Source organism: Eptesicus fuscus, chromosome 25 (assembly GCF_027574615.1).
Source record: "Eptesicus fuscus isolate TK198812 chromosome 25, DD_ASM_mEF_20220401, whole genome shotgun sequence".
NCBI classification, from domain to species: domain Eukaryota; kingdom Metazoa; phylum Chordata; class Mammalia; order Chiroptera; family Vespertilionidae; genus Eptesicus; species Eptesicus fuscus.
This window is the reverse complement of record NC_072497.1, coordinates 4,205,176-4,342,699: the sequence shown is the minus strand read 5'-3', so window position 1 is coordinate 4,342,699 and position 137,524 is coordinate 4,205,176. Positions and strand designations below refer to the sequence as shown.

Genomic DNA, 137,524 nt, shown 5'->3' with positions numbered 1-137,524 from the left:
CTCACAATGGGAGCAATTAAAATGGAAATAACACGGTGCTACCGCTTTGCACCTATCAGATGGGCAGAAATCCAAATGTCTGACAGCACATTCTGTTGGTGAGACTGTGGGGGAAGCAGGCGGCCCCGTGCGTGAAGGGAAGAAAATGGCACAGGCCCTAAAGGACACTTTATGTCCCCAGCGGGATGCCATATCCACAGACCTGAAAGCCCCCCCCTCCCCATGGGGCTTCTGGCAATCAATGTCCCCACTGGCTAAGCCAGATTCCGCAGGGTTTCTGTTACCTAGAACCAAATAATATCCCTGTCTCCCCCTCCCCCCCCCCGCCCACCATCCCTATCCCCCTCCAAGCTCAGCAGCCAAGAGGTTCTGTCTAGAAGCCAGATCACAGAATCTACCTGGGCCATTTAGTGAGGAGCCAAATCCAAGCAGGTCCAGGTCCGAACGCTGAGGTCATCCCTAAGGGCAATCTCTCCCCGGGACCTGGCCATGAGCCAAACCCATTCCAGAAACAGCAGTGGGGGTGCCCTGCCCAGGGTGACCCTAATCCTACGGTCATGAGAGGGGGCTGCCTCTGAGTGGTTCCAAGTCCTGGGGGAATCCGAATGCAGAGATGAGCCAAGGAGTTGGAAATGGGCTGGTAAGAAGGCGGCTTGTTCTTCCTGTAACTGGACCACAGGGGCTGCCTGTCACTACTTGAGCCAATTAAGCAGAGACAGGGTTGAATCATCCAGGAGCATGTATTCCAATAACACCGCCGTATTGGGGGAGCAGCAGGACACCCACAAACATCTGCTCTACCCCTCACCTTAAGCCAGCTGCTTCTATTGGGTAGAAGGACAAAGATTACATGGGGGAATGCCCTATCCGGTTTGGCTCAGTGGATGGAGCGTCGGCCTGCGGACTGAAAGGTCCCAGGTTCGATTCCCGTCAAGGGCATGTACCTACCTGGGTTGCGGGCACATCCCCAGTGGGGGGTGTGCAGGAGGCAGCTGATCGACGTTTCTCTCTCATCGATGTTTCTAGCTCTCTATCCCTCTCCCTTCCTCTCTGTAAAAAAAAAATCAATAAAATATATATTTTTTTAAAGAAAGATTACATGGAGGAGGAAATGCCAAATGGGGGCTGGAGATTGTCAAAGGCCTGCAGGTACGCAAAGGCTGGGTGGGGGTCTTCAAAGGGCTGGCGGCTCTGGTTTCTGCAACAAGGTTATTAATCTTTCCATCATCCTAGGCAGCTCCCGGATGGAGAGGATGGGCTGCATTTCCAGGTGAGCTCCCAGGTCCCACATGCAACTCGCAGCCAGGTTAGAATGCATTGCCTTCTTCAATCAGAACAAAGCAATCACAGTTAACAGAGCATGATTCATGTTCCTTACCATTCTAGCCGGTCCCCAGTATTCTCTTCCCGCCCCCTCTCATTTCTTCACCTGGTGTCCTAATGTTTCCAGCTGTTGGGTGCAGCTGATTGTCTTCAGTTGAGTTTCTTTCTCACGGGCGCCCTCCTGGTTCCCTCATGTCCCACCGTCAGTGAGTAAACTGGCCTTCTGCTTGTCTTTCGAATAATCGCTAGCGGAGCAGAGACAGGCCCAGAGGAATTCCGCATCCCCACGCCCCACATTCCTCACTAATCACCTTCCTTGTCTGAGATGTGGTTAGAGACAGCTGGCTCCTCCTGCCCTCCAGCCACAGGGCTCCGGTCCTGCAGCTCGGTGTCCGTCTGTGCCCTCTGGGCCGCACCCCGGGACCGACCCCGACCGGGACTGACTTCCAGGCTAGTCACAGTCAGAGTGGACGGCTGACACGTGTGTGCGCGGCAGCCCCATCCGTGGTCACGTCTGCGCCAACCCCGCCCGAGTGTTCTCTGCTGCAGTGACAGGGAGAATAGAATTCCTGGCTTCTGGAGTTGGGATCCTTCCCCACTGTATGGATCCGAAGGACTTGGTCTGCTCCCTTCTGATATGCAGGCAGGGCCTGGACAGAGGCGTAACCGATAGTACTTCAGCCAAGGCTGTACTGGCAAGGGGTACCCGGATGCCCCCACGTACAGCCTTAGGTCTGCTAGGGCCGTGGTTGGCAAACTGAGGCTCGTGAGCCACAGGCGGCTCTTTGGCCCCTTGAGTGTGGCTCTTCCACAAAATACCACGGCCTGGGCGAGTCTATTTTGAAGAAGTGGCGTTAGAAGAAGTTTAAGTTTAAAAAATGTGGCTCTCCAAAGAAATTTCAATCGTTGTACTGTTGATATTTGGCTCTGTGGACTAATGAGTTAGCCGACCACTGTGCTAGGGACAGTGAGAGGTGTACAGATGGGCCCCGTATCCCCAGTAATGTTTGTTGTTTGTGTGTTGATATTTATATATATATATATTTTTTTATTGATTTCAGAGAGGAAGAGAGAGGCAGAGAGACATAGAAATATCAATGACGAGAGAGAATCATGGATCGGCTGCCTCCTGCACGCCCCCTACTGGGGATCAAACCCGCAACCCGGGCATGTGCCCTTGACCGGAATCGAACCTGGGACCCTTCCCTCCGCAGTCCGATGCTCTAGCCACTGAGCGAAACCGGCTAGGGCCCTGGTGGTGTTTGATCGTGAGTTTCCTGTTGGATCACGGGCAGCCCAGTGGTGGGCAGAGGGAAGGTGGGAGGCCTGTGGGGTCTCTGGCAAGGGCGCAACACTCAGAGGCGGTCCAGGCGGGCCTCCGTGCTGTGGGGGAGGAATGGTTGTGTCTCCAAAGATGGGTAGATGCTGGCTTCCTCCTTGACATCCAGAAGGCCTCCGTCCGTGGGTCTGGCAGGCTCCCAGGCTCCTCTCAAGCTCTATTTGCAGCAAGCATCCCGCCGTCAGCCTCCCACCCACCCTGGTTCTTGCCCTCAGCACATGCATGTTTCGTTTACCCTGCCGTTGATCTGTGGTTGTCTGCAGGTCGTGTCATGTGTGGGTGTTGTGTCTAAGGTGGATCCAGGCCCCTGAGATCGGAATCTGTCTCGGGTTGGACTCGCCATCCTCCTCCACACAGACACACCACCGCCCGCCAGAATGTAAACAGGGCGTGACGTTACGTAACGCAGACAGAAATGCTTGTAAATGCGTTCACATCGCCGCCACTCCCGGGCTGGCCCCCACGGTAAACAAACACTGACGGGGTGAAAAGCTGCGTGTTCAGAGCCGAGGAATGTCTATAGCGGAGCCCTCTGCTTGGACATTTCATTTAGCCGAGGAGGCATCTACCTGCCCTGATGGAGCTGTTAGAATGACAAAGCAGTGGGAACCTCACGGAACAGTCTGACCCGGGGAGACCCTTCACGGAGCCGGCAAGTCACTCAAATAGTCGTGTCCAGACATCTCATCCTTCCGCCTCAGCACATAAGTGTTCAGAGAAATCAGTCAGAAAAGTTCGCTTGGGCTTTGGGAAATATGAAACAGCTTTTTCCAAAAGTCTTTGCCGTGAGATTCCTTTGACAGAGCAGTCTGTCTAATTTGAATGATTTCGTTGTGTTGCTTGGCTTTTCAGAAAGATATTTTTTTTAAAAAAAATACTTTTATTGAGTTTATTTATATTTCAGACAGGAAGGGAAAGGGAGAGAGAGAAACATCAGTGATGAGAGAGAATCATGGATCGGCTGCCTCTTGCACACCCCCTTTCTGGGGATCGAGCTCGCAACCCGGGCATGTGCCCTGACTGGGAATCCAACCTGTGATCTCCTGGTTCATAGGTCAACCACTGAGCCACGCCGGCCGGGCTGATATTTTCTTCTTTAATAAGTAAAAAAAATTTAGCAGGCTGTCTTGGCTTGGTGGTTGAGCATCGACCTATATAAACCAGGAGGTCGGGTCACAGTTCAATTTGGGGTAGGGGCATATGCCTGGGTTGCACATACCCAGGTTGCGGGCTCGATCCCCAAAGAGGGGCGTGCAGGAGGCAGCCGATCAGTGGTTCTCTCTCATCATTGGTGTTTCTATCTCTCTCTCCCTCTCTTAAGTCAATAAAAAAAAAATATTCTAAAAAAAATAAATAAAAATTAAAGGCAAAATGTTCAGTGTCCAAAAAGACCAAGGTGCAGGGTGGATCCTGGCCACAAGAGGGCGCCATCTGCCTAGTCCTGGGCCAAGGAGCTAAGTGTGGTGACACAGGCTGTGCCCGGCCTCAGCCTAGGGACTTCAACCCCCTCCCTGTAGCCCAGGTGCCAGGGTTGGGGTGGACCCCAGACCTTTTCTCCTATTCCGGCAGCTCCCGAAAGCGGGTGTATGTCTGCAGAGGGCCAAGAGCGGTCAGGCCGGGGAGGAGGTCATATGTAAATTACAGACTGGGAAGAAACGCTGTGCTGGCAGCTTGGTCCAGGAGCCAGGAGGGCGGCGGCGTATGGGGCATGACCTTGGGTGCCGTGGTGCTGGTTAGGGTGCTGGGTGGAGTCTGGCTGCGTGTGGCAACCACAACAGAGATGGGGGGCCCCACAGGGCCTTGTGGGAGCTGCTCTGCCTCCGCGCCAGCCCGTCCCCGCCCTGGGACTGTGGGATGTGGCCCGTGCAAAGTCCACATTTTTCATTGAGGTCCTCTGTGGCCTGGCTTCAGTCTTCCTTCCTCAGCGTTACCTTCTCTAAAAGTAGCTCTCCCCCAGCCCAGCTGGATGGCCTGCCTCTCCCCCAGCTGACTTGTACTTGACCTCATTCATTCGTTCATCCTTTCACTCATTCGTACATGCAATGAACACTTATTTTAAATTATTTTTTAAAACATATTTTTTATTGCCGAAACCGGTTTGGCTCAATGGATAGAGCGTCGGCCTGCAGACTGAAAGGTCCCAGGTTCGATTCCGGTCAGGGACACGTACCTTGGTTGCGGGCACATCCCCAGTGGGGGGTGTGCAGGAGGCAGCTGATCGATGTCTCTCTCTCATCGATGTTTCTGACTCTCTATCCCTCTCCCTTCCTCTCTGTAAAAATCAATAAAATATATTTTTTAAAAAAATTTAAAAAAAACAAAAAACATATTTTTTATTGATTTCAGAGAGGAAGGGACAGGGAGAGAGAGAGAGATTGAAATACCAGTGCTGAGAGAGAATCCTGGATCGGCTGCCCCCTGCACATCCCACGCTGAGAATCGAGCCCGCAACCTGGGCACGTGACCTGACCGCGAATGGAACCGTGACCTCCTGGCTCATAGGTTGGCACTCACCACTGAGCCACGCCAGCCGGGCAATAAACACGTATCGAGTGCCCACGGTAGCCAGGCACTACGGAGATACGAGACGTTGTCTGTTCCGTCAGGGACACTGCAGTCTTTTATTTTTATTTTTATTTTTTATTTTATTGATTTTTTACAGAGAGGAAAGGAAAGGGATAGAGAGATAGAAACATCGATGATAGAGAAACACCGATCAGCTGCCTCCTGCACACACCGTACTGGGGATGTGCCCGCCACCAAGATACATGCCCTTGACCGGAATCGAACCCGGGACCCTTCCGTCCGCAGGCCGACGCTCTATCCACTGAGCTACACCGGTCAGGGCGACACTGCAGTCTTCTACCTCCACGTCCTTGTTTATGCTTTTCTCCCCGCCCTACTCTGCCTGGACACATTGTACCATCCCTCGGTGACCTCCTCGAGCCTCTCCAACTCCAGGAAGTTCCTTCTGATGACTCTCCCCCGTGAGGCAAGGGACCTCGTCTGTCTCGGTCACTGCTCTATCCTAAGTGCGTAACAAGTAAGGGCTGAATCAATATTTGTTGACTTGAATGGATGAGATGTTCTTGCCTGGGTTTGACCTCACAGCCTGATTGCTTAAAACTTTCACTTGGCCAATCCTCTAAGCCTTGCCCGTGACATCTCTCCGACTGCTCTGTTGTGTGTATGGCCATTCGACCAATGCCAGGTGGTTGGGTGAGGCGAGGAATAATACACAGGAATGTATTGGCTCATTGAACCACACCACCAGGGGATGAGTAGGCGGAGCCTGCCTTAGGGACGACAGGAATCCGGGAGTCGTGATGGCTCCTCCCTTGCCACTCATCCTGTCTTCAGCTCCAATGTTTACCTCCTGGGAAAGCTCTGATAGACTTGTTTTTTTCTGGATTACATGCTATTGCCTTGGACCAATCACTGTGGCCAGGGGCAGGGATGTAGGGTGATTGGCAGCCCCCACTTTGAATGGCAGCATTAGGCTAGAGAAGAGCAATTGATCCCCAAAGTGTGCATCGGAGAAACAGACATGGCCATTTGGGAAAGTGGGACCACCCCCCGCAACAGATGTGTGCTTATGTTTTCTGTTGTTGTTTTTTTAAAGGAGAGAAGCTTGCCGAAACCGGTTTGGCTCAGTGGATAGAGCGTCAGCCTGCGGACTGAAAGGTCCCAGGTTCGATTCCGGTCAAGGGCATGTACCTTGGTTGCGGGCACATCCCCAGTAGGTGGTGTGCAGGAGGCAGCTGGTCGATGTTTCTCTCTCATCGATGTTTCTAGCTATCTATCCCTCTCCCTTCCTCTCTATAAAAAAATCAATAAAAATATATAATTTAAAGGAGAGAAGCTTTTCTGTGAAGGCGACTTTATTTTTTTAAAAATATATTTTATTGATTTTTTTTTTTTTACAGGGAGGAAGGGAGAGGGATAGAGAGTTAGAAACATCCATGAGAGAGAAACATTGATCAGCTGCCTCCTGCACACTCCCCACTGGATATGTGCCCGCAACCAAGGTACATGCCCTTGACTGGAATCGAACCTGGGACCTTTCAGTCCGCAGGCCGACGCTCTATCCACTGAGCCAAACCGGTTAGGGCTTTTTTCCTTTTTTAAATATGTTTTTATTGCCCTATCCGGTTTGGCTCAGTGGATAGAGCGTCGGCCTGCGGACTGAAAGGTCCCAGGTTCGATTCCGGTCAAGGGCATGTACCTTGGTTGTGGGCATATCCCCAGTAGGGGGTGTGCAGGAGGCAGCTGATCAATGTTTCTCTCTCATGGATGTTTCTAACTCTCTATCCCTCTCCCTTCCTCTCTGTAAAAAATCAATAAAAAATATTTTTTTAAATTGATTTCAGAGAGGAAGGGAGAGGGAGAAAGAGATTGAAATACCAATGATGAGAGAGAATCATTAATCAGCTGCCTTCTGCACACCCCTCACTAGGGATCGAGCCCGAGACCCACTCGTGTGCCCTGACCAGGAATCGAACCATGATCTCCTGGTTCATTAGGTCGATGCTCAACCACTGAGCCATTCTGGCTGGGCGAGTGCTTATGTTTTCATGTTTATCCCCTGATATCGGGACACAAACCATACACGCCCATAGCGCCAGGGTGGACAACCAGAACGTGATAAATACTGGCTGGTTTCTAGGAAAAGGCATTTTGTTGTTGTTTTGATGGCTGAAATCCCTGTTGGATCTCCCCTACACGTGGCATGTGCACCTCGAGTGGGATCACCTGTCTTGTCTCAGGGTGTGGAACTGGAGAGAACTCTGTTAGCCGCGTTGTGACCTGAACGGCCACTTCCGGTTTTCCCTCTGAGAGAATCAAGTGAGCCCAGCGGTATGAGTAAGACTGGCTTTTTGTCTCAAGGGGAGAGTGGCTCTCAGACTGGTTCTTCCATTTGTGTGACTGTGTTTATTTGGGTGGAAAGCAAAGACGGCAACTTCGTATAAAACGACATCTTTCTCGGATGGTCTCAGGAGTGTGGCCATTTCAAAAGATGGACTCCAGGCTTTCCACAGGTAATATTATTGTACTAGAGGCCCAGTGCACGAATTCGTACACAGGTGGGGTCCGGCCAGCCCAGCCCCAATCAAGGCAGACTGGGGCCGGGCCTGTCGGGAGGATGAGACGGCAGGAGGTTGGCTGGCCAGTCCACCCTGATCAGGACCCGATCAGGGCCGGGCCAGCTGCAGGGAGGGGTCGTGGACGATTGGCTGGCGGACCCCACCCCCGATTGGGGTGGGGGGGGCCGATCGGGGGGGGGGGAATCAGTGGCTGGGGGAGGGGCCATGGGAGGTTGGCTGGCCAGCCCCAACCCCGATTGATGTGGTGGGGGGCTGATCGGGGGTGGAGATGGCTGGGTGGAGGGGCCTCGGGCCAATCTGGGTGGTGGGGGCTGATCTGGAGTGGGGCCGGCCATGGGGACGGGCTGTGGGTGGTTGGCTGGCCAGCCCTGCCCCTGATCGGAGTTGGGGGGCCATATGGGGGCAGAGCTGACTGGAGGGAGGGGCTGCGGGCGATCGGGGGTGGGGCCAGCCAGGGGGTTGGCTGGCCACCCCACCCTCGATGGGGCCGGTTTGCTGGCTGCAGTCAGTGTCATGGAGACCGGTCGTTCTGGTCATTACAGTGTTCTGGTTGCTGGCTTTTTATATATATACTAGAGGCCCGGTGCACGAAATTCGTGCACGGAGGGGGGTTGTCCCTTAGCCCAGCCTGTACCCTCTCCAATCTGGGACCCCTCAAGGGATGTCCGACTGCCCGTTTAGGCCCGATCCCTGGGCCTAAAGGGATCGGGCAGTCGGACATCCCTCTCACAATCCAGGACTGCTGGCTCCCAACTGCTTGCCTGCCTTCCTTCCTGATTGCCCCTAACCGCTTCTGCCTGCCTCTCACAATCCAGGACTGCTGGCTCCCAACTGCTTGCCTGCCTGCCTTCCTGATTGCCCCTAACTGCTTCTGCCTGCCAGCCTGATCACCCCCTAACCACTCTGCTGCCAGCCTGTTTGCCCCCAACTTCCCTCCTCTGCTGGCCTGGTCACCCCTAACTGCCCTCTCCTGCAGGGTTGATCACCTCCAACTGCCCTCCCTTGCAGGCCTGGTCCCTCTCAACTGCCCTCCCTTGCAGGCCAGGTGCCTCCCAACTGCCCTCTCCTACTGGCCATCTTGTGGTGGCCATCCTGTGTCCACATGGGGGCAGGATCTTTGACCACATGGGGGCAGCTCTATTGTGTGTTGCAGTGATGATCAATCTGCATATTACTCTTTTATTAGATAGGATATAGATGATTTCTTTGGTGAGGAAACTGAGGCTGAGCGACGGTCACGTGCCGAAGGTCACGGAGCTGTGGGCCGTGGGGAGGAGGGTGGCAAGCTGTGTCTGGCTTGGGAGCCAGGCGCCAGAGGCTGTGAGTGCCTCAAATCATTTCACCTGCACAGCCGTCCCGCCGAGGTCAGAATCAGATGACAGGCCTGGTCACACGCACGTGTGCCGCGTCCCAGGTCATAGGCGCACGTGGGGATGGGGTGTGTGGAGTCCGAAGCGCAGGCTGTTGTTACTCCCTTAGACCGCGTGACCTCGCACAGGCTATCGTCACTCTGTGTGCCTCGGTCGCCTAATCTGTGTAATGGGGATGATAATGGTTCTTGCCTCACGGGTCTGGTGTGAGGGTTACACGAAATGACACCCGCGTGTAGTCAGAGCGCCCAAGGTGGATGCTGTTGTTGTTGTTGTTGTTGTTATAATACCACGAGGCGGCCCTCAGGGTCTTCCCGTGGGGCTACCAGATCTCGTGGGAGCCCAGGCCAGGCCCAGGTGCGGGTGCCTGGGAAAGTCTGCAACAGGAATAAAGGGAACAAAGACTCCAGGTGCTGGGTTGGTGCTTTGTCTGGCTGAAGGCCCGTTTCCTGCTGGATCAGGTTGCTCTTGGCTGGCTGGGCCCACAGACCCGCCCCTCCTCCCTGCCCCTACCCAGCTGAGGGCGGAGGGCTGGGCCTGGCCGTGCGGGGATGAGGCCCAGCTGGGCGATGCATTTTCTATCCCGAGCCCAGTCTGGTGGGTCTCAATAGCTGAGACCCAAGCAGGAAGCCTTGGGGCACTGGACCCCCTTCCAGGCCTTGTGGGAAGACCCCCTCCCACCCTCCCATCCCCTGGTGGGGTGGCCTAGGGGGCAGAGGCCGGGGTTCAGAGGTGGGGACCAGGGGCCTGGGCCGAATGCCAGCCCAGGAATGGAGCAGGAGGGTGACCCTAGACAAGCTGCCGGTCTAAACGCTGCGTCTCCGTTCTGCTAGTACGTAGGTTCCGACGTTGGGGCTGGTTCGTGGATTCCGCTCTTGCAGGCCCTCAAGTTTTTCTGGGGGGCCCAACACGGCCTGTAATCCCAATGGAGGGTGATCTTCCCCCCCCACCACCACCCCCCCTTTGGTTGCTTGTAGCCTATTTCTTTTTGTTGTTGTTGTTTTTAAATAATTATTTCTTGTTGAAAGTATTACATATGTCCCCTTTTTTGCCCCCCCATCGGTCCCCTCCAGCCCGCCTCCCCCTCCCCCTCCCCCCAACCCCCCCACCAGGCCCTCACCACCCCACAGTCTGTGTCCATGGGTTATGCATATATGCATGCAAGGTCTTTGGTTGATTACCTCCCTCCCCCGCCTCCCCTCCGACATTCTGAGCACTCTGTTCCATGCTTCCAAGTCTCTGGATCCACTCTGTTCATCAGTTTGTTTTGTTACTCAGATTCCACATCTGAGTGCGATCCTGTGACACTGGTCTTTCTCTGACTGGCTTATTTCACTTAGCTCGATACCCTCCAGGTCTGGAGGGCGGCCTTAATGCAGCACGAACTCGATCCCATGTCGCCTCTGCTTAAACCCGGGCCCGCCTCCCGCCGCCCCCTCCTTGGCCTGGAGCGTGTCCCTGCCTCGGGGCTTTTGCCCTGGTCCCCGCGCCCTGGAACACGGTGTGCCTGGCATTGGCACGGCTGTCCTTGGCGCTCAGGTGTGAGGTCCTCAGAGAGGCCTTCTCCGGTCTCCACTGCCCTCGCCCCTGCCTTGTCCCTCTCCACCAAGCACTGGCCATTCCCTGGCCGTATCTTTTATATATATATATATATTTTTTTTATTGATTTTTTTACAGAGAGGAAGGGAGAGGGATAGAGAGTTAGAAACATCGATGAGAGAGAAACATCGACCAGCTGCCTCCTGCACACCCCCCACTGGGGATGTGCCCGCAACCAAGGTACGTGCCCTTGACCGGAATCGAACCCGGGACCCTTCAGTCCGCAGGCCGACGCTCTATCCACTGAGCCACACCGGTTTCGGCCCCTGACCGTATCTTGTTTCTCGTTTGTCACCCTTTGTGTTGTCCGCCTCTCCCCCGGCACCTAAGCTCTGTGAGAAAGGGCCTCGTCTGTCTTGTCTGTCTTTCGGTCCACGGTCTCCCAGCCCCAGAGCAGAGCCTGGCGCTCAGTGTTCCCGTGGACACCCCTCCCCTCCCCGCCCTCCCTCCCTCTGAACCCCGCGTAAGGAAGTCACAGTGAGTGCTCCCGTCACGCTTCCCTGCGCCGGGGCAGTGGCCCGCAGATGTGATGAGGCAGCTTTCCCCGAGTGAAAACACATGAAAACACGTGAGCGTTCCAAAACACTTTCCCAGGCGGTGCCTCATGCTGGCCTGGCAGACCTGCAGGACGGGTCCGGCCAGGCCAGGAGCTCCGTTTTGTGGATGAGGAAAGTGAGGCGCCCAGAGGCTTAGGGACCTGCCTGAGGCCACTTGAGTCAGGAGCGCCCAGGCTTAGGAAGCTCTTTCCAGGACTCCGAGTCAGACACGGAAACGCCTTAAAGGAGACAATCCCCATGTCTTTCTTTCTTTCTTTCTTTCTTTTTTTTTTTTTAATCCTCACCGGAGGCTATTTTTCCATTGATTTTTAGAGAGAGTGGAAGAGAGAGGGAAAGACAGACAGAAACATCAATGTGAGAGAAACACGTCGATTGGTTGCCTCCTGCACGTGCCCCGACCAGGGCCCAGGGCCGGGGAGGAGCCTGCAACCGAGGTACATGCCCTTGAAAGGAATCGACCCCGGGACCCTTCAGTCCTGCCGGCCAACGCTCTATCCACTGAGCCAACCCAGTGCCTCTACTTAGTACCTGGTGCCTAGTACTTAGTACTCTGCACAGTTGTCCCTCACACTCATGTTTGCAGGTGGGGCTCAGAGAGGGGAGGGACTTGCCCACCAGGAAGTCCAAGTGGCCAAGGCGGGGCTAGAACTCAGCTATGGAACCAGCTGGTCCGACCGGAGCAGGGCGTCCTTCCCACCCCTCTCCTCTGTGAATTCGCTTCCAGCGGCAGGCACGGGAGGTGGAGTCCTTCACGGCGGAGTAAATGGTTAGAATCATAACGCCGCGTTTCGGTGCCTCTATTAAGCTCATTAAGGGCTTATTAAGTCTTGCTGGATCTGCAGCAGGAGGGAGGAGATGAGATGCGATGCTCTGGGGTGCACACGGGTGATGGGGTACATGGCAGCCCTCCCCGGGAGGCCAGAAACCTAGAGGGCTGGCACCTTTACCCACGGGCCAGTGTGGGTGTGCAGGCGTGCACAGAGACAGTCTGGAAGGATGTGCTCCGAAGTGTCAATGGTGGCATCTCTGGGTGATTTGCACTCTCTTCTTTATGCATTTTGGCATTGTCTGATTTTTTTTTTTTTAATTGATTTAGGAGAGGGAGAGAGAGATAGAAACATCAGTGATGAGCCGAAACCAGTTTGGCTCAGTGGATAGAGCGTCGGCCTGCGGACTCAAGGGTCCCAGGTTCGATTCCGGTCAAGGGCATGTACCTTGGTTGCGGGCACATCCCCAGTAGGGGGTGTGCAAGAGGCAGCTGATCGATGTTTCTCTCTCATCGATGTTTCTAACTCTCTATCCCTCTCTCTTCCTCTCTGTAAAAAAAATCAATAAAATATATTAAAAAAAAAAAAAAAGAAACATCAGTGATGAGAGAGAATCATTGATCGGCTGCCTCCTGCACACCCCACACTGGGGATCGAGCCCACAACCCGGGCCTGTGCCCTGGATCAGAATCAAACCGTGACTTCCTGGTTCATAGGGTGACGCTCAACCACTGAGCAACACTGGCCGGGCTTGATGTTGTCTGATTTTTTTTAATATATATTTTTATTGATTTCAGAGAGGAAGGAAGAGGGAGAGGGAAACATCAATGATGAGAGAGAATCATTGATCGGTTGCCTCCTACATGACCCTTAATAAGGATCGAGCCCACAACCTGGGCATGTGCCCTTGACCGGAATCAAACCCAGGACCCTTCAATCCGCAGGCCGACGCTCTATTCACTGAGCCAAACCAGCTAGGGCGATATTGTCTGATTTTTAAAAAAATGTATTTTTATTGATTTCAGAGGAGGACCGAGATGGAGAGAGAGAGAAACATCAGTGATGAGAGAGAATCATTAATCCACTGCCTCCTGCACGATCCCCGCTGGGGATCAAGCCTGCAACCTAGGCCTGTGCCCTGACCGGGAATCGAACCGTGACCTGGTTCATAGGTTGACACTCAACCACTGAGCCACACCGGCTGGGCTGATTTATTTATTTTTTTACAGTGAGCAAACATTTCCTTTATAATCAGGGCAGGGGGGGGGGGAGGAAGCCGTTTTCATCTTGAAAAGCAATGGAAAAAAGTCCCTAAATAGAAATAAAGGAACAGGAAGAGGCCTCAATCTGTGTTTTTTAGGGTTATCATGATTAATGTCATCAGGCCTTCCCAAAGACTGCAGAGTGTGCTGGGAGAAAATCAGCTAGGATGACTTGTTTATGGGTGACTGTCCGTGAGTCAGAACTCATTCAGAGCTCTGGAGTTTCCAGGCCGTTAACTGATCTGCCTGAACCTACGAGATAGGTTCATTCCAGCCCAGGTTGCGTAAATACGTGCTTTCCTGCCCTGCTCTTCCGGGGCCGGCCAGCGCCCAGCTCCACGCATGCACACGTAGGCACTCACCAGCCCCTTCATGCGTGTATCCTGGGAAGGGTGCGGGCATGCTTGGCTTACTCATCTGTGTACCCTCTTAATCGCTGAGCTGTAAACTGCCAGATAAGAACCAAAAACGGGAAAATAAATATCAGTACTTCCTTTCCCATAAATGTTGCATCAGTCCAGCCGTAGCTTAGAGTGTGCATAACCAGAAACAACCTACAGGTCTCGCCATCGTGGTCAGTTCTAATACATTATGGTATATCCGAAGAATAGAATGCTATGCGGCTATTGAAAGAAATGAGGGCCCTGGCCGGTTTGGCTCTGGATAGAGCGTCAGCCTGCGGACTGAAGTGTCCCGGGTTCTATTTCGGTCAAGGGTACATGCCCGGGTTATGGGCTCGATCCCCTGATGGGCGGCATGCAGTAGGCAGCCGATCGATAATTCTCATCATTGATGTTTTCTCTCTCTCTCTCCCTCTCCCTTCCTCTCTGAAATCAATAAAAACATATTTTAAAAAATAAAATAAAGAAATGGGGGTAGCCCGGCTGGTGTGGCTCAGCGGTTGAGCATCCAGCCAGGACCCAAGAGATCACCGGTTCGATTCCCAGTCAGGGCACATGCCCAGGTTGTGGGCTCCATCCCCTGTGGGAGGGGTGCAGGAGGCTGCTGATCGATGATGTTTCTCTCTCATCGATGTTTCTATCTCTACCTCTCCCTTCCTCTCTGAAATCAATAAAAACATATTTAAAAAAATAAAATAAAGAAATGGGCCGAAACCGGTTTGGCTAAGTGGATAGAGCGTCGGCCTGCGGACTGAAGGGTCCCAGGTTCGATTCCGGTCAAGGGCATGTACCTTGGTTTCGGGCACATCCCCAGTAGGGAGTGTGCAGGAGGCAGCTGATGGATGTTTCTCTCTCATTGATGTTTCAAACTCTCTATCCCTCTCCCTTCCTCTCTATAAAAAATCAATAAAATATATTAAAAAAAAAAAAGAAATGGGGTAGCCCGGCTGGTGTGGCTCAGCGGTTGAGCATCCAGCCAGGACCCAAGAGATCACTGGTTCGATTCCCAGTCAGGGCACATGCCCGGGATGTGGGCTCCATCCCCTGTGGGAGGGGTGCAGGAGGCTGCTGATCAATGATGTTTCTCTCTCATCGATGTTTCTATCTCTACCTCTCCCTTCCTCTCTCTCTAAAAAATCAACAAAATATATATATATATTTTAAAAAAAGAAATGGGGTAGAACTATGTAAAGTGAAATAGGAAACGGTTGGTTTTAAGAATAAGAGGGACATTGCTCCCATGTGTGTAGATGTGAATTGCGACTCATTTTCAAAATTACAGATGGGTATCTTCTCATTGTAAAAGGGATGAAAACGACAGGAACATTTAGGCGAAGACATGAAACCCCCCCCCCACCGCCACTTACCATCAGTCAGGACAAGCTAGGTTATGCCGCAGTAACAAACACCTCCAGGCATCTCAGTGGCTTAAAACAGCAACGATGTATTTCTTGGCTTCATTCCCAACGTGGCTCGCAAAGGCTCACCTGAGTCAGCACCTGAGTCACCTCTGTCATCTTAGAAAGCCACCATCCCAGCATGAAGCTTCAGAGGTCACCACTGGCAAGGGAAGAAAGCATGAGAACCACCCACTGGCCCCGCTAGGGACACACGTCACTTTTCCCCACGTCGCACTGGCCGGAGTAAGTCACATGGCTACACCTAACTCCTCCACGTGCCCAGAAGCAAGGGAGCTGGAAATAGCGGTGAACTCTGGGAATGTCTACCACCCACCCCAACAATTGCACCCTGCCAGGCTCTTCTGTTTATAGTGATTTGCATAGAAGCTTTGCAGTAATTTAAAAACGTATTGATTTAAAAAAAAAAAAATAGCCCTAGCTGGTTTGGCTCAGTGGATGAAGCGTCGGCCTGCGGACTGAAGGGTCCCGGGTTCGATTCTGGTCAAGGGCATGTACCTTGGTTTTCGGGCACATCCCCAGTAGGAGGTGTGCCAAGAGGCAGCCGATTGATGTTTCTCTCCCATCAATGTTTCTAACTCTCTATCCCTCTCTCTTCCTCTCTGTAAAAAAATCAATAAAATATATTTAAAAATAAATAAAAGTAAATAAATAAAATACTGGGGATCAAAGCTGCAACCCAGGTTTGTGCCCTGACTGGGAATCCAACCCGCAGCCCTTTGGTGTATGGGACGACGCTCCAACCCACTGAGCCACACTGGCCAGGGCTAATTTATTGATTTTTAAAGAGAGTGTGAGAGACACTGATTTGTTGTTCCACGTACTGATGCATTCATTGGTTGCTTCTCGTATGTGCCCCGACCAGGGATCAAACCTGCACCCTTTGGCGTATTGGGACGATGCTCTAACCAACTGAGCTCCCGGGCCAGGGCCCGGCTCCAGGATTCTCTACAAGACATCACAGCCACCCCTCTCTGAGCCTCCTCTCCATAATGACAGGTCAGAATGCAGTCCCTTTGAGCTGAAAATATCCAGCGTCCACAGGGGGCTGCCCTTCCCCCGTCATTCCTGGTGCCTGGCAGGCCCTAACCGTTGGTGTTGTGCCCTGTTTGGGGGGTGCCAGTCTTCCCCAGGCCCTGGGACTCCAGGCTCGGGGGGGGGGGGGGCGGTTTGGAGAACTCCGGCCTGCCCAGGGCCATCGGGAGGGGGCGGGGAGGTGCTCTCTGCCCGGCATCTGGCCCGGTGCCTGTAGAACCCGGGGAGGAGTGCCCACGAGGCCTGGCTGGGGGCCGGGAACTCGTCTTTCTCTTTAAACAGACACAGGCAGTCTGTTGAGATTCTGGAAACATCTGACCTTTGCGGAGAATCTCAAGAGTTGTCAGGGAGGGCCTGAGGGAGGGCCCCCGCTCTCTGTAAGCGCTGTAACCCTTTCCGCACAGCCCTGACCAGCACAGCAGAGCAAGAGAGATCCGTTTCCGAGGGCCTAGAGAGATGTAGGTTGTCTGGGGAGGTCGATCACGCCGGGAGGTGGGGGGGAGAGGGGGCCACAGAAGAGACTTTTAGCCCAGAGACCCCCAGCATCATTTTCTCAGTCCCCAGTCTCAGAGGCCGGAGGCCTGGGCGAGGGGGACAGAGGGCCTGGAGGGAGGAGAGGAGCTGAGTGGGGGACAAAGCCGGCATCTTGGACGGACTGAGCGATGTATTCCTTCATTCAGCCTACAAATGTGTATTAGGCACCTACTGAGTGCCAGGCACTGTGTCAGGCTCTGGGGACACATGGCGGGGGAACCCCACACAGGTATGTCCCGTGCCTTCGTGGACACTCATTCCTGGTGACTGCAGTGGATATACAGTGGAGCCCTAGCTGGTGTGGCTCAGTGGATAGAGCGTCGGCCTGCGGACCAAAGGGTCCCAGGTTCGATTCCGGTCAAGGGCACATGCCTGGGTTGCAGGCTGGGTCCCCCGTGGGGGGCGTGCAGGAGGCAGCCGATCCATGATTCTCTCTCATCATCGATGTTTCTATCTCTCTCTCCCTCTCCCTTCCTCTCAGAAATCAATAAAAATATAAATAAATAAAAAAGAAAGAAATATCGCCCTGGCTGGTTTGGCTCAGTGGATAGAGTGTCAGTCTGCAGACCTTCCTCTCTGAAATCAATACACACACACGCACACACACACACACACACACACACACACACACACGTACACAGTGGAGAGGAAGTTTAGGGAGCTGAGGTTGCTGGAATGAACAGTGGACTCTACATCGTGTAGGAGGAATTAAAGAGAGGAAAAGGCTAATGCATTGGGTGAGATGGGTGAAGGACAAGGAGGGTCAGAGGGAGCGTGGGAAACCAGAGGGGTGGATGCTGAGGTTGGAACCCTGGTGATGGGACCGCTAGTGATGGTACATGGGAGGGGGGCGTTGAGGCAGAGCGGGGAGGTCATTGGAGACCTAGGGAAACGGAGGCAGGCGTGTCTTCTGTCAGGATGCTGCAGTCACCCAAGACCGTGGCAGGGCCGTAGGTGGAGACAGGACTGGGGAGTCTCTGTGACTACAGGGGCGTGGCCAGGAGGTGGGTGGACAACCTCAGGGCTTGTACCAGAGGATGGAAGAGGGTGTTTCAGGAGGGGCATGGGGTGGGGCCTGAGGTGCAGAGAGAGCTGGGGAAGGTGGGGGATGGGCAGGAAGGGTGCCAAGGAGGCGAGAGGTGTTAGTGTCTGACAATCATTCTCAAGTGCGCTTTCTCCACCCGCATCAGTGACATCACCTCCTCCCTTGGGAACTTCTTAGATATGGACATTTTGGGGTCCCACCCCAGACCTACTGAATCAGCTGGGTTGGGCCCAGTGATTCTGATAGATGCTCGAGTTTGGGACCCACAGGAATAGGGTACTGGGAAACAGGGGTTCCCTTTATGGAAAGAAAGAAAACTGAATCCCAAATTTATCATCACATGAAGAAGTGGATTCCATGTGGATTCAAACCTAAATGTATCCAGAAAACAATGACGTTAACAATGTAAAAACGTTGAAGACTAACTGCGCCTGTGACCTCAGGGCAGGAATAAACTTCTTTTTATATATATATACATATTTATTTTTATTTCAGAGAGGAAAGGAGAGAGAGAGAGAGAGATAGAAACCTCAATGATGAGAGAGAATCATTGATTGGCTGCCTGGAGGGAGGAGAGGAGCTGAGAGGAGAACAAAGCCGGCATCTTGGACTGACTGAGCGATGTATTCCCCTCTGCCCCTCTCTCTAAAATTCAATAAATATAAAAAAAAAGAAATTCTTCTAGCCCTAACTGGTTTGGCTCAGTGGATAGAGCGTCGGCCTGGGGACTGAAGGGTCCCAGGTTCGATCCCGGTCAAGGGCATGTACCTTGGTTGCGGGCACATCCCCAGTGGGGTATGTGCAGGAGGCAGCTAATCGATGTTTCTCTCTCATCGATGTTTCTAACTCTCTATCCCTCTCCCTTCCTCTCTGTAAAAAAACAATAAAATATATATTTTTTAAAAAAGAAATTCTTGGGAAATGGAGGTGGCTGGGGTTGGTCAATGGGGAAAAAGGAGACATATGTAATACTACATGTAATACTTTAAATAATAAAGAATTAAAAAAAAAAAAGAAATTCTCACATGACCCGTAAGGCAAGAAGACATTCACTGTAGAGTTATTTGAAGGGGGAGTTGTAGGAATTTGAGTGTCCATTCCTGGGGGAGCAGATGGGTAAAATGTGGCCCATGCATCCCTCGGAGTCCCGTGCAGCAGCTAGAAACAGTAGATTACATGTGCCCAGAGCAACTCGGATGTGTCTGAGGGATTGGAAAACAAAAACAAATAAAACCCACTAGGAAATAGAACGAAATATAACACGATGCCGTTTATGCCATTAATTAAAATATACAAAACAACCCACTTAGGAACTGAGCCAAAGGCATGAACAGACTTTTCACCAAAGAGAAGACACAGATGGCAAATAAGCCCCTGAAAAGCTGTTCAACGTCAGTCAGCCACCAGGGAGATGCCAGTTGAAACCACAGTGAGATATCACTGTCTGCCTATCAGGGCGGCTAACACCTACCACAGTGATAACACCAAGTGCTGGCAAGCATGTGGAGAAACTGGGTCTTGTATACACTCTCGATGGGAATGTCCCACAGTACAGCCACTCGGGAAAGGAGGGTGGCCATTTCTTATAGCACTAAACCTGTAACCGGCCGGTGTGGCTCAGTGGTTGAGCATCGACCGTGAACCAGGAGGTTACAGTTTGATTCCCAGTCAGGGCACATGCCGGGGTTGTGGGCTTGATCCCCAGTGCGAGAGGCAGCCAATCAATGATTCTCTCTCATCATTGATGTTTCTATCTCTCCCTCTCCCTCAATTCTCTGAAATCAACTAAAATATATCCAGTATAATAAAAGCCTAGTATGCTAAGTGTCCGGTTGTCTAGTCAGCCATTCAACCAATCAAAGCATAATATGCTAATGATATGTTAAGACCACTCAACCGCTCCCTATGATGTGCACTGACCACCAGGGAGCAGATGCTCCGACTGGTGGGTTAGCTTGCTGCTGAGGTCTGGCCAATTGGGACTGAGCGAGATGGGCCAGACATACCCTGGAGCCCTCCCGCAGTCCCTCCCAGGCCCCAATCGTGCACTGGTGGGGTCCCTCAGCCTGGCCTGTGCCCTCTTGCAATCTGGGACCCCTCAGAGGATGTTGGAGAGCCGGTTTCAGCCTGATTCTGCAGGCTAGGCCGAGGGACCCCTCTGGTGCATAAATTTGTGCACTGGGCCTCTAGTCCTATATAATAAAAGCCTGATATGCTAAGTGTCCGGTCGTCCATTCATCCATTCAACCAATCAAAGTGTAATATGCTAATGATATGCTAAGGCCACTCGACTGCTCACTATGATGTGCACTGACCACCAGGGGGCAGATGCTCCAACCGGTGGGTTAGCTTGCTGCTGGGGTCTGGCCGATTGGGACTGAGCGAGACAGGCCTGACATACCCTGGAGCCCTCCCGCGATCCCTCCCCGGCTGGCCAACCTCCCACGTCCCTCCCTGGCCCTGATTGTGCACCGGTGGGGTCCCTCGGCCTGGCCGGCACCCTCTCACAATCTGGGCTGAGGGACCTTCCCCTCGAGTGCACAAATTTCATGCACTGGGCCTCTATATATATATATATATATATATATATATATATATATATATATACACACACATATATAATGTATTTACCATAAGACCTAGCAATGGCATCCTTGGGGCCTATATCCCAAAGAAATGAAACTTACTTTCGTATAAACACCTATACACGAATGTTCACATCAGCTGTATTTGTAATAGCCCTGAACTGGAAACAACCCAAGTATCCTTCAATGCGTGGATAGTTACACTCTGGTGATAACTATGATGCCAGGGGGTACTACTTGGCGATAAGTAGGAAAGAACCCGGATGTAGCTCAAGGGCACTGTGGTTAGTGAGAATAGCCAAGCCCCAAAGGCCCCATTTATATAACATTATCGAAATGACAGAACGACAGTGATGGGGAAACCCCGGATGGGGGGAGGTGTGACTACAATAGGGCACCAGTTCTGTATCTCAGTTGTGGTGGTGGTTGTTACACAAATATATTCATGGGATTGAATAGTATAGAACCGCACATGCGCGCGTGCGCGCACACACACATACACACACACACACGCACGCACGCGCGCACACACATGGCATGCAAGCACTGGTGACGCTGAATGAGGTCTGCCGTCTAGTTGATGGTATTATTGTATCCCTATCAATTGGTTTCGCCCGGAACTACAGTTCTATCCTGTCACCATTGGGGGAAGCTGGATGAATTGTCCGTGGGACACTATGTACTGTTTCGTAACTTTCTGTGGGTCTATAATTATGTCAAGACAAAAGGGTAAAGAAAAGTACGGGTATACACGTATACGATACACCTTTTTGCAAGAACGCATAGAGACAAAAGCGTGTGTATTGAACACCTTGGAGTGGCCGCCTGTGGGGGAGGGAGTGGGAGGAGAGTTGAGAAGGATAAAAGGGAATGAGCAGCTACATTCATCAAGGGGGCCTCCGGGGCTGTGAACTGAGAGGGTGATTAACTCCAGCCTTTGCACCTGCGGTCCACAGCCAGGAAAGGGGGTGGGGTGGGGGTGGGAGGAGGGGGGTCAATAACATGACAGATCAGACCTTTTTTCAGTACATTAAAAAGGTTTCCCCTTTACTCAGTAGGAGGCTGAAAGGAGGTTGGAGGGGGAGGAGAAGCAGGAAAAGGGGGCAGGGAGAAGGGATGGAAAAGGGCGGACGGAGAAGAAGGAAGAAAGAATATGATGGGGCCCAGCTGGCGTGGCTCAGTGGTTGAGCATCGACCTAGGAACCAGGAGGTCAGGGTTGGATTCAAGTCAGGGCTTGGATTCAAGCCCGGGTTGCGGGCTCAGTCCCCAGTATGGGGCGTGCAGGAGGCAGCCCATCAATGACTCTCTCTCTCGTCATTGATGTTTCTCTCTCTCTCTCTCCCTCTCCCTTCCTCTCTAAACTCAATAAATACAGATAGAAGGAAAGGATGAAGGGGAGAAAGGAGGGGCAGGAGGTTGTGGGCAGCAACTTTGGGACTGGTCTGGGGACAGAATGGCTCCTAGTTAGTTGCCTAACTGAGGCCCCTGGGACGGGGGATTGGGGGGGGGGGGCTCAATTGCAGGAGTTTCTCTGGGCAGCGTGTGCTCAGCAGGACAGGGTGTGCTCTGTGGGAGCGTGGACGTGATGAATTCTAGCACATCCTCCCCGCCCCCCCCCACTCCCCTGCATTGTTTGGAAGGCAGAGCCAATAAAATGTTTACGTGATTTGTACAGTCATTTGCCCAAGTGACACGCACGACTAACAGCAATGAGTGCAGTTGTTCTACCACTAATGGTTTGACCACGGAGAGGAAGGAAGATTACAGGGAGCAAAGTGGAAATAATAATTGAGGAAGTGCTTAAAGGTCCAGTGATAAGGATGCTCATCTGGACATTATTGACCATAAGGAACAATTAGAAACAAGTTAAAGACCTAATCGTAGAGACTTGATTGAGAATGCATGATACCTCTGCTAGAATACATGAAAAATGAAGGCCTGTGAGCCCGGCCGGCGTGGCTCAGTGGTTGAGCGTCGACCTATGAACCAGGAGGTCACGGTTCCATTCCCCGTCGGGCCACCTGCCTGGATTTATAGGGCTGCTCGATCCCCGGTGTGGGGTGTGGGTCTTGCAGGGGGCAGCCGATCAATGATTCTTCCTCATCGTTGATGTTTCTATCTCTCCCTTTCCCTTGCTTTCTGAAATCAAGAAAAAGACATTTTAAGAAAATGAAGGTGTGTGAGATATTTTAATGTTACGGAAAATTGTCTAATATATTGCCACCTTAGGGGAAAGGTTGCGATTGTGTACAAAATAATTCTTTTTCTAACAGATATAACTGGGTAACTGCATAGAAAAGAGACAGGAGGGTAGTCACTGAAATATCAGCACCAGTAAACTTAAGACTTGGGCACTTTGCATGTCAATTTTATCTTTAAAAGAGTTTTAGAAAATATTAACACCCGTGGTCTCCCCAAAGGGTGAAATGATGGGTGATTATTATTTGTACTAGAGGCCCGGTGCACGAAATTCGTGCACGGAGGACGGTTGTCCCTCAGCGCAGCCTGTACCCTCTCCAATCTGGGACCTCTCGAGGGATGTCCGACTGCCCGTTTAGGCCCGATCCCACTGGGATCGGGCCTAAACGGGCAGTCGGACATCCTTCTCACAATCCAGGACTGCTGGCTCCCAACTGTTTGCCTGCCTGCCTTCCTGATTGCCCCTAACCGCTTCTGCCTGCCAGCCTGATCACCCCCTAACCACTCCGCTGCCAGCCTGTTTGCCCCCAACTTCCCTCCTCTGCCGGCCTGGTCACTCCTAACTGCCCTCCCTTGCAGGCCGGGTGCCTCCCAACTGCCCTCTCCTGCTGGCCATCTTGTGGTGGCCATCTTGTGTCCACATGGGGGCAGGATCTTTGACCACATGGGGGCAGCTATATTGTGTGTTGCAGTGATGATCAATCTGCAGATTACTCTTTTATTAGATAAGATTGCTTTTCTGTTTTCCAAGCTTTTTGTAGTAAATATGTGTTCACTTTGGTAGACAGGCAATAAAATCACCGCTTTGCAGGACAGGCGTGGCTCAGTGGTTGAGCGTGGATCTATGAACCAGGAGGTCAGGGTTCAATTCCTGGTCCGAGCGTATGCCTGCTTGCGGGCTTGATCCCAGGGTGCGGCGTGCAAGAGGCAGCTGATCAATGACTCCCTCTCATCATTGATGTTTCTGTCTCTCTCTCTCCCTCTCCCTTCGTCTCTGAAGTCAACACAAATGTATTTAAAAAAATAAAAATAAGCCCTAGCCGGTTTGGCTCAGTGGATAGAGCGTCGGCCTGCGGACTCAAGGGTCCCGGGTTCGATTCCGGTCAAGGGCATGTACCTTGGTTGCGGGCACATTCCCAGCAGGGGGTGTGCAGGAGGCAGCTGATCGATGTTTCTCTCTCATCGATGTTTCTCCCTCTCTCTCCCTCTCCCTTCCTCTCTGAAGTCAACACAAATACATTTTAAAAATAAAAATGAAATCACCGCTCTGTTTTATGGGGGGAGACTGCCTGGGGAGTGTGGCGGCTCCTCACCCAGCTCTGGGAGATGCTGGCCTGTGGCCTCTGGTTCCTCCGGCCCCTGGACCAGCTCAGCCACATACACACCCAGAACTCTGTTGTTTCAGGACCCGCCCTGAGAGTGGCTGTGGCTTTCCTGGAAGATAGCAGAGCCAGGACGCTAGTGCCGGGGAGGGAGGGACGCACCAAGGCCACTAGATAAATGCTACATGTTCCTAACCGTTCGCAGGCTGAGGGACGCGGCCAGAGGCCTGACCTGGGCGGGCGGAGACGTGGGTGGTTTCGTGCAGGGTGTCTCCCTGCTCTCACTCGCCTCCTCCGTCAACAGCGCTGCGTTTTGGAGAGAGCCGACCGCGTGCCAGGTGTGCGCCCACATAATTGCGCTGCGCGCACCCTGTGAGGTCCCAGCTGTCCTGAGGCCCGCTGTACAGATGAACTGCGGGCTCAGAGAGGTTAAGGAACTCGCCCTAGGTAACACAGCCGGTTCAGATTCCTACCGGGGGGGCTCAGATTCCAGCTAGCGACACCGTCCCCTGGCTCAGGGAGGGCGCAGCCCCACAGACCCCGCAGCCTTCGCGGCCTGCAGAGCTGTCCTGGGGGCAGGTTCCGACTGGGGGATGGGCGGAGAGCAGAGAGTCCAGAGTGGCCGTCCACGCCCTGAGGCGGGTGGTAGTTGGGGGTGGGGGGGGGGGATAGAAGGGGGGCGCTGCTGGCGCCTCCCGACAATTCCCGTAAACACGGGCGAGGCGGGGCGGAGCTTGGCAGCAGCCCCGCATTTCCGGGGAGGCTGTGCCAGACCCAGGGTGTTCGCGGGGACACTCCGGGTCCCCAGGGAGGGCTTCGGGCTAGCGTGGCAGCGGGGAGGAGCCTAGAGACCCTGAGAAAGAGGGGGCGCGCCGCAGGAGAGGTTCATCCGTGGTCGGTGGTCGCGCCTTGGGCAGGACACTCAGGTAGGCGCAAGGGACAGGGTGGGCGGGAGCCGCGGCCCCAGGAGGGGGCGGGCCAGGGTGAGGCTGATGGGACTGCCGCGCCCCCATTTCCCGCCGCCGGGTCAGGTCTCCCCAAGAGGCCGCCACCTGCGCGCTCTGATGCCCCCGCCCCCCCCCCCCCCCCCCCCCCCGGAAGCCTGTTGCCAGGGCAGCGCAGGAGCCTGGGCCCGCATTCTCACCGCCAGCTGGGCCCGGGCGCCCGATCCCTTCAGCATGTCCCACGCCACCCCTTACTCCACACTGAAACCCAGAGCCAGGGCTCCTGGCTCTGCAGGGACATGGTCTGGAACCGGGGCCGGTCCTGGGCCTCGCCTTGAAATCGTCCTGGGTGTGACCTCTGAGTGAGGCTTCCAGTCAGCGCTGCTTCTCTCTGAGTGACAGGTGGATTTAGGGGTCAGGAGGGAAAGGCAGTTAGGGTCCTGGAACCGAGGGGGCTCCAGTGGCCTCCCTGGAGCCAGTGTGGTAGTCTGGCAACAGGACTCAGGAGCCCTGGGTCACCTGGGCAGGCCACCAACCTCCTCTCCCATTTCCTCACCTGTAATGTGAGGCTGCCCTTTGACCCACAGATCATAGAATTCCTGTAAGGCTCCAATGCCCTAAAGACAGGGAATCGGCCCTAGCCGGTTTGGCTCCGTGGATAGAGCGTCGGCCTGTGGACTGAAGGGTCCCGGGTTCGATTCCGATCAAGGGTAGATGCCTGGGTTGTGAGCTCCATCCCCAGTAGGGGGTGTGCAGGCGGCTGCCGGTCAATGATTCTCTCTCATCATTGATGTTTCTATCTCTCTCCCCCTCTCCCTTCCTCTTTGAAGTCAATAAAAAATATATATTTTAAAAAAGACAGGGAAATGCACAATTAAAATCCCCCGCCCCCCCCCCCATGGATACTTTAGAACTGGAAGAGACTTAGGAATCCCTCTGGGCCCACCCCACACTGTCATAGGGAAAGGGGACAGGGGGGTGGGGGGGGAATGACTTCACAGTGAGTTGGGAAGGTCAGGATTTGAACTTGTCTCCTGACTTCCAGGCCGTGGCTGTTTCCTCTCATGATCATTCTTACGGACACTCAGGGAAATCGGTGCTCAGTCTCCTTGTAGCCTGGGGCTCAAGCTCTGGGTGACTGGTGATCTAAAGACGGGGACGATGCCCTCGCTGGTTTGGCTCAGTGGATAGAGCGTCAAGCCTGCAGGTTCAATTCGGGTCAAGGGCACATGCCCGGGTAGCCGGCTCCATCCCAGTGGGGGGCGTGCCGGAGGCAGCCGATCAATGATTCTCTCTCACCATTGATGTTTCTATCTCTCTCCCCCCTCTCCCTTCCTCTCTGAAATCAATAATATGTATATATTAAAACCAACAAATAAAAAATTTTAAAAAATAAAGACGGGATATTGGCAACAGGCGAAATAAGCATGAGAGAAGGAGAATGAAGCTTCAGGTGAAATGAAGATGAGAGGAGGCTGGAGCCTGGGGGGCGGGGGGGGAGCTCAGACAGAGATAGCCCCCCTCTCCGGTGTAGATCCTGTGCGGGGGGGGGGGGGGCTTTGCTTTCATGCAGCTCTTAGAGGATTGGCCTACAGAAATCCTGGGGAGCCCAGCATCCCCCAGCTCTCCGAAACCCCTTCTCTTCTGAAGCCAAAAAAACCTGCTGAGACGGTATGAACAAGAAACTCTTTGGCTGCCCTGCAGCGGGGAAGTGGGACTTCCCACCCACATCAGTGAGGTGCCTTTGCCTTTGAAAAGGAAAAGAGGAAGGTGGGGAAAGAGATCCCGCCGCCGCCGGGGAGGAAGGAACACGCGAATGAATCACTTGGCAGGGATCTGAGACGGTCAGCTAGAGCAAACTCCTATGCTCATTGAGTGAGCATTGACGGGGCGCCTGCTGTGTGCAAGCTCAGCGCTGGGGGGACCGGAGATGAAAAACGCCAGTCAGACCCTGGCTGGTTTGGCTCAGTGGATAGAGCATCGGCTTGCGGACTGAAGGGTCCCGGGTTCGATTCCCGGTCCGGGCACATGCCCGGGTTACGGGCTCAATCCCCAGTGGGGTGTGTGGGTGTGTGTGTGTGTGTGTGTGTACAGGAGGCAGCCGATCAATGATTCTCTCTCATCATGGATGTTTCTATTCCTCTCTCCCTTCCTCTCCGAAATCAATAAAAATATATAGAAATAAATAAGTAAATGAAAACCCCAGGCTGGCTGGCCCAGTGGGTGTGTGCACTCAGGGAGCTTTAGAAGCGATGGGGAGAGAGGGCTGTGATGTGCAAATGAGCATCTCACTGCAGCATAATGAGTGCTTAGTGGAAATTTGAGCGGCGTGCAGAGGGAGCCGGAGGAGCGACTCCGGAAATCGGTTGAAAACAGCACTAGCCCGGGCGGCCTGGGGCACGGCTGGAACTCTGCCAGGTGGGCCCTGGCCCCTACCTGTGCTGGAGGCAGGGATGAGTGAGGGCATCCAAGGAAATGAGGCAAGGACGGGTGTTCTCTGGAAAAAAGGAGCCTCAGGGATCCTTTTCAATACCCTCTTGTTGATTTCAGAGAGGAAGGGAGAGGGAGAGAGCGACAGAAACATCAACGATGAGAGGGAATCATTGACCGGCTGCCTCCTGCAGGCCCCACACTGAGGATCAAGTCAGCAACCCAGGCAGGTGCCCTTGCCTGGAATCGAACCCGGGACCCTTCAGTCCACAGGCCGACGCTCTATCCACCGAGCCAAACCGGCTAGGGATCCTTTTGAAGTGTAAGCTCTGTGAAGGCAGCAATCCTGTCCATCTCCTTCAATTTCAGCAATTCCTAGGAGGCAGCAAGAATACCAGTAATCCTCCTTGAGTGAATGAAAGAAGAAGGGGAGGCCGAAACCGGTTTGGCTCAGTGGATAGAGCGTCGGCCTGCGGACTGAAGGGTCCCGGGTTCGATTCCAGTCAGGGGCATGTGCATTGGTTGCGGGCACATCCCCAGTGGGGGTCGTGCAGGAGGCAGCTGGTCGATGTTTCTCTCTCATCGATGTTTCTAGCTTTCTATCCTTCTCCCTTCCTCTCTATAAAAAATCAATTAAATATATTTTAAAAAAAGAAGAAGGGGAGGATGGGAAGAAGGGAGGGAGGAAAGGAACAGCAGCTTGTGTTACCAAGAGGAGCATGGTTATAACTGGAGACCAAACCCAGGTTGAGATCCCAACTCTAGGTAGAGTATCTATGTGGGTTCTGGTGCCAGCCCCGACTTAGCACTTACGTAAGCTTAGCAAGTCCTTTCTTTCTTTTTAAAATATATTTTTTATTGATTTCAGGGAGGAAGGGAAAGGGAGAGAGAGATAGAAACATCAATAATGAGAGAGAATCATTGATCGGCTGCCTCCTGCACGCCCCCTACTAGGGATCGAGCCCGAAACCCAGGCATGTGCCCTGACTGGGAATTGAACCGTGACCCCCTGGGACATAGGTCGACTCTCAACCACTAAGCCACACCAGCTGAGCACCTTTCTTCCTTCCTTCCTTCTTTCCTTCCTTCCTTCCTTCCTTCCTTCCTTCCTTCCTTCCTTCCTTCCTTTCTTCCTTCCTTCCTTCTTTTCTTAATGAGAGAGAGAAACATCCATTTGTTGTTCCACTTATTCATGCGTTCATTGGTTGATTCTTGTATGCGCCCTGACCGGGGATCAAACCCACAACCTTGGCGTATCCGGATGGTGCTCTAACCAGCTGAGCTACCCGGCCAGGGCAGCTTAACAAGTCCTTGAACCTCTGTGCCCACGTTTCTCACCTACGAGCGGGAATAGAATCATTCCTGCCCCGCTCTGTGGTGAGACTTCCATCAAGGACTGACTGTAGACAGCGCAGCACGGGGCCTCGCTTAGAGCAAGTGCTCCTTACAGATGAGCCTTAAAAATGTCAGCCTTGCTTTGGGTGGAATAGTTTGCCAGACAACTCATGTCCAGGTTACATAACTCCCCCAAAAGGAGGAATAATTCCTTTATACCTGATAAAGGCTCATTTTGAAAGTGCCCAGTGTCTGCAGATTAGCACATCTCAAAGAAATGGGTTTTCACCCTTTTTTTTGGGGGGGGGGGAGGGGGAGGCAATGATCTTTTTGAAATCAGATGCACGCTATGATCCCTCTCACTAAACAGCATATCACTCTCGGGGTTCAGTTCACAGCTCCCTGAAGTCCACCCCAAAGGTTCAGGGTTCCTCTGCTCTGCTGGCCCGTTATGGGCTGTGATGAAGGAACTGAGGCAGCAGCATGGAGGAAGGGCCGTTCCTGGCCAGGGCCTGGGGCTCAGAGAGGGACTGAAGGAGGAAGAACTTCCCTAGCTGGTTTGGCTCAGTGGATAGAGCATCAGCCTGCGGACTGAAAGGGTCCCAGGTTCGATTCCGGTCAAGGGCACGTGCCTGGGTTGCGGGCTTGATCCCCATTGGGGGACGTGCAGAAGGCAGCCAATCAATGATTCTCTCTCATCATTTGATATTTCTATCTCTCTTTCCCTCTCCCTTCCTCTCTGAAATCAATAAAGATTAAAAAAAAAAAAAAAAAGGAGGAAGAACTGGGTGGGAAAATGGTGAGGGCATTGATGCCTGATTCCTTGGGATCCTAGGAATGGAGGGGCCTCGGGTCTGATAAGCCAGACAGGAAGCCACATCTCTCTCCTAGACCCTTACACCCTTGCCCCCACCCTCCCCTGGCCTGGAGCACCTACCGCCCGCCTGTGAATGGCGGTGGTGGTTTCGGGGCGAAGGGAGTCACTAAGCAGTGATGGTTGCCCCTTCCGGGTGACAGGTGCCAAGCATCAGCAGGGCCAGTGGCCCAGGCTCCGCGGGCCCCCAGGTGAGCAGCAGGCTTGAGGCCACGGGCAGACAGCCCTTCCTGAACTTGCGTTGGGGGCAGGGGAGTGGCAGGGGCAACTGCGTGTTCTACCCTGTCAGGGCAAGGACAGGTTGAGCCCTGCTGCTTGCACCCCAGCCCCGTGGGGCGGGGGATCCCCTCCCAGGGAGTGGCCGGCTCAGGCCCCAACAGGCCCGCGGCAGGCGCACCCGGGCCTGAGCTGGGCGGGCTGGTTCATCTCCCGGCGAGAGTTGCAGCCTCAGCACGAGGGTGGCAGGAGGCAGCTGGACCCAGAAGGGGTCCTCGGGGCTGGGCACCGAAGTGAGGGGGGCGGAGGGGACTGGTAACCTAATGGCATGGCTCCGTCCGCGGGGCATCGGCCACATGCCAGTCCCTTTCCGTGCACTCATAGCGGCTCTCCCGACGGCCCGTGGCGTTCCCACCTCCAGAAGAGGAAGCTGCGGCTCAGACAGTGTGTGGCTTTTGCTCCCAGTCCATAAAGTACCGATGGTGCTGAGCTTCTCCTTTTTTTAAAAAATAAATATATATATTTTTATTGATTTCAGAGAGGAAGGGAAGGGGGAGAGAGAGAGAGAGAGAGAGAGAGAGAAACATCCATGATGAGAGAGGATCATTGATCGGCTGCCTCCTGCACGCCCCACACTGGGGATCGAGCCTGCAACCTGGGCACGTGCCCTTGACCAGAATTGAACCCGGGATCCTTCAGTCCGCAGACCGACGCTCTATCCACTGAGCCAAACCGGCTAGGGCTTGAGCTTCTCCCTCTGATGGAAGAACCAAGGTGCCTGAGCCCTGGATTCCACCACTACCCAGAGCAGGAAGCACGGGGACCCGGGCAGGGGGGAGTCATACAGTTCCATACAATTCGGGGAACAGAGATGAGGCCACGTAGGCGCATTGCCAGACCTGGTGAGCAGCTGCCAGTGAGGCGTGAGGCCGTGTCGGCGCTGGCCTGGGAATGCCCTCTGCTGCGGAGGGCACTGCCCCAGGGAGGCTGCCAGCCACCAGGATCTAGGAGCCATTGGCTGATTTGAAAGCACACACAGGGAGTGCCAGCTTCCTTATCAACATGTACCGATGCTGCTTCAGCTGAGCTGCTGCCCAGCCCCCGGGGAGGACACACCAGCCAGGGCAGGGCGGGGAGCTGCAGCTGCAGGTTGACTTAAGACAAGGGCTCGGGCTTCTGGGGGATCCTGGCAGGCAGGGGGCCAAGGCCCGGGGGGTGCTGGGCCCAAGCCAGTGAGAGTCTGCCAACCAGAACCCGGGACGCTGCCTCAGAAGCGGGGTGGGTGGGACCTTTGGGTTCAAGCTCCACTGGGCTGGGCAGGAGGCCCCTCCCCCACGGCCAGCAAACAAGGCAGTGACTTTCAGGGCAGAGCTGTGGGCGCTGCAGAGCCAGCTCCCCTGGGTGGGAAGGAGGGCAGCAGGCCTGGCCCGGGGACCACCTGGCAGGGGCCATCCGTGCCCAGGCACGTGCTGGCCTCCACCTGGGCAGAGGCTGTCCCTGTAGCCGGCTAGTGAGCGCTGGCTGCCCTTGCCCCGCGCCTGTGTTCACCGCCCTTTCCTGTGTGCGGAGCAGGTTAGCCAGCCAGGCAGTGGCAGGTGCTCATTATATTTCTGAGAGGAGGGGAGAGAGGGAGAGAGAGAGAAACATCCACGATGAGGGAGAATCATTGATGGGCTGCCTCCCACGCGCCCCACCACGAGGGATCGAGCCCGCCACCCCAGGGAATGTGCCCCAACCAGGAATCGAACCGTGACCTCCTGGTTCGATGCTCAACCACTGAACCATGACAGCCTACTGGGCGCCTTGTATTTTTAACCTTTTCATTTTCCCTTGATTCCCTTTCATTTTCTCTTTCTCTTGGTAGCCTTTCTTTTTTTAAAAAAAAAAAAAAACAACTTTTTTTTTCATTTTTTAAGTATATTTTATTAATGTTTTTACAGAGAGGAAGGGAGAGGGATAGAGAGCTAGAAACATCGATGAGAGAGAAACATCGATCAGCTGCCTCCTGCACACCCCCCTACTGGGAATGTGCCCGCAACCAAGGTACATGCCCTTGACCGGAATCGAACCTGGGACCCTTCAGTCCGAAGGCCGACGCTCTATCCACTGAGCCAAATCAGTCAGGGCTCTTGTAGCCTTTCTTATGCCTCTTCCTCTCTCCCTGTTCTATGGCTCTTCTCGTTTTTTAATTTTCTTCCACCTGATCCTACAGGTGAGGTATGTGTTTGTTTGTTTACCGTTTTGCCTTTTAAATTTTTCCCCATGATAACAGGTAGGAGGCATACCCTCACATACAGGAAAACGCACACATCGGAAGCCATACAGCGCGGAGCATTTTAACATTGGTACACACTTGGGAAAACAGTACCCAGACCAAGGGATAGAATATTCTCATCGTCCCTCAAGTTTCCTTGTCCGCCAGCGAGGCGTCAGCCCCCTGGTCTCGGATCTCCCACCATAGACAAGCTTGGTTTGGCCTCTTTGTATGTATTCCTACTCACCTTTGACCTCTCATGCTCACATTTTAGTCCTTACATGTGTGTCTGTGTGCCTGAGAGAGGCGGGAGGAGGAGGAGGAGAATGGGGAGGAAGGCGAGGCTGAGGGAGTGTGGATGGAGCAGGAGGCCCAAGCTTGATGATGACTTTGTCTTACTGTTTGGGGAACAGAGACTACACTGCTTTTCCCTTCATCTCTTCCTTCCTTCCTTCCTTCCTTCCTTCCCTCCTTCCTTCCTTCCTTCCTTCCTCCTCATCTGAAGATATTTTTCCATTGATTTTTAGGGACAGTATAAGAGAGAGGGAAAGACAGAGAAACATCAACGTGAGAGAAACACATCGATTGGTTGCCTCCTGCATGAGCCCCCAACCAGGGCCCAATCCCGGGAGAAGTGTGCAACCGAGGCACATGCCGTTGACCAGAATCGAACCCAGGACCCTTTGGTTCTCAAGCCAACACTCTATCCACTGAACCAACCTGGCTAGGGCTTTTTAATATATGTTTATTGATTTCCAAGAGGAAGGGAGAGGGAGAGAGAGAGATAGAAACATCAATGACGAGAGAGAATCATTGATCGGCTGCCTCCTGCACGGCCCCCTACTGGGGATTGAGCCTGCAATCCGGGCATGTGCCCTTGACCGGAATCGAACCCAGGACCCTTCAGTTCACAGGCCTATGTTCTGTCCACTGAGCCAAACCGGCGAGGGCTCATTCTCACATTTTGGTCCTTACCCGTGTGTCTCTGTACCTGGGTACCTGGGCGAGACGGGAGAGGGTGAGGATGGGAGGAAGGCGGGGCTGCGTGAGTGTGGATGGAGGCCCAGGCTTGATGACAACTCCATCTTGCCGTCGGGGGTGGGATGGGGGGGGGAGCAGGGAGGGACCCAGAGGCAACACTGCTTTTCTCTCCATCTCCTTCTGTTCTCTCTCTCCAAGCTGTCCCTTGAGCTCTTTATCCACATCACGGACGTCCTGGCTGAAAAGACTTGGCCACGTCCAAGAGGGGCAAAGGGGAACGGGAGACGCGGTGTTGGCGTGGGAACCACTCTGGCCACAGGAAGTCAGCTCGAATGAGGGTTTTTTTCTGTCGCCATCCTCCTGTTTTTCCCCAGCTTGGGGGAGGACCAGTTGGCACAGGAAGGGAAGACAGTGATGGAGCTCACGGAGGCCGAGGCCGCCGTGCTGGGGGCGCGCCGTGGGGGCTCTGCTCCGGGCCCACCGCTGGGTCCCTCATTTTGTCAAAATGTTGTGCTTGGCAGCGGGGCTTTCGAAGACGGAAGACCCGTCACTGTCCTCAAAGGGTTTGCCACCCACTTGGCATATGACATACTTGGACCCCGCCGGTGTGGGTGAGTGGGTGAGTGTCAACCTATGAACCAGGAGGTCACGGTTCGATTCCTGGTCAGGGCACCTGCCTGGGTTGCGGGCGTGATCCCTGGTGTGGGGTGTGCAGGAGGCAGCTGGTCAATGGTTCTCTCTCATCATGGATATTTCTCTCTCTCTCTCTCTCTCTCTCTCTCTCTCTCTCTCTTCCTTCCTCTCTGAAGTCAATAAAATACACACACACACACACACACACACACACACACACATACACACACACACCGTATTTTCTGGCGTATAAGACGACTTTTTAACCCTGGAAAATCTTCTATACACCTAGTCATCTTATACACCGGAAAATACGGTATTTAAAATTTTGTAAAGGACCTACTAGACTCCTAGAGCAGTGGTCAACAGAGCCAAATATCAACAGTACAACGATTGAAATTTCTTTGGAGAGCCAAATTTTTAACACTTAAACTTCTTCTAATGCCACTTCTTCAACATAGACTCGCCCAGGCCGTGGTATTTTGTGGAAGAGCCACACTCAAGGGGCCAAAGAGCCGCATGTGGCTCGCGAGCCACAGTTTGCCGACCACAGTCCTAGAGCATCTGAGCAGCCATGAGTGGGGTATAATTAACCACCAGCGAGGCCGCATCAGCCCCTGCCTCTCCTCCTTAGGGGTAACCATGGCAGTCACACAACCCAGCTTTGCCAAGACACGAAGGCCCACTAGCCTTGCTGCCCTTTAAGGAGGTACCTGCTGCTGGGATTCAGGCTCCAGCCAGTGCCTAGGTCACAGCCGGAAGCAGAAGGTAGAAGAAGGCAATGCTGCAGCCAGCCCTAGCCGGTTTGGCTCAGTGGATAGAGCGTTGGCCTGCGGACTGAAGGGTCAAGGGCACATGCCTGGGTTGTGGGCTCCATCCCCAGTGGGGGGTGTGCAGGAGGCAGCCAATCAATGATTCTCTCTCATCATTGATGTTTCTATCTCTCTCCCTTCCTCTCTGAAATCAATAAAAATATATTAAAAAATAAAAAGAAGGTAGAAGAAGGAAATGCTGCAGCCAGTTCCCTGATTTCAACAGGATCTCTTGCAATTTCTTGCATAAGATTCTAGGGATCATATGGAGAAACGGGCCGAATCATGCCGTGGGGAGGCCACCTGGCTAGCTGCTCCACCTGCAAAGGATGTTGGTCAGGTTTAAGCCTGATGGGAGTCTCCTGTGGCATTGGGCTCTGTTTGAGGCCCTGTATCGCCCAATTGTTTCCAGCTTGGGGAGGACAAGTTGGCACAGGAAGGGAACACAGCGGAGCTCACAGGGGCCGGGGCTGCCGTGCTGGGGGCGAGAAGCTGTGGGTCATTTATAGAATACCTATAGCTTTTCTAGATTAAGCAGTTGGTAAACCTTGGCCACAGACCAGCTCATACTCTTATCAATAAACACACACACACACACACACACGTTTTCGCTGAATCATTTTGGAAGTGGCAAACATTGTGACTCTTCACCTCTGAGAAATAAGCCTCAGCAGGCATCTTCGGAGGGCAGGGACATTCTCCTGCAACCATCATCCCGTGACCATACCGCAGACACGCGCAGTAAGGCCACAGTGGCCTCCCATGTGCAGCGCACCCCAAAATTTCCCCAATTGCCCTATAACTTCCCCCCACCCTGGGATTCAATCAAGGCTCACAGGTTGCGTTTGATTATCAGCTCTTTTGAGTTTCTTAACCTAAAACAGCTCCCCCTGCCTTTATTTATTTGTTTGTTTATTTTTTACTTTCATCACATGGACCTTTTCTTTTTTTATTTCAGAGAGGAAAGGAGAGAGATAGAAACATCAATGATGAGAGAGAATCATTGATCGGCTGCCTCCTGCACGCCCCCCACTGGGGATCGAGCCCACAACCCGGGCATGTGCCCTTGGCCGGAATCGAACCTGGGACCCTTCAGTCCTTAGGTTGACGCTCTATCCACTGAGCCAAACCGGCTAGGGCCACAAGGACCATTTTGGAGGGTGCAGGCCACTTGTCTGTAAAACGCTGGGTGCATCCGACTGCGCCCTCATGAATAGATCTGGGTTAAACGCTTTTGCCGAGCACGCTAGGAGGATTTGACTGTGTTGTGTATTTCTTCTTGTATCCCATCAGGACGTAAAAGATGTCAGGAAGTCCCATACTGGTGATGCTACTTTCTTTTTTAATTGATTTTTAGGGCAAGAGAGAGAGAGAAACATCGACTGGTTGTTCCACTCACTCACGCATTCATTGGTTGAGTCTTGTATGTGCCCTCGCTGGGCTGGAACCTGAAACCTTGGCATATCTGACGATGCTCTAACCAACTGAGCTACCCGGCCAGGGTCTGGTGATGCTGATTTAAACTGCTTGGTTAAGATAGTGAAAGCCAAAACCCTCCCTTCGAGGTACAGTTTCTCTTCGGAAATTACTGAGTCACCTGGGGGGACAGGCTTTGAGACCTTGTTATTACATAGTGTCCCTACAACCTTCCACCCAGTTGGCTGAGCATCCAGTGATGATCCTTGCTTGAATCTAGATTTTCCAAGTCTATCATTTCTTCTCCATTTACCAGCCGGCTTATTTCTGTACACGAAAGCTTCCTTCCTGTCCCTTCTTTCCCTCTGTGTTTCTCTGAATGTCACTGTGGACGGATGGATTGTTTTTCATTTCACGCATTAGAATCCATTATTTCCTTATTGGTTTTGATGCGCAACTTGTCCCAAGGTGGGTCATCAAGCTGGCCCCATATGTCCTTTTGACACGATCCCATTAGTCTTTAACCACTTCCTTCCTTTCTGGCCCAACAAAATATCCCTGGCTTACCTTTTACTTTCTCTTTCATTTCCCCACAGTCCTGGTACCTTTTATTGGAGAGAGATATTTAGAAACCAAGAACTGGGTGCTAGGTGTGCTGACCCAATATTCTTTATTTATTTATTTTTTTATCCTCACCTGAGGATATTTTTTTCCATTGATTTTTAGAGAGAGTGGAAGAGAGAGGAAAAGACAGTGAGAAATATCGATGTGACAGAAACACATCGATTGGTTGCCTCCTGCACGAGCCCAGACCAGGGCCCGGTGCAGGGAGGAGCCTGTAACCCAGGTACGTGCCCTTGATGGGAATCGAACCCGGGACCCTTCAGTCCGAAGGTCGACGCTCTATCCGCTGAGCCAAACTGGCTAGGGCTCGTCCAGTATTCTTATCAGAGACTGGAATAAAGGCATTAGAATGCTTATCAAGTTTGAAGATGACTGAAAACTGGGAGGGGAAGCAAAATGTATCATAATAGAGTAGATATTCAGAATGACCTCCATAGGATGAAATCTGGAACAGGACCAATAGCTTTATTTTATTTTATTTATTTTTTTAAATATATTTTATTGATTTTTTACAGAGAGGAAGAGAGAGGATAGAGAGTTAGAAACATCGATGAGAGAGAAACATCGATCAGCTGCCCCCTGCACACCCCCCGCTGGGGATGTGCCCGCAACCAAGGCACATGCCCCCGACCGGAATCGAACCAGGGACCCTTGAGTCCGCAGGCCGACACTCTATCCACTGAGCCAAACCAGTCTCAGCAGGACCAATAGCTTTAAAAGAGGTCAGTAGGAAGTGCTGTGCTTTGGTTGAAGAAAGACATTGCGTAACTTCATGTTTGTGAGGAACTCTACGGGACCAAAGGTGATATACCTTTGTTGGTGGACGGGTGCCAGCAGCATCCCATGATCCTTAAGTTGCATCCATTCAATCCATCTATTCATTCATTCATTCATTCATTCAGCCAATACTCCTTGAGGGCCTCTTACATGCCAGGCACTGTTTTGGAGGCTTGGGATAACTAACAAGCAGAGAAGCAAAAATCCCTGCCCTTCTCAGTCAATATTTTGGGGATAGAGGGGCAGGTGGGGTGTTCAGACAATCAAGAAAAACCACAACAAATAAGCAAATCATCTACAGTAGAATGTTATTAGGTGATGAGTGCCTTGGAAAAAAGAAAGAAAGAAAAAACAGCCGAAACCGGCTTGGCTCAGTGGATAGAGCGTCGGTCTGTGGACTGGAGGGTCCCAGGTTCGATTCCGGTCAAGGGCATGTACATTGGTTGCGGGCACATCCCCAGTGGGGGGTGTGCAGGAGGCAGCTGGTCGATTTCTCTCTCTCATCGATGTTTCTAGCTCTCTATCCCTCTCTCTTCCTCTCTGTGAAAAATCAATAAAATATATGAAAAGAAAAAACAACCTCAGGGTAAGGGGAATATTGGGGGAAGTGTGGACTCTTCAAGAAGGTGTGATCTTTGCCCGGCCGGCGTGGCTCAGTGGTTGAGTATCAACCTATGAACCAGGAGGTCACTGTTGGATTCCCAGGCAGGGCACATGCCTGGGTTGCGGGCTCCATCCTCAGTAGGGGCCGTGCAGGAGGCAGCCCGTCAATGATTCTCTCTCATCATTGATGTTTCTATCTCTCTCTCCCTCTTTATCAATAATAATAAAAAAAAATTTAAAAAAAAAACCACACAAACAGATGCCCTAGCATTAAAAAAAAGAAAGTGATCTTTGAGCAAAGACTTGGAGGAAGGGACCTAACCTGGTGGCTATTGGGAGAGAAGGCTGCAGGCAGAGAGTAGCCAGGGCAAAGGTCCTAGCGGAGAGCCTGGGAGTAGTGCCGGAGGGTTGGGCATCATTGGCTGCAGGTGCATGGATGGCACGGAGAGAGGTGGTGTCCAAGGCCTGGCCGGGCTAGAAGTGGGTGCTTGGTGCTGCCCACATCCCATGTGCAATTCTGTGTCCAATGCCGAGATCTCCTTATTTTTCTTATTCTTTTAAATATATATTTTTAATATTTTATTGATTTTTTTACAGAGAGGAAGAGAGAGGGATAGAGAGTCAGAAACATCGATGAGAGGGAAACATCGATCAGCTGCCTCCTGCACAGATGTGCCCGCAACCAAGGTACATGCCCTTGACCGGAATCGAACCCGGGACCCTTCAGTCCGAAGGCCGACGCTCTGTCCACTGAGCCAAACCGGTTTCGGCTTAAACATATTTTTATTGATTTCAGTGAGGAAGAGAGAGGGAGAGAGGGATCGAAGCATCCATGACGAGAGAGAATCATGGATCGGCTGCCTCCTGCAACGCCCCACACTGGGGATCGAGCCCGAAACCCAGTTCTGTGCCCTGACCGGAAATGGAACCGTGACCTCTTGGTTCATAGGTCGACGCTCAAACCACTGAGCCACGCCGGCCGGGCGAGACCCTTTCTTTTTTATTTTTGTGAGTGGCGTGTTTTTTTTTTTTCTTTTCTTTTTTGTTTTTTTTTCCTTGGGAGCCCCTGTCGCCTGGCCCTTGCCCATAGATGGGGGTCGGGATGGTGGAGATGCAGACATCATGGGACATGGGGAAGCGTGGCCGCCAGAGGGGACAGTGGGGGACCACGTGAGTGCTGCGCCCACCCTGACAAGCCACCCCGTGGCCCAGGATGCGGCAGGCCCTGGGGGTGGGGTGAGAGCCAAAGGTGTTGGCTCCGAGGAAGCTCGTGTTTTGGCCAGGGGTGAAGAGGAACTTTCCCAGGATGGCAGCTCATTCCTGGGGCGGCTGTGCCCACTGCCATGGAAATGACGAGCTGGGGTTTGGGAACTGCTTCCAAGTGGAACTACAGGAAGAATTACATCCGACTGTGGTCCTGGGCGCCCGTAGGAAAAGTTGAACCGTTTCCCAAACGTTACTTCTCCTTTTTTTTTCCTTTTTTTTTTTTTGTTGTTAATCCTCACCCGAGGATATATTCCCATTGATTTTTAGGGAGAGCGGATGAGAGAGGGAAAGACAGAGGAACATCCTTGTGAGAGAAACACATCGATTGGTATGTTCCCTTGCCTGGAATCGAACCGGGACCCTTTGGTCCGCAAGTCAATGCTCTATCCACTGAGCCAACCCGACCAGGGCATTCCTTTTCCTTTTTATGGTCTTTGCAGTTGGATGCGTTCTGTGGTGTCTGTTTCTTTTTTTTTAATGTTGAGAGGAAGCCACTCCATTGGTTTTGGGACTTACTTAGGGGTGCAGGTTGTTCCATCTTGGGGGATGTCAGGAACCAGGAATGGGGGTGGGGGTGGGAGTGGGGGGGCTGGACTGTGCCTCTTCTAAGTGGGGTGCCTCCCAGACCCCTCCTGCCTCAGGGAGTACTGTCTCCCGCCTGGCTACGTGCAGGTTTGTGGGAGAAGGTCGCACCTCCTTGGCTGTGTGTTAAATCCTATTATTCCACGTACGTTAATCTTGCACCGCTCCTCCCACCGGAGACCTGGCTGCGTGTGGACAGAATTCTAAGCGCGGGCGCCCCCGCAGGGCACCGGGCCGAGTGGGGGGCCTGCCGCGAGCGCAGCCGGGACCTAAGGTGGACCGACCCGAGCAGAAATTAGAAATTTATTTCAGAAGCAACCAGCCCCGGCGTCAGCACCAGCTCGGCCGCGTTTATTCGGTCACGGACCAGTGGGTGCCAGGAGCATTAGCGGGGGGAGGAGGACTAAAGGGGCGAGACCCAGGCCAGAGCCTCGCGGGGCGCACGGTGGAGAGACCCGCAGGTTTCCCCAACCCTCCCGCTCGCCGAGGGTCGCGGAGCAGCCGGAAGGGGCCGGGGCGGCGGTGGGAGGGTCTGGAGGTGGGGGGGCGGGGATCCGTGGCCCCGCTTCCCTCCGCGCCCCGCGCTCCCGCCGCCTCGGCGTCCGGGGATCCCCGGACTTGGCCTCTCCAGGGCGCGCACCCAGCTGGCGCCCCCCGAGGTCGGCCGCAGCGCCCAGGAAGGGGGAAGGGGGAAGGGGCGGGAGGGCGGGGAGAGGAGCTGGGAGAGGCAGGACGCCGTCCACTTCCTCCTCCGGCGCCGCCCTCCGCCCCGCGATCCCGGGAGAGCGTTCCTCGGAGCCAGGCCAGCGGGACCGCGCTGTGGGGGTCGGAGGGGCGCGCTCTCGGCGGCCACGTGACCCGTACCCCCCCCCCAACCCTCCCCCCAGATCCGGGGGCGGGGCTGCCGCCCGCGAGTCCAGTGGAACCACCTGAGCCGGAGCCGGGAGGACGCCGTTGCTGTCGGAGCCGCGCGCGCCGTGATGGCCCCGGGGACCCGGCCGCCGCCGCCGCCGCCGCTGCTGCTGCTCCTGCTGCTTCTGCTCCCGCCGCCGCCTGCGACCTGGGCGCTCGTCCCCCGGATCAGCCTGCCGCTGGGTGAGTGCGGGCGACCCTGCGGGGCGCGGGCCCGGGGAGGGGAGGGGAGGCGGCCCCGAGTGCCTCGTGCGGACGTTGCTGTGACAAAGGAGGCAGGGGGCCCGCTGGAGACGTGGGGTTCACCGGGACCCCTCCTCCTTGGAAAGCGCTGCGCGGGGGGAGGGAGGGAGAGGGGAGCTGTTGGGGCCGCGGGCTCCTTTCTCCCATTCTTTTAATGTGTGTGTGGGGGGGTCCTCGCCCCCTGCTGCCTCTTTAGGGTGCCCTTTCGGCGGTGACACCCCCCCCCCCCCCCCACCCCCGGCGCTGGCTACCCGCCGGTCCGCCTGCGCATCTGCTTGTCTTTGATGCTGACCAGAGCCAGCCGCGGTGCCGCCCCCGAGGGCAGCGCGGGGTGGAGGGAGGGGGGCTGTGCTTGCGGCCCGTAAACACTGGGGTTTGGTATTCCAGCAAGTCACCGAAGGAGGGGCCGGCGCCCCATCCTTCACCCTAATGGACACGGTGGGGTCCCCCAGGACCTGGGAGGGGCCGTACGAGGGAGGGGGGCAGCCTGGGTGCGTTGAGACTCCAGAGCCTGGAGCCAGGAGGGCCATCCTCCTGGACCAGGTCCCTCCCCTGGAGCTCACAGCTGCTTCTGTGGCCCCCTCCCTTTCCAGCCCTCTGCTCTCCCCTCTCCTTACCCCTCCTCCCCCCAACCTGGTTGCTTCTTTGATTTCTCTTTGAAATCAGAGGCACTTGGATTCCAAGCCCATTTCTACGACTAGGCAAGTCAGCCCCTCCTCCCTGAGCCCCCAGGTCGCTCGCCTGCAAAATACTCCCCGTCCCGGCTACCTTGCAAGCCCATCTCGGAGAGTTGGTGAAACCAGGTGTATTGCGTGGGCATAACGTCTATAGGTGTTGTTTCTCCAAGCCCTTTCACTCGCTGGTTGACACACTGTGTGAGTTAGAATAAAGGACCCGTACATTCCGGGTCCCAGACTTCCTTCTCGTATAGCATCCCCACCCCTAAGAGCATTGCGTTGGCAAAAGGAAAGAGGAGCAGAATCAGCACTCAGATCAGCACTCGTGGCCCCGGGTAACCCCAGCTAAAATGTGGCCCAGGAGTGCCGAGCAGGTGGCCTGGCTGCAGACCAGCCTCTGCCGCTCGGGAACCACGTGACCTCGAACAGGCCGCCTGACCTCCCTGGGCCTTGGTTTCCTCGTCTGTGAAATGGGGAGAACACCAGCACCTGCCGCAGGGCGGTGAGGAGTCCGTGCCGTTTATATCGGGAAAAGTCCTCAGGACGGGGGCTTGGCACCGGAAAGCGCTCAGGGCGCGCTCGCTGTCATTGCTGTTGTGTTAGGCACAGACTCCGGCCTGGCACGTCCTTGCAGATCTGGGGCGATCCTGCCTGGGGTGGGGCGGTGCTGGCCTGTGGTTTGACCGCAGCTCCTTGGGGGACTCCGGCCTGTTAAGTGAGGGTACACGTGTATCCGGGCCCGGGCCGGCTGCTGCCCGGCCGTTTCTCTGTTGTGGCCACAGCTCCCTTCTGCCCTCGGACCCTCTCCGCTTTGGGAGCAGGTGAGAGGCGGTGGGGACTGATGCTCAAGGGACTCCATGTGTGGATGGCCCAAGGGGCATGTCAGAGGTACCAGGTCTTGTGACCAGCTCTGGAACTCCATGGGGGACCACGCAGGGGGTCCCTAAGTTGGGGAGCCGTGAGGAGGAACCGAGAGCACCTGCTTTCTGAGAGCAGCTGGGATACTTTTGGGGGGATTCCCCCACACAGCTCCGAGACCTGGCCACTTCCTCAGACCCGTGACCACTGCCAGGCCGCTGTACGGCTGCCACACGCCACCTCCCCCTGCACAGGGCCCCTGCGTGTCTGTGTCGTTCTCAGATTCATGTCAGCTCTAGCTGCGTTAGCTCCTGGACAGAGCTTCGGCCGGAGGACTGCAGGGTCCCGAGTTCCATTCCAGTCGGAGGCATTCGGACTAAGGGCACGGGCCTCAGCTGCAGGCTCAGTCCCTGGCCCAGGACAGGGTGCTTATGGGAGGCAACCAGTTGATACGTGTCTTTCACATCAATGTTTCTCTCTCTCTCTCCCTTCCACTCTCTCTAAAAATCAGTGGGAAAATATCCTTGGGTGAGGATTAACCACACACATAGACACACACACATACACACACACACACACACACACACAAATCATGTTAAAATCCTAACCCTGGGAGGACTGAGACACTCGGGTTTCATCTGTGAGGACCCCCGAGATGACACATTAGGGGGGCACCGCTGAGCGGTCGAAATGCAGTCCATGCTCTGCCCTCTAAGCTGTGACTTCTGGAGGCTGGGTCAGCCCAGAGGGGACTTTCTGTTCTAGTCCCGCAAAGCCTGGCAGAGGTCAGCAGCTCCCTGGCACCTGACCTTGTGCGCTGAGCACATATCCACGCTTTACTGAGCCGCACCACGGCCCGGAGTGCCCGCCCCACCGGGCTTCCTCCTGGCCCCGGCTACCCCCCCCCTCCCGTGTCTGTGCGCAGCTAGTCCTGCAGGGCTGGGTGCCCCGGAGGGGAAATCTCCGGTGACTGCCCAGGCTCACCTTCCCACCGGGGCTGGAGGCGGCTTCCTGCCTCGTCCCTGGGGTCTCGTTAGATGTTCCTGGCAGCCTGCCCATCCTGGGCAGGACCGTGGTGACCATGGGACACTGGGCAGCAGGCCCCTGGGCACCTGCCTCTCAGAACAGGGAGAAAGGCATGGAGCTGGAGCCCACACCCCCTTCCCTGCCATCCGCCCTCCCCTCCTGAAACACGCCCCCTGCAATCCCCCCTCCTCCAGGGCCTGGATGCCTGGAGACCCTAGGCTGTGTCTGTGGTTTGACATAAACCCCTGAAAGTGGAGCCTCCTTCCTATGGGACCCTCATTACTGTCCGTCAGATTCCTGGGGCCGCCAGGAGGGGTGCTGCACTCATGGCCAGGACGGGGAGGGGGCCTGGGGGACTCCAGGCTCAGCCGCGCAGGCCGGGGCCCTCAGAAGGAAGTGGCTTGTCTCCGGGAGAGGCCCTTCAGAGACGCGTGTGGGATTTGGGTTCTGCTGCGTTGGAACTGGGTGGCGTGGAGTGGCAGGACCCAGGGGGCCGCTGTGTCGGGAGCAGGAGAGACGCTGAGTGGAATTGGTGGCCGGGCTGTGTGAGCCGCGAGGGGAGAAACGAAACCCGGCTCCCGTGGCTCGTGGAAGTCTTCATGGGTCCCCTTATTTGGGCAACTAAAAGGAGTTGTTCATTCTCACCCTGCCCTGAAGTGCCCGCCTGGGAAGCTCTGGACACCGTGTTTCCAGACCAGATTGGAACTGAATCGGCAGGCCTGCGCCCTGCAGTCAACAAAACCCCATTGAGCCCAGAGAATGGGGCACCAATCAGCTACTTGACCTCTGACCCCCGGAGTGGGCACCCAGGGTCAGTCTGCTCTGAGAAGCTCGCAGTAGTACAGGCTGTTTTTGTTTTGTTTTTTTTTTTAATTTTAGAAAGAAAGGAAGAGAGAGAGAGGAACATCAATGTTGAGAGAGAGTCATTGATTGGCTGCCTCCTCCATGCCCCCCCCTCCCCCCCCCACTGGGGATCGAGCCTGCAACCTGGGCATGTGCGCTGACTGGGAATCAAATCAGGACCTCCTGGTTCATAGGTCGATGCTCAACCACTGAGCCACACCGGCCAGGCCAGGCCGCTTTTGAAGTCTTTTTCTGGGTGGTGACTTGTTTCCCTCCAGGGGAGCCGCATGGACGGAGCCACAAGTGTGGGTGCTGCTGGCCTGGCGTGGAAGACTAGCTAGCCCTTCTTTTATTTATTTATTTTTTTAAAATTTATTTTTATTGATTTTAAGAGGAAGAGAGAGGGAGAGAGCAAGAGGGAGAATCATTGATGGGCTGCCTCCTGCACGATCGGAAATTGAGCCCACAACCCAGGCACGTGCCCCTGACTGGGAATCGAACCGTGGCCTGCTGGTTCCCAGGTCAATGCTCAACCCCGGAGCCGCCACAGCCGGGTGAGCTCCCGCCTCCTCCAGGCCCCTTTTCACATTGGCAAGATGGGAATAGTAACAGGAACCTTCACGGGGTTTATGGATGTGAAGTCTGGCGCGCTGCCTGGCACGTGCGGCATCCCCAGTAGAAGCCCTGGCTGGTTTGGCTCAGTGGATAGAGCGTGGGCCTGCGGACTGAAGGGTCCCTGGTTTGATGCCATCAAGGGCGCATGCCCAGGTTGTGTGGGCTCGATCCCCAGTGGGGGGCATGCAGGAGGCAGCCGATCAGTGATTCTCTCTCATCATCGATGTTTCTCTCTCTCTCTCTCCCTCTTCCTTCCTCTCTGAAATCAATAAAATATATATATACTAGAAGCCCAGTGCACGCATTCATGCACCAATGGGGTCCCTCGACCTGTGGGATCGGGCTGAAACCGGCTCTCTGACTTCCCCCAAGGGGTCCCAGATTGTGAGAGGGCGCAGGCCAGGCCGAGGGATCCCACTGGTGCACGATCGGGGCCAGGGAGGGACACAGGAGATTGGCCAGCTGGGGAGGGACTGCGGGAGGGCTCCAGGGCGTGTCAGGCCCATCTCGCTCAGTCCCGATCAGCCGGACCCCAGCAGCAAGTTCACCTACCAGTTGGAGCATCTGCCCCCTGGTGGTCAGTGCATGTCATAGCGAGCGGTTGAGCAGCCTTAGCATATAATTAGCATATTATGCTTTGATTGGTTGAATGGACAACCGGACACTTAGCATATTAGGCTTTTATTATATAGGACACACACACACACACACAGGCAGCGGCTCCTGCTCCCGTGGTGGGAATTTCCTGCCTGCCTAGCCTGGGGAGGTTGTTGCATTCACTGGGCAGACACTGTCTGAGCCCGGCTGGATGCAGGCCCTCTGCGAGGTGTTAAGGCCGCCAGCCGGGCAGGAAGTGGTGCAGACTTCCTCACCATGGCCCTGGGGGAGAAGCAGAGGTGATGATGCTTCATTTAGTCCCCTTTCCAGGTGCTCCTGGTTCCGCTCTTCCTCCTGCCTCCTCTGCCGGGGCTTGGGCTGCGCCGCCCTCCTCCCTGCCCCTTGCCGGCCGGCTCCACTCTGCCCTCTGCATGACCCACGCTCCGCTGGGTGTCGAAATGCCTGTGAGCGCTGAGCTTGCACAACTTTGGGGGCACATCTGGATACACCTGCTCGCTCCTCCTCCAGACTAGAGAGGCGGGGTGGCACGGGGCCTGGAGGCAAGGTGGGGCTGGGGTCGTGTTGTCAATCACTCCTTCCTGTGTCCCCTTCTTAGGGCCTGTACCCTCCCCTCCCTGTTCCCCCGCCCCCCCCCCCCCCGCCATCGCCATGGATATTCAGGATGGGTGGACAGGGCTCTGATATGACCCTTCCCAGGGGGATGAGGAGGAAGAGGAGCAAACAGAACATGAGACTCCTGAGGTGCAGGTGGTCCAGGCAGGCCTGCTGCTCCCCCAGCAACTCCTGCTGCGCCCCCCCAGCTGGCCCCTGCCCCCACCTCCTCGCGTTCTGACCTCCCCGTCCTGGCCCGCTACCCTGCGCACAGGGTGGAGAGCGGCTTACACAGAGGCGGCTGTCTTGGGACATGTACCTGAGGTCCCGTCATGCCATCTCCTGCCTTTCCCAAGGCAACACGCCTTTTCTCTGCTCCTCGCCCTGTAACGTCGGCTTGCTCCACTGGGTAACTCTTTTTGTTACGCCCTGGTCACTCTTTTTCTACTTTTTGAAAACGTAATTGTATTGATTTCAGAGAGGAAGGGAGAGGGGGGAGAGAGAGAGAGAGAAACATCAATGATGAGAGCGAATCACTGATCCGTTGGCTGCCTCCTGCACACCCCCGACTGGGGATGGAGCCCACATCCGGGCAGGACCGGGAATCGAACCGCGACCTCTTGGTGGATAGGGCGACAACTCAATCACTGAGCCACATCGGCCGGGCTCCCTAGTCCCTCCTGAGCCACCGCTTTTGGGTGACCATCCCCACTACAAGTCAGGAGCCAGTCCTCCGGCCCCTAGGTGGCACAGACAGTGTTCTCATACTTTGTGCCCGGCGTTCAGTGCTCGGGAGGAGGGAGAAGGCGGGTAACAGGTGTAGAGCTTCGGGGGGCCCCAGGCTTCAGTTGTCTTGTATCCACCTGCCTGGGAGGTGCAATTATCCCCATTTTACAGATCAGATAGCTGAGGTTCAGAGAGCGGAAGTATTTTTGTCAAAGACATCTTGCTCGACCCAGTCTCCCTGGGACCTCTCTGGTCTGCACTTGTGGGTCCTCTGAGAAGCCCATCTTGATAGCATAGTGGGGTTTGGAGAGGTGGGGTCCTGTGGCGAGGGGGTCTTGGGCGGGGGGACAGTAGACAGAAACCTAATTTTATCAGAATTCCTAAAGAGGGGGGCCAAGTGGCTCTCGCCGGTGTGGCTCAGTGGATAGAGCATCAGCCTGCGGACCGAAGTGTCCCGAGTTCGATTCCGGTCAAGGGCACGGACCTCGGTTGCAGGCTCCCTGCCCGGTCCGGGCCCCGGTCAGAGCGCGTGCAGGAGGCAACCCATCGATGTGTTTCTCTCACGTCGATGTTTCTCTCTGTCTTTCCCTCTCTCTTCCACGCTCTCTAAAAAACCAACGGAAAACTATCCTTAGGTGAGGATTAAAAAAAAAAAAAGAAGGAGCGAGAGGGGCCGAATGAACCAACTCGCCGCCTCTTTTTTGCCCCCCGTCTTACCGCTTGCCCATCCTCTGAGACAGACGCTACCCGCCAAGGGAGAGGAGACCTCCCAGGATGGCCCACGGTGTGCCAGGCGCTGCCCGTGGGGGTGGCGGGGGGGCGGCGTGGTTCCATCTTGCACAGGGGAGGGAACCGAGGCTCAGAGAAGTCGATTCACATTGCCATGGTCACACAGCCAGAAAGGTTGGGGGCCCACGCCGTGAGCCACAGCTGGCTGCCACGAGAGCCACATCCCTTCCATCAGCGCGGGTGCCTCCTGCGTCTCCTGTGAAATGTGCCAAAAACCTAGCCCCAGCCTTGAATAACGGACAGGCTAGGTACTTCCCTCTGGGAAAGAGCCCTGTCGAGGTCACACCCTGGATGGGACTCGGATCCAGCTGAGGCCCCTGATGCTGTTGCCCGGTCGGAAACAGGGCCAACCCAGCAGCCTTGGCCAGGGACACGGGGTGCGTGGCGGACGGATGCAAAACTCTCCAGCAGGCGTGGCACCCCGGGGGCAGCGGGCCAGGGCCCCAGCTGCAGATGTGTTTTGTTTGGCCTCCAAGTGTTTTCGAAAAACTTGCAGCGGTCACCGATATTGAACACTCGGGAAGTTTTCTGTACAAATGCAGGTTTTCAGCCCTTCCGAAGACCTGGCAAGGCCGTGCCCCCCTCCCATTAGCAGGTGCCGGCTGTTTCCTCGGAGCAGAGGTGGGGAGGAAGGAAGGCAGTCGAGGTGTGGGGGGGCATGGCTAGGGCATGGCTGTTGGTGACTCTGTAGCCTTGGGAGCAGGGCTGCATGTATTGGGTCTTCCTAGCACAGAGAGGGCAGGTGCCTGTCCAGGGTTGCACAGCTGGTTTTGGGGACTCAAGTCAGGACTCGGGCATGGGCCTCCCGGTCCCTGTGGCCTCTCCTGCCTCCCCGCAGTGCCTTTAGCTGTCACACTTCCGTCTGCACCCTGGGACTCCAGCCAGGACAGCGTGTTCGGTGCTTTGGGGAGGGGGCAGAGTAGGGACAGTGCGAGCGTGAGGCTTCAGGGCCTCCAGACTGCCCCCCCCTTTTTAAAAAGAGATATTTTTATTGATTTCTGAAAGGAAGGGAGAAGAAGCGAGAGATAGAAACATCAGTGATGAGAGAGAATCATTGATCGTCTGCCTCCTGCACGCCCCCCCTACTGGGAATCGAGCTCACAACCCAGGCATGTGTCCTTGACCGGAATCAAACCCGGGACCCTTCAGTTCATAGGCCAATGCTCTATCCATTGAGCCATACTGCTAGGGCCAGACTGCCCCCCCTTTGAATCTGGTGCCCCTTCCCTGGACCGGAGCATCCGAATTGGGACTTAGGACTCTTGTCAGTCATTCATTCAATCAACAGATGTTTATCAAATCGAACAACTCCTTGGAACTCACCTGGCCAGGTGATACAAATATCTATATTAAAAAGCCTAAATGACTATTACAACAGAACGACCGGTCGCTATGACACGCACTGACCACCAGGGGGCAGATGCTCAACGCAGGAGCTGCCCCCCAGCCCACAGGCCCCGATCGCTGATGGACAACCTCCCAGTCCCTCCCCGCAGTCGGCAGGTCCCAATTGCCCGATTAGAGCTGGGCCCCCGGCTGGGACGGGGAACCGGGGGTGGGTGGCGGTGGACGGAGGGCAGGAGGAGGTGGGGAGGTGGGGGAGCTGTGCAGTGGTGGTGCGCAGGTGGTGAGGGAAGGAGGAGGTGGGGAGACTGGGAACCTGATTGGCCCTGATCGCCAGCCAGGCCTAGCGACCCCACCCGTGCACACATTTCGCACACCACGGCTCTAGTGGGCTATAAATAGGAATAAGATATGCCGAAACCGGTTTGGCTCAGTGGATAGAGTGTCGGCCTGCGGACTCAAGGGTCCCGGGTTCGATTCCGGTCAAGGCATGTACCTTGGTTGCGGGCACATCCCCAGTAGGGGGTGTGCAAGAGGCAACTGATCGATGTTTCTCTCTCATCGATGTTTCTGGCTCTCTATCCCTCTCTCTTCCTCTCTGTAAAAAAATCAATAAAATATATTTTAAAAAAAATAGGAATAAGATAGTGGGTCTTCAAGGCTCAGTCAGCTTCATGGAATCGCTGGAAAGCCCATCATCATGACACTGTGGCCAGTGCATCGGGGAGGTGTGCAGGGGAAATGTGGGCGCAGATGCCACTGTACTTCCTCCCTCCCTCCCTGTCACCCAAGGACGTCCAACCCACAATCAAATCCTGCCCGTGTTCCCTGCTCAGCGCTTTCCAAACGTATTCCCATCACTGCACCCCAAATCATCCGCGTACAGAACCCGGCCAGCACCCCCCACCCAGCTGGGGATTCAGGAGTAGAAGAAACTGAGTCTTGACGGATGAGTAGGAGTAGGTCTTTCATGCCTGGCTGGTGTGGCTCAGTGGTTGAGCATCGACCTATGAACCAGGAGGTCACGGTTCGATTCCCATGCAGGGCACATGCCCGGGTTGTGGGCTCCATCCCCAGTGTGGGGCGTGCAGGAGGCAGCCGATCCATGATTCTCTCTCATCACTGATGTTTTCTCTCTCTCTCTCCCTCTCCCTTCCTCTCTGCAAACAATAAAAATATTTTTAAAAAGAAGAAAAGAAAAAAAAAAAGGAGGGCCTTCCAGGTGGGGGCGCTGCCTGAGCAAAGACCGAGAGGGGAAATGGGACCTTGGTGTCACTGAGTTGAAACTCGAGGGGGACGTGCAAGGGCTGGTGAGTCGGGGGCTTGGACAGTGGGGCACGGTTGAGGGTTTACCCAGGACAGGGACAGGTCCCCTGGAGCCTTCTCGCCTCGGTGGAGCCGGAGCCGCGGGGCTGAGGGCGGAGCCCGCTGGGCGAGGCTGCTGCAGGGGCCGGGGTGGGGGGTGCTGGCCGGGTTCTGTACGACGATGATTTGGGGCGCAGTGATGGGAATACGTTTGGAAAGCACTGCTCAGGGAACACGGGCAGGATTTGATTGTGGGTTGGATGTCCTTGGGTGACAGGGAGGGAGGGAGGGAGGAAGTACAGTGGCATTGGCCTATGAACAAGGTTGGCAGCTGGGAGTGTGGTGCCCAGAGACCCCAGGCTGAAGCGGGGGGGTGGGGGGGGGCAGGAGGGAGGGGCCCCGCAGTGGCATGTCGGAGGAAGGTCTTGACGGGATGAAGAGCTTTGGGAGTTACCAGCGTCCGGGTCAGTGAAGCACTGGGCGTGGGTGTGGGGACCCCGGGGGGCCAAGGGCAGGAGCCAGGGAACAAGGGCATTCAAGAGCGAACCCTGGAGCTCAGCCAGGGTGGCTCAGTGGTTGGGTGTCGACCCAGGAACCAGGAGGCCACAGTTGGATTCCCAGTCAAGGGCACAGGCCCAGGTTGTGGGCTCCATCCCCAGGGTGGGGCGTGCAGGAGGCAGCCCGATCCATGATTCTCTCTCCTCATTGATGTTTCTCTCTCTCTCTTTTCCCTCTCCCTTCCTCTCTGGAATCAATAAAAAAAATACTTTTTAAAAAGGCAAACCCTGGAGAAGGCTGCAGGCTGGTTAGAACACAGCCCTGGAGCCCGCAGCCCAGGTTCAAAGCCCGGCTCCCCCACTCTTGCAGCCGGGCCCCCGCGCAGGTGACCTGCCTCGAGCCTGGGCCCTCTCCTCTGAAAAATGCAGGTGGTGACGTCTGTTGTCACGGCGACCTTGCCAGGACCTTGCCAGGTGCTGGTCATTCTACGTGCTTAGGAAGTGCTACCGCAGGGAGGGAGGGAGGCCCAGGAGTGTGTGTGTGGGGGGGAGGGGGGGACAGGAAGTGACCTTGAGGCTGGGGTGGCAGACACCCAAAGACGGGACCTCCACGGGGCCACGGCCACGTGCCACGGAGGCCGTGCCCCCGGGTACCTGGGCTCTGGCAGTGGGTCCTGGCGTGCGCGGGGCTGGCGGCGGCCTGGCTGCAGTGAGTGGGAGGTGGGAGATGGAGATGGCGCCGCCGGCTCTTGGAAGGGTTTTGGCTGAGAAAGGGGAGGAGGGAGGGAGGCACGCATATTTCTGGGGTAAATATTGAAGGAAGAACCCGCTTTCTGTGAGGCAGAGGTTAATGGCACAGAGCTCAGGCTCTGAGGAGTCGGGGAGCAGCGGGAAGTTGAGAGTATATGCCTGGGGAGCCCCAATTTCCTTAAGGGAAAGAGGAGACGTCAGGAGAGAGGGGTCCTGAAGCCGTCAGCCCCCAGGGGAGGGTCCTGGGCGGGGAGGTGGGAGAGCAGGCTCCCAGGTGATGGGGCTCATGACTGGTCCTGGGTGAGGGCTCCCTGGCCAGATGGGCACAGGGAGGTCTGGGAGGGGCTGGGCCACCTGGGGGTGCTGGCAGGGCCTGCTTGGTGGGGGCGATAGCAGGGACCTTCGTGTACCTGTCCCGGAACGCCGGATGCCACGCGCTGGGCTCCTTGCCTTCCTGCCTCTTTCTCGGTGACCTCAGCCCACGGGGAGGACTTTTAGCACAGCCACCTCCCCCCCCACTTCCCTGTTGGGGACTCTGCCTGGCTCTGGTTTGGTGAGGGCAGAGTGTGCCCACTGCCTGCGGCCCAGCAGGCGGCCCTGCCCAGCGCTGGGCGGTGCAGCGGGAGGACGTGTGTCCAGGTCGCTGGCCGCCCTCGTGCCTGAGTCAGCACCCCCGCCCAGAGGCGCTGCTGCCGCTGCTGGCACAGCGGGTCCAAGGGTCCAGAGTGAGTCCTGGGGAGCGGGTGCGCCTGCTGAGCATCTGGGAGGCTCCCCCGGACGGTGGTGGGGCCCAGACCCTCCGGGACTTGGCGATTCCAGCTGAGGGAGAAGGGACTGCCTCCCCCGCCGGGGACCCTTCCCGGCTCTGACTCCCCTGGAAGCCGGCACCTGCCGCCGGCCTCCTCCTGCCGGGGCCTGTGGAGGGCGGGATGTGAGGGCCAGGTCAGCCGTGTGTGGTGCCAGGAGCCACCGAGAGGAGAAAGGTGGGGCGTGGCTCTGAGTCACGGCCCTGCTGGCCTGGGTGGGGACCTCCTGGGGTGCGGGCAGTGCTGATCCTATTCCCGGCTCACTCCAGAGACTCCCCCACTTCCGGCTGAGTCACAGGGAAGGTGAGCCTCTGGAGGAGGCCGGGGACTGAGCTGTCTCCTCATCACTTCCTGCTGATGATACCCGGCCCGGAGTCGGGGAGGGGGCCCCGCAGGTGTCTCTGACATGCCCAGCTTCACGTCTCCCCCATCCGGCCTCCAGGGAGCCCTGGACAGCGCCCAGGCCCCCCGTCCCTGTCACCTCTGCACGAACAGCACCCCGGAGCGAACACACAAGCACGGACAAGTCCTGCGGTGGGGCGCAGACATACACACACACACACACACACACACACACACACACACACACACGGGCAAGCTCAGGCAGGGCCCGCACAGACGTCTGTGCTGTGACTCTGGAGGGGACCCCCCCCCCCCGGGCACTGGCCACTCGGGGGAGACCGTCACTCGGAGCACCACGGAGCCGGGACCAGCTCACACGCACACACACGCGTGTGGCTGGCACCTCCCCGCCTCGGAGCTGATGCCCTGAGCCCGGCCGGGGCTCCGTGTGTGACCAGGTGCAGGCCAGGGTTGGCATCCCTGGGCGCCAGTGTTTTAATTACGCAGGAGGACGAGGGAGGCGCTGCTACCCCGCACCCCACTCCCCCCACCTCCACCCCCACCCCGCTCCCGGGCTGCACTCACCGGGCTGGATTTTCCTGCAGGGCTCTGGGCTTTTGTTTTTGATCCACTCGGGCGCTGGTCGTGTGCCAGACGCCGCGCCAGCGCTGGGTGGGTAGCGTGCACGCGGTCGTTTGGAGTCAGCCGTCAGCAAACGCGGCTCATTAGGTCTGTTGTTATTTACACGCGTAATCTCATCCCTTCTCAAAACAACCCCGTGAGGCGAGGTGCTATTATCCCCACTTGGCAGATAAGGAAAGTGAGGCTGCAAGACGTTGTTAAGTGGCTTGTCCTGGTGGCCAAGGGCGCGTGCGTGCCAGGGGCAGGATTCGAACCCAGGCCTCTGCTTCCAGAGTCTGAACTCCTGATTTGTTTTTTTGGGTTTTTTTTTTTTTTTTTGTATGTTGTCTTTTTCGTTTGTTTGTTTTGGTAATCCTCACCCGAGGATGTTTTTCCATTGATTTTTTTAGGGAGAGTGGAAGAGAGAGGGAGAGACAGAGAGAAACATCGATGTGAGAGAAACATACCGATTGGTTGCCTCCTGCACGAGCCCCGAGCAGGGAGGAGCCTGCAACCGAGGTACGTGCCCTTGACCGGAATCGAACCCGGGGCCCTTTGGTCCGCAGGCCGACGCTCTATCCACTGAGCCACACTGGCTAGGGCTCTTGATTTGTCCCATTGGGACTCCAGTTAGGAAACCAGCCCAGGGCAGGGCGACCATGGGGGGTAAGACCTTGAGGACTTTGAGTCTGAGAGGCCCAGGGCAGGGGGCGCAGGAGGAGTGCCCCCTCCCCGCCCGAGTGGGAAGCTGTGGTGTGAGGGGCCCTTCACTCAGCTCCCCGAGGCATTGGTGTCCCTGCGCCACGTCCCTGTGCTCCAGTGCACCTGGAGGAGGGGCGGGGCCTGGGGGCAGCTGGCTGTGTGGAGGGCTGGGCTGGACCCGGATGAGCAGCTGGCTCCCCGGCTGCCCCTCCAGCCGGCTGCGCTCTGTCTGCGTGACCCTTGACAGCTTTCCCCTCCCTTCCAGGCCTGCGTGAGGCCCAGCTGCCACCTGGACTTGAGCTTTTATCTCTGATGGCCTTTGACATCTCTGTATTATCTGGGCGGATGCCAGGAGCAGCCTCCTGCCCAGACCTTTTTTATTTTTTTTTAATATATATGTTTTTGATTTTTTACAGAGAGGAAGGGAGAGAGAGATAGAAAGTTAGAAACATCGATGAGAGAGAAACATCGATCAGCTGCCTCCTGCACGCCCCCTACTGGGGATGTGCCCGCAACCAAGGCACATGCCCTGGACCGGAATCGAACCTGGGACCTTTCAGTCTGCAGGCCGACGCTCCATCCACTGAGCCAAACCGGTTTCGGCTCCTGCCCAGACTTAAGTTACCTTCTGCAGGCAGGCGGGCATGCGCACATTAGGGCCAGCCCTTGCTCCCAGGACACGGGAGGGATGCCAGCCCCTTGCCCTGGTCTCACGGATTCCGCATGCGGCTGCTGTGAGTTTTACGTTTTCTGCGTTATCCCCGTGATACATACGAGAAATCCCAGGCTGAGGGAGGTGACCTGTAGACTGACTGCCCTACGGAGGACCTTATGTGCTTCTCAATCTGTGGTCCTTGGGCCTTCTCCTCCACAATCACCAAGGAGCTTGTAAAACTGCACATTTTTAGGCCCCGTCCCAGGTCCACGGCATTGGAGCTGGAGTGCCCGGCGTGGCTCAGTGGCAGATCGCCGACCCATGAACCAGGAGGTCACGGTTCGGTTCCCGGTCGGGGCACATGCCCGAGTTGGGGGCTCGATCCCCAGTGTGGGGCGTGGTGGGGCGTGATTCTCTCTCATCATTGATGTTTCTCTCTCTCTCTCTCTCTCTCTCCCTCTCCCTTCCTCTATGAAGTCAATGAAAATCCTATATAATAAAGAGCTAATACGAAAGTGGTTGTCATGCCCTCATGCTGGGGCCGGGGGGACCTGAGGCCACGCCCTCCACGCTGGGGCCTGGGGACTTGAGGCTGCGCGCCCCCCCCCCCCCACCCAACAGGGCTTGATGAGGGACCTGAGGCTGCGCCCCCCAACCCTGTGGGGCTTGATGGGGGTGGGGCCGGCCAGGTCTGGGTTTTGTGGAATTTCAAGGCGCACGCGGGTGGGCGGGGACTTGACTCTGGGTCCCGCCGCGCGCCCCAGACTCTGACAGGAGGGAGGTTTTCATATACATTTTACTCATTTTCTTTCATCACTGACACTTCTATTATAGAGAAAGGGCAAATAGCAATATTAAAATATTTCCTCTAATTAATCCCCTTTTAATGTGCATGAATTTCGTGCACCGGGCCACTCGCATACTTAATAAATACATAAATCTCCCGGGCGATGTGGCCACCACACCCTGCAGCTTGCAGACTGTGGAAGGGTTCAGGAAGGAGACCTCCTGCGCCTGCCTCCCCCTGCAGACTCATTTTTTTTTTTTTTTTCCGGCGTGGCTTTGTGTGTGTTGCTTCATCTCTCTGAGCTTTCATCTCTCTTCGTTTGCAAAGTGGGGAGAATAGCAGTCCCTACCTCCTGGGGTATGTTGCGCGCATGCAAAGAGTCAATATCTACGACACATTTAGCATGGCACCTTCCCGAGTGGACCTCTGGTGGCCAACGGGAGGGCACTCTTGGGGGGTGGGCGGTTCTTTGAAGGCACGGAGCACAGAAAGGTCAGCTCCTCGGCTCGTTGGCCTGAAGCACGAGCAACATCATTGGGACCCAGAGTGTTGGGAGGTTTCGGTTGCGAGAGGCGGGAGGGTTTGTGTTGGAAACTCCCCTCGGGCCTCCCCGTGTGTAGAGTGCCCATAGGAAGTGGCAAGGAGTCGGGAATGTGACGCTGGACTTAGGAGTTTAAAGAGAGGCCTTCCCGTCGCCGACCACAGCTGCCCTGCGTGGTTTCGGCAGCAGAGTTCGGGGCTCTTGAACACTAGGCAGGACTCTCCCCAGTGAATGGCCCCCTGCAACCCAGTTCCGACTCCGGTTCTAGGCGGGAGGCTTGCCGCTGGTATGAGTTCCTCCTCTTGGAGAGTGAGGATGAGGTAGCCTCGTTTCCCTTTTCTCCTCGGCCACTGGGAGGCTCGGCACTAAATGTATGCGGACCTATGGCCTGCTTATGGGAATCTGTCCTTCCTCTCTGGTGTCGATGTTTTCTTCAGATTTGTTTCTTTTTTTCCCCTCCCCTCCGCTCCCGATGTTAGTGTTTATGTTTCATTACCTTCTTTCCTTTGTGTTTTTCTCACTCTTGTTGGAACCAGGCCGGGGGTATGTAAAACCGCTCACCGTGGAAACGCCCACGACGCCCTTTCCCCAGCTGCTCTGTTGGCATGTGGCCGGCCTTTCCGTGTCCTCTGCTTCGTGAGACCGCATTTGTGTGCGTGGTCATGACCCACTGGGCAGTGAGGAGGTGCCGGAGGCTGGGCAGGGTGGCTGCTCTCTGCGTGTTTTCCTTTTCATATCAGCTGCTTAGAATTTCTAGAATAATTTCACTGCCAACCCATTAGTCACTCTGAGCACAAACAGTGCCCTGGTACTCCTCTTTAATGTATTTCTTTTGAAATATATATATATTTTTTATTGATTTCAGAGAGGAAGAGAGACAGAAACATCAATGATGAGAGAGAATCATGGATCGGCTGCCTCCTGCACGCCCCACACTAGGGATCGAGCCCGCAACCCGGGCATGTGCCCTTGACCGGAATCGAACCCGGGATCCTTCAGTGTGTAAACCAATGCTCTATCCACTGAGCCAAACCAGCTAGGGCTCTGATGCATTCTTTGTGCATCACCTAAGTCCAATCTGTAGCATCCAAAAAATGATAACACGTGAAAAAGGAAAAGAAATTCCCTGTAATCCTACCAGGGCTACCCACTCTTCAGCATTTCAGTGATTCATTCTTCCAGATTTTTTTCTCTGTATCTTTCCCATATACAAAAAAAGAGAATCTAGCAAGACGAACTACTTTATAACCTAGTTTCACTTAGGGGTATGTCCTTAGTGTATTTCCTTGTCATTGCATATTCTCTAACAATGAAAGATAGTTGACATTTCTATCAAGGTACATGGACATAATTTTTTTTTTTTTTAAGTATAGGACTTGCTGTGAAAAGCAGCAACTGCCTCACTCATCCCACAGCCCCAGGCCTGGTTAAGAGGGGCAACCCTGCCGAAACCGGTTTGGCTCAGTGGATAGAGCGTCGGTCTGCGGACTGAAAGGTCCCAAGTTCGATTCCGGTCAAGGGCATGTACATTGGTTGCGGGCACATCCCCGGTAGGGGGTGTGCAGGAGGCAGCTGGTTGATGTTTCTCTCTCATCGATGTTTCTAGCTCTCTGTCCCTCTCCCTTCCTCTCTGTAAAAAATCAATAAAATATATTTAAAAAAAAAAAAAAAAAGAGGGGCAACCCTTTTCACTTACACTTCTTGTTACACAGTGGTTTTCTCTGTATAGGTAAGCAAAATGCTTATATCCCTATTTCTTGGCTTATCTGATTTGCTGCTGAAAAAAAATAAGGCTGTCCAGCCCGGCCAGTGTGGCTCAGTGGTTGAGCGTCAACCCACGAACCAGGAGGTCACGGTTCGATTCCCGGTCAGGGCACGTACCTGGGTTGTGGGCTCGATCCCCAGTAGGGGGCATGCAGCAGGCAGCCGGTCAATGATTCTCTCATCATGGATGTTTCCCTCTCCCTTCCTCTCTGAAATCAATAAAACTATATTTTTTTGAAAAAGCAAGAAATAAAGGCTGTCTAGCACTCAGACCCTTCCCCACCTCCTCCAAACATTTCCTGCCACTCTAATTTGGTTACCTTTGCAGTTTAAATGTATATCTTTATTGATTTCAGAGAGGAAGGAAGAGGGAGAGAGAGAGAGAGAAACATCATTGATGAGAGAATCATCGATTGGCTGCCTCCTGCAGGCCCCCTATTGGGGATCAAGCCTGCAACCTGGGCATGTGCCCTTGACTGGAAATTGAACCCGGGACCCTTCAGTCCGCAGGCTGACGCTCTATCCACTGAGCCACACCAGCTAGGGCGCAGTTTAAAATTACGAGGCACAAACCTCAGTTCCTTGTTCCCCGTAACTGCTGACGGAATCCTGTGGCCCTTTGCTGTCCGAGGACGAGAGAGACTCCACTTTCCTAACCGCCCTCGTCCCCAGCGTCAGTGTCTGTCTGTCGTACGCTCCTGAGGTCAAGGTTGAGAACATGAATGTCCTGTTTAACAGCCATACGTCTTCCATACGTCCTCGCGGTCCCTGAGGGGCCGAGGGGGAGGGGGGTTGTGCTTGCCAGGCCTCCTCTCTGGGTCTGATGCCTCGCAAAGGAGAGTGTGAAATCCCTCTCCTTCCTTGTGTTCTGACACGGGCTCAAACACCATCACTTTGCATTTTCGTTCCCATCATTTTATTTTATTTTATTTTTTTAATCCTCACCCGAGGATATTTTTCCATTGATTTTAGGGAGAGTGGAAGAGAGAGGGAGAGACAGAGAGAAACACCGATGTGAGAGAAACACACCGATTGGTTGCCTCCTGCACGCACCCTGACTAGGACCCGGGCCGGGGAGGAGACTGCGACCAAGGTACATGCCCATGACCGGAATCGAACCCAGGACCCTTCGGTCCGCTCTATCCACTGAGCCAAACCGGCTAGGGCAGTTCCCGTCGTAGTTTGACCATGCCTTTCTTATGAAACTTCGCTTGTTTTTCTGGAGCAGGCGTCCTCAAACTACGGCCAGCGGGCCACATTGCGGGTGTTTTTGCCGTTTTGTTTTTTTACTTCAAAATAAGATATGTGCCGTGTGCATAGGAATTTGTTCATAGTTGGTTTTTTTTTTTTTAAACTATAGTCCGGCCAACCCACGGTCTGAGGGACAGTGAACTGGCCCCCTGTTTAAAAAGTTTGAGGATGCCCTGACCGGTGTGGCTCAGTGGATAGAGCGTCGGCCTGCGGACTGAAGGGTCCCGGGTTCGATTCCGGTCAAGGGCATGTACCTTGGTTGCGGGCACATCCCCAGTGGGGGGGCGTGCAGGAGGCAGCTGATGGATGTTTCTCTCTCATCGATGTTTCTAACTCTCTATCCCTCTCCCTTCCTCTCTGTAAAAAAAATCAATAAAATATATATTTTTTAAAAATAAAAAGTTTGAGGACCCCTGTTCTGTAGCTTCTGAAAAAGCATCATTTCTACCCGCTGCTGTGTTGTGTCCCAGGAAGTATGAGGGTTGATTTTCACACCCAGCCCCCTGTGCTGGGACACGGAGGTGGTTTTGATTTTTTTTTTTTTCCTTATACAATTAACATTCTTCCCCGCTCATCTTCGCGCCTCTGTTTCCTGCGTCACGTTTGCGAGGCGGGAATGCTGCTCCCTGAAAGCCTGATCCCCTGGTCCTCGGTCCCCTTGCCACCCACTGCCTTGCCGGCCTGCGTTGGTTGTTCGAGAAAGTGGGGTTTTGCGGGAGGGGCGGCCCCCGGCTAATGTCCACCTTCCTCTCCCCAGACTCTGAAGAGCGACCGTTCTTCAGATTCCAGGCTGAAGACGTCTCCAACTACACGGCCCTTCTGCTGAGCCGGGACGGGGAGACCCTGTACGTGGGGGCCCGAGAGGCCCTCTTCGCGCTCAACAGCAGCGCCAGCTTCCTGCCCGGCGGGGAGTACCAGGAGGTGAGAGGCGATGCCCCCCCCGGCGCTGGGGGAGCTGGGCAGAGGATGGCAGTGGGGAAGGCGGACTGGATGACTCACCTCCTGAGCCCGGGAATGATGCAAACAGAGAGGGGAAAGGAGTTGGGGGGGTGGGGGTGTTGGACCCTCCATTCCTACATGCACACTGATCTGCTGCCTCGTTCCCCAGCTGCTGTGGAGCGCAGACGCCGAGAGGAAATACCAGTGCGGCTTCAAGGGCAAGGACCCACAGGTGAGCCAGCACCGGAAGGCGGCCTGGGCTGCAGGAGGGATGGAGGGCGGGGGTCCTGGACCCGGGACGGAAGCAGGAGTGGGAGCAGGTGCCGCCGGCTGCGGTGGGCGGGGCATAGGCTTCTGAGATGGCCAGGCCTGGCTCTGGATCGTGGACCAGGAGATTTGCCGCTCCGGGCCTTCGTGGTCCCATCTGTAAAATGGGGATAGTCGCCCGGCCGGCGTGGCTCAGTGGTTGAGCGTTGAAGCCGGAGGTCATGGTTTAGTTCCTGGTCAGGGCACATGCCTGGGTTGCAGGCTTGATCCCCCCAGTGGGGGGGCGTGCAGGCTATTTCCTTTCCGAAATCAATAAAAAATATATTGAAAAATAAAAATAAATAAAATGGGGATAGCGATGCCTGTCTCACGGCACCCACCGCGAGTGAGGATCCAAGGAGGTCGTGGGTATAAGGCACCCGGCACAAAATGAGTGCCAGGTGGATGTGAGCCTCCGGCAGGAGCGGCCACTGGGTGGGGACAGCAGTCGTGTCCCTCTGCCGATGGTGCCTGATGGGGCAGGTCTGACAGATCCTGGTCTGGTTTTGGCCAGACCAGTGGGTGCGGGTCTCATCCAGTCCCCGGGGTTCTTCTGGAGGACTCCCCATTATTCCCAGAGGCCGCTGGTCCTGAGTGCAGTGGGGGCAGCTAAGGAGACGGCAGAAGAGGGCCGGACTTGGGATCAAGACACAAGTTCAAGTGCTGACACCCCTGACTTCTTCCATTCAGCACATAGTATCTTTTTTTCTTTTTAATATATTTTACTGATTTTTTTACAGAGAGGAAGGGAGAGAGAGACAGAGTTAGAAACATCGATGAGAGAGAAATATCCATCAGCTGCCTCCTGCACACTCCCCACTGGGGAGGTGCCCGCAACCAAGGTACATGCCCTTGACCAGAATCGAACCCGGGACCTCCAGTCTGCAGGTCGACGCTCTATCCACTGAGCCACACTGGTCAGGGCCAGCACATAGTATCTTTAAAAAAAATATATATATATATATATATATAATTGATTTTGGAGAGGGAGAGAGAGAGAGAGAAATACCAATGATGAGAGAGAATCATTGATCGGCTGCCTCCTGCATGCCCCCCACTGGGGATCCAGCCCACAACCTGGGCATGTGCCCTTGAGCAGGGCTCGATCATGGGTTGATGCCCAACCACTGAGCCACACTGGCTGGGCAGCACTTGCTTTGTGCCCAGGTGCTTTTAGACACTGGAGACTTAATGGCGAAAGAGGAGAACAGCAGGCAAAAACGGGTCCATTTGAAAAGGCAGTCAGGTTACACACTTCCTTCAAAAAAAGTGACATCTGAGGCAAGAGGAGAAGGCGGTGAGGGAGTTGACCCTGGGGTACCTGGAGGAGGAGCAGGCCTGTGGGTTTTGCTCGGAGGGGGGTGTTTGGGGAACCGCTGGAGGGCCGAGCAGAGGAGTGGCCAGGCCTGGCGTTTGTCAGGCGTGACGGACAGTGGCCTCCACGTGGCGAGGACAGAGGGAGGGAGACCAGCGAGGGAGGGGAGGTGCCGGTGGCCTGGGCCAGGGAGGGAGACGTGGTCAGATTCCCGATGTATTGTGTGCATTGTGCAGCCTCAGATTCCCACCTCGCACACCTGATGGGAAAATGCCGGGTGTGCGAGGTGGGAACTGGAGGCTGGCTGGGAGGTTTGGGGCCTCAGCAGCCGAGAGGATGGAGTTGCCATTAATGAAAAGGAGAGACCTGGGAGGAGAAAGGTTTGGGGAGCTATTAGAGCGTTGATGGGAGACGCTATTAGACACACTCTCGGAGGCTGCCTGTGAGTCTGGGGCCGGGCCTCAGGCCGAGTGTCTCCTGCTCTGGCCTGTGGCTTCCTCCCCGTGTGGGTTGGGAGGGACCATCTGTTTGCACTGAGGACCTTCAGGGGCCAAGGCAGCCCCAGAGGGGGCATTTCCGTGCCCCACCCCAGACGGAACTGAAGGCTGCTGACCACAGAGCTGGCTGAGCCCCGAGGTCCCACCTACACACGTCTGTGGTCCCCGATTTGAGGCCTCGCCCCCCCCAGCCCCGGCCTTGGGTCTCGGTGGTGCCCCCTGGTGGCTGGCTTGAGCCTGACATCCTGCCCCTCTCTCCCCGCAGCGTGACTGTCAGAACTACATCAAGATCCTCCTGCCCCTTAACAGCAGCCACCTGTTCACCTGCGGCACCGGGGCCTTCAGCCCCCTCTGCGCCTACATCGTGAGTGCCCGTCCCCCCCCCCCCCCCGCTCCCCCCTGCTGACCCCGAACCGAATCTTCCCCGCTTTCTGCCCCAGAGAGCTGCTCTCCAGCACCGCCCCCTGCTGTAGGGCAGGTCCCGGTGAGGCGTCTTGGTGGCTCTGGGCTCCAGGAGCCCTTGGCCCAGCCCCAGCTGAAGGAGGAGCGCATGCACCCACCCAGGCGCCACGATCCTGGCTGACCCACAGCTCACGCCCTGCCGGTTCCTTACAGCCCGCCTTGTACACCCTCCTCACCCCCTCACCCCCATGTGTCTCTGCCCCCGCACACACCTTAGCAGAGGCTCTGGCTTGGAGCACCAACCTCGAATCAGACATACCCGGGTTTGCATCGTGGCGCTGCCCCTTCCTGGCTTACATCTTTCTTTAAAAAAAAAAAAAAAAAAGGTACTTTCATTTATTTCAGAGAGGAAGGGAGAAGGAGAAAGAGATAGAAATATCAATGATGAGGGAGAATCATCGATCGGCTGCCTCCTGAACGCTCCTTCCTGGGGATCGAGCCCGCAACCTGGGTCCGTGCCCTTGGCCGGAATCGAACCCGGGACCCTTCAGTCCGCAGGCCGCCGCTCTATCCACTGAGCCACACCGGCTGGGGCTGGCTCACATCTTTCTAAGCCTCGTCTCCCCTCTGCCACCTGGGACTTCTGGCGCCCACCTCGGAGGTCACTGCCACACGGTGCCGGCACTGTGCCCGAGCGCTAGGATGGGGAGGACGGCCTGTCTGACCTCTGCCCCCACCCGCTCCGAGTTGCCTTTCCCAGCACCCCCCGCCTTTCCTGCAGAGCCCACCCCCTGCCCTGGTGTGCCCCTGAACCCCCCTGTCTGCTCCCCCCCCACACAGAGCGTGGAGAACTTCACGCTGGCACAGGACAAGGCGGGGAATGTCATCCTGGAAGATGGCAAGGGCCGTTGTCCCTTTGACCCCAATTTCAAGTCCACGGCCCTAATGGTTGGTGAGTATTGGGGGCAGGATGGCCTTGTGGAGGCTCCATGGGCCGGGGGGGCGGGGGGGTGATGTGCAAGTGTGACCCTGGGCTGCCCTTGGGTTCCTGCTCCCTCCTCTGTGCACCCCGAGTGAAGTGGGCAGGATCAAGGTCATTGCAGGCCTATGCGGGGGGAGGGGGCCCCGCCGAGAGGCCGTTCCCATGGGAATGTTTTCTTGGCAGATGGCGAGCTCTATACTGGGACCGTCGGCAACTTCCAGGGGAATGACCCGGCCATCTCCCGCAGCCAGAGCCGCCGCCCCATCAAGACCGAAGGCTCCCTCAACTGGCTCCAAGGTGAAGCCCTCCCACCGCCCACCCGTGGGCAGGCCCAGGGGCCCTTGGGAAGGGCACTCCTCGTCCCCCCGCGCCCCCCCCCCCCCCCAGGGCCTGAGAACAGAGTCTCGCCTGTTTGGGACGCCTGTTTGGGATTCCCGGGCTGACTCTGTGCTCCTTGCCGGCTCCCACAGACCCAGCGTTTGTGGCCTCGGCCTACATTCCCGAGAGCCTGGGCAGCTTGCAAGGCGACGATGACAAGATCTACTTCTTCTTCAGCGAGACCGGCCAGGAGTTTGAGTTTTTCGAGAACACCATCGTGTCCCGCATCGCCCGCATCTGCAAGGTGAGGGGTGGCCACCCAGAGTCCCCAAAGGCTCCCCCGGTCCAGGGTCAGGAAACGCCAGGAGGTCCTGCTTCTGTGACCTTCTCTTGATCTCCGGGAAGAATGGCTTAGCTAACGGCCTTTAAATCAAAATACCTCTTACTGTTTTCTTTTTTAAAAAAATATATATTTATTGTTTTTTTACAGAGAGGAAGGGAGAGGGATTAGAGAGTTAGAAACATCGATGAGAGAGAAACATTGATCACCTGCCTCCTGCACACCCCCTACTGGGGATGTGCCCGCAACCAAGGTACATGCCCTTGACCGGAATCGAACCTGGGACCCTTCAGTCCGCAGGCCGACGCTCTATCCACTGAGCCAAACCGGCTAGGGCCCTCTTACTGATTCCTCTTATGTGAACTACTGAACAGGAACGCACACACAGACATCACAAGATAGAGAGGCAGAATAGCATCGCCGATAACAGAGTCGAGCCTCGGGGGCCAGGCTGCTCAGGCTGCTCAGGCTGGCACCCTCCCCCCCACCTGCTCAGTTACAGCCCCCTGGTCTGTGCAGTGGGAGCAATAACCACACCTGGCTCAGGTTGTCGGGTGGACTGAATTAATCCACGTAAAGCTTTTAGGCATGCGGTTGAATATTACGTTACATTCCTATCGCCCCACCATAAGAAGTGACCGCTGTTAACATTCTAGAAGGTTCCTTGCTAATCTTTTTTTTTTTTTTGCATATGTGTAAATACATATATTTATACTAGAGGCCCGGTGCACGACATTCGTACACTGGGGGGAGGGGGTCCCTCAGTCTGGCCTGTGCCCTCTTGAAGTTTGGGACCCCTCAGGGCAGTGGTCGACAAACTCATTAGTCAACAGAGTGGCGAGCCGCATGTGGCTCACGAGCCGCGGTTTGCCGACCACTGCCTCAGGGGATGTCCGCCTGCTGGCTTAGGCCTGCTCCCCACAGACATCCCCCAAGGGGTCCTTAGCTGCCAGCCGTTAGCCCGGCTTCTGGCTGAGCAGCGCTCCCCCTGTGGGAGCACACTGACCACCATGGGGCAGCTCCTGCATTGAGCATCTTCCCCCTGGTGGTCAGTGCGCGTCATAGCAACCGGTCATTCTGCTGTTTGGTCGATTTGCATATTAGCCTTTTATTATATAGGATTGCAAAAAAAAACTGTATCAAACATACATTAAAACAACAGCAACCAAAAAAGACTATTTACAAACACGATTTACACTGTCAATGCAGTTCTTCAGCTGGAAGTCATGACCTGTGTCCGTATGTGCAGGGAGACGTCCCTTGTTCCTTTTTTGTGGGATTCCACAGAAAGCAAAGCACTGGCCTTCCCTTAGCCCGCTGATGCACCTGCCCCTTGCCTCCAGGCGTCCTTCATCTTTTCTTTTTTCTTTTATTTTTTTAAATATATTTTATTGATTTTTTACAGAGAGGAAGAGAGAGAGTTAGAAACATCGATGAGAGAGAAACATCGATCAGCTGCCTCCTGCACACCTCCTACTGGGGTTGTGCCCGCAACCAAGGTACATGCCCTTGACCGGAATCGAACCTGGGACCCTTGAGTCCGCAGGCCGACGCTCTATCCACTGAGCCAAACCGGTTTCGGCCATCTTTTCTTTTTTTTAAAAAAAAATATTTTTGTTGATTTCAGAGAGGAAGGGAGAGGGAAGAGAGAGAGAGAAACATCACTGATGAGAGAGAATCATGGATCGGCCGCCTCCTGCACGCCCCCTACTGGGGATCGAGCCCACCACCCGGGCATGTGCCCTGACCGGGAATCGAACCGTGACCTCCTGGTTCATAGGTCGACGCTCCACCACTGAGCCAGGCAGGCCGGGCGTGGGTGTTCTTGATTTCCAATGGAGCTCAGGCCTGGCTGTGGCTTGCCCGCCCTCCCTGCCGGTCCGTCTCAGCTACCGTTGGGGCGGGGGCGGCGAGGAGCACCCAGCCCCGGACCTACGTGCCTGAGCGGCCTCTCTCCCTCCCCCCCCCCAGGGCGACGAGGGCGGCGGGCGGATCCTGCAGCAGCGCTGGACGTCCTTCCTGAAGGCCCAGCTGCTGTGCCTGCGGCCCGGCGACGGCTTCCCGTTCAACGTGCTGCAGGACGTCTTCACGCTGAGCCCCAGCCCCGAGGACTGGCGTGACACCCTCTTCTACGGGGTCTTCACGTCCCAGTGGTAGGGCCCCGGGACCTGGCCGGGGATGGGAGGGCGAGGGGTGGCCGGGGTCCCGAGCCCCGGCTCTCGGGTGAACCGCCGCTTCTTTTGTAGGCACCGAGGGACCACGGAGGGTTCTGCCGTCTGTGTCTTCAGCATGAGGGACGTGCAGAGGGCCTTCGACGGCTTCTACAAGGCGGTGAACCGGGAGACGCTGCAGTGGTACACCGTGGCCTACGAGGTGCCCACGCCCCGGCCCGGCTCGGTGAGGACTGCTCCCTGCGCGGGGCGGGGAGACCCGGGGGGGGGGGGGGGTTGGGGCCTCTCCCAGCCTGGGATCACGTGGCTCCTCCCAGTCCGTCACGTCTGTGTTCTCACCTTGAAAGTGGGGACAAAAGCCCAGGCCTGCTTGTCCCGCTGGGCTAGATGTGACCGTGACTATGGGATACCTTCCAAGCTGTGGGGGGGCGGGAGGAGAGCAGGGGTGTCCCCGTCAGGGCACTCAGAGTCCCTTTGTCATTGGGTGCTCACGGTGCCCCCCCCCCCCCCCCCCCCCCCCCGGCGGTGAGCGCCTTATTTATCTGAGTAATTAACCCTTTGCACTCGCTTGCTTTTTTCTCGGTTCCTTTATTCTACTCGGGATTTAATTTTTCAAATACCCCAGATTTTACAAAGCGCGGCAGTAGAATAAAAAAACTGGAGTTTCTTTTCATACAAACTTATTTATTTGGATTTTTTAATATTCCAAATTATTGATAACATTCAAAGAGTCATTTTAATCTCGACATCCGAGTGCAAAAGGTTCAAGGCCAGGCCCCGAGAAAGAGTTTTCTTTTTCTTTTTTTTTTAAATTTCTTTATTGATTAAGGTGTCACATATTTGTCCTCATCCCCCCATTCCCATCCCACACCCCTCCCCACGGATGCCCCCACCCCCCTGTTGAACTTAACCATTGGTTAGGCTCGTATGCATGCACCCAAGTCCTTTGGTTGATCTCTCCCCCCTACCCCCACCCTCCCCTACCCTCCCTCTGAGGCCCGACAGTCCGATCGATGCCTCCTTGTTTCTGGGTCTGTTCTTGTTCATCCGTCTATGTTGTTCATCATTTCCCCTAGATGAGCGAGATCATGTGATACTAGAAATATACTTATAAGAACTGAATGTGAGACAAGCAATAATGGTTATGCTGACAGGCAAATGAATCAGTCTGTAGTGAGTTTCTTTCTGGACCAACAGTTCTTTTGAGACCCAATTTCAGTGTCCACCAGTTCCTTATGTGTACGTGTCGGCACTGACTTTTCAGCTCTGGATGGTGGACAAGAGTTTTCTTCTTTTTAAAAATATATTTTTATTGATTTCAAAGGGAGAGGGAGAGAGAGAAACATCGATGATGAGAGAGAAGCATGGATCGGCTGCCTCCTGCACGCCCCACACTGGGGATCGAGCCTGCAACCCGGGCATGTGCCCTGACTGGGAATCGAACCGTGACCTCCTGGTTCCTAGGTCGATGCTCAACCACTGAGCCACGCCGGCCGGGCTAGGGTTCTTTCTCCTTTCCTTCCAGCCTGAGGGGCTTCCCCAGAGCAGCCCTGAGCCAGGACACGGGTGTGTGGAACACATCTCAGCATTGCCCTACTGGGTGCTTAACCCCAGCCCTGGAGCCTCATCTGTGGAGGGTCACTCCTGGGTACCAACTCTTAGGGCTCTTACAGAGAGAATCAGGCACTAACTGTGGGCACCTCATGCCCCCCCACTGGGACACCTGGTCAGCCAAAGGATGCTCACAGAGCAGGTGGTGTGGTTGTTCTGCTCGAGGCCTGGGGGGGGGGACTGGGAGCATCACAGCATCACAGGGACACTGGCCAGCGGGGCCCCTGGGTGCCCACAGCCGGGGCTTTGCCCTGCGGCTCCACAGACCTGGCTTCCGAGGGTTGGGCGGACATCCTGCCGGCCCTGGCGTTGCTGGCCTCACGCCGCCACCTTCTCCTCCAGTGCATCACCAACAGCACCCGGGAGAGGAGGATCAACTCGTCCCTGCAGCTCCCCGACCGCGTGCTCAACTTCCTCAAGGACCACTTCCTGATGGACGGGCAGGTGCGCAGCCGCCTGCTGCTGCTGCAGCCACAGGCCCGCTACCAGCGCGTAGCCGTGCACCGCGTCGCGGGCCTGCACCGCACCTACGACGTCCTCTTCCTGGGCACCAGTGAGTGTGTGCGGCCAGGCGGGCCGGCGGCTGGGGGTGTGGCCGAGGGGCGTGGGGCCTGAGCCACTGTCCTTGCTGCAGAGGACGGCCGGCTGCATAAGGCGGTGGACGTGGGCTCCAGCGTGCACGTCATTGAGGAACTCCAGATCTTCTCGCCGGGCCAGCCCGTGCAGAACCTGCTCCTGGACCCCAACCGGGTAAGCAGGCGGCAGAGGCCGGTCAGCGCGCTGGGGTGTCCCTCTGCTGACAAGCTGTTAGCAAGTGAGTGCCCGGGCCCTCGCCTGTTTGGCTCAGTGGACAGAGCGTCGGCCTGCAGACGGAAGTCCCGGGTTCGATTCCGGTCAAGGGCACGTACCTCGGTTGCAGGCTCCTCCCCGGCTCGGGCCCTGGTCCGGGTGCGTGCAGGAGGCAACCCATCGATGCGTCTCTCACGTCGATGTTTCTCTCTCTGTCTCTCCCCTTCCCACTCTCTCTCTCAAAGTCAATGGAAAAATATCCTTGGGTGAGGATTTAAAAATAAATTAAAAAAAAAAAAAAAGTGGGAGCATGGGAGGAGGCCCTGGGGAAGGGGCTCAGGTTGGGCACTCGAGCCGGGGGTGGCCGTGGGGGATGGCCCCGGCTCTGATCCTCACCTCTGTGCAGGGACTGGTGTACGCAGCCTCACACTCGGGGGTAGTCCAGGTGCCCGTGGCCAACTGCGACCTGTACCAGAGCTGCGGGGACTGCCTCCTCGCCCGGGACCCCTACTGCGCTTGGAGCGGCAACAGGTGCCGTCTCATCAGCCTCTACCGGCCGGAGGTGGCCTCGAGGTGAGAGTCCTGAAGGCCTTCCCCACGTCCATCCCTGTGCGCGGCCTTGGGGCGCCTCCCCCGGCCTCTCTGAGAATCCCCACGCAGCTTCGTTGGCGTCCACTGTCTTGGTGTAATTATTACTTTTAAAAAAACTAGAGGCCCTGCCGAAACCAGTTTAGCTCAGTGGATAGAGAGTCAGCCTGCGGACTCAAGGGTCCCAGGTTTGATTCCGGTCAAGGGCATGTACCTTGGTTGCAGGCACATCCCCAGTAGGGGGTGTGCAGGAGGCAGCTGATCGACTTTTCTCTCTCATCGATGTTTCTAACTCTCTATCCCTCTCTCTTCCTCTCTGTAAAAAATCAATAAAATATATATTAAAAAAACAACAACAAAAACTAGAGGCCCGATGCACGAAATTTGAGCAAGAGTAGGCCTTCCTTCTCCTGGCTGCTGGCACTGGCTTCCCTCTGGCACCCGGGACCCGGGCTTCTCCCGGAAGGTCGTCTGGAAGGACGTTTGGTCTAATTAGCCTATTACGCTTTTATTATTATAGATTTTTATTCATTTCAGAGAGGAAAGGAGAGCGGAAGCGAGATAGAAACATCAATGATGAGAGAGAATCATTGATCAGCTGCCTCCTGCACGCCCCATACTGGGGGATCGAGCCTACAACCCCGGGCATGTGACCTGACTGGGAATCGAATTGTGACCTCCTGGTTCATAGGTTGACATATTTTAAGTGAAATCAGGACCTGCCCCATTTGTAGTGTTCTTGTTTTTTGTTTTTTTTTAAAAAACTATTTGAAGTGACCTAGTCAAAATAGTACTTTTTTTAAAGTTGTTTTTAAAATGACTTGTTTGGGTTATAAAATGTTTGTATAGAAAACTTAGAAAATAGAGATAAGCCCAATCGAAATATCACTACCCCTAACCCACCACCCAGAGAGAATCGCGGTGAGAATTTGATGGATACCCTCCCAGACTTTTTTTCCGTGCGTGTAAAATAAAAGAGCGTGTAGCCCTGACTGGTTTGGCTCAGTGGATAGAGCGTCGGCCTGCGGACTCAAGGGTCCCAGGTTCGATTCTGATCAAGGGCATGTACCTTGGTTGCGGGCACATCCCCAGGAGGGGGGTGTGCAGGAGGCAGCTGATCGATGTTTCTCTTCATCAATGTTTCTAACTCTCTCTCCCTCTTCCTTCCTCTCTGTAAAAAAATCAATAAAATATATTTAAAAATATATTTTAAACAGACACACACACACAGCTCTATACATACAGAGCCAGGTGTCCTTCCTGTTAAGGCTCATACTGCTTTTTTAATGCAGGGGAGTATTACAGTACCTTTTATTTGAAATAAATACTGGGAAACAGGAGATGCTGGCCTGCCTTTTCCCCCTGCTCTGGGCCTGGTGGTGCCTGAGCCCCGGGCCCTTGCCTCCAGGGCTGCACCTGGGGATAGGGGTGCAGACCCACGGGGCATCCTGGCCTATCCCAGGCTCTCTTTGGTCCCCAGGCGGTGGGTCCAGGACATCGAGGGGGCTAACGCCAGGGACCTCTGCAACGCTTCCTTCGTCAAGCCCCGGGTTGCTGCCCCAGCAGGTAAGGTGCCCGTCAGAGGATGGAGGGAGGCAGGGCCCAGTTGCTTAGAAGGCTCCTGAATTCAGGCGCTTGGCCGGAGTAAATCCTTTCCTCCCGTCCTCGTCCCTCCAGCCTGCAGGCGAGGCCCTGGGAAGCCAAGTCACAATCCCCGGAGTTGCCACCGCGGCATGATGGGCAGTGCCTGGGCGGGAGGCGGGTGAGCTGGGGCTGTGGTGCCCGCCAAGCCCCCTCGGCCCCATGTCTGTGCCCCTCCTGCCCGCAGGTGAGAAGCCGTGTGAGCAAGTCCCGTTCCAGCCCAACGCGGTGAACACCTTGGCCTGCCCGCTGCTCTCCAACCTGGCGACGCGGCGCTGGCTGCGCAACGGGTCGCCCGTCAACGGCTCGGCCTCCTGCCGGGTGCTGCCCACGGGGGACCTGCTGCTGGTGGGCAGCCAGCAGGAGCTGGGGGTGTTCCAGTGCTGGGCGCTGGAGGGCGGCTTCCAGCAGCTGGTGGCCAGCTACTGCCCCGCGGTGCTGGGCACGGCGGCCGACCGGCAGGGGAGAGGGCCCGTTGTCATCAACACGTCGCGGGTGAGCGCCCCGGCCCACGGCAAGGCCGGCTGGGGCACGGGCCGGTCGTACTGGACCGAGTTCCTGGTGATGAGCGTGCTGTTCGCGCTGGTCATCGTGCTCCTCTTCCTGTTCTTCCTCTACCGGCACCGCGACGGCATGAAGGTCTTCCTGAAGCAGGGCGAGCGGGCCAGCATGCACCCCAAGACCCACCCGGCGGCGGTGCCGCCCGAGACCCGGCCGCTCAACGGCGTCGGTCCCCCGAGCGTCCCGCCGGACCACCGAGGCTACCAGGCCCTGTCGGACAACTCCCCGGGGCCGCAGGCCTTCACCGAGTCCGAGAAGAGGCCGCTCAGCATCCACGACAGCTTTGTGGAGGTGTCCCCCGTGTGCCCCCGGCCCCGGGTCCGCCTGGGCTCGGAGATCCGGGACTCGGTGGTGTGACAGCCGACTCGTAGAGGAGGCCACCCTGGCTTCAGGGGCCGTGGATGCTCAGAGGGGTCGGCCGGACCCGGCTCTCAGCGGCGCGCGGCGCTGTGCCCAGCCCTCCGGAGCGGGGATGCGCCGGCCGGCCGGCGGCCCTTCGAGGGGTGAGGCCCCTCTGTCCCAGATGCCATGTCCCCGGGAAGAGGGGCTGGCGCCTGCCTAGGTGGGCAGAGCAGCGCTCCTTACGTAAGCTGAGCCTTTTGTGTAAAAAAAGCAACAAAAACCACTGAAAATGTGAAATGACAATGAGACAACACAACGCCACGCGCACGGCCGCGCCGGCTCGCAGCCCCCAGCCTCGGGGTCTCGCCCTCGTTGGGGCTTTGGAAGCCGCCGCCGTGGTGGGTGCAGACGGAGGTGGGAATCTCGGACCCGCTGGCCTCTGCCTTACGCTACTGCCACGGGCGGCGTGGGTCCTGCCTGGCCACTGACCGGGTGGTTACGGCCACCGTCCCGTCACCTCAGGGACCGAGGGCTACGCGGGCGCTGCGGCCCTCACGGGGCCCTGGGTTCGAGCCACCTCTGGACCTTTCCGGCCTGCATCAGGCCGTGGCCACGTGACAGCAGGCATCGTGAGCTCAGGAGTTACGACGATGTTCACCTTCCCCCTCGGAATTCTAGGAAGAGACTGTTGTTGGCTGCCTTCCTTTGTCCAGACTGAAACCCACGTCCCATCCCCCCCTCCCGTCCCGTATCCACCCAGCGCGTCTCTGGCGCCCAGTCCCCCTTCACTCCCACACTTCACCTGCCTCCGATCTGAGGGATTTGACACGGCCCAGCACAAGGGCCTGGATTTTATGTGGGTTTTGTATTTTTTTAAAGTCAGATGCACTTTACATTTGTTTTGTTTTTTGTATTTTAAATAAAACCTAAAGAACTGAAATTGAATCGCGGCCCTCCCTCTTAAAGGACTGTTGACCTAGCCGTGGCTCAGTGGGTGTGGCTCAGTGGATAGACCAAAGGGTCCCGGGTTCGGGTCGGGTCAAGGGCACGTACCTGGGTTGCAGGCTCTTCCCTAGCCCGGGCCCTGGTTGGGGCTCATGCAGGAGGCAACCAATCGATGTGTTTCTCTCACATGGATGTTTCTGTCTTTCCTTCTCTCTTCTACGCTCCCTAAAAAAATCAATGGATAAGCCCTGACCGGTGTGGCTCAGTGGATAGAGCGTCGGCCTGCGGACTTTAGGGTCCCAGGTTCGGTTCCGGTCAAGGGCATGTACCTTGGTTGCGGGCACATCCCCAATAGGGAGTGTGCAGGAGGCAGCTGGTCGATGTTTCTCTCTCCTCGATGTTTCTAACTCTCAATCCCTCTCCCTTCCTCTCTGTAAAAAAAATCAATAAAATATATTTTTAAAAAATCAATGGATGAGGATTAACAAAATAAAACAGATCTAAACTGACTAAATAGAAGGGGAAAACAATTTACTAAAGTAAAAATAAAAAAATTAAAGGACCGTCGCTTTTTGAGGTTGGTCTAATCTTCTGAGTTCTGGGGGTTCTGAATCTCCTGTTTCCGGGGGCCAGAGCCAGCCCAGTCTGCCCACCGACATCTCAACCCCTTACTCTGGTCAGGGGTCGGGGCACAGGGAACAGGGTTTTTTATTTTACTCTTAAAAAAAATTTTTTAAATGCTCATACAGTAAATTCTTTTTTAAAAAAAAACATGTAAATATATATATATTTTAATTGATTTCAGAGAGGAAGGGAGAGGGAGAGAGAGAAACATCAATGATGAGAGAGGATCATCAATTGGCTGCCTCCTGCACACCCCACACTGGGGATCGAGCCCACAACCCGGCATGTGCCTTGACCGGCAATCGAACCGTGACCTCCTGGTTCATAGGCTGATGCCCAACCACTGAGCCACGCCGGCCAGGCTACAGTAAGTTCTTTTTTCTTTTGGTAAACAGCTCTATAATAATGTAGAAATTCAGGTCACCGCCACCACGATCGGGATTCAGCGGGTCCCCTCCCCCACGGACCCCCTCATAGTCAGTGCCACACGCCGCGTTGCTGCTGGGCCCTTCTCTGGAGGTTCGTCAGTCCTGGGACAGCCGAAGTCTCCTGGAAGTCCAGTCCTTCCTCAGAACCAGCATTTCCGGTGTCGCACACACGATCGAAACGTCTTAACCTTTATTGCTGATTAGTAGAAACGGAGCGGTGACAATGGCAGTGAGAAGGGGCGAGGCACTGACTTGGCGCGCCCTTCCCTGCCTGGGACAAGACTTCACAGCGCCAGCTCCACCGGGCCAGCTCGGCCGGCCCTGGCAACACAGGCGTAACCTTGGCCACAGCTCGGCGGTGTCAAGGTCATTCTACGGGGCGGCTGGGAGACCGGCTGTGTGGCTCCTGTCACAGGACGATCTTGAAGGAGCTGAACGAGAGAACGGGGGTGTTTGATTTGCCGCCGGAAGAGGAGGGTGAGGACTAAACCCACATGCACCCACCTCTCCCCCCAGACCCTTTGGAATGGGCTGTGAATCCCGTCTGTCAGTCCCCTTTGGGAGAAGAGCTACCCTGAAAGATATTCAGAGGAGGCGGAGGGGCTTTATCTGGGACCCCCCTCCCCCCATAATAACATCCTAGACCCAGATGCCACAGGCGGGCCAGTTCTACCTGGCAAAGTCCGGTGAACGGGAAATAACGTGCTGGAACTCGGAGAGGTTGATGGTCCCATCCCTGTCGATGTCGGACTCTTCCAGGATCTGGGCAAAGGGAGAGTGTCAGCCCCAGCCCTCCCTCGGCTCCCGGGCCCGGCCCGGCCCGCCCTGCTGGGCCCCAGCCGCTCACGTTGTCAATGAGCTGCTTCATCTCGGACGCACTGAGCCGCGTGTCCTCGCCCTCTCCCGTGAGGCAGTTCACCAGCTGGCTGAGGTCTTCTCTGTTCAAGGTTCCATCGTCGTCGAAATCTACAGAGCAGACGCGGGGAGCCCCGGGATGACCCCAGCGCCCCGGCAGAAAGACCCCGGGGGAAGGAGGCCCCGCGCTCCGCTAGGCTCCCCCGCGTCCTCACCGAAGATGCGGAAGGCATAGTGGGACTTGATGTCCGGCGTTGCCGTGTCGCTGAACACGCTGAGGAGGTCCAGGAAGTCCTCAAAGCTCAAGCTGTCTCGGGCCGGGGAGGTCGAGAAGACCCTGCAGATGCGCTCCCTGAAGGGGTTGGCCTAGGAAGAGAGCCTCCGTCAACGCCACAGGACGCAGCCGGGGTCGCACTCAAACCCCACAGGGACCGGAGGGGACAGGTCCCAGAACCCGCACCATGAGCGCAGGCTGGGGGGGGGGGGGGGCAGGTGAGAATGACCAGTGCTTTTTCGAAGGCAGGGGGACCAGTGACATCGCTGGGGAGGGGGCAGGGATGGCTACTGGGAATCCGAGGTTAACCCACAGGTAGGCCTGGGGGCAGAGAAGGAAGAGGGAGGCATCCTAAGCAAAGAGGACATTTCATTAAACACGTGTTATGCCCTACTCAGTTAGGGTCAGTGGACAGAGCGTCGGCCTGGGGACCAAAGGGTCCCGGGTTCGATTCCGGTCAAGGGCACGGACCTTGGTTGCAGGCTCCTCCCCTGGCCCGGGCCCTGGTGAGGCGCGTGCAGGAGGCAACCAATCGATGTGTTTCTCTCTCATCGATGTTTCTCTCTCTCCCTCCCCGTCCCTTCCACTCTCCCTAGAATTCAATGGAAAAATATCCTCGGGTGAGGATTAAAAAAAAAAAAAATAGCCCTAGCTGGTTTGGCTCAGTGAATAGAGCATCAGCCTGTGGACTGAAGGGTCTCGGGTTCAATTCCGATCAAGGACCCATTCCCAGATTTCGGGCTCGATCCCCAGTAGGGGGCATGCAGGAGGCAGCTGATCAGTGATTCTCATCATTGATGTTTCTATCTTTCTCTCCCTCTCTGAAATCAAAAAAATATATACAAATTCATTCATTCATTCATTCATTCATTAAAATAAACACCTGTTACAGGCACTAGGCCACGCCCTTTGCATTTTCACAGCCCTCAGGAGAGGCAGTCAGCCTCTGGAAGAGGCTCTCTCAAACTTGAAGGCGACTCAACTCCTCTTAAAGGACCAACCTTCTTTTGACGCGCCAAGAATGTGTTTCTAGAATCCCGATTTGAAAAACACCATTCCAGATCATTCCACCGGGTGATTTAGGTAAAGCCCTCGCCACCGGGGACGTTAGGGCTAAACAGAGGAAAGACCAGAATGGGACAATGACTGCCTGACAGGGGGCGGGGAGGGGGGTGGGGGCGGGGGGCTGGCACCTTGAGCTCTGGAAGGCTGAAGATCTGCTCCAGGGACACTCTGGCCTGCAGCGACTCCTCCATGCTCCGGAGCTCCTGGGGAAGCAGCTCACAGAACCGCCTGTGGGCTCTGGCACAAGCAGGGGAACCGGTTGGCCCACCTTCCTGTGTGTATTACCCACGACACACCAGGTGAGGCGCCAAGCGACGCACAGAGAATGTCTGAGTTACCAGGCTTGATAAGCCAGCGGGAGCTACGTCCCAAGACAGTTACAGGCTGGGAGTTCGTTCTTGCAACGGGGTATTTACTGAAGACCTACTGTGCGCCGGGCCCTGAGCGCACAGTAGGTCCCCCGAGGGGTGGAGAGGCTGGGGTATACCGGAGCCAGAAGTTGGCTCGGATGAACTGGGAGGAAATAAGCAAAACTCCAGGGATCTCCTGCTTGCTCCTCAAGGCCTCCCCCTCTTTTAAGCAGTTAACCTGGAACTGAGCTATCTCCTCCCCAGCACCACCTCCTCGCCACTGGGGTTACTTGAGCCAAGGGAAGCCCTGGCCACGTAAAGCTGGCAGGTGGCCGGAAAGGGAGTTCCAGCCCCGGTTCAAATCCTTTCTGGGGGTGTAATAGTCTTAGGCGAGTTGCCAGGCTTTCTCCGGACCTGTGTCATTGTCCCCTCCCTCCCTCGGGGGGGGGGGGTTCAAGTAGGTAAATGCAGGCTGGTTTAGCACCGTGCTTGGCACAGGGTAGGTGCTGAGCAAGCGTTAACGGTTCCTGTATTATTCAGGTGAGGTTGGGAGGAGGAACCACCCTCCCCAAGGACCGGGGCTGGAGGTTCTGTTATGCAGGAGTCAGGGGAGCGCAAGGTCCAAGGGCGCCCAACTTGGGCCGCAGACAGCACAGCTGGGCGCCCCCAGCGTGGGCGGGGCGCAGCCCAGGCTCGAGGGCTGGGGCGCGCGCGGGACTCCGGTTCCGGCTCAGCCGCCGACCTCCAGCGGCCCCTGCCGCTCCCTCGAGGAGGCCTCAGTTTCCCCGTCGGTAGGACAGAGCCCCCCCCCCCCCCCCCCCCGAAGCCGTCTCTAAGGGGATCCCGGTGGCGAGGTTCAGATCAGCACTTACAGGAGGATCTCCTGCTTGGTCAGGAACGTCAAGTCCTGGAAGGCAGGCGGGACCGAGGTCAGCGGGCCGCCCGGAGGCCCAGCCCGCCCCGCCGCCCGCCCCGGGGCCCGTTCCCGAGCGCAGGCCCGCGCGCGAGCTCCCCGGGCCGCATCCCGCGCACCTGGTACTCGGCCAGCAGCTCCTTGGACAGGCGGCTGCCCGAGCCCCCCATCGCCGAGCCGCGCGCGCACAGTTCCGCCAACTCGGTCTCGGGACGCCGGCAACTTTCTCACTTCCGCCCTCGGGCCGCGTCACCTCCCCGTCCCCGCGGCAACCGCCCCTGAGGGGGGGGGCCCGCCCCCGCCCCCGGGCCCGCCTCCTCCTTACAGCGCCCAGAAGTTCCCCGCGGGGTTCAGACGCCGGGTCCCCGCTCTGGGCGGTCCCTGGCGAGCTGGGGGCGTGGCCCAGGGGGCGTGGTCAACCCACAGGCCCCGCCTCCGGGGGCGGACGGGGCGGGCCACGCCGCGCGCGTGCGTGCGTGCGTGCGTGTGCGCGCGCGGGATGCGCATGCGCGGAGGACGCCGCGTCCTCGCTGCGCTGTGGCTGCAGTAGCTGCGGGTCGGTCGCGCGGAGCGTCCTCCTCGCCTGCCGTGAGCGGCGGCGGCGGCCTCGGGTGAGGTCTGGTGAAGGGCAGCAGGGAAGTCTGGGGCCAGGGGGGCCTGGGAACTCTCTGAGTGGCCATTGGCCGCCGCTGCCCCTGTGCCTGAGGTCGGCTTTTGCATCCCGACGTCACCCCCCGGCCCCCGCCTCGCGTGTTGCAGCCCCCGCGTCGCCTCTGCAGACATCCCCGCACACTGACTGCCGGTGAGGCCGTTTCCTGACACCCACCGGATGCCCAACGCTGTGCGGAGTTACTTAGATTTTGGTTAGCAGCCCTGCAAGGTAGGCTCCCAGGTATCAATGCACGAATGAATGAATGAAACGGCGCTATTGCCAAGGGTGAGGATTCCAAGCTGCCGAGAGGGGGAGGTGGGAGTGAGATTATTTCTTTCGTTTTTCAGTTTTGCTGACCTATCATTGACAGGTGCACTTGTAGGGATTAGTTCTTGATCCTTCCAATTTAATCTGCTTGCTGATCTGTCAAGTCTAAATGTGAGCGTGTCAATTAAAAACAAAAAAAAACTCGGGCCCCTGTCATCCGACTTCAGCTTCTCTCTGCCATCTCCTCAGGGCCTCTGTGGTTTAAGCCTTCGTGGGCACTCAGTTCCTCTTCCGGCTTATCTTCACGGAAGCCTTTCCCGAGTCCCTGGACTAGAGTAGGAGTTTGTCTTACACCCGCCGAGTTCCCAGTGCTTCTGCACGGCATGTATCTGGCTTGCAATTTATATTTACTCGGGTGATGTCTGTTTCCCCCACTAGACTGTAAGCCCCATGAGCTATGAGAGGCATGCACTCCGGGACCTGATATGTGGCATTGGTTGAGTCAATGTTTACTGAGTGACTGTAGTTTGCCCAGCACTCAACGTGATTACCCTAGCTGGTTTGGCCCAGTGGATAGAGCATGGGCCTGCAGACTGAAGGGTCCCAAGTTCGATTCCGGTCAAGGGCACATGCCTGGGTTCCAGTAGGGTGCATGCAGGAGGCAGACTGAAGGGTCCCAAGTTCGATTCCGGTCAAGGGCACATGCCTGGGTTCCAGTAGGGTGCATGCAGGAGGCAGCCAATCATTGGATCTCTGTCATGTGCCCTGACTGGGAATCGAACCTTGACCTCCTGGTTCAGAGGTTGATGCTCAACCACTGGGCTATGCCGGAGTGGCTAATACGTGTTTTTAATTCAGCAAAAATATGTGCTAACCTACAGGATGATGAGTCATTTCTGTATTTCAAAATAGTTTACCCAAGGTGTATATTACTTTTGTAACCAGAAGAACAAGTCAAGGTTATTTGAAAATAAAAATAAAATCTCTGGAAATGGCCCTAACCGGTTTGGCTCAGTGGATAGAGCGTCGGCCTGCGGACTCAAGGGTCCCGGGTTCGATTCCGGTCAAGGGCATGTACCTTGGTTGCAGGCACATCCCCAGTAGGGGGTGTGCATGCAGGAAGCAGCTGACCGATATGTCTCTTCTCATCGATGTTTCTAACTCTCTATCCCTCTCTTTTCCGCTCTGTAAAAAATCAATAAAATATATTTTAAAAAAAAGAAAAAAAGAATAGTCTCCCCTCAGGGAAGAACCCATATGTTTAAAAAAAATAAAATAAAATCTCTGGAAATGGAGTAGCATCATGTGTTTTTCCCCCCTCTGATGATTGTTTCAGGTCGGCCCATGGCTGTTTCCGCGGGTTCAAATGAAACTTCCTATTTGCTACCTCCAAACAGGGAGGACTGGGAGGAGCAGGGCATCCCTGACTTTGTGTATGGACAGAAGGAACTCACGCGGGAAGGGATTCAGTGGCCGAGGACCCCGCCCAGCCCCCCGGACACACTGCCTCTGTCTCGTTTTGACTCTGCGCTCCGCTCTGCCTGGAGACAGCGGATGGAGCTGGGGCTGTTCCGCTACTGCCTGGGGGAGCTGCAGACCCAGACGCTCCCTGGCCCCATGGGTTTCGTGGCTCAGCTGAATGTGGAGCGAGGGGTGCAGAGGAGGCGCCCCCAGAACATCAGGAGCGTCAGGCAGGCATTTGACCCCGAAGAGTTTAACTTCAACAAGATCAGGCCGGGAGAAGTCCTCTTCCGTTTGCGCCGGGAGCCCGACCCCCCGGGGGTTCTCCAGGAAGAAGAGGATATCCTCGTGATGATCAACGTGAGCCCCCTGGAGTGGGGCCACGTGCTGCTGGTGCCCGAGCCCGCCCGGGGTCACCCCCAGCGCCTGCTGCCGGGCGCGCTCCGGGCTGGGCTGGAGGCCGTGCTGCTGAGCTCACACCCGGGCTTCCGCGTCGGCTTCAACAGCCTGGGCGGCTTGGCCTCAGTGAACCACCTCCACCTGCACGGCTATTACCTGACCCACAGGCTGCCCGTGGAGGGGGCCCCAAGTGAGCCCCTGGACCCTGGGGGCCGTTTGCACCTGCTCCGGGCCGTCCCGGCTCCCGGCTTCCTCTTTTACACCAGCGGGCCGGGGCCGGACTTAGAAGCCTTGGTCAGCAGGGTGTGCCGAGCCACGGACTATCTGGCGGACCACGAGATCGCACATAACTTGTTTGTGACCCGGGGGGCGCCCCCTGGAAAGACTTCCTTTTCCCCGACCCTCACAGGGGTCCGGGTGATCCTCTGGCCCCGCAAGGCCAGCTTTGGGATAAAGGAAGGGGAGGCGTTCAACGTTGCCCTTTGTGAGCTGGCCGGGCACCTCCCTGTGAAAACGCCCCAGGACTTCAGCAGCCTGACCGAGGCGGCCGCCCTGACCCTCATTCAAGACTGTCTGCTGCCCCCAGCGCAGGCGGAAGAGGTACGGGCAGCACTGGTGGCCTTGACGGCCCAGGAGGAGCAATGATTGGGGCATTGCCATGACGGCTCTCTCCCCTGTCGTAGCCTCAGAGGAGGGATCAAGAGCTGACGACAATGGTCTCTTTCAAGAGGAGATGCCTTGGAATAAATGGAATGAGTGAGCGCTCATGGATGTATCTGCTTCTTCCTTTCTTCTTGGGCCAGCCCCAGGGATGCCGAGCCTGTTGTTGGGAAGAGTATATAACTATACTAGCGTTCCCGTTGCAGGAAAAATCCTGCAATAGGATTTCCTGCTGCACTCTACCTCGCCTCCGTTCCTCCCTTGTCGCCCGCCCCGCCTTCTCCGCCAGCCCGCCTGCGTTTCCCTTCTCCCCCAGCCCTGACTTAGCTCCTCCCTTCTCCTCCCCCCAGGCTTCCTTGCTTCTTCGAAGCTTTACTCCCTTCTGCAGCTCTTGGCTTCTTTCGACGCTGTCTTGATATGCAAATTAGCCACCATCTTTGTTGGGGTAATTTGCATACTCATCCTGATTGGTTGGTGGGCGTGGCTTGGCTGATGGGCATGGCTTAGGTGTAGCGAAGGTGCGGTCAATTTGCATATTTGTCTATTATTAGATTAGATAGAGTATATAACTCCTGCCGATACCGGTTTGGCTCAGTGAATAGAGCGTCGACCTGCAGACTGAAGGGTGCCGGGTTCGATTCCGATTAGGGGCATGTACCTTGGTTGCAGGCACATCCCCCGTAGGAGGTGTGCAGGAGGCGGCTGATGGATGTTTCTCTCTCATCGATGTTTCTAACTCTCTATCCCTCTCCCTTCCTCTCTGTAAAAAAGCAATAAAATATATTAAAAAAAAAGAAAAGACCATAGAGAATTCAGGAGTATATAACTCTTTAAAAAAAAAATATATATATATATATATATATATATATATATATATATTTTTTTTTTTTTTATTGCTCTTTTACAGAGAGGAAGGGAGAGGGATAGAGTTAGAAACATCGATGAGAGAGAAACATCGATCAGCCGCCTCCTGCACACCCCCTACTGGGGATGTGCCCACAACCAAGGTACATGCCCTTGACCGGAATCAAACCTGGGACCCTTCAGTCCACAGGCCGATGCTCTATCCACTGAGCCATACTGGTTAGGGCTGGATTTTCCTTTTCATATCAAGTCTTACAATAGTGACAGGTTATGTACCTCTGGCCTGGTGCCCCCACTTCCTCTGGTGTTGCCCCTCTGCTCGTTCCCCCTTTGCCTGCCACTGAGTGTTATTTCTTCATCTCTCCCTGCTCCATCCAGATGCCCTCCTTACTGCACATTCTTCACCTGCCTGGCTGCCTGGAATTTTCCTCCAGCCCTAGCAAACACAGCTGAGTACGCCTCACAAACCTCGTCTAGTGTGAAAACAAGTGGTACTCACGGCTTTAAAGGTACAGCTCCTCTTTTTTTTTTTTTTTTTTTAATATATATTTTATTGATTTTTTATAGAGAGGAAGAGAGAGGGATAGAGAGTTAGAAACATCGATGAGAGAGAAACATCGATCAGCTGCCTCCTGCACACCCCCTACTGGGGATGTGCCCGCAACCAAGGTACATGCCCTTGACCGGAATCGAACCTGGGACCCTTGAGTCCGCAGGCCGACGCTCTATCCACTGAGCCAAACCGGTTTCGGCCAGCTCCTCTTTCTTACTTATTTTTATTTTTTGTTAATCCTCACCCGAGGATATTTTTCCATTGATCTTTTAGAGAGAGTGGAAGAGAGAGGAAAAGACAGAGAGAAACATCGATGTGAGAGAAAGACATCGATTGGTTGCCTCCTGCACACGCCCTGACCAGGGCCTGGGCCGGGGAGGAGCCTGCAACCGAGATACGTGCCCTTGACCAGAATCGAACTTGGGAACCTTTAGTCTGCAGGCCGACGCTCTATCCACTGAGCCAAACCAGTTAGGAGGGCAAGGTACAGCTTCTCTTAATGCCTCCATTTAACCGATGAAGAGATGGAGGTGGGCAGAGGTTTAGTAATGATGAGCATCAACCCATGAACCAGGAGGTCATGGTTCGATGCTGGCCAGGGCACATGCCCAGGTTATGAGCTTGATCCCTAGTAGAGGGTGTGTAGGAGGCAGCCGATTAATGATTCTCTCTCATCATTGATGTTTCTATTTCTCCCTTTTCCTAACTCTCTGAAATCTATAAAAACATTTTTTTTTTTAAGTGTCCTGGAAGGCAAAGGACTCCAAAGCATTTCAAAGAGAGGGTACTTGAGAGTGTCATATCCTGAAGAAAGCTCAAGAAGTCTGTGAGTCAGCCCTAGCTGGTTTGGCTCAGTGGATAGGCCCAGGGACTGAAGGGTCCTGAGTTCGATTCCGGTCAAGGGCATGTACCTTGGTTGCAGGTTCCCAGCCCTGGTCAGGGTGCGTTCAGGAGGCAAGCAATAGATGTGTCTCTTTCACATTGATGTTTCTCTCTGTCTCTCCCTCTCCCTTCCACTCTCTCTAAAAATCAATGGAAAAATATCCTCAGGGGAGAATTAACAAAAAAAAAAGGGGGGGGGCTGTGAATCAGAAAATGTCTATGTCTTTTTAAAGGAGGGAATCTTTTAAAAATTTATTGATTATTTTGAGAGAGGGAGAAAAACATTGAGTTGTTCTATTTATTTATGCATCCATTGGTTGATTCTTGTATGTACGCTGACTAGGGATGGAACTGCCATCTTGAGATGTTAGGAATACACTAACCAAGTGAGCTACCTGGCCAGGGTTAAAGGAGGGAAATTTTCAAAGTGTCCTCTAGATTGAACCACATAGGATAATTGTAAGGTGCCAAGGTGAAGCAGGGTTTGGTGGAAGTGGCCATCAGAATCAGATAAAGTGGATGGAAAGTGAAGGGACAGTTTGATAAGGCGCTTGAGGGCACGCATGCTAATTGAGGCTGACCCTCCCAGTGCAGAGACTGCTCAGGCATGGTTATTTCAAAAAAAAAAAAAAAGTGCCCTAACTGTTTTGGCTCAGTGGATTGAGCTCTGGCCTGCGGACTGAAGGGTCCCAGGTTCAATTCCGGTCAAGGGCATGTACCTTGGTTGCGGGCCCATCCCCAGTGGGGGCTGTGCAGGAGGCAGCTGATCAATGTTTCTCTCTCATTGATGTTTCTAACTCTCTATCCCTCTCCCTCTCTGTAAAAAATCATATATATATAGATAAATAGATAGATAGATAGATAGATAGATAGATATAGATTATATATAAATGTAACAAAGGCAAGCAGAGTTGGCCAAATTCTGCCCTTAGCCTGGTGGTACAAGAAAGGGTAGGAGTGGGGTAGAGCCTACTGGCATTGAAGCCAAAGGACTACAAGTCCCATGATGCAGTCTGTCAGCTGCCACAGGAAGAGGGCCTCAGGCTCGGTGGCCTCAGAACGCGCAGCCGAGTGGGTGTGGTTCCCAGGAGGCCCCGCCCCCAGAACGCTGCTCCAATGGGGGGGTCACTCGTGTCCATGGCGACAGTGGGCGGTGGCAGCCAGCTTGCGGAAGGAGCCACCACCGCCGGGATCTCGCCAACTAAGAGTGAACCCCGTGGGGAACGGGCGCCCCCTTGTGATCAGTGGGGACGGCACGTCCTGTGGAAGGAGCCAGGAGGCGGTCGGTCCCTGAGGCCCAGCCATGCCCAGGGCAGGAAGGGTGGACATGAGCGACCAGCTGAGCCCAGTCCCAGGCCACTAGGAGTGGACTCATCAGTCCCTCCGCTCTCCTCGGAACTCCCGGTGGGCAGAGTCCACAGGGGACTCCTCCTCTGCTGTCAGAACCTAAGAGGTCTTAGCTAGCGGGTGCCTGGCCCCGGTGTGTACACATGGGGAAACTGAGGCCGGCCTAGCGGACCTGAAGCCCGCCCCCCTCCTCCAGCCATCCCCCTTCCCATTCAAAAAAAAAAACAACAAACGAAGTTATGGCATGGTGCTTGCCAGCTCTGTTCAGATCCTGCTGCACTTCAGTATGTTGTGCGGGGTGACCTTGGATGACTGGGGCTGGCCAGCGAGCCCAGCATTATCAGGGGGCATCCCCCGGCCCCCCCATTGCCTACTTGGAAACTGCCTGTTTTGCAGTGGGATTGTTCTTGTTCCGGAGGAGCAGCCACATTCCCTTATCACACCAGGAAGGTCCTCAGGGTGGACTCCTACAGGCCTTCCCAGGCGTGGAGGGAAGTCTGAGTATATTTCATCCCCCTCCCTGTCACCCCCCCCCGCCCCCCCGCAGAATCTAAAGGATGGAGCCAAATCCCTCCAAGACCAGTGAGTCAGAGGAAGACTCTGTTGAAGAAGAGGAATCCGAGGAGGAGTGTGATAACGGGGAAGTTACCATCTCTCCTAACCCCACGCAGCAGACCCTCTCGAAGGCTGACAGTGAGGTCGCCTTATCCATTGTGGCCACGAAAATTCCAAAAGCAGTCCTAGCCCCAGCTGCCTTAGATGACTTACAGGTTGGGAGAAGAAAGAGAAGGCGGAGATGCAGGTAACAGTTCCCTGAACCCCCTCACTTGCCCGGCTCCACAGTCCCCCCCCCCCCCCCCCCAGCTTCCCTTTGCAGTTGGGCCAGGACCCCAGGTCTTCCCTTTAGCCTGGGAAGGATGACAGGGAATACTGGAGCTTCATTAACCTTTTGGTACAACAAAAACAAGCAAGATTCAGAACCATGGGGGTGGCTCAGTGTAGAATTTCAGCATGTGTATGTCAACTTGGTCCTCAAGGGGCTTGTGGAGGAAATGAACTGCATTGTGGACTTTTTTTTTTTAATATATTTTTTATTGATTTTTTACAGAGACAAAGGAGAGGGAGAGAGAGCTAGAAACATTGATGAGAGAGAAACATCAATCAGCTGCCTCCTGCACCCCCCCCACTGGGGATGTGCCAGAAACCAAGGTACATGCCCTTGACTGGAATCGAACCTGCGACCCTTAAGTCTGCAGGCTGACGCTCTAGCCACTGAGCCAAACCGGTTAGGGCTGCATTGTGGAGTTGTTGGGTGTCTCTTATCTGAGCACCTGACAGCCAGGGGTCCCCCCTTCTCTCCCATTATGCCTGATTGCTGCTCTTCCTCCCTCCCAGATCCCTGGCCATCAACCTGACCAACTGCAGATATGAGAGTGGTAAGCGCCCGGCTCTGCTGTCACTTTCACTCTGGGGATGGTCCCCCAATCAGGCTCGCAGCCCCTGGATGGTGTTAGTCTGGCCTGTAGCCTGTACTGAGCGCCCTGGCTCAGCCACTCGCAGCTGAGACACATCGCTGTTCAGTTAGTCTCAGGTAGGGTGGGCATCTCCTCAATAGCTAACATGAAAAAAAAATGACAAAGTCACCATTGCCCCCACCTTTTTCAGTTTGTTTTTTTAAATATATTTTTGTTGATTTCAGAGTGGAAGGGAGAGGGAGAGAGAAAAAAACATCAGTGATGAGAGGGAATCATTGATTGGCTGCCTCCTGCATGCTCCACACTGGGGATCGAGCCTGCAACCCAGGCATGTGCCCTTGACCGGAATCAAACCCAGGACCCTTCAGTCTGCAGGCCGATGCTCTATCCACGGAGCCAAATTAGCTAGGGCCAATTTTCAGGTTTGTTTTTTTTAATCAGAGATGAGATGTGACTAAAACCATGTTTTCAAGGAAGCTCTTGAGGCGGCTTCAGCAATTTTTTAAAAAATCACCCGCTAGGTCAGCCATCTCTTTCTCCCCTCTTACCCCGCTGTCATCTGTGCAAGGGGCGCCCCCAGAGTGTGAGGTGCCGGTGTGATCCCTGCCCAGGGCTAGCTTTGCCGGCTAGAAACCGTCCTGATTGAGAGCGGGAGTGACAGGCGCAGAGAGCCAGACTCCCGTTTTCTCTGTCAGCTTGTGGAAGGGCCGACAGCCTCACGAACTTGGAGTTGTCCCATGGCAACTAAAGTGCAGAGCTGAGGTAACTCCCTCCCTCTTCTGCCCGCTCTCCAGGCAGGGCTGCCCCGCACCCGACCCAGCCTGGACCTCACTGACCTCCCTCCCTCTCCCCACAGTGCGTCGCGCAGCCCAAATGTGCGGCCTGAGGGAGGCGGGGGAAGACGAGGAGTGGAACGTGTACTGGACGGACTGCTCCGTGTCCCTGGAACGCGTCATGGACATGAAGAGGTTTCAGGTACAACCTGCTGGCCCACGATCCTAAAGGGGCTGCGGCCCCAGAATGACTACTCCCCCCCACCACCCCGCCCTGTGCCCGGGCACCGGAGACTGTCACTCTGTGGCTATCCCCCTGTTGAGGGCAGGAAAGGCCATGGCCAGGAAATGCTCTCCTCTTGGGTCTCTGGACCTTCTGTTATCTGAAGAAGTCTGCTGGGCACATCCTGTCTCAATAGCTGCTGTTTGCCTGGCGGCTTGTGTGCCCAACTGGCCCCGCCCCCCAGGCAGGTGAGCCATCGCAGGGGGAGACTCACTGCGTTCAGAGCCAGCTGATTGGTCCAGCCTCGAGCAGCTGAGCCTAGCATCCCACCTCCGCTCTTTCAATAAAATAACTGAAAAGGGTCTGTCTGCGTGCATATTCTTAGGGGAAGCCTCACAATAAGCCTCCCCATTAGCGAGACCGTAACCTGTCTCACAGCGAGGAAGCCGGAGCCAGACACTGCCTTTACGTTCTTACCTCATGACATCCTCAAAAACAGTCCGGCTGGTGTGGCTCGGTGGTTGAGCATCAGCCTCTGAACCAGGAGGTCACAGGTTCAATTCTGGTCAAGGACACATGCCTGGGTTGCAGGCTCGATCCCCAGTAGGGGGCGTGCAGGAGGCAGCCGATCCATGATTCTCTCTCATCATTGATGTTTCTATCTCTCTCTCCTCTCCCTTCCTCTCTGGAATCAATACACACACACACACACACACACACACACACACACACACACACACACACACACGTTAAGATCCTCAAAAACAACCCTGAGTGGCAGATCCCTTTTGTTAAGCCTCAGAGGTTCACACAGCGAGGGAGTGGGCGCGCCAGTGAGAGAGCACAGAGCCGTGGGAATGCGCCTCCCACAGTGCGGGGCAGAAGCGGGGTTCCAGCAGGCAATGCCGTGCCCTCTGGGGGTGCCATGGCAGTGCATGCTGTGAGCTGGGTCCTAGTTTCTTTTGCTCTTTGGGGAAATGTTTTCTCATTTGCTTTGTGCTGTTACACACCAATAATTCTTTTTTATATATATATTTTAAATTGATTTCAGAGAGGAAGGGAGGGGGAAAGATAGAAACATCAATGATGAGAGAGAATCATTGATGGGCTGCCTCCTGCAAGCCCCCTACTGGGGATCAAGCCCACAACCCAGGCATGTGCCCTGACTGGGAATCGAACCCTGACCTCCTGGTTCATAGGTCGATGCTCAACCATAGAGCCACGCCAGCCGGGCCGCACCCATTATTCTTACAGGACTGGTCCCTGGTGGTCTGAGGGGTGTTATAAGGGGATAGAAGGACCAAAATCTTGTCTAGCCCCTTCTCACTACCCCTCATTTCCTCATTTGCTAACCTCAGTGTTGTGTGTGTTTTGGGGAGAGGCCAAGGAGGGTTTCTCACCTGCCTTAGGCGATCTTCCTGTCTTCTCCTTGGGGTGCTAGGTAGTGTTTACCTCCACGGACTTCAACCTTGACCTTCCCAGTCCTTCTCCACTGCTTTCTGGATGCCCAGGCCCCAGAAAGAGCCATTTTCCTCTGGGGGAGGGAGGGTAGTTTAACTAATTGGCTCCCTTTCAGAAAATCAACCACTTCCCTGGCATGACGGAAATCTGCCGCAAAGACCTGCTGGCCCGGAACCTGAAGCGCATGCAGAAAATCTACCCCCGGGAGTACAACATCTTCCCCCGCACCTGGTGCCTCCCCGCCGAGTGAGCGCGACCCCGGGGAGGGGAGGGGAGGGTTCGCCATCGCGGTTCCCTCTAGACTCTGGATGACTGAGCTTGAATGACCTTGAACGTCTCGGGATGGAAGCGGAGTGGTCTGAGACGGAGGGCTCCAGGAAGAGCATGGACCGGAGGGCAGGAGGGATCCACGGGACCCTGGGACCGCCGTGTTGCACAGGAGCCTTCTGACCCGCCCCGTCTGCACATAGCTACGGGGACTTCCATGCCTGCGGTCGTCAGCGGAAAACCCGAACGTTTATCTGCAAGCCGGACAGTGGCTGTCAGGGCCGCGGCATCTTCATCACCCGAAACCCCCGGGAGATCAAGATCGGAGAGCATATGATCTGCCAGCAGTACATCTCCAAGGTGAAGGGCGCCCCAGGACCACCCAGCATCGGGGTACCACCAGCATTGGGGTACCCTGTCTCTCCCAAAGCCAGGGAGGAAGCCAGTTTCCAGCTCCTGCCCTTTCTGCTACCCTCTCCTACTCCCCCCGCTCCCCCCCCCGCCCCCCGTTATCTTGGAGGCCATGTGGAGCCCCGGCTCAAAGCTAGCCTGCCTGGGTTTGAGTCTGAGGTTTTCCACTCCTTAGACATCTGGGTTCAGGCAGCCGTCTTACCCTGCCCGTGCCTCAGTTTCCTCATTTGTCACGGGGCACCACAACAGTAACCATGTCACGTGGTCACTGTGGAAGTGAAACGAGCTGTGGCGTGTTGGAAGCACACACGGCCCGGCCGCGTGTGACACTGAGCGAGCTCCTCAAAGCGCTGTCGTTTCTCCCCGGCGGGTCTGCGCCCTCTCAGCCCTTCCTCATCGACGGCTTCAAGTTCGACATGCGCATCTACGTCCTGCTCACGTCCTGCGACCCGCTGCGGATCTTCATGTACGAGGAGGGCCTGGCCCGCTTCGCCACCATGCCCTACGTGGAGCCCAACCACAGCAACCTGGTGCGGGCCGGTGCCAGCCGGAGGGGGGGGGGGGAGGGGGGGGGGGCAGGGCGGCACCCTTGCCTCTCCCGCTGCTGTGTGCTGAGGGCTCCTTGGAGACGCCAGAAGCTAGTGAGCGCCTCAGCACCCCTTCTTCCCCAGGGGCTGCCAGGACAGGAGATGTGCAGTCCCGGGGGGAGGGGGGAGGAGGGATGGGGGAGGAGGGAGAGGAAGGGGATGGGGCGCTCAAAGCAGAGATGCAGGGGGAGACCGCAGGCCGCTCTCCCCCCAGGATGAAGTCTGCATGCACCTGACCAACTACGCCATCAACAAACACAACGAGAACTTTGTCCAGGACGATGCTGTGGGCAGTAAGAGGTACTCCCCGCTCTGTTTCCTTCCTCGGTCCCTTTAGCCTCAGTCCCAGCGGCCCAGGAAAGCAACTGAGGCTGGCCGGCTCCTGGGAGGCCGACTGCTCAGGACAACTCCACAGACCCTTGTCCTGTGCCCGTCCACCAAGTGGGGCCCCCGACCCACCCGGGTCACAAACCTGGCTCCAAGCTGGTAGCGGCCCTTTAAAGCACGAGGGACTGAGGCACGGAGTTAGGTTAGTTTTGGGGAGCCTCCTGCCTGCAGCCCAGCCCCACGGGCCCGAGAAGTGGGGCTCCCTCTGAGCACTGGGCCTCACAGGAAGCTGTCGACGCTCAATGCCTGGTTGCGAGAACACAGCTACGACCCCCGAGAGATGTGGGGGGACATCGAGGACATCATCATCAAAACCATCATCTCGGCCCATTCTATCCTCCGCCACAACTACCGCACCTGCTTCCCCCAACACCTGAGTGGAGGTACTTGTGCCTGTTTTGAGATCCTTGGTTTTGACATCTTGCTGGACCACAAGCTGAAGCCCTGGCTGCTGGAGGTGAGGATTCTCTCCCGGGCTTTCCAAACCCGAAGCCCTCCTCCTCGAACAGGACGCCCGGGACTAGCGTACACTCAGGTGGAGGAACAGAGAACGGGGGGCGCAGCGGCGTGGGGCGGGGGGGGAAGTGCACGAGGGATAAGACCTCTGCGCTTTGGACCTGCTGAGTCAGATCTGGGCGGCCTCTGCCTGCGCCGTAGGAATCCAGGTTTGGGATCCCAAGTGTTCCTCATGTAAGCCTTGCCTTTAAGGGCATTCTATCGACACAAGCAGGCTGTCTGGCTCTCACCGGCCTGTGTGTTAGCCCAGAGGTCGGCAAACTCATTAGTCAACAGAGCCAAATAGCACCAGTGTACCGACTGAAATTTCTTTGGAGAGCCACATTTTTTAAACTTAAACTTCTTCTAACGCCACTTCTTCAAAATAGACTCGCCCAGGCCGTGGTATTTTGTGGAAGAGCCACACTCAAGGGGCCAAAGAGCCGCACGTGGCTGCGAGCCGCAGTTTGCCGACCACTGGGTTAGAGGGCTCTCTGTGGCAGAGTCCTGTGGTCTTGGAAGTCAGAGCATCCAGCCTCCTTGGCTGAGGCCACTGGCGGGGATGTCTTTGCTAAACCCTCCTACTAGCTCCCCCCCCCCCCACCCCCGAGTTGGGCCTGCAAGAGATGGCCACCTGCTCAGGGGGTCTAGGAAGGGGGCGGATAACGGCTCCTCCTGGCAGGTAAACCACTCTCCAAGCTTCACCACGGACTCGCGTCTGGACCGAGAAGTGAAGGACGCCCTCCTCTTAGATGCCATGATCCTTGCCAACCTCCGGGGCTGTGACAAGAGGAAGGTGATGGAGGAAGAGAAGCGGCGAGTCAAAGTGCGGCTTTTCCACTGCCACCAAGAGCTACGGGAGGCCAGGTACTCCAGGTGTCCGGGGTGTCCATTTTATTTATTTTTAAAATATGTTTGTACTGCCCTGACCGGTTTGGCTCAGTGGATAGAGCGTCGCCCTGCGGACTGAAGGGTCCCAGGTTTGATTCCAGTCAAGGGCACGTACCTTGGTTGCAGGCACATACCCTGTAGGGAGTGTGCAGGAGGCAGCTGATCGATGTTTCTCTCTCATCGGTGTTTCTAACTCTCTATCCCTCTTCCTTCCTCTCTGTAAAAATCAATAAAATATATTTTAAAAATATGTTTTTATTGATTTCAGAGAGTAAAAGAGAGGGAGAGAGAGAAACATCAATGATGAGAGAGAACCACTGATCGGCTGCCTCCTGCACGCCCCACGCTGGGGATCGAACCCGCAACCCGGGCATGTGCCCCGACCGGGAATCGAACCGTGACCTCCTGATTCATAAGTCGACGCTCAACCACTGAGCCACGCCCGCCGGGCAAGCTGTGTAACTTGTCTTCTTCGTTACCACCTTCCCGAGAATGAAAGCCTGGGGCTGATCAGCTATTCAAAACAATTTTTTGCATAAGTGATACATCACCTGTCATAGACAAGTATGTTCAAGTGCAAAAGATGCAGCGATTACCCTGTTTCCTGCCCTTCTCCCTCCGGCTACTCCGTTTCCCCCAAGCCCATCACTGTTCCTCGGGTTTCACAAGCATTTAACGCACATACTTGTATTTTTGCAAGTTGTTTTTCTCCTTTTACTGCCCAGACAGGAGCATAACTTTCCCACTCTCTGGACCCTGCTGAACAGTGTACGTTAGAGCTATTTCATAACTAGCACCATAAGGAGCTTTATGTGGTTTGATTAGCTGTTGTTTTTTTATTTTTTTAAATATATTTTATTGATTTTTTTTACAGAGAGGAAGGGAGAGGGATAGAGTTAGAAACATCGATGAGAGAGAAACATCGATCAGCTGCCTCCTGCACACCCCCTACTGGGGATGTGCCCACAACCAAGGTACATGCCCTTGACCGGAATCGAACCTGGGACCCTTCAGTCCCCAGGCCAACGCTCTATCCACTGAGCCAAACCGGTTAGGGCTGTTGTTGTTTTTTTAACAAAGTTCCTCTAGAAACCATTTCCTGAGAAAGTGTATAGTAATGAAACACAAAACAGTTTAGCCATTCACTATTAGGGGACAGTTTATTTATTTATTTATTTTTTTAGGGGACAGTTTAAATCAATATTGTTCACCCACTATTGTTTTAATTGTAAGACGGTTTACAAACATGGTAATTTGTTGCCGACACTAAATTACAGTTTGTTGATGACACATAAAAATGAATGGTCCCTGGCCGGGGAGCTCTTGGTTAGAGCGTCATCCTGATAGGCCAAGGTTGTGGGTTTGATCCCCGGTCAGGGCACATACAAGAATTAACCAATGAATGCATCAATAAGTGGAACAACAAATCGATGTTTCTCTCTCTCTCTCTCTCTCTCTTAAAAAAATATCAATAAAAAATGAATTGGAGCCCTAACCGGTGTGGCTCAGTGGATAGAGCGTCGGCCTGCAGACTCAAGGGTCCCAGGTTCGATTCCGGTCAAGGGCATGTACCTTGGTTGCGGGCACATCCCCAGTAGGGGGTGGGCAGGAGGCAGCTGGTCGATGTTTCTCTCTCATCGATGTTTCTAACTCTCTCTCCCGCTCCCTTCCTCTCTGTAAAAAATCAATAAAAATATATTTTTAAAAAATGAATTGGAGATTTAGGATTCTTATAATAAATACGTCCCTCTTCCCCACTTGCATTACAAGATGCAGGGCCCATGCCTGTTTGACGTGCCATACTATCCTGGGGGCCTGGCACACAATGTTTCTGTGAGTGGAGGGGAAATGTGACTCTATGTGCCCTGGCTATTCAGGCAGCGTTGCATTGTGCACGTGACTTTATCAATTGTGTCTTTCACTGGGGATCAAAGGTTGAAAACCTTTGGACTTAATAAACAAAAGTACCATCATGCACTGGAATATTAGGCAGCCATTTACAAATGCTGTTTAAATGATCCCGATTTCATTTAAAACAAGAAAGGAAGGAGGGAGTAAATAGAGTATGGTGTCCTAGCCGGTGTAGCTCATTGGGTAGAGCGTTGGCCTGTGGACTGAAGAGTCCCCGGTTCGATTTCAGCCAAAGGCACATGCCCCGGTTGTGGGTTCGATCCCCAGTAGGGGGCATGCAGGAGGCAGGCAGCCAATCCATGATTCTCTCTCATCATGATGTTTCTATCTCTCTCTCTCCCTCTCCCTTCCTCTCTGAAATCAACAAAAATGTAAAACAAAATAATAAAAATTAAAATATATTATAAAAAAGAAGGGCCTGGTGAGTGGCAAAGCCAGGATTCAAACTCAGGACGTCCTGCCTCAGTCTACGCTCCTCACCAACATGCTCACTGCACCCTAATACGACGGGCAGCTTTTAGCTTCTTCTCTTCTAGATTTTCTATGATTAAAAACCCAATTTAAGCTGAAACCGGTTTGGCTCAGTGGATAGAGAGTCGGCCTGCAGACTGAAGGGTCCCAGGTTCGATTCCGGTCAAGGGCATGTACCTTGGTTGCTGGCACATCCCCAGTAGGGGGTGTGCAGGAGGCAGCTGATCGATGTTTCTCTCTCATCGATGTTTCTAACTCTCTATCCCTCTCCCTTCCTCTCTGTAAAAAATCAATAAAATATATTAAAAGAACAACACCCAATTTAAGTCAAGCCTGTTTTCATTACAACACACAGATAGGCCTGGCCGCTGTCACCGCAGGGGCAGGCGCCTGCAAGGCCGTGGTGACGGCAGCAGCAGGTTCTCAAAGTCCCGGTCAGCCTTCCTTTCCCGACTCGGCCTTCTCGCAGACCTGCCGACTCACCCAGAGCTTGGTTTTCTTAGGCGAGAACAAACGGAGCTGTCCCAGGCAGCACTGCTGGACCAGGAATGCTACGAGGACTCCCACCTGGGGGGGTACCGCAGGATCTACCCGGGGCCTGACACAGAGAAGTATGCACCCTTCTTTAAGCACAGCGGCTCCCTCTTCCAGGAGACGGCCGCCTCCAAGGCCAGAGAGGAGTGCGCCAGGTACTCTGCCCTGCATGCTCCTCTCCGCGCAGGCGGGGTCAACTCCTGCAGCTGAACTGCTCCCCAGCAGGGTGGAGAGGGTGCCAGGCCCTTGAGGAAACGGGGGGGGGGGGGGGGGGGGGGGGAGGATGACAAACCCTATCAGTCTTCCTGATTCAGTTCCGTAGGTTTCCCATCTTCCCCAACTCTCCCATCAGTCCCAAAGCGGATCATAATGTCCTCCTCTTTTCCCATCCCCATATGCCCTTCCCACCACAATCTCTCCAGTGTCTGAAGCTGCTGTATCTTGTCAGGCAGCAGCGGGAAGAGATCCGCCTTAAGCAGAAGCAGCGGGAGGTCTTAGAGTCCAAGAAGCGGAAGGAAAACAAGGAGCAGAGCCAGGGGGAGTCGGCAGGGGAGAAGAGGCGGCCCAGACCCAGGCTCCAGGGCTTTTCCACCCACTTGGCTTACGGGAACCGGAAACGGGAGCAAAAGGTGTCAGGGGCTTTGTGGCTCTTGCCTTTCTGCAGGAAAACGGGTGGGAACTAGTAGAGACGGGCATCTGCTGTCCCCTGCTCCTCGTCTGAGAGAGAGAGAGGAGTTCCTAATGAGTCCACTGAATCTGACTTTTGGGAACAGATCGTGAGAGAACGGGTAGCATGCACCTGGCACTAGGGTCAGGGGAGGGGTGGCGGGAGAGTGGGCAGGAGTCCTGCGGTCGACTTGTTGATGGTTTGGGGCTCCGCATTGGGGAGCCTGCATGCATCTCTCCTGTGCCTTGTAGCTGCTTCCGGGACACCTGGACACCACGCAGCCTCAGGAAATTGTGGAAGAGGAGGAGCTGGAGCGGCTGAATGCCCTGCTGCGGAGGGAGAATCTCATCCGGAGCCTGGGCATTGTAGAGCAGATCACCAGCATCGTGCAGGCCAGCCAGCAGAGCCAGAAAAAACTGCCTGAGTATCGGGTGAGGGCTCCACACAGCATCTCTCAGAGCGGGGAACAGGGCGGTCCTGACACATGGCGGTGGCTGCGGCCCAGGGGGGTAATGTGATGGTATCTGGCAGTGCAGCCTGGGGAAGCAGTGCATGCTGGGCCTTAGGAAGGAGTCTTTTGGTTCTTTTTTTTTTTAGTATATTTTACTGATTTTTTACAGAGAGGAAGGGAGAGGGATAGTTAGAAACATCGATGAGAGAGAAACAATGATCAGCTGCCTCCTGTACACCCCCCACTGGGGATGTGCCCGCAACCAAGGTACATGCCCTTGACCGAATCGAACCTGGGACCCTTGAGTCCACAGGCCAATGCTCTATCCACTGAGCCAAACCGGCCAGGGCAGTCTTTTGGTTCTTTTTACGTCCGCTCCCAAGCTCCCTTGTTTTTATTTTATTATTATTATTTTTTTATTTTTTAATATATTTTATTGATTTTTTACAGAGAGGAAGGGAGAGGGATAGAGAGTTAGAAACATCGATCAGCTGCCTCCTGCACACCCCCTACTGGGGATGTGCCCGCAACCAAGGCACATGCCCTTGACCGGAATCGAACCTGGGACCCTTCAGTCCGAAGGCCGACACTCTATCCACTGAGCCACACCGGTGAGGGCAAGCTCCCTTGTTTTTAGCATTGGTATCCAGCCAAGTGCAGCTCCCAACCTTCTCACAAGGGGCTGGTTCCCTATATTCCCATCTGGCAATAACCCCACCCTCAGTGGCTCCCGTGTAATCTCTCCCTAGCACGGCCAGTGCCGTGGCGCTAGTGGGAGATAAGTAAAGTCTTGGGCCAATGCAGCAGCTGCCGCATTCACTATTCCCTAGACCAGTGGTCGGCAAACTCATTAGCCCACAGAGCCAAATATCAACAGGACAACGATTGAAATTTCTTTTCAGAGCCAAATTTTTTAAAGTTAAACTATATAGGTAGGTACATTGTTATTAACTTAATTAGGGTACTGCTAAGCTGGCCTTTGCTAAAAACTCAAGGGGCCAAAGAGCCGCATGTGGCTCGTGAGCCGCAGTTTGCCGACCCCTGCCCTAGGCTAGTAGCAACCCCGTGGGTCCTGTTTTTGTTGAGTAACTGGTTCTATAGTGGCTATGGCCTGGACGATTTTTCAGTTATTTATTTCTTTTTAAAAAAATATATTTTTATTGATTTCAGAGAGGAAGGGAGAGGGAGAGAGAGAGAAACATCAATGATGAGAGAGAATCACTGATCGGCTGTCTCCTGCACTCCCCCTACTGGGGATCGAGCCCGCAACCTGGGCATGTGCCCCTGACTGGACTCGAACCCAGGATCCTTCAGTCCGCGCTGGCCGACGCTCTATCCACTGAGCCACACCAACTAGGGCTCAGTTACCCATTTCTCCCACCACTCCACCCAGCCTCACAGGAAACGTGGTAAGAGGCTTCTTCTCTCCTCTAGCCTAGATCGCACCAGGATGGGCTGAGCAGTCAAGAGCTGCCGTCTCTGAGTCTGTTCCCGGTGGTCCTCCTGAGAGGGGCCTACAGAGAGCAGGGCCCCCCTCACTTCCTGCATGTCGTCCAGCCCGAGCTGATCCCCAGGATCCTAGGGCCACTGCCAAGCCATCCTGCCCTCCTGCCCCAGTCCGGGTGCTACCTCCAGCCCAGGACCTTCAACTGGACCAGAGACCCAGCCAACTATGGCCCCTGTTCGTTGTCGCTGAAGAAATCCGGAAGGCGCTGCTTTCCCATGTCCAGATTCAGGCTTAACAGCCGTAAGTATACAAAACTAGCTTTGTGTGTGTTCCTACCAGCAAATACCACAGCTGGGATGCTCCCCAAATATAGACGGCACTTGTGGGAGTGGGGGAGGCAGTGGTCCCATGGATTTACCTCCTCCGATGTACTAGAGCAGGGGTCCTCAAACTTTTTAAACAGGGGGCCAGTTCCCTGTCCCTCAGACCGTGGGAGGGCCGGACTATAGTTTAAAAAAAACAAACTATGAACACATTCCTATGCACACGGCACATATCTTATTTTGAAGTAAAAAAAAAACAAAACGGCAAAAACACCCGCATGTGGCCCGCGGGCCGGAGTTTGAGGACGCCTGGACTAGAACCTGGTGATAGAAATGGCAGAAATACAGCCCCAGCACTCACCTCACGGGGAAATGGACACGTACCCACACCGGGGACGGTCCAGGGTGGTAAAGACGCTGGAGGGGGAAGCATAGGATGCCAGGCCTCTGTGTTGGTACTTGGGCAACAGCTGGGAAAGAGTTGTGAAGTAGCAACTCAGGGGGCCCCTCCCCCCCGCCCCCCCATGTTTCCACTGCAGAAGGCCAGGCCAGCAGAAGGCTAGAAGCCATAAACAGAGCCATGGCCGGATCAGTGCCCTCCTCTTTAACCCCAAAGCAGGGCTATTTTCTGCAACGGGAAAGAGTGGTAAGTAGCCCCTGGACTGAATGCACCTTGCCCTCCGTGGTCAATTCCGAACACAGGGCAGCCAAGGCCCAGGACCTCCCCCTCTGCCCTACCTCCGCATCCCTGACGCAGAGCGCCACTGCACTCCTGGACATCGGCCACCACAGGTAAACGCAGGACGGAAGCCCAGCGCCCGCCTCTGCTGGAGACCCCCCCCCTCGGGTGTCCTAAGGGGGCAAAGGACCTTGAACCATTATTGCTCTTTCACCAAAGAATGCCACCGAGCTCGAGTTGGAAAAGCCTTGCCCAGGAGCCCCGTCTGCATCAGGCCCAACACGTCAGACACCAAGAATTCTTCCATACCCCAAGATTATTTTCGGATCAGAAAAGACTAAAAAGTGAAGGAAGAGGTGCCAGGGCCGGCCATGCACTCGTCTCCGCCCTTCAAACCTGAGCCTGGATTTGTCGCGAGGAGACGGGTCCGAACCCTGGGTCCGGCCGGGGCCCCGGAGCGCCCCAGGCCAGGGGCTGTCGTCATCGGAGGATCGCCAAGGCGGAGTCCTTCCCGCCGCCGCCGTGGGGGGAACAGGCCGGCCTGCGTTGCCGTTGGGACGAAGGGCTGACTCTTGGCAAGTGAACCCGTCATTTTATTAAAATTTATGCAGTTTTGTAGAAGCATCCTTCGCCTCCTTCGGACTCGCGCGTCCCCGGGAAATCTCTCCCCTTATTGACAGCGGAAAGGGTGGGCCACAGAGCTCTTCTGGCCCTGATAGGTCGCCTTCTGCCGGAAGCGGGGGGCGGAGAGATTACATCACTTCCGGGTCCCGCCCTACAACTTCCGGTGTCGCTGCGTTTCGGCCCGACAGCAGTTGGGTCAACATGGCGCGTGCTCTGAGTGTCCTGCTCGGGGCGCGTGTCCGTGCTGCTGTCGTCTCTCGCTGTGGGTTCGCGACCCAGGGGGTGGCAGGCCCGGGATCTACCGGCCGCGAGCCGGACCCCGATTCCGACTGGGAACCAGAGGAGCGGGAGCTGCAGGAGGTGGAGAGGTACCGGCTCCTCCCCGGGCCCTCGGCCTGAAGCAGGGCCTCGCGCCCCGGCGCTGCAGGCCGCGCCCCCCTCGGCGCCGGGCGTCCCGCCGCCGCGTTCGCAGCGGCCCTTGCTTCTTCCCTGATCGGAGGCGCAGGGGCAGGTGTTCGGCTCCTTTGGGGACCCCGGGTCCCTTCACCAGGGACGTATTTCATCGCCCGTTTAGAGAGCTCGCCTTGCTCGGGGGGCTGCTGTTGTAGGTGTTAGATTTCCGGGGCGATGAACAAAGAGACGAGGCCTGGGCGCCCCCTGATTTAGCCCGAGTGGCTTCCACCACCCATGTTGCTCCCACGCATGGCTTCTGCCATGGCTTCTCTCCCCCAGCGCCCTGAAACGACAGAAAAACGCCATCCTGTTCCAGAAAATGCGGAGGCAAATGGAGCCGCGAGGGGCCCCGCCCAGGACTCTGACCAGGGAAGCCATGGAGCAGATCCGGTGAGACTGCTGGGGTTCGGCTCCGCTGCGAGCGGGGGGAGTGAAGGCTACTGGGGCCCACGATATTGTTTTTGTATTTCCTTTTATTTTTTTTATAACTTAAATTTTCTTTAAGGCGATATAACGAGCTCCCGTAATCCCGTCATCTTGATTTAATAATGTTTAACTATTGTGACACAGTTGGTTTATTTTGCTGAAATTTCTAGAATAGTCATTTGCAGACATCACAGCATTTAAACCCTAAATAGTAAATCAGGACGTTTTTAAAAAAATGTATTTAATTGATTTTCCACAGAGAGGAAGGGAGAGGGATAGAGAGTTAGAAACATCGATCAGCTGCCTCCTGCACACCCCCCACTGGGGATGTGCCCGCAACCAAGGTACAGGCCCTTGACCTGAATCGAACCTGGGACCCTTCAGTCCGCAGGCTGACGCTCTATCCACTGAGCCAAACCGGTTTTTGGCATATCAGGACGTTCTTAACCTAAGATCCAGGGATAAGAGCTTCCATGGTTGTGCCCATTTTTCTGAGGTCATAACACTTAATTTAGAATTTTTTTCCTTTTTTTAGAAAAGCTTACAGAGATCCTTTCTTAAATTTTAAAGTTTTTGTTTGTTTGTTTTGAATAGATTACATTATGTGGTTTGAAATGAGAACAGAATAATGTGGTTTACATATTGAGAAGTGTTAACCCCAGCAGGCTCCCGTGGGTGCTATTTTTAATAGTTTTTTGGGGGGCCTTTTGCCAGGTTTCCTTCTGCAAGTATAGCGATTATGAATATAGGTGTTTGTTTTCACCTTAATCAAACAGTAGAAAACTATAAATATGTGCTACCTGTACTTTTTTTTTCATTTAATATCTTTCTGCTTCAGAAGAGTTTTATAGAAGTCATAGTTAGTCGTAGTTTATTAACCAGTCTTTTATGATGGGTACTGGGTTTTTGCCACTCACCTGCTATCACAGATAGTGTTCTGGTGCCTAACTGTACATCCATTAAATTACCATATATCTATCAGGCATAGTTTATATATTCCCAGATGTTGGGTTGCTAGATCCAAGGGCAGATAGACTTTGCATTTTGATAAATATTGCTAAATAGCTCTCCATGGGTTACGTGCCATTTTTCATTTCCATCAGAATGACTCTGGAATTGAGACTTTATGAAGATTCTGGAGAGCTGATCAAGAAGACTTTGTGGCCCGATTTGGGTCAGTGGATAGAGCATCGGCCTGTGGACCATAGGGTCCCAGGTTTGATTCCAGTCAAGGGCATGTACCTGAGTTGCAGGCTCCTCCCCGGCTAGGGCCCTGGCCCTGGCCAGGGAGAGTGCAGGAGGCAACTATTCAATGTGTTTCTCTCACATCAATATTTCTGTCTTTCCCTCTCTTCCACTCTCTCTAAAAATCAATGGAAAAATAGCCTCAGGTGAGGATTAAACAAAAAACAAAAAAAAGGAAGAGGAAGACTGTAGGCCTGTAGTGCCTCTCTTGCATTGCTTCCTCTCCTGTCTTGAACAACAGCTTCTTCAAAACCTCCCACCTTGCCGAAACCAGTTTGGCTCAGTGGATAGAGCGTCGGCCTGCGGACTGAAGGGTCCCAGGTTCGATTCAGGTCAAGGGCATGTACCTTGGTTGCGGGCACATCCCCAGTGGGGGGTGTGCAGGAGGCAGCTGATCGATGTTTCTCTCTCATTGATGTTTCTGACTCTCTATCCCTCTCTCTTTCTCTCTGTAAAAAATCAATAAAATATATTTTTAAAAAAAACCCTCCCACCTGTCAGACCTACAAATGTGGTCTATAAATGTCCTTTTACTTCAAAGAAAAAAAACAGGCCATTGGGTAGGTACCTTTAAAGCTCCTTGGTCTTCCTTCTTGTTTTCCATCTCAATCCTATACTGTTTACATCTCGGAGGAAACAGTGGCCCTTCACTTGTCTAGGACCAATCTTCTGTGTGCGCTAGGTCATATCCCTCCCTGATTCCTCAGGAACCTACATCTGTTCCCAGTAGGCTGCCTACCATTGGTTTTTTGTTTTGTTTTGTTTTGTTTTTGGTCTATGAAATCATTCTCCTATCAGTGAGTTGTTGTTTTTTAAATATTTTATTGATTTTTTTACAGAGAGGAAGCGAGAGTGAGAGAGAGTTAGAAACATCAATCAGCTGCTTCCTGCACACCCCCCTACTGGGGATGTGCCCTCAACCAAGGTACATGCCCTTGACCGCAATCGAACCTGGGTCCCTTGACTCTGCTGGGACCCTTGAGTCTGCAGGCCGACGCTCTAGCCACTGAGCCAAACCGGTTAAGGCTATCAGTGACCTTTTTTACATGCTGGGCATAACTGACCTAGTCTTTAGCCTCCCTGACATTTCTGCAGCATTTGACCTTGTCGTTTGCTTTCATAAAATTCTCTTTATCTCTTGACCCAGTTACTCCTCACTTCTGTTTCTAGGGCTGCTTTTGTTTCCTCCCTAAACACCCCTCTCTTCCTCCTGTACCTTAAATATTGCTGTTTTGTAGAATTGCCTTCTCAGTCACTTACCTCCCTCTGCCTACTTCCCTGCCTAATGGCTTCAACAACCTCTGGATGTCACACGAGTTCCTCAAACTCAACATGTACAAAATAAAATTTGTCATTGTTCCCTGACAATTTAATTCTGCTCCTGTTTCTGCTGTAATCCCACCCATCACCCAAGCTAAAATCCTGAATATGCTTCCTCCCCCAACATTTAGTCCCTTACCAAGTTCACCACTTGGCCTTCCTGAAGTATTTCTCAAGTCCCTTCCTTTTTCTGCTCTCATTGCCGCAGCCTCAGTTCATACGACCTGGATTATTCCGATAGCCTTTTGCCTCTAGTCTTGCAGCTGAAAAACTACCACTGGATTGAGCTTCAGAATGAAAATTTGCTCATGGCATTCCACTAATTAAGAGCCTTCGTTGGTTTGCTGTTGATTTGGGGTAAACTCCAGACTCCTAAGCAGGGCATGATCTTGCTCCTCCCCTCACTGTCCGACAAATGGAGCTATTCCCCAGGGACATGATGTCCGTGGCTTTTCATGTGCTCACTGTACCATCAGTGCTTTTTTTTTTTTTTTTTACAGAGAGGAAGAGAGAGGGATAGAGAGTTAGAAACATCGATCAGCTGCCTCTTGCACACCCCCTACTGGGGATGTGCCCGCAACCAAGGTACATGCCCCTGACCGGAATCGAACCTGGGACCCTTGAGTCCGCAGGCCGACGCTCTGTCCACTGAGCCAAACCGGTTTCGGCCCATCGGTGCTTTTGACCTCCTCTTCCCCTCTGTCAGCTTATTACTCCTTTCATCCTTTCAGAGCAGCTCTACTGGGGACTTCTGAAGCAATTCCTGGGCCATGCTGCGAGTGTGACACCCTGTCCCTGGGTCTCCCCCTGGGTGCTCTCATAGCATCCTCTGCTATGACACTGATCTCAGTGTGATTGTATGTTAATACATCTGTCTCTGCCACCGGAGTGCATGTTCTTTAAAATATATTTTATTGATTTTTTACAGCGAGGAAGGGAGAGGGATAGAGAGTTAGAAACATTGATGAGCCCTGACCGGTTTGGCTCAGTGGATAGAGCTTCGGCCTGCGGACTGAAGGGTCTCAGGTTCGATTCCGGTCAAGGGCATGTACCTTGGTTGCGGGCACATCCCCAGTGGGGGGTGTGCAGGAGGCAGCTGATCAATGTTTCTCTCTCATCGATGTTTCTGACTCTATCCCTCTCCTTTCCTCTCTGTAAAAAATCAATAAAATATATTTAGAAAGAAAGAAAGAAAGAAACATTGACCAGCTGCCTCCTGCACACCTCCCACTGGGGATGTGCCCGCAACCAAGGTACATGCCCTTGACCGGAATCGAAACTGGGACCCTTCAGTCTGCAGGCCGATGCTCTATCCACTGAGCCAAACCAGACAGGGCAGATTGCATGTTCTTTAAAGGGAAGGGCCATCTTCATGCATTCCCCAGGGTTTAACTGGGGCTGGTGATCAGTGGCAGGAGATAAGTTGATGTGAAATAAAGTGATCTAAGAGTGGTTGGGTGTTGCTGTTAGCACGCAGGAAGGAAACACAGCCTCTGCTTGCACCTCTCCTCACGTATTTATCACTAATATCTGTCAGCTATTCTGATAGGATACTTTTTGACAACTTGAAAAACTGCTTCATTTTCCTATAGGTATTTACATGAAGAATTTCCAGAGTCCTGGTCAGTTCCCAGATTGGCTGAAGGCTTTGATGTTAGCACCGATGTGATCAGAAGGGTTTTAAAAAGCAAGTTTGTGCCCACATTGGAGAAGAAACTGAAGCAGGATCAAAAGGTCCTTCAGAAAGCGGGGCCTGCCCACTCGCTCCGCCAGCTTCCAGGCCCTGGGGATGCCCGGGAGCTGCTTTCTGCAGGCCACCCTGTGTCAGGAGCTGAAGCCTCATCCCAAGGCCACGGTCACAGCACAGCTTTGAGGGTGACAGAACCGAATACTCAGAGTACAAACACACCGAGGAGACAGAAGGGAAGGAATAAAGGAGTCCAGAGCCTGGAGAAGGAAAGCTTTGTGCCTGTGGCTGCAGCCCCAGGTCAGCACAGAGAGCTGCAGAAGTACTCCACCAGTGGGTGTGAGGGCGCCAGAGGCTCTGACAGTGATGGATTGCCAAGTGCGAAGGAGCTGGAAGCATGGAAGGCAAGAGAACTGGGTGAGCAGAACTTCAGCAGCAAGGTAGTGCAGAGGGGGCGAGAGTTCTTTGACGACAATGGGAACTTCCTGTACAGAATTTGAACTGGAGCCGCCTGGATTTCTGTGTGTGGATGGTCCACCTTGGAAATGATGAGCCTGAAAATGGAAGGAGCCGCTTGGATTTCAGTCTGACAAGGGACAGTGAACTTCACAGGGCAGATGTGTATGCGGGCAGCATGAATAACAGGCTAGGTGTAGTCTAGTTCCCGGAGCATGGCTCCTGCTCTGACCCTGTGGATATTCAGTACTCACCCTTCTTGCTTAGGCTTTCTATGTGTCGAAACCAGCCTGTGTCGCATGTGTTAGGAGTTCGTTGTATTTGCAATATGTGTTTGGGAGGAATTGAAAAGTTTTCCTTCTGACATCGTTTGTTTCTTGATTAATGAACACTAACAGTTCTGGAGCTGCTTAATCAATTGGTTGTATTCATTTTGCAAAATAAAGTGAAATGTAGCAGTCTGTTGATCGGTGCTCTGTGGGTGGGAGGGTTTACCTGTGAATCTGAAGAGTAAGGGAAGGGGTGAGGCAAAGGGTTCATTGTCAGTAAACACTGGGAGGGAGATAAGGTCAAAGGAAACTCCAGCAGAGACCTTGAGTCTAATCGCGAGAGCCTGGCAAACTGGACAACAGAAGGGACTTAAGTCCCTGAGCTTGGTGAAGCGGGGGTTGGGGGTGGTGGTGGTGGTGGTGGTATATGTGTTGTCTGTTCAGGGTAGCCTCCACCTTTGCAGCTGAGATTCAATCAAAGGGAGGTGTGGGGGGAAACTCAGTATAAAATTCTAGACAAGCTCTTGAAGCTCAGTGAACACAAAAGTTTTTTTTGCTTAATCTTACAGAATTTTTCAAACCTACGAAAATAGGAAGAATATTGTAATGCAATGAACCGTGTACCCATCACACAGCATTACATTTAACAAATGGCCAATATCAATCTTTTCATTATCCCATACTTGCCCCACATTCCCACCAGCTTAAAGTCCAGACATCATACTTCATTTATTATGTATCTCAAAGACATAAGGACTCTTAAAAATACATTTTTACTGATTTCAGAGGTGGAGAGAGAGAGATACATCAATGATGCAAGAATCATTGATCAGCTGCCTTCTGCATACCCCATATGGGATCGAGCTATCAATCCGGGCATATGCCCTGACTGGGAACTGAACCATGACCTGGTTCATAGGTCAATGCTCAACCACTGAGCCATGCCAGCTGGGTGTAAGGATTCCTTTTTAACAAAGACATAAGCCATTATTATGTTGGAGAGTGGGAATTTTTGAGCATTCCAGAGAGGCCGTGGACTATGCCCCAGATAGAGTTGTCAGTGCTGACACCAGGCCAGGCCTTGAGATAGGGTCTCATGGCCCCTTCCCAGCACGTAGCCTTCTTTCACAGAACACTGTCAGCTTTCTGAAGAACAGGATGACCCTGTGAATAACATGGTCGTCATTGGCATGATCCTGACGTTGCTTGGGAAAAACTGTTTTGTCTTGGGTTACTTGTTCTGCAAAAACCGGATGTGGTTAATGTGCTTAAAAGCGGTCCTACACAAAGGGTCGCTGCTGCTCTCTGGTCTCCCGGCGTGGAGAATGGCAGAGCAGTCACCGGGTCGCCCGGCCATCCGGCTAATAAAGGCCCCCAACCTGTGCTCAAACCCTGCTTCGGGACCCACAACCTCTGCTCTGTGTTCAGAGTATATTGTGGGACCGGGCATGCCTGTACTAATAAACCCTTTGCTTTTTGCATAAGAGGCGACTCTTGGTGCTTTGTAAGTGCGGCCAGCGTTCCGGGCGTTACATTTGGAGGTCCCACCGAGATTTGCTGCAGCCGCCTTCAGGCTCCAACAGACGCTTCTTGGGGTAAGTAACGGCACCTCTCGGATAGCGATAGCTTGTCCTTATTTTCTGTTTGCTGTTTAGTTTGAGGGTTAAGGCTGGCAAATCTGTTTGGTCTGGTGGCTGTCGGGGAGGGGCGTGAGTCTCCCCCGACTGCGGCTGACAGACGTGTCGAGAGGTCGCAAGCCACATCCCCGGGGGACGCCCTGGTGGAATCTGGGGAGGCCCAGGGATGCCTGGAATCCTCCCATCTGGGAAGGCCTAGGGGTGCCTAGAACCCTCCCATCTGTTAGAGTCTGACTCTGAAATTCTGTTGCCAGCCAAGTCAATTGGTGCTGTAAGACCTTTTGGATTTTTGTCTGAGCGTGTTGTGTTTGTCCTTGTCTTTTGTTCAATGTTTACTGTCATTTGTATAATTAAGGTTAAGATCCTCTGGGACCTTGGAGTAAAGAAGGAAAATCTGGGAGGGAGAACAGCAGTTTCTTAAGTGTAAAAAGCCTGGTTTTATGCAGAATCTCAGACTGCTTGTCTTGTTTCCCCTGCTAAGGACAGAGTAAATGGTTAATGCAGAAAAGGGGGAGAACAGGGAGAGATAGGTTTTTGTTGATTTTGCTGGGTACAACCAGCTCTGCTGGCGTCCTTGGTTTCTTGCTTATCTGAACTCTGCTGGTAAAACACAGTGGATCTGCCCCGTTTTCTTCTCTTTAACCCTTCCAACACACATGAACACCGAGCCTGGCAGGGAGGGGTTACTGGGTACTTCTTAGGCGGTGTTGGAATATTCAGCAAAGGAACTTTAAGATATAATATCTTTAATGTTTAAGTTTTAAAAATATCTGTCTCTCAAAAAGAAATATTTTTACCAGCTCTTAGTTTTATCACAGAAGGTCTAAGAAATTCTGGCTGTTTAGTTTTTAGGATTCATTAAAGGATTAAAGTTTCAAAGAATAAGGAATACTGAGTAGAAGGTCTGAGGCATGGTTATGCATTTTTAAAGGACATAGAAAGAAGGTTTAAAGGCTAATTTAGAAGTGTCTGTTTCAATAGAAGGTTGTGTAAGTATAGGAAGGAGAAGAGATATGTTGTAAAGAAATCAAACAATACAGGCCAGTAAGCCAGGAAGAGTAAATAATTTGCATTCTACCTTCCTAAACAGAAGGTAAATAGCTTATGCCAAAGTACTTAGGGAGGGACTGATAAAAGAAATCTAACAGTTACTGTTTGTTATAATACATTCAGAAAATATAATTTGAAAAGTCCGTAAAAAGGACTGGCAAGGAAAATTCTATCTTAAAGCAGGTCAGTATATTTTTCTCCTTATACAAGTCCTCCAAAATTTGGCAATACATTTCTTTGCATAAATACAATAAGACCGGTTTCCAATAGTGGTTTTATTAATCAGAAACTTTGACTGGATTATCATGTTTTAAAGAGCCCTGCCTGAACTCTGAAGACTTAAAGCCAATAAGAGTGCCACGGAGAAAGCCTGGTATCCTGCTTGGTAGCCCTGAAAATAGCTGGTGCTGGAGCATCAGGCCCAAACCCTACCATCACTGGCGGTTGGTCAGAGTAGAAGGGGAGCAATAAGGGCGCCTCTGCGTCCCTGCGGGACCCCCAAGCACTCTGAGCCGCGATGAGTAGGAGGGCTGGGATGGGCCTTAAAGCCAAGGGCGTGGGCCCAGGTAGAGCCACTACAGGTGAGGATTCACCTAACTCAGCAGATACTGCAGGCAGGCCTGACGGCAGCTGGATGGCTTGGCTTCCTGGCCCTATGGGGCACATTAAGATTCAATCATGAAATTCCGGCAAAGGTAGTCGGTTACCATTCTTGTTATGTTTATGCAAACAATCAGGCCAAATTAAATACAACAGATAAATTAATCTTGATTTGGCTAAACATGGGGGTAATTTTAAGGAGAAAAATTCTATTTCAATATTAGTTATTAAAACTGAAGGGTTTTCTTTCCCATTTGTTACAGTTTGTCTCCGCCGGGTCACAAGCCCACCTCCTTCTGTGCCCAGGCCTCATTGTCCCTCTGACAGACAGCAAGGATCTCTTGGCTCTGAGAGAAACTTCTGACCCGCCTCAGCAGGAAGTAGCTAGAAGAGCCTAACGACGTCCATTTTCCCTAAAAGAATTCAGAGCCAGGATCCTTGAGGTAATATATCAGGCAGTTAGACAGACATGAGCAGAGCAAGGACAATGGGCCAACTAGCACTACCAGATGCAATTAAGTCTTTCCATCTCTACCTATGTGAGACAAGGGGACTCCCCAGAAGCAAGAGGGAGCGAGGCTGCAGATGAAGCAGCCCGGGAGGCTGCCCTAAAACCAGTGGGGCCTCTACAGATTCTAGTGACTCTTCCAAACCCTGACCTACCCACTTCACCAGCTTACATGGAAACCCAATCTAGAAAAGCTGAAATCCATAACCAATCTTTGCTCAAGTTCTTACAGGCTTTACAGTCTACCCAGAAAGCAGTCCAGAAGCATCTCTGATCCGGTCCATCCTTCCACCCTGGTGACTCTGACTGACTCCTACCTGGAAAGGACCACCTCCACAGCAGTCAAGGTCGACGAGATCCCGACATGGCTTCATCACACCCAGCTTAAGATATCAAGCTTATAGTCCTCATGGGTCAATATAACTCCCTTGCCAACAATGACCCAAAAGAGTCAATGATTTGACTCGTGTACATAAAACCAGTGGGGAATGTTGGAGAGTGGGAATTTTTGAGCATTCCAGAGAGGCCGTGGACTATGCCCCAGATAGAGTTGTCAGTGCTGACACCAGGCCAGGCCTTGAGATAGGGTCTCATGGCCCCTTCCCAGCACGTAGCCTTCTTTCACAGAACACTGTCAGCTTTCTGAAGAACAGGATGACCCTGTGAATAACATGGTCGTCATTGGCATGATCCTGACGTTGCTTGGGAAAAACTGTTTTGTCTTGGGTTACTTGTTCTGCAAAAACCGGATGTGGTTAATGTGCTTAAAAGCGGTCCTACACAAAGGGTCGCTGCTGCTCTCTGGTCTCCCGGCGTGGAGAATGGCAGAGCAGTCACCGGGTCGCCCGGCCACCCGGCTAATAAAGGCCCCCAACCTGTGCTCAAACCCTGCTTCGGGACCCACAACCTCTGCTCTGTGTTCAGAGTATATTGTGGGACCGGGCATGCCTGTACTAATAAACCCTTTGCTTTTTGCATAAGAGGCGACTCTTGGTGCTTTGTAAGTGCGGCCAGCGTTCTGGGCGTTACAATTATAACAACACATTGTGGACCAATAGTTTTATTGCTAGCTTTACCCAGTGGCCAGATAAATTTCTATTGAATGAGTACAAAAAATGTTTTACATAAATGTTAAAGGCATGCTTTAAAATTACCCATTGCATTTTGAACTTAGATGTTCCTAGAATATCTTTTTCAAGTTTGATACTTTGTAAAACACTGTAATATGAAAGGAGAATTGTCGTGATCCGTCCGCAATGTGTTAAGTTTTAGTAATTCCTTAATTGTAGCTAATAGCCCGATAGCATTTTCTGATTGTTTTTTAAATAGTTTTTAGGGTTTATTTCTTCCCATTAGGATCCAAACAAAGTCCACACTGTAACATTGCATTATGTTGATGTGTTCCAGAAGTCTCATCTTCTAAAGTGGTTTCCCCTTCCACTTCATTTCCCTCACCATTTGACAGGTTATCCCATAAAATTTCCTGCATTTTGATTTCATCCTTATGATGTCTTCTAACATGTTGTCACTACCCTCAATTTCCTGTGAACTAACTGATAGCTTGGTCTTGAGGCTTGATCAGGTCTTAGTTTTTGACAATGGGTAATGCTCTATGCCAGGTGTCCTCAAACCGGCCCACGGGCCACATGTGGGTGTTTTTGCCGTTTTGTTTTTTTACTTCAAAATAAGATATGTGCAGTGTGCATAGGAATTTGTTCCTAGTTTTTTTTAAGCTATAGTCCGGCCCTCCAACGGTCTGAGGGACAGTGAACTGGCCCCCTGTTTAAAAAGTTTGAGGACCCCTGCTATGCATCTCACCAGATGAGGATGTGATATTATGATTGATTAGTGAGTTCAGCAGCTCTATTCCTTATGTCTCTCATAAGCTTTCCCCCCCAAAAAAAACGTATAATTTCCATCACCCCTGAAAATTCCCTAAATTCTCTTTCTAGTCAATTATCATCCCAAAGTCAATCACTTTTCTGAAAAATTTTCAACCTAGATTAGTTTGACCTGTTCTATAACCATACGTAAATGACATACTAGATGCCACTCTTGTTCTGGTTTCTTTCATATATTCATTTATTTTTATGAACATGCCACAGTTTACCCATTTTCCCACGAATGGCATTCTTAAGTCAAAACTCCAGTACCCAAAGGTCACAGCCAGCGGGACTTAGCATTCTTCTCTTCCCTCCACCTAATTCCACCTCCATCGGTCTGCATCTCTCCTGCAGCTCGGAAGCCTGGGAGCCGCTAGCTAGCCCAAAGCTGAAGAGTAGGTTTGATTGACAGTCAAGATCCCCAATGATCAGCGCCTTTCATCCTTAATAGGTTTCACCCATTGTACGAAGATGAGAAACTCGAGCTAGTGCCCCACCCTCGCGTGGGTGCGCCGGGAGAATTGAGTGTGCCCTGAAACACTCGTTTTATCATGGGCACACTCCCCCCGGGCCAGAAATGAGACTGGAACGTCTGCGCGTTGACTTTCGTTTGAAATGTCCCTTCCCGGACACCGTCCAACTTCCGGGTACACAAAGCGCCGGTCCAGCGAATGGGACTTCCGGAAAGTCCCGGAAGTCGCTTCTGCCTGTCAGAAGGCGGTGTTCTCTCTGCAGCAGGGAAGCCCGGAATCCTGCTCCCCGGCGGAGTGGAGCCGGGAGGGCCGGGTCGGGACTTGGGGGGTGGGGTTGAGGGTGGGGGGCTGCGAGGCCTGAGGCGAGGGCATCCCGAGGCTGCCGCTGTCTGGCCGGGAGGTGGCCATTCATTCCTCGAGCGCCGCTGAAGAGTGAGGGCCCCTTCCGTGCCCAGCCCTGAAGGAGCCACCCCTTGCGCTTACCCCGGGCTGCTGCCGGCCTTCGGAGAGCGGAGGGCGACCCTCTTCGTGCACCCCGCGGCTCAGGTGACCGCGGCCATGGCTTTCCCCAACCGGCCGGACGCCCCCGAGCTGCCCGACTTCTCCATGCTCAAGAGGCTGGCCCGAGACCAGCTCATCTATCTGCTGGAGCAGGTCAGTGCCCGCCACGCCGGGCCCTTGACTGCACTCACCGGACACACAGTTCTTTGGAATCCCTTGGAGCCTGTTCTTGGTCTTCGATATTGTCCTCGGAGCTTCTGGGGCAGGCCCAAAATGAAGCCCTCGGGGAGGGAAACCAGAGGGCAGTAACAGCTGCCTGGCACCTGGGCAGAGAGTTCATGGAAACCATTTTTTTCCATGCAGGCATGGGAGACACCCTAGTGCGAGGCATCACTGGGATGGGAAGGTGGTTAAGACATCTTTGTTATTAGGGCGCTCACACTCCAGGAGGAGCCGTATGAGACACAAACCACCCCCCACACGGGGTATCATGTGGCGAACGAGTGACAGCAAGGGTGCGGGAAGCGATCAGAGTAAGCAGTCATTTCTAGCTGGAGTGATCTAGGCGTTTCCAGGAGCCGGAATGTGAAGAATAAGCCCATTTTCCTTGGAGATGGGAGACCAGGTTCTTGGCAGGTGATTGGTAGGAGCAAGATGGAGGAACCAGGGAAGGAGGAGGCGTGTTCAGGGAAGAGAGTGGTCAGAAGTTACACAATAGGCAAGAATTTTTCCCCATCTGTGGCGTGAAGCAGTTCTTTTTTTTTTTTTTTAATCTTTATTGTTGAAAGTATTACATATGCCCCCTTTCCTCCCCCATAGACCTCCTCCAGCCCACCCCTGCCCACTGCCCCAGGCACTCACCACCCCACTGTCTGTGACCATGGGGTTATGCATCTCTGCATACAAGGTCTTTGGTTGATTACCTCCCCGCTAACCTCCCTCCCCTGCCTTCCCTCAGAGATTCCGCACTCTGTTCCATGCTTCCACGTCTCTGGATCCACTCCATTCATCAGTTTATTTTGTTAATTAGATTCCACATATGAGTGAGATCATGTGATACTTGTCTTTCTCTGACGACTGACTTATTTCACTTAGTGTGATACTCTCTAGGTCCCTCCATGCTGTCTCAGAGGGTAAGAGATTCTTCTTTTTCACAGCTGCATAGTATTCCATGGAATAAATGTACCATGGCTTTTTTATCCACTCATCTACTGAGGGCACTTGGGCTGTTTCCAGATCTTAGCTACTGTAGATTGTGCTGCTATGAACACAGGGGTGCATACATTTTTTCTGATTAATGTTTCGGATTTCTTAGGATATATTCCTAGAAGGGAGAAGGAGATAGATACTCATATTAGAGGCCCGGTGCATGAATTCGTGCATGGGTGGGGTCCGGCCAGCCTGGCCAGGGGGAGGGGACATGGGCGGTTGGTCGGCCTGCCTGCTGGTTGAACTCCTGATCGAGGGGACAATTTGCATATTAGCCTTTTATTATATAGGATTACACTGAGTAGCCAGATTATTATGCGTTCAAAGATCATCATAATCTGGCCACTCTGTATATTTTTATTGATTTCAGAGAGGAAGGGAGAGGGAGAGAGAGACAGAAACATCAATGATGAGAGGGAATCATTGAACGGCTGCCTCCTGGGTAGCCCGGAATCTGGGCATGTGTCCTGGCCGGGAACCGAACCTCCACCTCCTCCTGGTTCATAGGTCGATGCTCAACCACTGAGCCACGCCAGCCGGGCTCCATGTGACTCGTAAATAACATCTTTTGTTCACACCGCCAACCAGCCGAAATCAGGTCCTCATTCACTGCCACATGCTGGGGCTGCTTGCCTCCAGCTTCTCCTGTCTCCAATCCATTTTACCCATAAGTCCCAGGTTCATCTACCTGACATTCCCAGCTGAGAGGATGCTTCAGTGAACAAAAGTAACCCCCTGCGCCCCCCCCCCCCCCCCCCCCCCCCCGTGCCATAGAGGATCAATTCCAGACCCTCTAACAACTGTTTCAGTCTTGCTTTCCACCCTTCCCCTACATCCGGACTGAAAATCACTGCCCTCTATGTACCTTATACATCAGCCCAACTGAATTGCTGTTTTTTTGGGGTTTTTTAAAATATATTTTATTGATTTTTACAGAGAGGGATAGAGAGTTAGAAACATCAATGATAGAGAAACATCGATCCGCTGCCTCCTGCACACCCCCTACTGGGGATGTGCCCGCAACCAAGGTACATGCCCTTGACCGGAATCGAACCTGGGACCTTTCAGTCCGCAGGCCGATGCTCTATCCACTGAGCCACACCAGTCAGGGCTGAATTGCTGGTTTTGATCTTACGGTTCAGCCTCTTCTCTGTCCCTGTTCTTTGCTGGATTACCCTCTAACTGAGTCACTGCCACCCCCCCTCACACCCCCCACTTTCCAGGCCTAGTTGAGAGGAAATTTGCAATGACTTCCCTCCCCCCTGCCACTCAGTGTGACCTCACCTTCCCCTGGCCAGGTGAGGGAGCGTTAGGAGTGATGATGCCGGAATCAGATGACCGGGGTCGTGGGGAGGCTGAGTGGAGGAGGCGGTGGGGAAGCGGGCGGTGACCCAGGACAAGGCCACAGGCCGGCAGGAGGGCGGAGTGACCAGGAGTTAACCTAAGAAAGAAGGTGAAATATTTTTCTGCTGGTGCAGAAAATGAGAAGATGAAATAGGTGAGTAGATAGAGAAATGTCAACTGTTTATATGACGTCAGCAGTACATCAGGTGCCGGGGTCGATAATGTCTGGCGCCCTTCCAGGGCCGAGGCTGGGGTTCTGGTAGACACGTGGCTGTGTGAGCTGGCAGCTGAGGGAGCGGGTGTGACCTCGGAGTGACCCAGGGTACTGTGTGTCTTCAGCTTCCAGGGAAAAAGGACTTGTTCATTGAGGCCGATCTCATGAGCCCTTTGGATCGAATCGCCAGCGTCTCCATCCTCAAGGTACCTGCCCTTTCCTCCAGGCAGATTCTTTCCTCACTAAACAGTTTTTCTTTCTTTTTTTTTTCTTAAAATATATTTTATTGATTTTTTACAGAGAGGAAGGGAGAGGGATAGAGAGTTAGAAACATTGATGAGAGAGAAACATCGATCAGCTGCCTCCTGCACACCTCCTACTGGGGATGTGCCCGCAACCAAGGCACACGCTCCCGACCGGAATCGAACCTGGGACCCTTCAGTCCGCAGGCCGACGCTCTATCCACGGAGCCAAACCGGTTTCGGCTTTCTTTCTTTTTTTAAATATATTTTTATTGATTTCAGAGAGAGGAAGGGAGAAGGGGAGAGATGGAAACATCAATGATGAGAGGGAATGGTTGATCAGCTGCCTCCTGCACGCCCCTCACTGGGGATTGAGCTCACAACCCGGGCATGTGTCCTTGACCAGGAATCGAACCCTGACCTCCTGGTTCATAGGTCGATGTTCAACCACCGAGCCATGCCAGCCTGGGCCAGTTTTTCTTTTGAGGAACAGTACAAATTACTAAAGTGTGACTACCGTTGTAGGGTAAATGGAGGGTAGTTGGAATGGATGCTATTGTCTGTTGTTTTTGAATTGTTTTATTTTTGGTTTTTCTGTGGACAGTTTGAGGAAGGTTCAGTGAATGGCTGTGAGGGAGGCAGTTTGATCCCCACAATTAGCATGCATAGGAGCCCAAGCCCCCTGCTTCTGTGTCATGCTTTGGGTCTCCATGCACCCTGTGTCCCTTGTCTTGTTGGCTTCTCCCGGCAGCAACACGAAGTAGACAAGCTGTACAAGGTGGAGAACAAACCCGTCCTGAGCTCCAGTGAACAGTGAGTGTCTGGGGGCACCCGGCTCGGCTCCCAGCGGGAGGACGCCCCTGCACTTTGCCCTCGATGCGCCCGTGGCTGAGATCTGGCAGCGTAACGCTTGTGATACGGTTCCCCTCCCTGCTCTTGGACAGTTTCGTGCGAGGTTATGCTTTAGCCCCTTATTCTGTCTTCCTTTCTGCAGTTTCTCGCTCCCTTGTCCTCTTCTCTCTTGTCCAGTCTGCCACCTCTAACCAGATTGATGAAGCTTTCAAGAATATTTTCATTGCCCAGCTGGCGTGGCTCAGTGGTTGAGCGTCGACCTATGAACCAGGAGGTCAGGGTTCGATTCCCAGTCAGGGCACATGCCTGGGTTTCGGGCTCGATCCCCAGTAGGGGGCGTGCAGGAGGCAGCTGATCAGTGATTCTCTCTCATCATTGATGTTTCTATATCTCTCTCTCCCACTCTCTTCCTCTGAAATCACTAAAAAATATATATATTTTTTAAAATATATTTTATTGATTTTTTACAGAGAGGAAGGGAGAGGGAGAGAGAGTTAGAAACATCGATGAGAGAGAAACATTGATCAGCTGCCTCCTGCACACCCCCTCCTGTGGATGTGCCCGCAACCAAGGTACATGCCCTTGACTGGAATCGAACCTGGGACCCTTCAGTCCGCAGGCCGACGCTCTATCCACTGAGCCAAACCAGTTAGGGCTAAAAATATATTTTTAAAATACATTTTTTCACCGTGCTCTTCTCAAGAACCATCAAGTCTTCTCTTACTTACCGAGTCGAGTGCAGATTGCTCATCGTGCAACCCATGGGAACCTTCAGTTGGGCCTCACGTGGCCTTTGCAGCCTGGTCTCTCACGGGGCCCTCAAGCCTCCGCTGGACACGTGCTTCCCAGCTACGTGCACATGGCATCCCCCTTCTGGCCGCCCCATTCACTCTGCCTTGAAATGCCCCGCTGTCCTCACTGCTCCTGTGAAACACACCCGCCTTCAGACCCCAGCGCCACCTCCTCCATGAAGCCCTCCTCCTCCGGATCTCCAGGGTGTTTAGTGTTTGTCACACACTGCCTGTTGTCTGCTTTTTGTTTTTCTTTTCTTTTCTTTTCCTTTCTTTTTTTTAGTTAATCCTTACCCGAGGATATTTTTTTCCATTGCTTTTTCAGAGAGAGTGGGAAGGAGGGAGAGAGAGACAGAGGAGAGAGAGAGTGAAACATCCATGTGAGAGAGACACATTGATTGGTTGCCTCCTTGAATGAGCCCTGACCGGGGCCTGGGATTGAACCGGCAACCCGGCTACATGCACTTGACCGGGAATTGAACCTGAGACACTTCGGTGCCTGGGCCGACACTCTAACCACCGAGCAGCACCAGCCAGGGCTGTTTTTCTTTTTTTTTTCTTTTTTAAATTTTTAAAAATATATATTTTATTGATTTTTTACAGAGAAGAAGGGAGAGGGACAGAGAGTTAGAAACATCGATCAGCTGCCTCCTGCACACCCCCCACTGGGGATGTGCCCGAAACCAGGTAGGCACATACCCCTGACCGGAATCGAACCTGGGACCCTTCAGTCCGCAGGCCGAAGCTCTATCCACTGAACCAAACCGGTTTTGGCCGTTTTTCTTTTTAATACTTTTCAATCTTAAGTAATGTACACCCTCACTTAGAGGAAAAATTCTCCTGGGTACATGGAGAATACATCCAAGTTGGAAAAACATTTTATATACCTTCTTGTATTTTTTAAAAATATGTTTTTATTGATTTCAGAGAGGAAGGGAGGAGAGAGAGATAGAAACATCAATGATGAGTCAGAATCACGGATCGGCTGCCTCCTGCATGCCCCCCACTGAGGATCGAGCCCACAACCAGGCATGTGCCCTGACCGGCAATCGAACTGTGACCTACAGGCTCCTAGTTCGATGCTCAACCACTGAGTCATGCTGGCCAGGCAACCTTTTTTGTTGTTGTTGTTGTTGTTTTTTTAAATATATTTTATTGATTTTTCACAGAGAGGAAGGGAGAGGGACAGAGAGCCAGAAACATCGATGAGAGAGAGACATCGACCAGCTGCCTCCTGCACACCCCCCACTGGGGATGTGCCCGCAACCAATGCACATGCCCCTGACCGGAACCGAACCTGGGACCCTCCAGTCTGCAGACTGACGCTCTATCCACTGAGCCAAACCGGTTTCGGCTTTTTTGTTGTTTTTAAACACGTGTTTGATACTTTTTACATGTGTGCATCTTACTTCGCCTGACAGATTGGGAATTATTGGAGAACAGGAACTCAGCGTTCCCCAGAGGGGTCATTTGCTAAGCACAGTGTCCCTGCTGTCGGGAGGGGAGTCTGTGGTCAGATCTGGCCCGGCCGTGGCGAGGCTGGGAACTGGAGGCCAGTCCAGGGGAGCCGATGGGGAAAGAGTGGGGTGTTGTTTCAGTTTCGTCAGGTGGTGCTGTCTGTCACCAACCTCATGACTCTCCTTCCCTGAGGTTTTTCCCTTTCTCTCCCATAGATTGTGCTTCTTGGTCAGACCCCGCATCAAGAACATGCGATACATAGCCAGTGAGTATGCCGGGGTGCGCCGTGTCACTGAGACCTGGGGAGGGGTGGTGAGATCGAAGGGCCTCGGCTACAGGGACCCTTTCCTAAGTAAAGAGGTGTTGGGGTTGGCCATACCACGTCGAGGACAACTGCTCAGTAGGGACACAGACAGTAGGGAGGTGAGGGCCTGTGCTGGGGGCAGGAGCAGGCGGGGAGAGGTCAATGGCAAGGAAGGAAACATATGTAATACTTCTAACAATAAAGAATTTTTAAAAAAATAAAAGGAGCCCTTGCCGGTTTGGCTCAGTGGATGGAGCGTCGGCCTGCGGACTGAAGGGTCCCGGGTTCGATTCCTGTCAAGGGCATGTACCTGGGTTGCGGGCACATCCCCAGTAGGGAGGTGTGCAGGAGGCAGCTGATCCATGTTTCTCGCTCATCGATGTTTCTAACTCTCTGTCCCTCTCCCTTCCTCTCTGTAGAAAATCAAGTATATTAAAAATAATAATAATAATAATAATAATAATCTTAAAAAATAAATAAATTAATAAAAGGAGCCCTAGCAGGTTTGGCTTAATGGATAGAGCACCGGCCTGCAGACCGAACAGGGTCCCAGGTTCAATTCCGGTCAAGGGCACATACCCGGGTTGCAGGCTCCCTCCCCAGTAGGGGGCGTGCAGGAAGCAGCCGATCCATGATTCTCTCATCATTGATGTTTCTATCTCTCTCTCCCTCTCCCTTCCTCTCTGAAATCAATAAAAATATATTAAAAAAATAAAAATAAGTAAATAAAAGGATAACTGCTCCCTTGCTTCTCCCCTGACACGGGGCCCATGGCCTTCTGGGTTGCATTCCTCCTGTCTGTAGATCTCGTCAACGCTGACAAGTTGGCCGGCCGAACGCGAAAATACAAAGTGATCTTCAGCCCTCAGAAGGTGAGTTTGGGTCCTGATGGCGGTGGCACAAGGCGGGACAGGATTCGGGGCGGGGAAGGGGCCAGGGGCCTACAGCTCCATCTCCCTGAAAGCCAAGCATGTGTGATGGCGACCACCTGCTGCCGTCTCACTAGGGTAGGCCTGATTGTTTAGCAGGGGGTCTGTCAGCAAACTGCCCCGAATACAGACTGTGGGACGTGAGAGCTGGCCTCTGCATGTCCCTTCCGTGACAGCTGAGGTGCCTTCTTTGCAAAGCTCTTCCAGGGAACAAAGAGTTAGGCTCCATGATTCCAGTGCCCTTTCTTTCTTTTTCTTTTTTTTAAATATGTATTTATTGATTTCAGAGAGGAAGGAGGAGGGAGAGGAAGAGAGAAACATCAATGATGAGAGAGAATCATGGATCGGCTGCCTCCTGCACGCCCCCTACTGGGGATCGAGCCCACAACCTGGGCGTGTGCCCTTGACTGGGAATTGAACCGTGACCTCCTGGTTCATAGGTCGACGCTCAACCACTGAGCCATGTCGCTTTCTAGATCCAAGCCTGGTGCGCTTTCTAGATCCAAGCGCCTGGGTTCCCTGACTGGGTCAGTAAGTGTTGTCCTGGTCAGTGATCCTGGAGGAACTCCCAGGGAGGAGAGAAGAGGGGAGCGGTGTTTGCTAATCGGCTTCCTCTTCTCTTTCAGTTTTACGCCTGTGAGATGGTGCTGGAGGAAGAGGGGATCTATGGAGGTGAGAGGAGATGAGAGAGTGGAAAGGAACCGCATGTGCAGAAGGAATAGTGTCCTTCTCCCCACCCCCCCCACCCCAGTCCCCACCCCTTCCTGTCTCATTCCTGCTGGCCCAGCGGGAGGAGAGGTGCCTGAGAGTGGAAGGAGGGGGACAGTGGGGGAGGATGCGGGGGCTTATCGCTGCTAATCGCCAGCTGCTCTGCCCTTACCTCCCAATAACATGCCTTCCCTCCCCTGTGTATCCCTCACTGCGTTCTCCACGCAACACGCCCCTGAGGGCGGCACCCCCCTCAGGCGCCCTGCAGTAGCGGAGAAGAAAGCCCTTCTCCGGGTCCTCCCCACGGCCTCCCGCCTCTGCCACCTGGTCCTTTCCCGGCCCCTTTGCCTGTCACGTGTCACGTGCCACTCCCTTCTCCTGACTCACTGCCCTCCAGCCATGGGGATGTCACCCGTGATTTTCCTGTTGCCCAGAATATTCCCCAGCCTACACGCTTCACCCACCACATCTTATTTAGAGTCACAGCCTAAAAGTCGCTTCTTTTTTAAAAATATATTTTATTGACTTTTTACAGAGAGGAAGGGAGAGGGATAGAGAGCTAGAAACATCGATGAGAGAGAAACATCGATCAGCTGCCTCCTGCACACCCCCTACTGTGGATGTGCCCGCAACCAAGGTACATGCCCTTGATCGGAATCGAACCTGGGACCTTTCAGTCCGCAGGCCGATGCTCTATCCACTGAGCCAAACCGGTTTCGGCTAAAAGTCACTTCTTTAGGGAAGTCTGTCCTGCACCCTGCGTGAGGTTAGACCCTGAGATGTTTGTGCTCACGGATGGCTGGTTTACTTCTTTGTAATTAGGTCTGCCTTGTGCGTGTCCCTCCCACTAGACTGTAAGGGTCTCCCCAGGACACAGGGCACGTTCATTCTCTTCTCCACTGTGTACCCCAGTGCCTGCACGCGTCTTCCACTCCACTGGTATTTGCCGAATCAGAAATGAATGTTCCCTTATAATGAAAACACACCCCTTCTCACGTCGTATGACAGGCTGTCGTGTACACGTCTCCTTTTGTTCCCAGACTCTGAGCTCCTCGGGGCCAGGCTGTGTCTCGCTGGAAGCCGTGCTCAGTGCAGTGCAGGCCTGGGGAGGCGCTCAGACGTCTCTAGGCAACCGGTGGGCGTTCCCCCAGAAGGTGGAGGCACGTGGCTTCTACAGGGAGGCTGATGATCTCTGTCCCCACAGATGTGAGCTGCGACGAATGGGCCTTCTCTTTGCTGCCTCTGGATGTGGATCTGCTGAGCATGGAGCTGCCTGAATTTTTCAGGGACTACTTCCTGGTAAAGGCGGGGACCCTTGGGTCTTGGCATCAACGGCTGGGGACAAACAGGGGGTCCAGTGGGCTAGCAATATTGATGCACCTTCATCCAAGTCCTGTAAATTTTTTAAAAACATTTTATTTATTTACTTACTTATTTATCAAATGTATTTTTATTGATTTCAAAGAGGAAGGGAGAGGGAGAGAGAGATAGAAACATCCATGATGAGGGAGATCATTGGTCAGCTGCCTCCTGCACGCCCCGACTGGGGATCGAGCCCAAAACACGAGCATGTGCCCTTGGCCAGTATCGAACCGGGGACCCTTCAGTCTGCAGACCGATGCTCTATCCACTGAGCCAAACTGGCTAGGGCAGTCCCGTCATTTATTATGCATGAGAGAAATTAGGAGATTGAATGCCACTGATTGTGTCCTTTGGGGCCAAAATGAACGCTTCATTTTTATTTTATTTTTTTTTCTAAAATATATTTTATTGATTTTTTTACAGAGAGGAAGGGAGAGGGATAGAGAGTTAAAAACATTGATGAGAGAGAAACATCGATCGGCTGCCTCCTACACACCTCCCACCGGGGATGTGCCCGCAACCAAGGCACATGCCCTGGACCGGAATCGAACCTGGGACCTTTCAGTCCACAGGCCGACACTCTATATCCACTGAGCCAAACCGGTCAGGGCGAAATGAACTCTTTCAAGCATTCCCCACACCCTACCTCTGCCCCAGGGCTCGGGGGCTAGCACCATCCTGATGGGTCTGTCGGGCTGACCCGCACCTTTGTGGCCCCTGTGGTCCCTGCAGGAAGGAGACCAGCGTTGGATCAACACTGTGGCCCAGGCCTTGCACCTCCTCAGCACGCTCTACGGCCCCTTTCCTCACTGCTACGGGATTGGCAGGTGCGCCAAGGTGAGCGCTGGCAGGGCCTGTTCCCCCTGTTCTCCCCACCATGGACTGTCCACCATCCGGGGCATCTGTAACAGGAAGTGTATTCTCTCCCTGGCTTTCATTGTTGCCACATAGTCCTCAGAGACGGGAACTGGTGTGGCTAACAGAGACGCAAAAGCTAGGGCCTCTTCGGCAACATTCCTGAATCTCTCTCTCTCTCTTTTTTTTCCTGAATCTCTTTTTGTTTAAAGTATATTCTTATTGATTTCAGAGAGGAAGGGGCAGAGAGATAGAAACATCATTGATGAGGCCGAAACCGGTTTGGCTCAGTGGATAGAGCAGTCGACCTGCGGACTGAAGGGTCCCAGGTTCGATTCCGGTCAAGGGCATGTACCTTGGTTGCGGGCACATCCCCAGTGGGAGGTGTGCAGGAGGCAGCTGATCGATGTTTCTCTCTCATCAATGTTTCTAGCTCTCTATCTCTTTCCCTTCCTCTCTGTAAAAAATCAATAAAATATATTTAAAAAAATAAAAAGAAGAAGAAGAAACATCATTGACGAGAATCATTGATTGGCTGCCTTCTGCACGCCCCCCACTGGGGATCGAGTCCGAAACCCAGGCATGTGCCCTGAATGGGAATCGAACCATGACCTTCTGGTTTATAGATTGGCGCTCAACCACTGAGCCACACAGGCCGAGCAGCACACCTGAATCTCTTTATATTTGGAATGGGGATGGACGGGGAGGGATAGGAACAGATGGGGCCTGAGCAGGTGATGTTGTTAATTATCAGCTCCCCTCTTATTGGGGCACAACTGTAGATCTGCCTCAGTAAGTTCCACAGGAAGGGGGTGGCTTCTGTAGATGGACTACAGGAGGGACTTGGACACAAGATTAAGAATGTCTCTCTTTTTTAAAAAAAATATATTTTACTGATTTTTTACAGAGAGGAAGGGAGAGGGATAGAGAGCTAGAAACATCGATGAGAGAGAAACATCGATCAGCTGCCTCCTGAACACTCCCTACTGGGGATGTGCCCACAACCAAGGTACATGCCCTTGACCGGAATCGAACCTGGGACCCTTCAGTCCGCAGGCCGATGCTCTATCCACTGAGCCAAACCGGTCAGGGCTCTCCCTTTTTTTTTTTAGTTTGTTGATTTGAGAGAAAGAGAAACATCTTTTTGGTACTCCGCTGGTTTATGCATTCATTGGTCGAACCCACAACCTTGCATTATTGGGACGATGCTCTAGCCCAGTGGTCGGCAAACTCATTAGTCAACAGAGCGGCAAACCACATGTGGCTCGCGAGCCGCAGTTTGCCGACCACTGCTCTAGCCAACTGAGCTACCTGGTCAGGACAAGAATGTCTTGTATTTCTTACAATTGCATGTGAATCTATAAATATCTCAAAATAAAAAAGTATAATTGTGGCTCAGTCGTTGACCATCGACCTATGAACCAGGAGGTTACTGTTCAATTCCCAGTCAGGGCACATGCCCGGGTTGTGGGCTCGATCCCCAGTAGGGAGCAGGCAGGAGGCAGCCAATGATTCTCATCATTGATGTTTCTCTCTCTCTCTCTCTCTCTGTCTCTCTCTCTCTCTCTCTCTTTCCCTCTCCCTTCCTCTCTCTGAAATCAATAAAAAATATATATATAGTCTTTAAAAGTATAATTAAAACAAAACAAAATTAAGAATTTTTTTGTGGGGGAAAAAAAGAATGTCTTGGTGCCTGGCAGATGTCACATGAGTTGTGGAGGAACCTGGAGGAGGAGGAGGACGGGGAGACCAAGGGCCGGAAGCCAGAGATTGGCCACATCTTCCTCCTGGACAGAGGTACCTCATGCTGCCACTCCTCTGTCTCTGGACCCAGACGCAACGGGAGTGTGGAAATCGCGGTGGCCCAGACGGGACCCTCAGGCTGGGCTGTGCAGGCAGCAGTGGTTGGGGGTCCGGGGGAGGCACTGGCTCTCATCCTGAGCGACCCGGGCAGCAGGCTGTGGCTGGCGGGGGGCCCTCACGGTCAGGGGTCTGGGTTGCAGACGTGGACTTTGTGACGGCGCTGTGCTCCCAGGTGGTTTACGAGGGCCTGGTGGACGACACGTTCCGCATCAAGTGTGGTGAGTGGCATCCTGGCGAGATGGAGGGGCCCTCGGCACGGGGCTGGCAGGGGGGACCCAGGCGCCGAGGGAACGGTGGCTTCGCATCGTGTGGAGGCCCTTTAATGGCAGTGCTGGGAGGGGCGGCCTCGTGGGAGACCCTCATCGCTGTCCCCTTGCTCTCCAAGGGAGCGTCGACTTTGGCCCAGAAGTCACCTCCTCTGACAAGAGCCTGAAGGTTCTGCTCAACGCCGAGGACAAGGTGCGGGTGCGGGTGCTGGCAGTGGGCTTCCCCCGGGCTCAGCTCCCACTCGGCGGGGGCACCGCCCTGGGAGGGGAAGCTGAGTCCACAGGACGGAGGGACCCCCACCAGTTAAGAGCATACCCCAGGCCCTGGCCGGGTTGGCTCAGTGGATAGAGTGTCAGCCTGCGGACTGCAGGGTCCCCGGTTTGATTCCGGTCAAGGGCACATGCCTCGGTTGCGGGCTTGATCCCCCACCTGCAGGCGGGTTAGGGTGTCTCTCTCACATCGATGTTTCTCTCTGTCTCTCCTCCTTCCTTTCACTCTTCCTAAAGTCAATGGAAAAATATTCTCGAGAGAGAATTAACAAAAATCTAAATTAATTGATTGATTGATTAAAAAAGACAGACAGTTAAAAAAAAAGGCATGCCCCAGGGCACGTAGCAGGTATTGACATCGAATGCCTGCTGCCGGCTCAGCTCTCCTCTTACTCTTTTTTTTTTTTTTTAAATATATTTTATTGATTTTGTTACAGAGAGGAAGGGAGAGGGTTAGAGAGTTAGAAACATCGATGAGAGAGAAACATCGATCAGCTGCCTCCTGCACACCCCCACTGGGGATGTGCCTGCAACCAAGGCACATGGGAATCGAACCTGGGACCCTTGAGTCCCCAGGCCGACACTCTATCCACCGAGCCAAACCGGTTAGGGCTCCTCTTACTCTTGCTGGAACCGCTGAGCACCCTTCCTGTGCTATCGTGACCTTGACGAGGAAGGAAGGACCAGGCGTGGTCCGTACAGAAGTCCTTCCCGTCCTGTTCCCCTCGCAGGTGTTCCATGAGATTCGGAACGAGCACTTCTCCAACGTCTTCGGCTTCCTGAGCCAGAAGGCCCGCAACTTGCAGGCTCAGTACGACGTGAGGCTCCGAGCCCCGGCCCTCGGTTCTCTTTCCTCAGCGGCTTCCCCAGGCTGCTGCCCCTCGGCCAGCGCTCTGATACTAGGACAGGGTCCCTGACTTTTTCCGGGGTCGGTGGGGACCGAGGGAGCGTGGTGGTGGCCTTGGGAGGGCGGTGGTGACCTTGGGACTTGCCCGCAGCGCCGCAGAGGCATGGACATCAAGCAGATGAAGAACTTCGTGTCCCAGGAGCTGAAGGGGCTGAAGCAGGAGCACCGTCTGCTGAGTCTGCGTAGGTGTTGGCTGGGGGCAGGGGGCCTGGGAGCTGGGGACTGGGGGCTGGGAGCTGGGGGCTGAGGGGCTGGGGGCGGGGAGCTGGGGGCTAGGGGCTGGGGGCGGGGAGCTGGGGGCTGAGGGGCTGGGGGCGGGGAGCTGGGGGCTAGGGGCTGGGGGCGGGGAGCTGGGGACTGGGTGCTGGGAGCTGGGGGCTGGGAGCTCGGGGCTGGGGTCTGGGAGCTGGGGGCTGGACACTGGGGGCTGGGAGCTGGGGGCTGGACACTGGGGGCTGGGGGCTGGGAGCTGGGGAGGGGCATGTGAGGGGACATCTGCCTCCGGAGAGGGGATCCCTGTTCACTTGGCAGATGATGCTCTTGTTTGGTCTAAAGCCAGGGTGGGGGACGTCCGGCCCGCGGGCCGTATAAGGCCTGTGAAATCATTTGATCTGGCCCTGCCCAGGCATTGGGGGTGAGTTAGTTAAATGTTTGACCAAATAGAGCAGGCTAATTAAATATATATATATATATATTGATTTTAGAGAGGAAGGCAGAGGGAGAGAGAGATAGAAGCATCAATGATGAGAGAGAATCATTGAACAGCTGCCTCCTGGATGCCCCCTACTGGGGATCGAGCCCACAACCCGGGCATGTGCCCTTGACCAAAATGGAACCTGGGACCCTTCAGTCCGAAGGCCACGCTCTATCCACTGAGCCAAACCAGCTAGGGCTAGAGCAGGCTAATTTTTAAGTTGATACTTTTGTATGGCCTGCAAATGATGTTATAAATATCCAAATGGGTCCTAGCTGGTTTGGCTCAGTGGATAGAGCATTGGCCTGCGGACCGAAGGGTCCCAGGTTCAATTCCAGTCAAGGGCAATGCCCAGGTTGGGGGCTCGATCACCAGTGGGGGGTGTACAGGATGTTTCTATCTCTCTCTCTCTCTCTCTCTCTCCCCCTCTCCCTTCCTCTCTGAAATCAATAAAAATATATTTCAAAGTAAATAAATAAAAATAAATATCCAAATGGCCCTTGGCAGAAAAACAGCTCCCCACCCCTGGTCTAGTGAGGGGAAGTGCTTCTCTGCCTTTTGCCTTGAGGTCTTTATTCTTCGAGACAATAAAGGGATGTCCTTCTGGGACCAGGAATGTGTCAGGTCGCTTTGTCCTCTCTGCAGACATTGGGGCCTGTGAGTCCATCATGAAGAAGAAAACCAAGCAGGACTTCCAGGAGCTCATCAAGACCGAGCATGGTGACTGCCGGCCAGCCGGCTCCCAGCCCCGCCCACCCTGGAGAGCCGCGCTCTGGCTCTTCCCAGCCCTCACTGGCTGCGTGGAACTCGGGTTCCTGTTAGACGCCTGGGGGCCCCTTATCCCAGGATGGAGAAGGAGATGGGGAGACAGACACCCGTTAGCCTGTTAGCCTGGACGGCAGCCGCCGCACTGCTCCCGGTAACAGGCTGTCCTCTGGTTACCCGCAGCGCTGCTGGAGGGCTTCAGCATCCGGGACAGCACCAGCTACATCGAGGAGCACATCGACCGGCAGGTGGGAGCTGCCCGGCCGGCGGGGCGGTGCTGATGCGGGGTCGGCCTCCGGGAGGAAGAGGAGAGGAGAACGTGTGTTAGGGAACTTGAACCTCCTTGGCTCTTTCTTCCTGTGCAGGTGTCGCCTATAGAAAGCCTTCGCCTCATGTGCCTCTTGTCCATCACCGAGAATGGTGAGCCCCCGGTACCAGAGATGCCGGGTCAGATCTGTACCATAGGATAGAAGAAATCATCGTGAACGACAGGAATAAATGTCCTAGCGGACAGGACACTTCCCTGTAATTTTGAAGGATTAATTTTTTTAAATATATTTTTTACTAGAGGCCTGGTGCACGAAATTTGTGCACGGGGGGGTGGACCCCTCCAGGGATGTCCGACTGCCTGTTTAGGTCTGATCCTACCTACCTGGATCAGACCTAAACAGGCAGACGGACATCCCTCTCACAATCCAGGACTGCTGGCTCCCAACTGCTCGCCTGCGTGCCTTCCTGATTGCCCCTAACCGCTTCTGCCTGCCAGCCTGATCACCCCTAACCACTCCCCTGCCAGCCTGATCACCCCTAACCACTCCCCTGCCAGCCTGATTGATGTCTAACTGCTCCCCTGCCAGCTGATTGCCCCCAACTGCCCTCCCTTGCAGGCCTGGTCCCTCCCAACTGCCCACCCCTGCCGGCCCGGTCACTCCTAACTGCCCTCCCTTGCCAGCCTGGTCCCTCCCAACTCCGTCCCCTGCTGGCCATCTTGTGGCAGCCATCTTGTGTGTTGGAGTGTCGGTCAATTTGCATATTACTCTTTTATTAGATAGGATTGCTTTCATAGAGGAAAGGGAGAGGGAGAGAGAGATAGAAACATCAATGATGAGAGAGAATCATTGATCAGCTGCCTCCTGGACACCCCCTACTGGGGATCAAGCTGCAACCCAGGCATGTGCCCTAGATCAGAATCGAACCCGGGACCCTTCAGTCCGCAGGTCGATGCTCTATCCACTGAGCTAAACCGGCTAGGGCTCCCTGTAATTCTGTGGATTCTTTCCTCTGTAGAAATAAAGCAGTTTTTTTTTTTTGAGTGAACATCCCCAGGTCATAGGGTAAATTAGTGTCCCCATGCTAAGCAGGACTACATCCAAACCCCCCTCACCCCCAAAACAAGGGCTGTCACAGCTTAGGATCACAAACACATAGAGCAGAGTGGCACCTCCCTTTGCTGCAGTAGGCTTCTTACCTTCAACAAGGTTTCATAATAAAGATGCAGTCCAGCTGGCTGGTGTGGCTCAGTGGTTGAGCTGCAACCTATGAACCAGGAGGTCATGGTTCCATTCCCGGTCAGGGCACATACCCAGGTTGAGGGCTTGATCCCCAATGTGGAGTGTGCAGAAGGCAGCTGATATACGATACTTTCTCATCATTGATGTTTCTATCCCTCTCTTCCTCTCCCTTTTCTTTCTTTTTTTTTTTTTTTTTAAATATATATTTTATTTATTTTTTACAGAGAGGAAGGGAGAGGGAAAGAGAGTTAGAAACATCCATCAGCTGCCTCTTGCACACCTCCAACTGGGGATGTGCCCGCAACCAAGGTACATGCCCTTGACCGGAATCGAACCTGGGACCTTTCAGTCTGCAGGCCAACGCTCTATCCACTGAGCCAAACCGGTTAGGGCTTCCTCTCCCTTTTCTGAAATCAATAAAAATATCCTATATATGCCGAAACCGGTTTGGCTCAGTGGATAGAGCGTCGGCCTGCGGACTCAAGGGTCCCAGGTTCGATTCCGGTCAAGGGCATGTACCTTGGTTGCGGGCACATCCCCAGTAGGGGGTGTGCAAGAGGCAGCTGATTGATGTTTCTCTCTCATCGATGTTTCTAACTCTCTATCCCTCTCTCTTCCTCTCTGTAAAAAATCAATAAAATATATTTTAAAAAAAAAATATCCTATATAATAAAAGGCTAATATGCAAATTGTCCCCTCGGGAGTTCGACCCAGAGCCTGGGAGTTTGATTGCTCGCTGTGACGTGCAATGACCACCAGGGGGCAGCGTGGAACATGGCAGGCGACCAGCAGCAGCCGGGCGCTGAGGGAGCGAGGGAAGGAGGAGGCAGGGAGGCCGGGTGGCGGCGAACCTGATCGCCCCTGAACACCAGCCAGGCCTAGGGACCCTACGCATGCACAAATTTTGTGCACCGGGCCTCTAGTATTAAATTTTTAAAGAAAGATGCAATCCAGGAAGAACGGACAGCCAACCAATTTCATAAACATTTCCCAGAGCCCAACTCTGCAACCTTTAATGGCAGCTTCTTTTTCCTGTTGAAGGCTTCCACCTGAATATTCTTGAAGGGTGCTCTCTCCCCGGAGGAGGGCTTTGCTGATTCTGAGTCCCCTTTGTGGTGGTTGGAAGCCCATTTCTCCTTATCTCAGTGGAGAACCCCATCGAAGACTGGCCTTTGGAACCACGTGACCCCTTCCTGCTCCTCAGCATCTGTGGGAGGGGCCCCGTCGTCCTGGCCCAGAGCCAGGGAGAGGTGCCCGGAAGCCCCACCTCCTCCTCCTGCTGCCTCCCACCTCATTCCCTTCCCAGCCCCTATGGCTCAGGGCCCTTCCTGGCCTGTCCGATCCAGGCTTTATCTTCCAGTGAGCAGGCTTAAATCGGAGAGTCAGTTTAGAATCCTCTGTGTAGGGTGCAAGGTTAACATCCTTTACCGAATCATTCCTCCTGGTTCAGGGTTTCTTGGGGGAAGAGGGTTGGCTGGTTGGTTGGTTTGGTTGTATATTTTAGGACACCTTAGCTGGCTCACGAACCTTTCTTGTCTTCCCTTACCCTCAGGTTTGATCCCCAAGGATTACCGATCCCTGAAAACACAGTATCTACAGGTAAGGCCAGAAGAATGTCTTCTTAAATGTGTTGATTTTAGCAAGAGAGGAGTGGGGGAGCAGGTGGGGAGAGAAAGACAGAGAGAAACATCGATTTGTAGTTTCGCTTATTTATGCATCCATTGGTTGCTTCTTGTATGCGTCCTGACCGGGATCGAACCCACAACCTTGGTGTCAGGACCGAACCCACAACCTTGGTGTATCGGGATGACACTAACCAATAGCTACCCAGCCAGGGCTTCAAAAGAATGTCTTTGTGAGGGAACTTTATGGAGGGGGCTCATTGGACATTTTAAAAAATATATATATATTTATATTGATTTCAGAGAGGAAAGGGGGAGGGAGAGAGAGATAGAAACATCAATGATGAGAGAGAATCATTGATTGGCTGCCACCTGTACGCCCCCTACTGGGGATTGAGCCCGAAACCCAGGCATGTGCCCTTGACCGGAAGTGAGCCTGGGACCTTTCAGTCTGTGGCCTGACGCTCTATCCACTGAGCCAAACCGGCTGGGGCTCATTGGACATTTGTGAACGAGGCAAAAGAAGAAACGGCCCCTTTCCTGTCCCTGTCCCCAGCTGTCTCCATCCGGCCTTCCTCTCAGAGGTTCTCAGGATAGTCACCTTTCAGCAGACACCCTCCCCACGCCCGTTTCTCACGGTGGTGGCCGGTGCCAGGAACACTGAACAATTCAGCTATTGGACCAGGGGCTGAGATCTCGCCCCCCACTCTCCCTCACTTTAGCACCTTGTGAGGCATTGACAAGCTTCCTTCCAGGTCTTTCTGTCACGTGGTATCTCATCTGTGAAGCCTCCCCTACCATCCTCCTATCAGTAGCTTTATCTGGGCTTTAAGGGTTTCATATGCTTTTCTTCTTCTGGGTTTGGTGTTTGGTTATTTCTGATAAGAAAACCTTTTACATGAAGAAGAATGAGCTCCTTAATGCATAGACTGTGCAACCCTCCCATCCCTCGCCTCCCTTGCCGCCCTCGACTCCCTTGCCGCCCTCGCCTCCATGCCACCGAGCAGTGCTAGACCCCTGCTGGGCGCTCAGTAGAGACTCACCTGCCTTTCCTGCAGAGCTATGGCCCCGAGCACCTGCTGACCTTCTCCAACCTGCGGCGGGCGGGGCTCCTGACAGAGCAGGCCCCTGGGGACACCCTCACTGCTGTGGAGAGTAAAGTGAGCAAGCTGGTGACAGACAAGGCTGCAGGTGAGCACGGAGCACGGGGAACCCTTCCCCTCCTCTGCTCTGCACAAGCAGCACCCCTGCAGAGAGCTGAGCAGGAAGCACAGTGCGATTCCTACTGTTACTGTCATTACCGCCACGTCCGCTAGGGGGAGCTGTTCCCGGTTATTGGACACTCACCACGTGCTAAGCCCTTTAGATACGATTTCTCCTTTAATCCTCACAAAGGTTAGTTTTACCTCCATTCTACAGATGAGGAAACTGAGGCTGAGAGGATAAGTGACTTGTCCAAGATCCCTCAAAGAGGAAGTCACATTGGAACCCCAGGTCACTGTGACTCCACAGCCCGTACATTTACGTGTTTGTCCTGTGGGTGGCGTTTAGTAGAGAGCTGGCACCCTGTAGGAAGAGGAAGAGGGGTGGGGAGAGGGTGGTGAAGGTCTCATGACATCCAGGGAATTGTGGATGAACAGCTTACAGATGTGATGGGTCCGGCTACTTGACGAGAGGCGGGCCTGCCATTTCCGGAATGAAATCCTGTGTGGCAGTTTCATGAATCCATTGACTTAGATAAAACCCAGCCCGGATTTCCTCCCCAGGAAAGATCACGGATGCCTTCAGTTCTCTGGCCAAGAGGAGCAATTTTCGGGCCATCAGCAAGAAGCTGAATTTGGTATGTGGAGCAGGGATGAGCGGGGGTACGGGGGTGCCGTTCGGTCCTTGGTGGAGTACTTTGAGTCCACAAAAACCTTTGCAGCTTTTGTTTCTATCAAGATCCTACCACCCTAGCTGGTTTGGTCCAGTGGTGAGAGCGTCGGCCTGCGGACCGAAGGGTCCCGGGTTCTATTCCCGGTTAAGGGCACGAACCTGGTTGCAGACTTCTCCTCGGCCCGCGTCAGGCATTGTGTGGGAGGCAACCAATCAATGTGTCTCTCACATGGATGCTTCTCTCTCTCCCCCTCCCTTTCACTCTCTCTAAAAATCAATGGGGCCGAAACCGGTTTGGCTCAGTGGATAGAGCGTCAGCCTGCGGACTGAAAGGTCCCAGGTTCGATTCCGGTCAAGGGCACATACCTTGGTTGCGGGCACATCCCCAGTAGAGGGCGTGCAGGAGGCAGCTGATCGATGTTTCTCTCTCATCGATGTTTCTAACTCTCTATCTCTCTCCCTTCCTCTCTGTAAAAAAATCAATAAAATATATATTTTTAAAAATCAATGGGAAAATATCCTCGGGTGAGGATTCAAAAACAAGATTCTATCTTTCAGAGCGTGATAGCATGGACTGCACATACTAATGAGATAAGGCACACAGATTCATTCTGTTAGGAAACGTGTAACAAGTGCCTGACGAGGCCAGGGATGGGCTAAAAGTGCTGCTTCAGTGACAGACACGTCCCACGTCACCGAGGCATCGGCGAGGGGGCCCCTTCCCCCCAGCACTTCTCGGGGAGCGTGGGAGCTCAGTCACAAAAATGGGCGGGCGCTGACCAGCAGCCGGCATCTTGTTTTTTTTTTTTAATATATTTTATTGATTTTTTACAGAGAGAAAGGGAGAGAGATAGAGAGCTAGAAACATCGATGAGAGAGAAACATCCATCAGCTGCCTCCTGCACACCTCCTACTGGGGATGTGCCCGCATCCAAGGTATATGCCCTTGACCGGAATCGAACCCGGGACCCTTCAGTCCGCAGGCCGACGCTCTATCCACTGAGCCAAACCGGTTTCGGCATGCAGCCGGCATCTTGTTTGGACTCTTCTTTCCAGGCCGTGGCTGCTCTTCCCTTTAATTGAAGGAAGAACCATGCTTGGGGACCTGCCCCTTCTCTCCGACCCTGAAAACGACTGGAGAGCTGAGCTGTCACTTGCTTTGCCCTCTAGATCCCGCGTGTGGATGGCGAGTACGATCTGAAGGTGCCACGCGACATGGCGTATGTCTTCAGTGGCGCCTATGTGCCCCTCAGCTGCCGCGTCATTGAGCAGGTGAGGACACGTGACCCTCGCTCCCAGGCGTGTGTCTCACTCCCTCTGCTTCCTCCTGGTCCCTGGTCCGTCCCAAGTTTTGACTGCCCTGCTAACGAGCAAGAAATGGGATAGTTGGGCCGCCACGACCTTCCTTTCCTAAACCCCATCCTGTTGCCCTAGCCCAGTGGTCGGCAAACTCATGAGTCCACAGAGCCAAATATCAACAGGACAACGATCGAAATTTCTTTGGAGAGCCACATTTTTTAAACTTAAACTTCTTCTAACGCCACTTCTTCAAAAGAGACTCGCCCAGGCCGTGGTATTTGGTGGAAGAGCCACACTCAAGGGGCCAAAGAGCCGCATGTGGCTCGCGAGCTGCAGTTTGCCGACCACGGCCCTAACCAGTTTGGCCCAGTGGATAGCGCATCGGCCTGCGGACGGAAGGGTCCCGGGTTTGATTCCGGTCAAGGGCACATGCCCAGGTTGCAGGCTCCGTCCCCAGGAGGGGGCGTGCAGGAGGCAGCCGATCAATGATTCTCTCTCATCATTGATGTTTCTCTCTCTCTCTCCCTCTCCCTCCCTCTCTGAAAACAGTAAAAACATTTTTTTAAATATATTTTATTGATTTTTTTACAGAGAGGAAGAGAGAGGGATAGAGAGTTAGAAACATTGATGATAGAAAAACATCGATCAGCTGCCTCCTGCACATCCCCCTACTGGGGATGTGCCCGCAACCAAGGTACATGCCCTTGACCGGAATCGAACCCGGGACCCCTCAGTCCGCAGGCCAACGCTCTATCCACTGAGCCAAACCGGTTTTGGCAACAGTAAACACATTTTAAAAAATAAATAATGAAGCCCATCCTGTCTTAGACCTGAAACTCACTCTCCTGACCCCCCCCCAGGTGCTGGAGCGGAGGAGCTGGCAGGGCCTGGACGAGGTGCTACGGCTGCTCAATTGCAGCGAGCTGGCCTTCACAGGTGCGTGGCCTTGGCACCGGGTTGGGCGGGCCCGAGGTGGCTGGACGCGTCCCTGGTAGCCAGCGTGCCAGGCAAGGGCTGAGTCTGGCCCTAGCTGGTTTGGCTCAGTGGATAGAGTGTTGGCCTACGGGCCCAAGGGTCCCCGTTCGATTCCGGTCAAGGGCACGTACCTCAGTTGTAGGCTCCTCCCTGGCCGGGGCCCTGGTCGGGGCTTGTGTAGGAGGCAACCAATCGGTGTGTTTTTCTCGGTCTTTCCCTCTCTATTCCCCTCTCCCTAAAAATCAATGGGAAAATATCCTCACGTGAGGATGAAACAAACAAAACAAAAAAAGAGCGAGTCTGGTCTGCTCTCCACAGGGGGGACCAAGGACGACAAGGCTCCCAGCGAGTCCCTGCGCCTCATCCTGGTGGTGTTTCTGGGGGGCTGCACCTTCTCCGAGATCTCAGCCCTGCGGTTCCTGGGCAGAGAGAAAGGTGAGCGAGAACGGAAGGGTGACAGCAGGTCCATGGACGGGCCCTGGGCTGCAAAGGGCAGCACTCGGGAAGGTTCTCTGCTGCCCTCTGGGTAGCACCTGCCGTGGGCTGGAGAATTAGGAGCCCAGTTCCAGGACACGGCTAGTCGCTGTGCCCCGAACGTGGCACCCACGTGTCTGGGCCTGTGAACTGGTTCTTGGATCCAGCCCGGGCTGTGGAGGGGGGTTCTGCGTCGCGAGGTCCGTGTTGGGGGCCACTGATCTGCTCTTACTCACCCGGCTGGTGCTTCTGGCTCCCCAGGGTACAGGTTCATTTTCCTGACGACAGCTGTCACCAACAGCGCTCGCCTCATGGAGGCCATGAGCGAGGTGAAAGCCTGAAGCTGCCCCCGGATGCGCCCCCCAGAGTCCGAGTCCCCCCAGCCACCCCGCTCAGGGCTGGGCCACGGGACTTGTCTGGGATTTAGGGGACACATCAGAGGAGGGAGTCACCCTGCCCAAGGATGTTTTCCTGTTTTGGTGATGAAGCACAGCCCATGCTGAGAAGACGTGGAGGAGGAGGGTCGTTGGCTACATCCTGTTTGAGTCCCATTGTAAATAAAGCCTCGACGTTCAGTGTCACGTGTTTCATGCTGCACCAGCCCTTCCATCTTTGCGGGTGAAGCACGGGGTTTCCCGGGGGGGCTTCACGGGCTCCGTGGATTGGACCCTCGTGGCTCTGGGCCGGCTCTGGGTCTTCCTGGAAACTCGCCCTGTTACTGGAGTTTCCAGAACCATAAAACGAGGAGATGGATCAGATAGATGATCCGTAAGCACCCTTCCATTTCTAAAATTCTGTGACTCCTTACACTTAAAAATGTGTCTCTTGCACTAGCCCAGTGGTCGGCAAACTGCGGCTCTGTTGACTAATGAGTTTGCCGACCACTGGGATAGGGGCTTAATCACAAGGAACAACAACAGCCTGTAATTTTTGGAATCGAGAGTCTAGGTCAGTGGTCGGCAAACTCAGTCAACAGAGCGGCAAACCGCGGCTCGTGAGCCACATGTGGCTTGCGAGCCGCAGTTTGCCGACCACTGCCCTAGCCGGTTTGGCTCAGTGGATAGAACGTCAGCCAGTGGACCCAAGGGGCCTGAGTTCAATTCCCGTCAAGGGCACGTACCTTGGTTGCAGGCTCCTCCTGGCCTGGGCCCTGGTCGGGGCTCGTGCAGGAGGCAACCAATTTATGTGTTTCTCTCACATCGATATTTCTCTCTGTCTTTCCCTCTCTCTTCCACTCTCTAAAAATCAATGAAAAAATATCCTTGGTGAGGATTTTAAGGAAGTGTTTGTTATTGTTTCAAATTAAGGAGGCAGCCGAAACCGGTTTGGCTCAGTGGGTAGAGCGTCGGCCTGCGGACTCAAGGGTCCCAGGTTCGATTCCGGTCAAGGGCATGTACCTTGGTTGTGGGCACATCCCCAGTGGGGGGTGTGCAAGAGGCAGCTGATCAATGTTTCTCTCTCATCGATGTTTCTAACTCTCTATCCCTCTCTCTTCCTCTCTGTGAAAAATCAATAAAAAATATATTAAAAAAAAAAATTAAGGAGGCAGTTTAGTTTTCAGCTTTTTCCCCCCTTAGTACCAAATGAGAGATTGTGTCCCCTGTTAGAGCAGTTTCGGGCATCAGCAAATGGTCCTCCTAATTGCAGGTTCTAGTGGCCTTCCTCTCCCTTTACCTTTTAAAAATGTGAACTCCCACGTCTATTAGTGGCCCCTCAGCCCTCTTCAAACCTGATCTCATTGATGCTTTCCTTCTTGAAATTATATTTTTTGAAATCCTCATCTGAGGTTATTTTTTCCATTGATTTTTAGAAAGAGTGGAAGGGAGAGGGAGAGAGAGAGAGACACATCGATTGCTTGCCTCCCTCATGCCTCTGACCAGGACCCGGACCAGGAAGGAGTTTGCAACCAAGGCATGTGCCCTTGACAGGAATCGAACCCGGGACCCTTCAGTTCGCAGACCGACACCCTATCCACTGAGCCAAACCGGCCAGGGCTACACAGTGTTTTAGACGTTGAGCATATGCTCAGAGTGCCCATCACCCAATGAATCTATGACCTGGTTGGCTTCAGCACTACAGCGTAAAGGACATGACGGCAAAATTGTCTTCTCTCTGCATCCTTACCACGCTGGCCTGGGAACATGTGTGAAGATCCCACATCTTTGAAGCTTTCTGAAAAACTGGCAAATTAACAAATAGGATAAAATTTAAACTTGGTACCTCAGGGCCGCTATATTGGTGGGGCAAATGCTGGGCACGCTGCCGACAAGTTAAAGGATGTGGAAAGCACCAATGAGGTTGTTCTTCTTTATTTTATTTTATGTTTACTTTTTTAAAAATAAGAACATTTATTTGGGAAATCACAGAGGTAGAAGAAGTAATTCACAGAAGAAATGGGCTTCGGAAACAAGTCATAGAGGTAAAGGAGGGGTCCCTCGGAGCTTAGAAGTGAGGACGGTAAAGGCGGTACACCTGGGGGTAGCGAGGGGAAAGGGGCAGGCGTGCCCCCCAGAGGGGAAGTGGGGGCTCTTCCAAAAGGAAAATGGGGTTCTGAGTGCAAGCAAGCAAGCAAACATCCTTTACTTTTCCTTCATGGAAAGGGCAAAGGGAGATAGTTTCTGGAAGTTGCAGTTGGCCAATACCCAGGGGGAAAAGATGGGGTTTCAGTTGTAATTAAGCGAGTGTGAATAAGGAAATGCCACTTTTTCCCGTGAAACGAACAAAGAGGTTTAAAAGGACAGCAGTAGTCAGAGCTGCCCAGGGTAAGAGTAGGTGCTGGTGAACTCGCTTGGCGGGCAGGGCAAATCCTATATAATAAAAGGCTAATATGCAAATTGTCCCCTCGGGATTTCTACCAACCGGGAGTTTGACCGCCTTCTGTGACGTGCGCTGGCCGCTAGGGGGCTGAACAAAGAAAGGCTCCGGCTGGGCCCTGATCATTGGCCAGGCCTAGGGACCCTACCGGTGCACGAATTTCATGCACTGGGCCTCTAGTGAATAACTAAACCTCGCTGGAAAGAGCGTTCAGTAGTTACATTTGTAGGAATCAGCCTTAGAACAATACACGATGCAAAGACTTATGTCTGAAGACATTTATTTGTAAAAATTGCGATTTTAAGTATCCATCAATACAAAATAGTTGAATTATGAGGTAACCACCTGCCAGGATATTGTGCAACCAAAAATCACTGATGAAAAGTGATGGATAAACCTTTTTGAGACAGTTCCCCGGCTCTGTCAAATGGGGATCATATTCACTGAACGGAATTGTGGTGATTAAAGGGGATCACTGGTCTAGAAAGTTCCTGGCCCTGAGCAGGGTTCCCTGCCCTGTAGGGCACTTTTTCCTACATCTGGGGACTATTGCCACCAAAGATCAGTTCCCAGGCTGGCTGCTCAGATGAGCTAGGCTAGGGAAGCCAGGGGCCAGGCCTTTCTAGTAACCCACTCCGGCCACACCCAGCTGGTGTGGGAGGGCAGCGTTTATGGGAAGTGCCTGGGGCTCGCTGTGCTCTCTGCCCCTTCCAGGCAACTGAGTGCACTTGGAATCATACCTGCAGGGAGCCCTGGTTGGCAGCTCAATTGGTTAGAGCATAGTCCCCATATGCCAGGCCGTGGGTTGGACCCCTGTTTAGGGCACGTGCAAGAAGCAACCAATGAATGCACAACTCAGTGGGACAATCCACGTTTCTCTAGCTCTCAACAAATAAAAATAAAAAACCGCCCTGGTCGGTGGCTCAGTTAGTTAGAGCTTGTATGGCACACCAAAAGGTTGTGGGTAGGTTCCATTCACAGTCAGGGCACAGGCCTAGAATGCAGGTTTGATCCCCAGTCTGGTGCCCTATTGAGCTATTATTTTTATTTTTAAAATTTATTATTTTTATTTTTTATTTTTTAAATATATTTCTTTATTGATTTCAGAGAGGAAGGGAGAGGG

At 54.0% G+C, this 137,524-nt stretch overlaps 6 protein-coding genes across 13 annotated transcripts; 5 read left to right on the top strand and 1 right to left on the bottom strand.

The window, feature by feature from the left end:
- The first annotated feature begins 24,250 nt into the window (after positions 1-24,250).
- On the top strand, positions 24,251-72,619 carry SEMA4B (semaphorin 4B). Of its 3 annotated transcripts, none has more exons than XM_054713266.1 (15): positions 24,251-24,309; positions 40,497-40,704; positions 59,630-59,793; positions 59,981-60,043; positions 62,195-62,293; positions 63,172-63,283; positions 63,497-63,610; positions 63,784-63,935; positions 65,943-66,124; positions 66,218-66,368; positions 68,096-68,306; positions 68,388-68,503; positions 68,949-69,115; positions 70,611-70,696; positions 70,959-72,619. In XM_054713266.1, the coding sequence occupies exons 2-15, from the start codon at positions 40,590-40,592 to the stop codon at positions 71,687-71,689; spliced, it is 2,463 nt and encodes an 820-aa protein (XP_054569241.1). In that variant the 5' UTR covers positions 24,251-24,309; positions 40,497-40,589; the 3' UTR covers positions 71,690-72,619. The 3 variants fall into 3 exon arrangements, with proteins under 3 accessions (XP_054569241.1, XP_054569242.1, XP_054569240.1); XM_054713267.1 differs by lacking the exon at positions 24,251-24,309 and adding an exon at positions 39,915-39,978; XM_054713265.1 differs by lacking the exon at positions 24,251-24,309 and adding an exon at positions 40,169-40,268.
- A 1,228-nt stretch (positions 72,620-73,847) lies between these two features.
- On the bottom strand, positions 73,848-77,385 carry CIB1 (calcium and integrin binding 1). Its single transcript, XM_008161261.3, has 7 exons — positions 77,248-77,385; positions 77,088-77,122; positions 75,994-76,102; positions 74,742-74,892; positions 74,519-74,637; positions 74,345-74,433; positions 73,848-74,102 (listed from the first exon to the last, which is right to left on the bottom strand). Exons 1-7 carry the CDS (start codon positions 77,296-77,298, stop codon positions 74,081-74,083), a joined length of 576 nt encoding a protein of 191 aa, XP_008159483.1. The 5' UTR covers positions 77,299-77,385; the 3' UTR covers positions 73,848-74,080.
- A 269-nt stretch (positions 77,386-77,654) lies between these two features.
- GDPGP1 (GDP-D-glucose phosphorylase 1) lies at positions 77,655-80,706 on the top strand. Its single transcript, XM_008161262.3, has 2 exons — positions 77,655-78,008; positions 79,384-80,706. Exon 2 carries the CDS (start codon positions 79,392-79,394, stop codon positions 80,550-80,552), a length of 1,161 nt encoding a protein of 386 aa, XP_008159484.2. The 5' UTR covers positions 77,655-78,008; positions 79,384-79,391; the 3' UTR covers positions 80,553-80,706.
- Positions 80,707-84,031: 3,325 nt separating this feature from the next.
- Positions 84,032-98,292, top strand: TTLL13 (tubulin tyrosine ligase like 13). Of its 5 annotated transcripts, none has more exons than XM_054713337.1 (16): positions 84,032-84,270; positions 84,761-85,015; positions 85,609-85,649; positions 86,545-86,663; positions 88,261-88,391; positions 88,616-88,772; positions 89,210-89,353; positions 89,625-89,710; positions 90,023-90,254; positions 90,975-91,159; positions 94,069-94,254; positions 94,548-94,728; positions 95,018-95,197; positions 96,652-96,964; positions 97,530-97,779; positions 97,886-98,292. In XM_054713337.1, exons 2-16 carry the CDS (start codon positions 84,771-84,773, stop codon positions 98,064-98,066), a joined length of 2,631 nt encoding a protein of 876 aa, XP_054569312.1. In that variant the 5' UTR covers positions 84,032-84,270; positions 84,761-84,770; the 3' UTR covers positions 98,067-98,292. The 5 variants fall into 5 exon arrangements, with proteins under 5 accessions (XP_054569312.1, XP_054569311.1, XP_054569315.1 ...); XM_054713336.1 differs by having other exon boundaries at positions 97,527-97,779; XM_054713340.1 differs by having other exon boundaries at positions 97,690-97,779; positions 97,886-97,975.
- Positions 98,293-98,448: 156 nt separating this feature from the next.
- NGRN (neugrin, neurite outgrowth associated) lies at positions 98,449-104,338 on the top strand. Its single transcript, XM_008161263.3, has 3 exons — positions 98,449-98,658; positions 99,023-99,133; positions 103,327-104,338. The coding sequence occupies exons 1-3, from the start codon at positions 98,492-98,494 to the stop codon at positions 103,919-103,921; spliced, it is 873 nt and encodes a 290-aa protein (XP_008159485.2). The 5' UTR covers positions 98,449-98,491; the 3' UTR covers positions 103,922-104,338.
- A 6,309-nt stretch (positions 104,339-110,647) lies between these two features.
- VPS33B (VPS33B late endosome and lysosome associated) lies at positions 110,648-134,168 on the top strand. Of its 2 annotated transcripts, XM_054713372.1 has the most exons (23): positions 110,648-110,951; positions 113,691-113,771; positions 114,559-114,620; positions 117,124-117,173; positions 118,017-118,084; positions 118,768-118,813; positions 120,054-120,148; positions 120,944-121,048; positions 122,767-122,863; positions 123,070-123,147; positions 123,315-123,388; positions 124,197-124,283; positions 124,464-124,554; positions 125,712-125,786; positions 126,015-126,079; positions 126,197-126,251; positions 128,895-128,941; positions 130,023-130,155; positions 130,731-130,804; positions 132,010-132,111; positions 132,999-133,074; positions 133,432-133,548; positions 133,849-134,168. In XM_054713372.1, exons 1-23 carry the CDS (start codon positions 110,856-110,858, stop codon positions 133,926-133,928), a joined length of 1,854 nt encoding a protein of 617 aa, XP_054569347.1. In that variant the 5' UTR covers positions 110,648-110,855; the 3' UTR covers positions 133,929-134,168. The 2 variants fall into 2 exon arrangements, with proteins under 2 accessions (XP_054569347.1, XP_054569348.1); XM_054713373.1 differs by lacking the exons at positions 113,691-113,771; positions 114,559-114,620 and having other exon boundaries at positions 110,933-110,951.
- Positions 134,169-137,524: the final 3,356 nt, after the last annotated feature.

What these genes read in the sequence shown, in the direction of transcription:
- SEMA4B (XM_054713266.1), top strand. Translation starts at nt 40,590, where the DNA reads ATGGCCCCGGGGACCCGGCCGCCGCCGCCGCCGCCGCTGCTGCTGCTC. An exon ending in TCAAGGGCAAGGACCCACAG is followed by an intron (nt 60,044 to 62,194) that starts GTGAGCCAGCAC and finishes CTCTCCCCGCAG; the next exon opens with CGTGACTGTCAGAACTACAT. An exon ending in CCGGGTTGCTGCCCCAGCAG is followed by an intron (nt 70,697 to 70,958) that starts GTAAGGTGCCCG and finishes TCCTGCCCGCAG; the next exon opens with GTGAGAAGCCGTGTGAGCAA.
- CIB1 (XM_008161261.3), bottom strand. Translation starts at nt 77,298, where the DNA reads ATGGGGGGCTCGGGCAGCCGCCTGTCCAAGGAGCTGCTGGCCGAGTAC. An exon ending in CTATGCCTTCCGCATCTTCG is followed by an intron (nt 74,638 to 74,741) that starts GTGAGGACGCGG and finishes TCTGCTCTGTAG; the next exon opens with ATTTCGACGACGATGGAACC. An exon ending in CGTTCACCGGACTTTGCCAG is followed by an intron (nt 74,103 to 74,344) that starts GTAGAACTGGCC and finishes TCTCTCGTTCAG; the next exon opens with CTCCTTCAAGATCGTCCTGT.
- GDPGP1 (XM_008161262.3), top strand. Translation starts at nt 79,392, where the DNA reads ATGGCTGTTTCCGCGGGTTCAAATGAAACTTCCTATTTGCTACCTCCA.
- TTLL13 (XM_054713336.1), top strand. Translation starts at nt 84,771, where the DNA reads ATGGAGCCAAATCCCTCCAAGACCAGTGAGTCAGAGGAAGACTCTGTT. An exon ending in ACCTGGTGCCTCCCCGCCGA is followed by an intron (nt 88,392 to 88,615) that starts GTGAGCGCGACC and finishes GTCTGCACATAG; the next exon opens with CTACGGGGACTTCCATGCCT. An exon ending in TGAAGCCCTGGCTGCTGGAG is followed by an intron (nt 90,255 to 90,974) that starts GTGAGGATTCTC and finishes TCCTCCTGGCAG; the next exon opens with GTAAACCACTCTCCAAGCTT.
- NGRN (XM_008161263.3), top strand. Translation starts at nt 98,492, where the DNA reads ATGGCGCGTGCTCTGAGTGTCCTGCTCGGGGCGCGTGTCCGTGCTGCT. An exon ending in GAGCTGCAGGAGGTGGAGAG is followed by an intron (nt 98,659 to 99,022) that starts GTACCGGCTCCT and finishes TCTCTCCCCCAG; the next exon opens with CGCCCTGAAACGACAGAAAA. An exon ending in GAAGCCATGGAGCAGATCCG is followed by an intron (nt 99,134 to 103,326) that starts GTGAGACTGCTG and finishes ATTTTCCTATAG; the next exon opens with GTATTTACATGAAGAATTTC.
- VPS33B (XM_054713372.1), top strand. Translation starts at nt 110,856, where the DNA reads ATGGCTTTCCCCAACCGGCCGGACGCCCCCGAGCTGCCCGACTTCTCC. An exon ending in GAACATGCGATACATAGCCA is followed by an intron (nt 117,174 to 118,016) that starts GTGAGTATGCCG and finishes TCCTGTCTGTAG; the next exon opens with ATCTCGTCAACGCTGACAAG. An exon ending in AGGAGCACATCGACCGGCAG is followed by an intron (nt 126,080 to 126,196) that starts GTGGGAGCTGCC and finishes CTTCCTGTGCAG; the next exon opens with GTGTCGCCTATAGAAAGCCT.